Raw genomic sequence first — 144,179 nt, 5'->3', positions numbered from 1 at the left:
AAGTTGGCAAAGTACCCATTTGGCTATCAAATGCTGGAGAACATAGTGTATATCAACATTATCAGATTAAGCAGTCATCACAATATTCCCAACTCACAAGAAAGAAATGTTTAGAAACATTTAGAAGCTTAAAACCCATCAGGTTCCAAATTCTTAGTTTTGCAAATATTTCAACACAGGTTACTGCAAAGTTATTGAAAGTGTTATAATTTTTGCACAATTTAAGCTTTATACATGTTCCACATCTGAGAGGATGGGACAAAATATTAAACATGGTTTCATGGATTCAACATCAGGAAATAGTCTGCCCTGCTTGGCTATCAAATGAATCACTGACTTTGAATACAGATTCATTTACATGGGCATTTTTTTATTTAAAAAAATTTCAATTGAGATTCAATGAGTGAGGCCTACTAAAGAGTCTAGTCTTTGGAAAGAGGATATAGTAACACTTTTTAAATGCATGTTTTTTACAAAAAAGAAAAGGGAAAATGAAAATGATGCTGGAAACAAACTTCTCAGTATTCATTTGTGAGTCAAGCAAGGTAGGCTGTTTCCTGCTGTTGAATCAAGTAAATGAACTTTGATTAAAGCAGTTGAAGACATTTGCCCAGAGAAAAGTTGCCTAACATCACACTTCCCTTCCAAAATGAGTGCACTCTAATTTTTGTTCATGTATTGAAAAGAACTGTTATAAATTAGTGTTATCTTTGAATCAGTTAGAAAAATTAGGCACTTTTTTGTTTCTTGTTGACAACATCTGAATATTATTTTGTTCTTGCCACTTGTCCTGAAAGGCCTAAAACTTTTAGTGTCTGTCCCAGCCTGTAAGGTTTGTCTTACCTTTATATAAACTCACATTTCCTTATTGTACTAAAAAGATTGTGATCTACTCTATGATTAATTATTGCAAAATTTGAATTGTCCTTGAAGTGGAAAGATGTGATACTTGCAAGCTGGCTCTGGTGACCTTTTGAGTTTGTGTATTTCAAGTATTCTTTGTGTAAATCTTTACACTGTGGTACAAGATGTCCCACATCTATCCTTTCCTGCCCCACCTCTGCAATCAGCCATTACTCTAGATTCCTCTCAGGCCGTCTTACTTGCTAGATGCACATAACATTGTGTGGTTGGGAAGAAGGGAATCAAAATTCTGCCTCTGCTCATAGAAGCAGCTGTCTTATTCACTTGGCTGTTATTACTGACTGGTCTAGGTGTCTCACAGCTGATAATTATTGGGAGTCAGGGAGAAAAAGAGGGAAGAGAGGAAGACAAAAGAATCCAAGAACCTCAAAAGACCCCCTTATACATTTTGTTCATTAAAATTTGTATAATGAAAGAAATTCTTATTGAGCTTGTAAAAATAATAGTCTACTCCTATTTCTACACTTCACACTGTGTTTATCTTCACAAAATGGACTATTTTAGAAATACAGACTTAGTTGTTACAGACTTTGTTGAAAAATATCATGAGGAATAAGAGACAAGTTTAGTATTTATAAACTGAAATTAGCCTCAGATTACACTCTACTTTCTAACCAAGAGCATTTGTACATTGAAAAGATTCCAGATCTCCCCTGGGATCAAATTCTGTATTTAGCGGGAACTTGAGAATCATTTTCTAAGAGCAGATTGTATGAGCAACAAAAGACTGAGGAATGACTCAAGATTCCAGGAAAGATGTTAGAACAGACCTGAGATGAATAACAGTTATGGTGGAAAACAAAAAGGTAATATCCACCATTAAAACAAATAATGGGACATCGATTAGAAAGGGCAACTCTAAGTGTAGTGGAAAACAAATGTATGTTCTTAGTGAGTTCATATAACCCACTTGCAAGTTTATATAACCCCTAGAGCCTTCTGTAGCTACCGCCAGTTAAGCAACAGAAGAAACAAACTTCCTGAGATTATTCAAGAAAGCACCTGAAGAATGATCACCAGCCCTTAAATGGGCTGGAAAAAGACTCACTATCATTCAGGTACAAGGAAGCTGTCTTATAGATTTCAAATGCATCCGTGTCTTTGTTTCATAATTGCTGTAATTCAGGAAATGTGCCCTCTCTTCTCCTAAAGGTTTTGAAGTATCTCCAAAGCTTCTGATCCCTTTAAAGAACATGGGATAGGGGATGGGGCTGTGGCTCAGCAGCACAGTACTCACCTCGAATGTGAGAGGCCCTGAGTTCAATCCTTAGTCCCACATAAAAATAAGCAAATACAATAAAGGTATTGCGTCCAAATACAACTAAAAAAATAAATTAAAAAAAAAAAACACTTGGGATAACCTGATATGCTTTTCCCAGTGTCAACAAAATCTTACCCCATCTACTGATCTACTCAGATAGGTTCTAGAACACTACTCACTGGCCAAAACAAATTCCATAGGGACTATTTATTCCTCAGTGACAGAGCAGTTCCTGTCAGCCTGAAATTTTTGTGAGAGCTGGTTTTCCTTCATCAGCTGATCTCAACAGTGAGTACTAACAAAATAGATTCAGAGACACTGTCAATTCTCATCCTGTTTTGTATTTATGTATTTACCTCCTTTTCTCCCTAATTATCTATGAACATCCCCTACCCCTTTTCTTTATGACTTCCATGAAGTGATAAGAAGGAGACAAAGACAGGCTTGCTACTTATACAATCAGCTTCTCTTACATGCATCAAAGACGCAAACTATACTGAGGAGCCAGTGAGCACCTACCTGAATCCTTCTTACATGCAGCTTTCTCCTTTGCTTCTGTGATACCATAGGTTTTAAATTTCTTTTCCCCTTAGACTAAAGTTGAGTGACTAAATGTAATAAAAAAAGAAAATAGAAAAATTTCATTCGAAATGTTTATGGATACCGCCTGATGCTCTTTCTCATCAACCAGAGTTTCTGGAATACTTGGTGATATTTCAGGGTGTGTGTGGTGGTGTTATGGGCTGATAGGAGGGATGTGGTAGGGATCACACTTCACTTTTGGCTTTCTCCTCAACTTATATCTCTTACTATGGGCTTCTCTATTTATCCATGTGATGCAGTATAAATTCTCCCTCACCACAATCTGAAGGCTGAATTCTCCAAGGTTTTTCCTAGGAAATGCAGGATGTCAGTATCAAAATAGCTCTCCATCTGCCTGTATTGAAAACAATCTTTTGATGCATCAGCCTAGCTCTTCTGTCCCCACTATTCAAAATTTCATGTTTCCTAGATGTCAACTTATAGAGGGAAACCTCTAGCAGCTTAGTAGGGCCTTAATTTTATCTTTCATTTGGTAGCCAAGAAGCCAATCATGAAGGCATCACCCAGGTGAGTCTAACGTTAATCATTTTCTGTTATTACTCTGAAAAAGACTAAACTCTGAATTCCTCCTATTGATCAGGTAACTTGGATTGTTTGTAAAGAACTCAATGTTATTTCTTGACATACAATTTAAACAAATCCATATTTGCAGCTTTTTAGCAAATTCAGTTTCTTGGCATGCACAGAATTCTAAAAAATATAAATAACAAATCTATACTGGTTCTAAATCTACACCTTATGAGATTGTCTCAACCATATAACCTTCAAGGAAAGATTCTGAGGAAGAGCTAATAGAAATGTTTGGCTGGTCTGAATTTTGTAGGGATTCTGACCATGGAAATACACAGGGAAGCATTCCTCTTCTGAGCACACTCAGAGAGGGTAACTGGCACTCTGTTTCCCACCCTTAGAATGCCCTGCAATTTCTCCTAGGAACTAGTAAGATAATGAATACATGTGCTATGTCTAGCTGCTGTGGCAATGCCCCTAAAGTCCTATCAGCCTAGACCTTGATCTCAGGCACACAGCTCCTGGGACAAACACAATATTTCACTGACCCTAAACTTGTCCACATAACAGTAACTTTATACAATAGACTTTCTTGAGAGCTACACAAAACTCCTAAAATTGCACATTAAATTCAGTATGTAACTGACGGATAAGCTGCATAATGTTGCTAATTCTGTAACCTGCCTAGTAATACAATGACCAATACATACTAATGATGCCAGTGACCTGAAGTAACCTATGGATCTAAATAAAGCTAGCAGCTTGGCCATTTTGCCATCTTTCCTCCTTCTGCATCTTGTCTCTGTGTCTCCCTTATTATTTTCCTTACAAAACTTTAATGATATTTGTCTTTACATTGTTTGCTTTCTGTTTTTGTTATAGTTTTTTATTAAAAGATTCATATGATTTTTTATTTTAAAATCTCCTACTGTAAACTATGATAACTTCATGAAGTAATGTAATTATGAGGGCAGCATTTCTGAGGTAAAAACCAATTTAAAAAATCAAAGCATTTTCATTTTTCACTTTCAACAGCATCTCAGATCCCTAATTCAGAAGTTTCCTTCAGAGAAGGAAATAAAAGCAGAGAAGGAAATAAAATAGAAATAAAAGCATATCGATTGAAGAATGTCTTATTTCTACAACAATCAAAAATAAAGCAATAAAAATATAAAACACTTAGAATTTCTTGATAAAAAGTATGAATTCTCTGACCAAATTATCCCTTCTCCAATCTTTCCAGTTCAGCTAGCTGGACAAGTTTAAATAATTTGGTTGACTTCTCTGAGTTAATTCCTCTTCTCTATGTTGAGGATCATGATGTCTGTACCTCATGGACCTTTAAGAAGAGTTGTCTCACTTTTCAGCATTTCTGCTGCCTCATCTTTAAAATACTGATGCTAGCAATACAGCAATGTTGGCTTTTTGTGACGTTTTAAATCATTCATATATGTGCTGTGGTTAGTGTCATTAGTATGTTCATACACATCAGACATTGCAATAGTGCTAGGCATATATCGACCACTCAATAACTATTATTCACTTCTAAAATAACTTGAAATTTTATGTTTGCACTTGTAGGTGAAAAAATATGGACAACACAGAGGAATACTTACTTGAATTTAAAGGCTACAATTTTGAAAGGTCTTTAGTTAAAATTCATATAGTAGAAAGTGCGGATGATTTTGAAATTAGAGATGATGATGTCTTCATAATCACCTATCCAAAATCTGGTAAGTGTAAAGAGTGGCCTCATGATAGTAGATTTTTAACTAAGTTTGGTATATGTGTGTGTGTGTGTGTGTGTGTGTGTGTGTGTCTGTGTGTCTGTGTCTGTGTGTGTGTAAATGTGCTGTTTTTCAGATATCCACAGCAGCCTGACCTACATTTATATATGCATAAAGGATCAGAAAAAAGTTAGATGAATCTCAAATCTATACTACCAAAGCTCATTTGCAATGGATACATTGTCAATTCTGTTAAAAAAAAAAAAAATATATATATATATATATATATATATATATATATATATATATATATATATATATATATAAACTAAATGCTGAGTCATGAGCAGGTACTGGGTAAATGCTGACCTGTTGGCTTGGTCTGTTGAACAGACCTGAGACAGTCCAAACTCCTCTTTTCTCTAATTTGTAAGTGCTTCCTGAGTTGGAAGATTTATCTTCCATAATTATTCATGTTCCAAGATGTTTCATTTTCTTGAGAAGTATTCCATGACAGCTGAGTTCCACTGAAGATTCACAAAAATGGTTTCAACCAGTAAGTTCTACTAGAAAATAAAATAAGAATGATTTTGAGATTTGTGAAGATCATCATTACAAAGAAGTGGTAAAACACAATCCTGTTGGGCTAAACATGTACTAATGAGCCTTGTGTAATAGTGACTTCTACTTCAGCAGGGCAGGATGATTGGCTTGGTTTGAGTTTTACAGTTGCCCAGGCAGACTAAGGGATAAAGCTGTAGTTATTAAGATTCTACATACAATGTTTTGCTTATTTATAGTGTGGTTTCTTCAGAACACCACAAAGAAGTTGGTCATACATGGTTAGGCCATTCAAGTAAAAAAAAATGTTATATATATATATATATATATAATATAAAATTATTTTATATATTTATATATATATAAAACTTTTTTATATATGTATCTTTGCTCATGTCAGGTTCTGCTATTTCCTGACATCCTTGGATGCTTAAATAGTTTACACAACCTTAAGTGGTAAATAGAAAAGGGGGAGAAAGTGAAATCGCTTATAATTTTGTTAATTTGTCTATAATTCTAAAGGGTAAAGTTCTAAGAAAGGAATCTCAGGAAGGAGAAAGAGATGCCCACAAAATATAGTAAAAAGAGACTCTGTAACCAATAACATATTTTAAGAAAATATAGAAGAAATAAGCTCCAAGACTCCAAACAGAAAGAAATGACACAGAGAAGGAAATGCTAATTTCCCTCATGTGATCAGTACAGGGTGTATGCATGTGTGGAAATATCACACTCTATCCCATCAAAATGTAGAATTATTATTATAAGTTAAGGAAAAAGTTAAAAATACTAAAAAGGACCTAACATGGAGCAGGAAACAGAGAAGGAGAGGCAGAATTAATCCAAATCATCACTATCATGGAATCAGAACAAACACAACTCTTCAAGTGATAAAGGAATTTAGAGTCTATGATTTTATCTTTATTAACTTTAATGTTTCATAGAGAAAAAAATGAAAATCAGGCAAAGTTGTTAGCATACTTAGAGTGTGTAAAAGAAAAGAAAGCTCAAATGATTTTATGGTGAATGACACTATTGTTGACTTAATTTTTAATGACTAATCGAGTTTGAAAACAAGATGATTTATTTTTTCAGGTACCATCTGGACTCAGCAGATACTAAGCTTGATTTGTTTTGAGGGGCATCGTAACAGAACTGAAGATATCAACACAATGGATAGAGCTCCTTTCTTTGAATACAATATTCACAATTTGGACTTTATCAAAATGCCATCCCCTCGCCTCTTCGCTTCCCACCTCCCATATTATTTAGTTCCAAAAGGTCTGAAGAACAAAAAAGCTAAAGTATGTCATACAGCTTAATCGTTTTTTTTTTTTTTTTTTTTTTTTTTGCACAAACAAAATAACCTGCTTTAAGTAGATTCCCCAACCTCACTAAACCACAGTTTTCCAAATGTTACAAACATTGTATGTTTAGGACATTGCCTTCCACAATAAAAGTATATGAAAGTCCTAAAAACTATGCCTGTAATAAGCAACTGTGGATATAATTTGCAATGTAATTCTATAGCATATAACAAAAATTCTTTCACATTGGCCATAAATGCCATTCTTTTTTGTAGTTTCATAGAAATTTATTGTATGGCTTTGCAATAATTAATGTGTATTTGATGAATAGGTAAGTTGCAGCCAATGGATGTATTGTGCTGTAATAAACATTCACATAAAGACTTGCACTTTAATTCTCATGCCGTGTTTCAATTAATGTGAAGTTTTCAAATTGAAATGTCTAATATTTTAAGTGTTGACAGGGATTACCTGCCTGCTTTTTATAATATATGAATCAGACTTCATCAAATAACCATGTAGGAATGCCTCTGTCCTCACATGCTTACTAATAATGGGAATTATCAAATTTGCCTAATATGCTAAGTAAGAAAGTAATCTCTCTTTGAGGGAATTTAACTCTTTCAATTTTAATAAGATTATCTTTTTATTTTTTATTGGTCTTGAAATATTCTTATTCCAGGTTGTCTTATTTACTGTTCTGTGGGAAATTTATTTGTGGCAAAATCTTTCCCTTTATAAAGGAAAGACTTTTTTAATAAATTGTTGAAAACTTTTAACCTTATGTAACCCAACTGTTAATACTTCTTTCATGACTTCTGGTTCTGATGCTGTACTAAGAAAACACAACACTAACAACAAAGATTATGTAAATGCCCTCTAGCTTTTTTCTAACTAACAGTATTATTTTTAACCTTTTTGTTGGTGGGGTGGGAGGTGTGGGGTGGTAAGGAGGGATTGAACTCAGTGTCACTCAACCACTAGGCCACATCCCCAGCCCTATTTTGTATTTTATTTAGAAACATGATCTTACTAAATAATTTAGCACCTCTCTTTTCCTGAGCCTGGCTCTGAACTCATGATCCTCATGTCTTCCCCTCCAGAGTAGCTGGGATTACTGGCGTGGGACACGGAGCCTGGCTATTTTTAACCTTCTTATGATTATAAATTAAATCTGATACTGCTTATGAGACATGAACATTGCCTTATACTTGTCTAAGGAATTTGCTGATTGGCCCAAAACAATATATTAAAACATTCACTTGAGTACCTCTACTGTTTTGAAGTCTATATATTGGTATGCTAAATTTTCGTAGTTGGACACGAATTTATTTTACTTATTTATTTTTATGTGGTGCTGAGTATAGAACTCAGGGCCTCACACATGCGAGGTGAGTGCTCTAATGCTGAGCCACAGCTCTAGCCCTAGATAAGTCAAATTTTTCTATCAACTTTTTACAATATAGTTTAGTTCCACAATGATTGTCAAATGTGGGTTTTAATTTAAGAGAGATTTGTTCTGGGAAAACAAACATTGCAATATTCTGACATTCCTCGAGTTTCATTCTATGTATCAGGTCTACTTTAATGCCATCTATATGTACCTTTTATTGTTCTCAGTGTGCTTTTTACCCACTTATAGATATTTAACATTGAAAAAAAGTATAACATTTTATAAGCTTTTAAAGAGAGAGAGGAGAGAGAGAGAATTTTTTAATATTTATATTTCAGTTTTCGATGGACACAACATTTTTATTTTATTTATTTGTATGTGGTGCTGAGGATCAAACCCAGCGCCCCGTGCATGCCAGGCGAGCGTGTTATGGCTTGAGCCACATCCCCAGACCAAGTATAACATTTTAATGATCTTGTCAATTTACTTCAATTTTGTGGTCATTTATTTGCATTCAGGCTGCAATGATAAAAATTTCATATTCTCTTATTTTTAGAGTTTTAGGATATAAGGAGTTTTCTATTTTACTATGTTTCACCCTCTGCGGAACTAGCTTTTTCTTTTTTTTAAGCATAATTCAATGTTTTCTTTTTTGTTAATGTATACTTTCATTTTAATTATTGCCTCATTTTAGTATATATCTTTCTATCTTCTTTAATTAAATGTCCAGTATATCTATTTCCAGTGTTTATTTTTGTCAATATTAACATTTTTAAATGAATACCATTTTTAGTGTAACTATGGGTGTAATTTTGTTAATGTTTAAATGCTTTGTCATTTCAGGTTTACCTTTTTAATTGGTTTCAGCTCTTGCGAGATTTTTTTTAGTTTGAAAGTGTTTGTATAGTTTTCTATCATGGGCGATGGTGTTTACATATTCTAATTTTGGGAATTTATTTAAAAGTTAATTGTCAATTGCATGATCAGTTTTAAAACATGGAATATATTTCATACATGAGAAAGGGAGATAAATTTTCTGTGTTGGGTACTTATACAAATTTTAGAAACTAAATAAAATGAAATTTTAATAATCAATTTTACAAATTTATTTTTCCTTTTTTTTTTTTGTTTTGTTAAAGAAAATTCTCTGTAAGTGTTCTACTATGATTGTGGCTAAATCAAAATACTTACAGATTTACTGGAACTTTTCCGTTGAAATTTTTCTATTATGATCATCAGTGTACAAATGTTCCTTTTCTGTTGGTCTTTGAAAACAAATTATGGGCCATCCCATTAAATCATTTGGCCTGCAATTTTACTTAATTTCATTTTATTCCTTATTCTCTAATTCGCTGGGATTTGCCACATGCTCTTGTTTGTTCTTGATTTGAAATGCCATTTTCACTGCTGCATAACTTTACAACTTTTGAAAGTAGTTTTATCAGATCTGTTCTTTTTCTTCATAGAAAAATCAGAATATTCCAGCATTTGAATATCACTACATGCTGCTCTGAGTGTTCTTGAGAATGCCCTTTGGGCACATAGGCAGGAGTTTCCCTGGAATATACATCCAAGAAGGGATTGCAAAGCCAAAAGTACAATGGTGTACAGTTCTATGGGATGGGGCTATATTTTCTTAAGAAAACAGGTGTATCAATTCTTGCTGAAATTGGTAATGGATATGTTTTGTTTTCCCCCCTAGTAATGATACATGTCAGAATTTTAAATTTTTTCAATGTGTTATTTATGAAGTGGTTTTTCAAGCCATCTTAACTTACATGTCCAATACTCAGTAATGCAAATAAGCCTGTTTTGAAAGATTATTGACCATAATTATTGTATATTCTGTGAAAGGACTTTTTGACCCAACTTTTCATTAATGATATTTTTCATATTAATTTTCTTTATACAGTTTCTCTCCTATATATAAAAGTATTTATTTTAACAATACTTTTTGTAATAGAGAAAAATTGGGGGAACACCTAATTTTCCATGGCTAGTAGAATGGATTAAAATAATTATGATTCATTCCACTAATAAATATGATGCAACTGTTAAACATTTGAAATAATATACTGGAATTGTTAATATTATTTCTAATTCTCCCTGCAGATTCTTTATATCTACAGAAATCCTAAAGATGTTTTGGTTTCCTTTTTTCATTTTTCAAATTGGGTGGCTCGATTAAAGCCTTCTGATACTTTTGAGAATTTTATGGAAATGTTTCTAGATGGACAAGGTAACTATGAATTTATTTATCAAGGAATTTAGGGAAGATATTTCGAGAGATGGAAAAGGGCAATTGTACAATGGATGCTCTTGAGTAGTTACTATGACACATCAACTTAGTCTGCCACCCAGTGGCTTTTCCTTCCTTGCCAGGACCATGTGGGTCTTGTCAAATTTGCAAAGGCATGTTGTTTAGGAAACATTTTGACCAGTCCACAAGAGGCTTACACGTATTCTATCAAACTAGCTACAAATATAATTAAAATAATACATTCCAGAATCACTAGTGATCAGGTGTACTCTCTCCTGGACCTGTGGTAAGCCTTCTAGGGCCATGGTGGAGTTTATCACTCCACTACTGATGAGGATTGACTGTTGCAAGGGACTTGTAGTGAGAAGTATCAGGATCTCACTCATTTAAAGACTACATTCAGGTTCTGTCTCATTGTAAACAGGTAGCTTCACTAACCAGAGATCTTAGAGAATGAGAAGAAAATGGACATGTGTGTTTTCTGGTGGATATAGGAAAGTGGAGGAACTTGCTTTACAGAAATGTGATTTAAACTGAGACCCAGGGGCTTTCTCATTTCTTTATTGCTGCCTTCCTACATCCATAAGGTCGCTTTTCATGGTCACTTCTCTATGAAAACCATGATTGTTCCCCTAAGCAGTAATCATTTCAAAACAGTAAAGGTTGGGCCTTTATTTTTGTTTTTGTGACTATAAGGAGGAAAAGACAGAATACTTTGCTGTTCAATAAGTGCAACATCTTCACCTTGTTACTAATTAATTTTTGTACAGTGATGGGAAGTCGTTGGTTTGATCACGTAAGAGGCTGGTATGAACACAGACATGACTTCAATATTCAGTTCATGAGCTATGAAGATATGAAAAAGGTAAAATAAGAAGTATTTTTAAAATTTCATTTTTAAACCTTTTTTTTCTCCTGGTTTCAGGAAAACTCATTCTCCTAGTCATTTTTATACATATTTTGTAGGCTTTTGGGGGTTAAATAGGGGTTCTAATTTCCTGCTTACCCGTAAATTATTATTGGTTTTCCTCAAGGGTGTCTTCTCACTACACACAGTCACCATGATTATCATGTAACAACTGTAGCAATAAAGACAACCTCAAATATCTAGGATACCAATCTTGTAAATCATTTTTATTAATATTAATTACATATTAATGAGTTTTGGTATCTGATTTCTATATGACCATACAACATGCACTGACCATATCCAATCTCCCTTCTTCCACTCTTACCTCCCCTTCCCCCTGGACCCTTCACAGGCCCTAGTATTCACGATTCTACTTTCAGTCAATATTTGTTGTTGTTTTCATGTGTGCTGCTTGTGCTACTTGTCTTTCTATGGCTTATTTTGGTAACATCATGTCTTCCAGTTCCATGAATTTTGCTGGAGAATTTCATTTTTTATATCTGAATAATAGTTCAGTGTTTGTGTGTGTGTGTGTGAGAGAGAGAGAGAGAGAAAGAGAGAGAGAGAGAGAGAGAGAGAGAGAGAGAGAGAGAAGTTCTTCTTCTGTTTATCTGTTGATAAACACCATGTAGACTGAATCCTTATCTATTGTGAATAGTGGTACAATAAGCACGGGCATGTGAGTTGTCTCTTGTATGGTGCACTGTTTCTTTTTGATATATACCAGGAATGTGACAGTTGGATTATACAGTAGTTCTGTTTTTAGTTTAGTTTTATTTATTTTTTTTGAGGATCCACCATACACCAAACTGTTTTCCATGGTAGTTATACTTAATAAAATTCATCAAGGAACACCAAGGCATTGAGGCATGAAGTCACTCTAAGGATAATTATTGCTGTAGATGAGGGTGAGCCCAGTGAGGCACATTCTTCCTATAAACAGAATCTTAAAATTAGTTCTCATGTGAAGTCATAGAATGCTTATATGCTGGTGAAAGATTCCAAAGTTTTATTGAATTACACAAAGTTGAAGTTCATTGTTCTGTGGACTCTGATTGGTATATTGATTCATTAATACATCATCTATTCAGTTACTTTAAAAATCACTGAATGATTGCTCTGTGCCTGGCACTGCATCATGAGTAATAGACAACTGAATCTTTTATAGACAGAACTCATAATGTATCAGGGAAAACAAGTACTCACCAAGCTAGTATAGGTATTTCAAAAGCAATAAGTGCAAATATTAAGGAAATGTCCAATTCGATGTCAATGTGCATATGTACTGAGGGTATCTAGTATAGTCAAATGTAATGGTCATTTTTTTTTCTTTCCTGAAATAAAGAACATGGGAAATGCAAGCTAATAAATAAGAGCTAAGAAAAAAAAATCATGGGAGAGACTTATAAGATAAGAAAAAGGGAAAGTACAGAAGTCCCTTGAGGACCTAAGGGAAGAACTTGAACAATGTGGGAGAGATGAAAGTTTAATATAGGGGGTTTTATAGGAGCCAGATTTTATAAGATCTGTAGACTATGTTAATGAGAGTGATTTCTTTAATGTTAAAAGTAGTAAGGAGCCTCTTAAGAGTTATTAAGAAGGGTAGCCATAGATTATAATTAATATTTTTGAATATTATTTCTGTTTATGAGTTGAGGAGGAAAAATAGTAAATATAAGGAAACTAGACTAGACAGAGACCAGTGTATTAATCCACTGAACATCAGTGGTGGCTTGGATTGGAGTAGTGTCATTGTGAATAAAGAGAATACAGAGTTTTGAGCACAGTCAAGATATAAAAATAAAAGGGATCATCTTCTCTAACTCCATCCATTTACCGGCAAGTGCCATGATTTTATTCTTTTATAACTGAGTAATATTCCATTGTGGATATATGCCACTTTTTTATCCATTTATCCACTGAAGGGCATCTAGGTTGGCTCCACAGTTTATATATTGTGAATTGTGCTGCTATAAACACTGATGTGGCTGTGCCCCTATATCATGCTGTTTATAAATCCTTTGGGTGTAGACCAAGGGGAGGGATAGCTGGGTTAAATATTGGTTCCATTACCAGTTTTCCAAGGAATCTCTGTACTGCTTTCCATATTGGCTGCACCAAGTTGCAGTCCCACCAGCAGTGTATGAGTGTACCTGTTCCCCACATCCTCACCAACACTTATTGCTTTTTGTCTTCATAATAGCTACCATTCTGACTGGAGCAAGATGAAATCTTAGAGTGGTTTTGATTTGCATTTCTCTAGTTGCTAGTGATGATGAACATTTTTTTCATATATTTGTTGATTGATTGTATATTATCTACTGAGAAGTGTCCAATTCCTTTGCTCATTTATTGATTAGGTTATTTTTTTTTTGCTGTTTAACTCTTTTGAGTTGTTTATATATCCTAAAGATTAGTCCTCTAATCTTTAGGATATATAAAGATGTGTGAAGTCTAAAGATTTGCTCCCAACATGTAGGCTCTGTATTCACCTCACAGATTGATTCTTTTACTGAGAAGAAACTTTTGAGTCCATCTCATTTATTGATTCTTGATTTTAATTCTTGTGCCAAATGAGTCTTATTAAGGAATTTGGGACCTAATACCACATGATGGAGATTAGGGCCTACTTTTTCTTCTATTATTACATATACAGGGCACTTTTTCATATCTCTTGTTGTGTGCATTTGAGATATTACAGCTTTTTCCCTATATTCTTGTAGTACCTGTGTAGATTGTACCTCACCTTGAAGTTGGGCTTCCAGACCCTGCTGGTGTCCCTCAATGTATGCTACTGCAACTAAAGTTGGTAGTGGCAATAGCAGAGGTAACTCCAGATAATAGTTAAGGTGTCCCAAGATGGAAGCAATGTCTTACAGAGATGGGACTGAAAGAGTGGACCTCACACTCCCTTGGAATGCCTGCTCTAAGATGCAGCTGCTTGTCTGTTGTAAAAATGTTAGGGGCTACTGCATGGAGAAGGTATGATAATGACTGCAGTGTCCCAAGATGAAAGTGGGTTAGGCTTAGGGTCCCATGTGGGGGAGGGGGTGAACTTGGACGTACCATGGACATAGATCCTGCCCAAGTCTGTGTGGACAGATCTGGGCTAGGCTTGGACTCCTGCAGTGGTCTGCTGGTTGGAAGAGGTGGTCCTGTGCCAGAGGCTGGACTCCTGTGGGTGCCTCCTGGTGGAGGGGTGGACCCAGGCCTACTATGAGCATGGGCCCCACACAGGCGGGGGTGGGTGGTTCTACGCCAGTGTGGGTGGATCTGGGCCATTGGGCTTGACCTCCTAAGGTAGTCTGCTGGTCAGAAGAGGCAGTCCTCTTTCAGAGGCTAGGCTCTGGCAGGTGTCTGCCCCATGGGTGGAGGTATGGACCTGGGCCTACTGTGAGCCTTGATCCCTTGCGGGCTTCTGTAGGCAGTCTGGGCTGGGTCTCAGCTCCTGCGATAATCTGATGGACAGAAGAGGCAATCCTAGGCTGGAGGATGGGCTGGAGCAGATGCCTGTAGGTGGAGGGGTGGACTTATGCCTACTGTGAGTCTGGGTCCCGCACAGGCTGGTGTGGGTGGATCTGGGATGCTAGGCTTGACCTCCCCCAGTAGACCGCTGGTAGAAAGAGGCGATCTTGCAACAGAGGCTAGGCTTTGGCTGGTGTCTGCTGTGCCAGTGGAGGGGTAGACCTATGTCTACTGTGAGCTTCGTTGGGTCCCACATGGTCGGGTGTGGGTGGTCCCAATTTTAAGTTAGTTTTAATATGTGGCATAGGATCAGGATCAACTTCAAGCTTTTGCATGAAGCCATTCAATTTTCCTATTACCTTTTATTGAGGAAACTATCCTTTTACTATGAAATGTTCTTGGCATTCATGTCAAAATTCATTTGACCATATGTGTGAGAGCTGGTTTCTGTGAACTCTATTCAACTCTATTGATTCACACTTCCAAATTTATGGCATTTTCAGACTGTTTAGATGACCATTATTTTGTAGTAAGTTTGAAATATGGAAGTGTGAAAATGGAGAATCTAGTATTCTTTTTCAAGACTAACTATTCAGGATGCCTTGGAGTTTCATAAGAATATTGTGATAGATTGTTGTTGGTGTTTTTGCAAAAAATATCATTGGGATTGTGATAGAGTGCATTACATCTATCTGTGAATTGTTTTACATTGTATTCTTTCTTTAATTCCAGTCATCAGTATAGGATATTGTTTCATTTATTTGTTTGCTTTTACTTTTCAGTAATGATTTGTAGGTTTCAATAGGCAACACTCTTACCTCCTTGTTCATCCCTTGGAGTTTTAGTCTTTCTTCTTGTAATTATTAGTATAATTGTTTCTTAATTTCCTTTTAGGTTTACTCATTGTTAGTGTATAGAAATTCAACTGATTTTTACAAGTTGGTTTGATTTTTGATTCTACAACTTGATTAAATTTCTTTGTTCTCATGTTCTTTTTGGTGTGTGTGTGTGTGAGTGCTTTTGGGGTGGTTTTCTACATATAAGATAATCTTATGGGCCAACAGGGATCATTCCATTATCTTTATTTTTTATTTCAATACCTTTTTTTATTGCTTAGTGCCTCCAGCTAGTATTTCTAGTATCATAATAAACAGAAGTGGAAAACTGAATTGGACTTACTCCACATCTCAGATGAAAATCTTCCTCTCTCAGTTGAGTTTGTTGTTAGCTGCAGGTATTCCATATAAGACTTTTTTCATATTGAGGTAGTTTCCTTCCATTGCAGATTTATTGAGCATTTCATCATAAAAAGATGTTGGGTTTTTTAAAAATTTGTTTTAATTAGTTACACAATGATCTTGACATAGCATACATTTGAATCAGATGGGATATAATTTCTCATTTTTATGAGTGTACAGGTTGCAGAATTACATTGGTCATGCAGTCACATATATACCCACAGCAATAATAATGTCTATTTTATTCCACCGTCCTTCCATTCCCCTCTTCCCCTCCCCTCCCATTTCTTCTTTCTACCCAATCTGATGTGACCCACTTCTTTTTTTTCCCCCCTCACATCTTCATACCTGTATTCTGTATAATGAAGGGGGTCTCCTTCCCTCTTCCATGCAATTCCCCTTCTCTCTCCCTTTCCCTCCCACCTCTCTTTCCTATCTAGAGGTAATTTTCTTCTCATGCTCTTCCTCCCTACCCCATTTTGAGTCACCTCTCTTATATCAGAAAGACATTAGGCATTTTTTTGGGGGGGGGATTGGCTAACTTCACTTAGCATAATCTGCTCTCATGCCATCCATTTCCCTGCAAATGCCATGATCTTGTCATTTTTTAGTGCTGAGTAATATTCCATTGTGTATAAATGCCACATTTTTTTATCCATTAATCCATTGAAGGGCACATAGGTTGGCTCCACCATCTAGCTATTGTGAACTGTGCTGCTATAAACATTGATGTGGCTGTGTCCCTGTAGTATGTTGTTTTTAGGTCTTTTGAGTATAGTTCAAGAAGAGGAATAGCTGGGTCAAATTGTGGTTCCATTCCCAGTTTTCCAAGGAATCTCCACACTGCTTTCCAAATTGGCTGCACCAATTTGCAGTCCGACCAGCAATTATAAGTGTACATTTTTCCCCACATCCTCACCAGCACTTGTTGTTTGACTTCATAATGGCTGCCATTCTTACTGGAGTGAGATGTATCTTAGAGTAGTTTTAATTTGCATTTCTCTGATTGCTAGCAATGGTGAGCATTTTTTCATGTATTTGTTGATTGATTGTATATCCTCTTCTGAGAAGTGTCTGTTCAGGTCCTTGGCCCACTTGTTGATTGGGTTATTTGGGTTTTTTTGTTGTTGTTTAACTTTTTGAGTTCTTTGTATATCCTAGAGATTAGAGCTCTATCTGATGTGTGAGGGGTAAAAATTTGTTCCCAGGATGTAGGCTCCCTATTCACTTCACATATTATTTCTCTTTCTGAGAAAAAAAACTTTTTAGTTTGAATTCATCCCATTTGTTGATTCTTGGTTTTAATTCTTGTGCTATAGGTGTCTTATCAAGGAACTTGGGGCCTAACCCCATGTGATGAAGATTAGGGCCTACTTTTTCTTCTATTAGATGCAGAGTTTCTGGTTTGATTCCTAAATCCTTGATCCATTTTGAGCAAACTTTTGTGCATGGTGAGAGATAGGGAATCAATTTCATTTTGTTGTATATGGATTTCCAGTTCTCAAAGCACCATTTGTTGAAGATGCTATCCTTTCTCCATTGTATGCTTTTAGCACCTTTGTCTAATATGAGGTAGTTGTAATTTTGTGGGTTGGTCTCTATGTCCTCTATTCTGTACCATTGGTCTACCAGCCTATTTTGGTGCTAGTATCATGCTGTTTTTGTTATTATTGCTCTGTAGTATAGTTTAAAATATGGTATAGCAATACCACCTATTTCACTCTTCCTGCTTAGAATTGCTTTAGCTATTCTGGGTCTCGTATTTTTCCAGATGAATTTCATAATTGCTTTGTCTATTTCTGTGAGGAATGCTGTTGGGATTTTGATCGTAATAGCATTGAATCTGTAGAGTGCTTTTGGTAATATGGCCATTTTAATAATATTAATTCTGCCTATCCATGAGCAAGGTATATCTTTCCATCTTCTGAGGTCTTCTTCTATTTTTCTCTTTAGGGTTCTATAGTTTTCATTGTATAGGTCTTTCAACTCTTTTGTTAAGTTGATAACCAAGTTTTTTTTTTTTTGAGGATATTGTGAATGGGGTAGTTTTCCTCATTTCCATTTCAGAGGATTTGTCACTGATATACAGGAATGACTTTGATTTATGGGTGTTGATTTTATATCCTGCCACCTTGCTGAATTCATTTACTAGTTTTAGAAGTTTCTTGGTAGAAATTTTTGAATCTGCTAGGTATAGTATCATATCATCAGCAAATAGTGCTAGTTTAAGTTCTTCTTTTCCTATATTTATGCCTTTAATTTCTTTCTTCTGTCTTATTGATTGGCTAGTGTTTCAAGAACTATGTTGAATAGTAGTGGTGAGAGAGGGCATCCCTGTCTTGTTCCAGATTTTAGAGGGAATGCCTTCAATTTTTCTCCGTTTAGAATGATGCTGGCCTGAGGCTTAGTGTAGATCGCTTTTACAATGTTGAGGTAAGTTCCTGTTATCCCTAGATTTTCTAGTGTTTTAAACATAAAGGGATGCTGTATTTTGTTGAATGCTTTTTCTGTGTCTATCGAGATAACCATATGGTTCTTATCTTTAAGTCTATTGATGTGGTGAATTACATTTATTGATTTCCGTATGTTGAACCAGCAGCCTTGCATCCTGGGGATGAAACCCACTTGATCATAGTGTATGATTTTTTTGATATGTTTTTGTATCTGATTTCCCAGAATTTTATTGAGGACTTTTGCATCTATATTCATTACATATATTGGTCTGAAATTTTCTTTCTTTGAAGTGTCTTTGTATGGTTTTGGAATCAGGGTGATATTGGCCTCATAGAATGAATTTGGAAGTACTCCCTCTTTTTATATTTCCTGAAATAGTTTGAAGAGTATTGGTATTAGTTCTTCTTTAAAGGTTTTGTAAAACTCTGCAGTATATCCATCCGGTCCTGGGCTTTTCTTGGTTGGTAATCTTTTGATTGTTTCTTCTATTTCTTCACATGATATTAGTCTGTTTAAGTTCTGTATATTTTGCTGACTCAATCTGGGCAGACCATATGACTTAAGGAATTTATCGATGCCTTCTTTATCTTCTATTTTATTGGAGTATAAAGTTTCAAAATAATTTCTAATTATCTTCTGTGTTTCTGTAGTGTCTGTTATGATATTGCCTTTTTCATCCCATGTGCTAGTAATTTGAGTTCTCTCTCTTCTTCTCTTCATTAGCATGGCTAAGAGTCTGTCAATCTTATTTATTTTTTCAAAGAACCAACTTTTAGTTATGTCAGTTTTTTCAATTGTTTCTTTTATTTCAATTTCATTAATTTCAGCTTTGATTTTGGTTATTTCTTGCCTTCTACTGCATTTTCTGCTGATTTGCTCTTCTTTTTCTAGGGCTTTGGGATGTATTGTGAGTCATTTATTTGTTGGATCTTTCTTTTTTTTGAGGAGTGAACTCCATGCAGTGAATTTAACTCTTAGAACTGTTTTCATAATGACCCATAGGTTTCAATATGTTGTGTCTGTGTTTTCATTTAAATCTAAGAATTTCTTAATTTCCACCTTGATGTCTTCTGGAACCCAATGTTCATTCAGTAGCATATTGTTCATTCTCTAAGTGATGTAAGAATTTTTCTTCCTTATTTTATCGTTGATTTCCAATTTCATTCCATTATGATCAGTTAAAATGCTAGGTAATATCTCTCCTCCTTTATATTTGCTAAGAGTTGCCCTATGGCATAATATATGGTCTATTTTTTGAGAAGGATCCATGAGCTGCTGAGAAAAAAAAGTGTATCTGTTTGATTTTGGTTGATATATTCTATATATGCCAATTAAGTCTATGTTATTAATTGTGTTATTGAGGTCTATAGTTTCTTTATTCAACTTTTGTTTGGAAGATCTTTCCAGTGGTGAGAGAGGTGTGTTAAAGTCACCCATGATTATTGTGTTGTGGTCTATTTGTCTTTTGAACTTGAGAAGAGTTTGCTTGTTGAACATAACTACACCATTGTTTGGGGCATATATATTAATGATTGTTATGTCTTGTTGGTGAATGGTTCCCTTTAGCAATATGTAGTGTCTTTCTTTATCCCTTTTGATTAACTTTGGCTTGAAATCTATTTTATTTGATATGAGTATGGACACCCCTGCTTGCTTCCAAGGTCCATGTGAGTGGTATGATTTTTCCCAACCTTTCACCCTCAATCTGTGTATGTCTTTTCCTATCAGATGAGTCTCCTGTAGGCAGCATATCATTGGATCTTTTTTTTGTATTAATTAATTAATTAATTTTAATTAGGTATATATCACAGCAGAATGTATTTTGATTCATTGTACACATTGCAGTACAACTTTTCATTTCTCTGATTGTACATGATGTAGTGTCACACTATATGTGCAGTCATACATGTATCTAGGGTAATGATGTCCATCTCATTCCACCATATTTCCTGCCCCCACCCCCTCCTCACTTCTCCCTCCCCTTTGCCGTCCTCCATTTTTTCCCATACCCCCCCCCATTATGAATCAGAGAGAACATTTGGCCTTTGGTTTTTTGAGATTGGTTTACCTCACTTAGCATGATATTCTCCAACTTTCCATATTATATAGACCTTCTCATTATTACTTTACTCTTAGACATCTTCAATAATATTTTATATTTTCTGCATATTATTTTGATGAACACTTCATTACCTTGATTCCTGGGTTAACTCTTAGCTGTTTAATCCAGTATACTAGCCTATGTCTTTTGATTGGTGAGTTTAATCCATTAATATTTAGGGTTACTATTGAGATATGGTTTGTACTTCCAGCCATGTTTGTTTATTTTTGTTATTTAACTTGATTTGTTTTTCCTCTTTGAATAGTTTTTCTCCTTACTGTACTACTTCCCACTGTTGATTTTCATTGTTGTTTTTTGTTTCCTATTCATGTAATGTTTTGCCCAAGATGCTTTGCAGGGCCAGTTTTCTAGCTGCAAATTCTTTTAACTTTTGTTTATTGTGGAAGGTTTTTATTTCATTGTCAAACCTGAAGCTTTGTTTTGCTGGATACAAGATTCTTGGTTGGAACCCATTATCTTTCAGCGTTCAAAATACGTTGTTTCAGGATCTTCTAGCTTTCAGCATCTGTGATCAAAAATCAGCCGTTAACCTAATTGGTTTACCCCTAAATGTAATCTTCCTCCTTTCTCTTGTAGCTTTTAAAATTCTCTCCTTGTTCTGTATGTTGGACATTTTCATTATAATGTGTCTTGGTGTGGGTCTCTTGTGGTTTCCTACATTTGGTGTCATGTGGGCTTCTAGAATTTGGATTTCCGTTTCATTCTTCATGTCTGGAAAGTTTTCTAAAATTATTTCATTGAATAGATTGCTCATTCCTTTGATTTGGACCTCTATACCTTCCTCTATCCCAATTAACTGTTAAGTTTGGTCTTTTTATGGTATCTCAGATTTCTTGGATGTTCTGCTCATGGTTTCTTATCAGTTTTTCTGAGTTGTTCAGGCTCTTTTCAAGATGATATATTTTGTCTTCGTTGACTGATGTTCTGACTTCTAATTGGTCTACTCTACTGATGATCCTCTCATTTGAGTTTTTAATTTGGTTTATATTTCCTTCATTTCCAGGATTTGTTTTTTGTTGCTGTTGTTTGTTTGTTTTTTGTATAACCTCTATCTCCCTGTACAGTTGATCTTTTGCTTCTTGGATTTGTTTATGTAATTCATTGTCAAAGTGAACTTTCATTGTCTGCATTTGCTGTCTAATATCTTTCTTAAGACTCCAGATCATCTGACCATGTATATCCTGAAATCTTTATCTGACATTCCTTCTGCTGCAGATGTTACCTCTTCTAATGTTTACTTGTCTTGCATTGTTTGTGGTCCTTTCTTTCCTTGTCTTTTCATATTACTCACATTTCCTTCCAGCTCTGTGTAACTGTTGTGTTAATATTTTTCCCCTTATATATTTATGTTGCTCTTATATAGTTCGAAAAATCTCTCTTTTGTGGAGAAAAACAACGTTAACAGTTCCAAATATCAATAATACATCATCTATGAGCAAGTTTTCATTATTATTGCATTTATAGTTAGATTCTATGTCTACAGATGTTGGCTTCAATTATTGTTTAGAATACAGTCATTAGTTCCATAAAAGGCATACCATATCTGGGGGTCAGGTGTAGGACATCATGTTAAGGGGGAAAGGAGTAAGGCTATAGGATTACTCTAACTTAGCAACTTTAGAGGAGAACTCTAATGAATAGACAGGGATAATTTACGGAAAATTGTATAACTTCAACTCCTTATCTGTATTTAGAAAATTACCCTACATATAAAAAGTAAAAGAAGATTGAAAGTGGGATAGGGTAAAGAAGAAAAAAGAAAAGAGAAAAAATAACAAGGAAAGAAAGAGAGGGAGAAAGAAAATAAGAAAAAAATAAAGGGTGGGGTGAGGTGGGGCCTATGCAATTCCTCTATATTATACTATTCTGGTGATTCAGTTCTTGAAGTTGAATTTCATGCAAAGTTCATGGATTCACATATGTTGAGGTTGTGAGGACCAGAGGGGGAAGGGTAGAGGAGATTGGATGAGAAGAGCGAGAAAAAAAAAAAGAAGAAAAAGAAGTCTCAGAACTGTTTCCTTTTCTTTAAGTAGGTGGCGTTGTCTATTCCTAGCTTTAGTCTCTGCGTTCAGGGTGGTGGAGGTAGCCAGCGTGAGAGGGCTTGAGCTTCTACCTGGAGCCTCCCTACTCTTAGTCTCTGAGTTGGAAACCAGGTGCCTGTACAGTTGCTGTTCTGCGTTGATAGCTACGCCCCCCAAGAGCTTCTGGGAAAATATTTGAATTATCACCTCTGGGGGTGGGGGAGTTGGAAACCGGGTACCTGATCAGCCGCAGAACCGTGTTGGTAGCCACGCCCACCGAAAGATGGCCAGTAAGGTTTTCCAAGATGGATTCTATCTATTACCTGCACAGGATGTTTGGTGAGGTGAGGGGTGCTGGGGTAACCTTGTGCTGTGTCCAAGGTTAAGTCTGGTGTCCCACAAGCAAAACCACTGTTCTGTGCCGCCTTCTGTCTGCGCCCAGACGAGCGAGCAGGCCTTCCATCTGGGGTTTTTTTTAAGCTAAAATTTTATTGTCTGAGTAAATATCAGTGAGTATTTTTTTAACATTTAATTTTTTTATTTGTATTTGGTTTTAATTAGTTACACATGACAGTACAATGATCTTGATATATTATACTTTTGAAGCAGATGGGACATAATTTCTCATTTTTCTGAGTATACAGGTTGCGTAATATACACACAGTAATAATAATGTCTGTTTCATTCTACTATCCTTCCTATCTCTCCAGCCCCTCTGCTCCCCTCCCATCACTTCTCTCTACCTATTTTAGGGTAACACTATTCTTTTTTTTTTCTTTCTCACATGTATTTTGTATAACAATGAGGGTCTCCTTCCACCATCCATGCAATTCCCTTTTTCACTCCCTTTCCCTCCCACCCTTCTTCCCTATGTAGAGGTAATCTTCTTCCCATGCTCAAAGATGTTGGGTTTTATTAAATATTTTTTGTGCATCAATTGAGATAATCATGTCAGTTTGTTTCCCCATTCTATTTTCATAACAAACTGCATGGTTCATATGATGACACTTCTTTGCATTCCAGGAATCAATTTTACTAGAATATGAAAATGTTGTGTGTTTAGCTGTAACTCATGCATACTCATGACTCTTTCAGGACCTCAGAAGTGCAGTGCTGAAAATCTGTGGATTTCTTGAGAAAGAACTTAGTGAAGAAGTTGTGGATTCTGTTGTGAAACAGGCTTCATTTCAGAACATGAAGACTAATCCACAAGCAAATTATCATGATATTACAAAATATGAACTTGGAGTGAGAAATGATAAAGGAAATTTTCTGCGCAAAGGTACTATTCAGTATTTTATAGTAGCAAGATGTAAGCTGTCATTCAAGTCCTTGGTACCTAGGAGAAATAATAAGTGCTTCCAATATGTCTCTCCAAGTAACAGTGACATTTGGAACCTAGAGAAATTAAGCATCTAATTGAGAGTAGGTCTGAAGAGTTTTTCAAGAAACCTAACTGTTTTACTACATAATCTGACAAATTAACTTGCTTAATTAATATTGCCGTATATCTAAGCCACATGAGCCTGTTTAGATATATTAAAAGAAAGGAATACTAATCCTTGTTTTCATTTTTTCTTCTAGAATAATCTAGGAGGTAACTTAATGTGTATTTTGCTCTTCTGGGAGGAGGCTTGGATTAGTGTGTTCCCATGTGTCAGATTGCATCATCACAAAGAGTGATATCTTATTAGTGCTATATGCTATGAATTCAGTTACTTCAAAAAGTCACTGAATTCATTTTCACTGTGATCTTATTACATACCTGAAGTAGTTGTCAAGAGTATTATTTCCCTTGTAACTGATACCTTTTAAATTCAAATTATTATTTTTTTATTGGTTGTTCACAACATTACAAAGCAATTGACATATTATATTTCATACATTAGATTGAAGTGGGTTATGAACCCCCAATTTTACCCCAAATGCAGATTGCAGAATCACGTCGGTTACACATCCACAATTTTACATAATGCCCTATTAGTAATTGTTGTATTCTGCTACCTTTCCTATCCCCTACTATCCCCCCTCCCCTCCCCTCCCAACTTCTCTCTCTACCCCATTTACTGTAATTCATTTCTCTCTTTGTTTATTTTCCCATTCCCCTCACAACCTCTTATATGTAATTTTGTTTAGCAATGAGGGTCTCCCTTCATTTCCATGCAATTTCCCTTTTCTCTCCCTTTCCCTCCCATCTCAAGTCTCTGTTTAATGTTAATCTTTTCTTCCTACTCTTCCTCCCTGCTCTGTTCATAGTTGCTCTCATTATATCAAAGAAGACATTTGGTATTTGTTTTTTAGGGATTGGCTAGCTTCACTAAGCATAATCTGCTCTAGTGCCATCCATTTCCCTGAAAATTCTATGATTTTTGTCATTTTTTATTGCTGCATAGTACTCCATTTTGTATAGATGCCACATTTTTTTTTATCCATTCATCTATTGAAGGGCATCTGGGTTGGTTCCACAGTCTAGCTATTGTGAATTGTGCTGCTATGAACATTGATGTGGCAGTATCCATGTAGCATGCTCTTTTAAGGTCTTCAGGGAATAGTCCGAGAAGGGCAATAGCAGGGTCAAATGGTGGTTCCATTCCCAGCTTTCCCAGGAATCTCCAAACTGCTTTCCAAATTGGCCGCACCAATTTGCAGTCCCACCAGCAATGTACAGGTGTACCCTTTTCTCCACATCCTCGCCAGCACTTGTTGTTGTTTGACTTCGTAGTGGCTGCCAATCTTACTGGAGTGAGATGGTATCTTAGGGTGGTTTTGATTTGCATTTCTCTGACTGCTAGAGATGGAGAGCATTTTTTCATGTACTTGTTGATTGATTGTATGTCCTCCTCTGAGAAGTGTCTGTTCAGGTCCTTGGCCCATTTGAAGATTGGGTTATTTGTTATCTTATTGTCTAATTTTTTGAGTTCTTTGTATACTCTGGATATTAGGGCTCTATCTGAAGTGTGAGGCGTAAAAATTTGTTCCTAGGATGTAGGCTCCCTATTTACCTCTCTTATTGTTTCTTTTGCTGAGAAAAAACTTTTAAGTTTAATTAAGTCCCATTTGTTGATTCTAGTTGTTAACTCTTGTGCTATGGGTGTCCTATTAAGGAATTTGGAGCCCGACCCCACAATCTGTAGATCGGAGCCAACTTTATCTTCTATCAGGCGCAGAGTTTCTGATTTGATATCAAGCTCCTTGATCCATTTTGAGTTAACTTTTGTGCATGGCGAGAGAAAGGGATTCAGTTTCATTTTGTTGCATATGGATTTCCAGTTTTCCCAACACCATTTGTTGAAGATGCTATCCTTCCTCCATTGCATGCTTATAGCCACTTTATCAAATATAAGATAGTTGTAGCTTTGTGGATTAGTCTCTGTGTCCTCTATTTTATACCATTGGTCCACCCGCCTGTTTTGGTACCAGTACCATGCTGTTTTTGTCACCATTGCTCTGTAATATAGTTTGAAATCTGGTATCGCTATACCGCCTGATTCACACTTTCTGCTTAGAATTGCTTTTGCTATTCTGGGTCTTTTATTTTTCCATATGAATTTCATGATTGCTTTATCTATTTCTACAAGAAATGCCGTTGGGATTTTGATTGGCATTGCATTAAATCTATAGAGAACTTTTGGTAATATCGCCATTTTGATGATGTTAGTCTCTGCCTATCCATGAACAGGGTATATTTTTCCATCTTCCAAGATCTTATTCTACTTCTCTCTTTAGGGTTCTGTAGTTTTCATTGTATAAATCTTTCACCTCTTTTGTTAGGTTGATTCCCAAGTATTTTATTTTTTTTTTTTTGAGGATATTGTGAATGGAGTGTTTTTCCTCATTTCCATTTCAGAAGTTTTGTCGCTGATATACAGAAATGCCTTTGATTTATGCGTGTTGATTTTATATCCTGCCACTTTGCTGAATTCACTTATTAGTTCTAGTAGTTTCTTTGTAGACCCTTTTGGGTCTTCTAGGTATAGAATCATGTCATCTGCAAATAGTGATAATTTAAGTTCTTCTTTTCCAATTTTTATGCCTTTAATTTCTTTCGTCTGTCTAATTGCTCTGGCCAGTGTTTCGAGAACTATATTGAATAGAAGTGGAGATAGAGGGCATCCCTGTCTTGTTCCGGATTTTAGAGGGAATGCCTTCAACTTTTGTCCATTCAGAATGATGCTAGCCTGAGGCTTAGCATAGATAGCTTTTACAATGTCAAGGTAAGTTCCTGTTATCCCTAGTTTTTCTAATGTTTTGAACATAAAGGCATGCTGTACTTTATCGAATGCTTTCTCTGCATCTATCGAGATGATCATATGGTTCTTATCTTTAAGTCTATTGATGTGGTGAATAACATTTATTGATTTCCGTATGTTGAACCATCCTTGCATCCCAGGGATGAAACCTACTTGATCATGGTGCACTATTTTTTTGATGTGTTTTTGTATTCAATTCGCCAGAATTTTATTGAGGATTTTTGAATCTAGGTTCATTAGAGATATTGGTCTGTAGTTTTCTTTCTTTGAGGTGTCTTTGTCTGGTTTTGGGATCAGGGTGATGTTGGCCTCATAGAATGAATTTGGAAGAGCTCCCTCTTTTTCTATTTCCTGAAATAACTTGAAAAGTATTGGTATTAATTCTTCCTTAAAGGTTTTGTAAAACTCCGCTGTATACCCATCCGGTCCTGGGATTTTCTTGTTTGGTAGTCTTTTGATGGCTTCTTCAATTTCATCCATTGATATTGGTCTGTTCAGATTGTGTGTATCCTCCTGACTCAGTCTGGCCAAATCATATGACTTAAGAAATTTATCGATGTCTTCACTATCTTCTATTTTATTGGAATATAGGTTTTCAAAATAATTTCTAATTGTCTTCTGTATTTCTGTAGCATCTGTTGTGATATTGCCTTTTTCATCCCGTATGTTAGTAATTTGAGTTCTCTCTCTTCTTCTCTTCGTTAGCATGGCTAAAGGTCTGTCAATCTTATTTATTTTTTCGAAGAACCAACTTTTAGTTTTGTTAATTTTTTCAATAGTTTCTTTTGTTTCAATTTCATTGATTTCCGCTCTGATTTTAATTATTTCTTGCCTTCTGCTACATTTGCTGTTGTTTTCTTCTTCCTTTTCTAGGGCTTTGAGATGAAGTGTGAGCTCATTTATTTGTTGGTTTCTTCTTTTTTTGAGGAATGACCACCAGGCGATGAACTTTCCTCTTAAAACTGCTTTCATTGTGTCCCATAGATTCCGATATGTTGTGTCTGTATTTTCATTTATCTCTAAGAATTTTTTGATTTCCTCCTTTATGTCTTCTGTAACCCATTGATCATTCAGTAACATTGTTCATTTTCCATGTGATGTAGGGTTTTTTCTTCCTTCTTTTATCATTGATTTCCAGTTTCATTCCATTATGATTAGATAAAATGCATGGTCTTATCTCCACCCCTTTATATTTACTGAGGGTTGCCCTATGGCATAATATATGGTCTATTTATGAGAAGGATCCATGTGCTGCTGAGAAGAAAGTATATCCATTTGATGATGGTTGATATATTCTATATATGTCAGTTCAGTCTAGGTTATTGATTGTGGTATTGAGTTCTATAGTTTCTTTTTTTAACTTTGTTTGGAGGATCTGTCCAATGGTGAGAGAGGTGTGTTGAATTCTCCCATAATTATTGTGTTGTGGTCTATTTGATTCTTGAATTTGAGGAGAATTTGTTTTATGAATGTCGCAGCACCATTATTTGGTGCGTAAATATTGATAATTGTTATGTCTTGTTGGTGAATGGTTCCTTTTAACAGTATATAATGACCTTCTTTATCCCTTCTGATTAACTTAGTCTTGAAGTTGATTTTATTCGATATGAGGATGGCCACCCCTGCTTGCTTGCGAGGACCATGTGTGTGGTATATTTTTTCCCATCCTTTCACCTTCAGCCTGTGTATGTCTTTTCCAATCAGATGTGTCTCCTGGAGGCAGCATATTGTTGGATTTGTTTTTTTTAATCCATGATACCAGCCTATGTCGCTTTATTGGAGAGTTTAAGCCATTAACATTCAGAGTTACTATTGATATGTGGTTTGAACTTCCATCCATGTTTGATTGTTTATCCTTTTTTTAAAAAAATTTTAGTTTGTTTCTCCATGATTGTCTTTCCCCTCGCCCTCTGTCTTTACTGAGGCACTTCCCACTGATGGTTTTGGTTATTGTTTTTCATTTCTTCTTCTTGTAGTGTTTTGCTCAAAATGCTTTGCAATGCTGGTTTTCTGGCTGCAAATTCTTTTAACTTTTGTTTATCATGAAAGATTTTTATTTCGTTGTCGTATCTGAAGCTTAATTTTGCTGGATACAGAATTCTTGGTTGGCATCCATTGTCTTTCAGTGTTTGAAATACATTGTTCCATGACCTTCTTGCTTTCAGTGTCTGTGATGAAAAATCCGTGGTTAACCGTATTGGTTTACCCCTAAATGTAATCTGTCTCCTTTCTCTTGTAGCTTTTAATATTTTCTCTTTGTTCTGTATATTGGATATATTCATAACAATGTGTCTTGGCGTTGGTCTACTGTGATTTTGTGTGCTCGGTGTCCTGTATGCATCTTCAGTTCGTATATCTGTTTCCTTTTTTATTTCTGGAAAGTTTTCTGTAATTATTTCATTCAGCAGGTTTCTCATTCCCTTGGTTTGAATCTCTGTACCTTCTTCTATCCCGATGACTTGTAAGTTTGGTTTCTTCATGTTATCCCATAACTCTTGGATGTTTTTCTCGTGATTTTTTACCAGCCTTTCTGAGTTGGCTAGACTTTTTTCAAGATGGTATATTTTGTCTTCATTATCTAACGTTCTGGTTTCTACTTGCTCCACTCTGTTAGTGATACTCTCAATTGAGATTTTAATTTGGTTTATCGTTTCCTTCATTTCTAGAATTATTGTTTGATTATTTTTTATAATCTCTATCTCCTGATAAAGATGCTTAACTTCTTCTTTTATCTGTTTATGGAATGCATTCTCAATGTGTTCTTTCGCTGCTTGAATTTGCTGTCTTGTATCCTCTTTAAGGTTCCATTCCATCTGTCTTAGGTGTTCCTTGAGTTCTTTATATGACCATTTTTCTGATGACTCTAGGTCCTCCTGAATATTTAGGCTGTCCTGCATTGTTTGTACTCCTTTTCTTCCTTGTTTTTTGAAGCTGCTCATGTTGCTTCTTGTTCTGTTTGACTGCTGAGTTACTGTTTACTCCTATAAATTAATTTGATGCTTGGGAGGAAAGGTTTTGGAAGGGAAGGGAAGAAGTCTCTAAAGATAATGAGGGTAGGCAGGTAGAATTCAAGGAAAAAGGGGGGGATAAGAAAAATGAAAAGACTAAAGAAGAAAAAGAATAGGAACTAAAAATGAAAAAAAAAATAAAAATAAATAAAAATAAAAAATAAAATAATAATAATTTTAAAAAATTTAAATTGAAATTAGTAGAAAAAAAATTAAAAAAAATATTTTGTAAAAAAAAATAATAAAACAACAAGAAAGAAAAAAAATGAAAGAAAAACCCAAATCCAAAAAAAAAAAAAAAAAAAAACCTAATAAATGTAGTCTTAGAGTTTGATTAACTTCTCTTCCAGTAGATGGCGCTGTGCCCACCAGGTCAAGTTTCTCCTGTCAATACGTGGGAACCAATCACTGTGCAGCAGCTCCTCCCAGACTGGGCGAGTCTCCAATCCTGAGTGTCTAGGGCCCCCTCATGTGTCTATTCACTTCCCACTTTTTCTCTAGCCAGGCCCCTCTCACCACAATACTGGCTACACGCCAAGTCTGCTGCTCCCGGGAGCCCTGTTTTCATGAACGACTGGGCACACTCTTCCAGTTTGCCATTCCCTCAGACCCTAAGCTTGTAGCGTTTGGGGCTGAGAATCCTCAGCAGATTTTACTTGCCCTCCAGTATCCACTTCCCCGTAGCTGGTGCAAGAGACCTCAGCAGTCAGCCCTGGTGGGAGCAGTAGTTCCGCTCCGCAGGACCCGCACCACCTCTGATTCCCTCGGGCTGGCTGTAGCACTCACGGGAGAGCTGGGAGGGGCCCTTACGGGAGAGCTGGGAGGGGCCCTTAAGTTTTCCCGATGTGTGAAGAGGGAAGGCTATGGGATCACACACCTGTCTCAAAGAAGTTATCTCCTCTGCAGCAGTCTGATGACGTCGTTTCCCTTTGCCGGGCGACCAATTCAATGGGTGGGTCCTTCTCTCCCAAGCCCGGTTTCAAACCTGTGGCCACTACTTATGAAGGCTCGGTAGGCATTTACCTTCATATGATGAGAAGGGCTGACCAGTTGTTTCAGCCGGATGAATTAATGCCGAGTCATAGCTGTTTGTCTGCGGGAAGCAGGTGACCGGGAGTTTGAATTCAGCGGGTCAGAGCTCAGTGCGTGTTCTCGGATCACTTGGATTTTAAATTGTCACTCATCTTATCAGCTCTTTCATATAATTTGGCAGCTCATTCGCGCGGTGAAGAGTCTGCTCTATGGAGCTCCTCGGGAGGTGTCGGCGGCGGCGGCAGCGGCGGCGGCCTTCGGGACCCCCGGGGAGGGGGTGCCGGTTGGGGGAGGGGAGGCGGCGCCTCAGGGCCGCGCGGTCCGGGTACCGGACATGCAGGAGAGCGGGCGGGGTGGGGGAAACAAATTGAGATCTAAATTTAGAGACTGAGCTTGGGGGGAGAGACAGCTGGGGAGAAAGAAGCAAGGCGGAGAGGCGGAGAGGAGAGGGAGAAGGGGCCGAGGGAGCCGGGCAGCTCGGGCTGCGGCCTTACTGCTCGCGCTGAAGTCGTGCTGGACTCCCTTCACCTTGGCTGGATTAGTGGCGGATTCACTCCACCTAGGCCCCTTTCTTGACACGGTGCTGGGTTTTTGTCGACAGATCTCCTTTAATGATCTTTACCTCATCTTTTCAGACGCGGCGGCGCGGGGCACAGAGCGGCTTACTCACTTCCCGCCGCCATCTTTCCCCTCAAATTATTATTATTATTATTATTATTACCACCAAGGATTGAACTCAGGGTCATTCAAACACTAAGCCACATTCCCAGCTGCTATTTTGTATTTTGTTTAGAGACAGGATCTCACTGAGATGCTTAGAGCCTTACATTGCTGAGGCTGGCTTTGAACTCAACAACCTCCTGCCTCAGCCTCCTGAGCTGCTGAGATTACAAGCATACACCACCACACCTGGCTTCAAATTGTTAATTTTTAATTTAATCATTTAGTGTATAAACATTCTAAACACTTCACTTCTACTTTATTCACATTTTATATCATAATTGGCTCATAATTTACCAATAGGATGATCGATATTAATTTATGAACAATTATATAAACATCTTATGGACATTGCCCTAGAAATTGATATATTTTAAAATTCTTATTTTTTTGAGGACATTTATTATCAATTCTCCCTTTTCATTCCTCACCTACAGCAGATAAAAAGCAATTCTCAAATCCCTAAGAGCATGTTATCTTTTCCAAAGGCCAATAATAATGTCTACACAAGTGAACCTGATAGCTGAAAATGCCAAGTTATTTTTCACTTAAGAAGAATGGCATAATATAATCCTTGCAGCTCAGGAGGCTGAGGCAGGAAGAATGCAAGTTCAAAGCCAGCCTCAGCAAAAACAAGGTGCTAAGCAACTCAATGAGACCTTGGCTCTAAATAAAGTACAAAATAGGGCTGGGGAATGGCTCAGTGGTCGAGTACCCATGAGTTTCATTCTCCAGTTACCCCCTTTCTCCCCCCCAAAAAAGAATGGCATAATGATGGTTTAATCTTGTATAAAATATAGATGCAGAAAGGGAAGCTCTGGTGCTCTATATGAATTTGATTTAGTTAGTTGAAAATATTTGAGTCTCATTTTTTTCAAATTTAAAAAGGAAGAAAGACTTATCTTGGAGGGTTTTAGTAAGAATTATATTACAGTTGATAAATGTGGTTCACTTAGTGTGAGGTTCACTTAGTATATATACAAGAGTAGATATACGAAAACATACTTGTTAAATTCTAATATAGTCTTATCCTGTATAGTTTTTCCCTCTTAAGTATCACATAGGGGAAAAGGCTAACATGGTGAAGTGAACTTTAAATCTATTTACTGCATTATTTTGTTCCTAGATTCTTTATTCAATCATTCCCGTGTAAGAAAAGATGAGGTCTCCAATCCTGTGGGCATGAACAAATATTTAGCTTAGTTGAAAACAGATTAATCCATTAATTTCCAATTTTATATTCTGTGAACATAATAATATTCACATATTATTACAAAGTTACCACAAGAGGTATATTGGTTGCTCCACTTAAATTTGACAGGTGTTCCACATCTGGGACAATGGGACACATGGGTTCAAATGGTTGAGGCAGTCTTTAAAATGAAGTGTTCTTTATTCACCAAAGTGCCATTCATGTTCTTATCCCGTTAGGTACCACTGGAGATTGGAAACATCATTTTACCGTGGAGCAGAATGAAAGATTTGACCAGATATTCCAAAGGGAAATGAAAGACGTTCCCCTGAAGTTCATTTGGGAAATAAATGAGGAGTAGAATTCTAATCAAACCATAAAAGAATCATATAAACTCTAATCAGAGATATACCTGAAACCTACATAATAATTTATGCCTATTTAATTAAAATTTTAAAAAATAGTTTTACTTTAATAATTAAAATTGCAAATCAGAAATTAAATTGCTTTTGCAGCTTTGGTACCCTGCATGAAAATGGCAAAACAGAATGCATAAAACATGACTTGCAAATATCTTGAGAGACGATTCTGTATTGTGTATTTTCTTTTACCCACCATTAAACTTAGGATCAATTAAACATTAAAAATCATTTTATTCTTGTACTTAAATTTTAATTCTTTGGTTTCAAAATCAATGTGGATATTCAAATGTGATATAGAATAAATGGAGAAATCCTACATAAACAGGTAGTTGTTTTTAATAATTTTACAGATCATAGTTTGCACTAGTTTTTTTCTGGCTAGTCAGGATGGCATGCACCTGTAACCTCAGGACTCAGGAAGCTGAGGCAAGAGGATAGCAAGTTCAAGCCAGCCTCAGCTCCATACAGAGATCCTGTCTCAAAAGTTTTAGAAAAGAAAAGGGAGCTTGGGGATATAGTTCAGTAGTAGAACTCCCCTGTGGTTATTCCCCAGTACTGAAACACCACTGCCACCACAACAAAAGTTCTATCCATAATGTATCACTCAGTAAAACTACATCACAGAAATTTAACAGTTGAATATTTAATATTTATAAGACTTTAAGGGTAGCACCATACAAAGTCATCAAATGGAAACAACCTGTGTTACTTGGCTTTCCGTTATTATGACAAACTACCTGAGATAATAAATTCATAAGAAAGGAAAAGTCCATTTTGGATCATTGTTTCAGAGTTTTCAGACACAGTCACTTGACTCAGTGGTTTATGGGCCTGTAGTGAAACATTATTTCATGATGGGCAGTGTGTAATGGAGTAAAGCTGCTCCCTTCAAGGCATCTGGGAAGGAAAAAGAGAGAAAGAAGAAAAGTCCAGGGTCCTGATATTCCCCAATGGAATGGCCCTGATGACTTAACTTCCTCCATCTAGACCCAACAGGTTGCTCTGCTTCCCAAGAGCACTAGGGGGTAGGAATGGAGCTTTCAACAGAGGGGTCTTTTGGAGGACACTTACCCAAACCATTGCACAAACCAATATCCATGTATATCCAAATAAATAAATCGTGGCATTTCACATTATGAAACAAATTATCTATAAAGAAGCATGAATTACAACTCTCTGAAAAATACACAAGTCTAGAATATAATATTCAGTGGAAAAAAGCCAGACATTGCATGTTTTCTTATATGATTCAAAAACCTTATATAATGTAGTAACTTAACAGGTAAATGAGAGCACTTCTGGGATGTTAGGATTATTTTTTTCTCTTGATCCCAGTACTGTCCATTTTGGGAATATTTGTGTGACAGTGTACATAGGATTTATACATTTTTCTGATTTTTACCATACATTTATGAGATTTATAAAATAAATAAGAAAAAAATTTCAAAGAGCAGAAAAAATCTTGTAGTAACTAAGTGGACAAAACATTATTTCATAATTAGCAAAAGTTTAAAAACTAGGGAATATTCAATGTTGTGCCCAGACACAAAATTCCTAGAGGAAGGAAGAAAGAGAATAAAGCATTGGGCCTTTAGAAAAACACTGACAATAAGGACTGATAAGATTTTAGATGTTTATTTTAATGTTCCCTCCTCAGAAATGGGCAGAAGTCTCCTATCCCTGAGAATCTTGAGAAGGGAAGGATCAAGTATGCCCCCTACAGACTGAATTTAATGGATGTCATACCAAGGATTAAAGAAAATCTTCCCTGTACCTGTTTAGGAAATTGGGTAGATAATGTTTCTTAAGCCAAACATCTCTATAGAACCTGAAAAACACAGGACCCTTAAAAAGATCTAGAAAAGGGATATGAATTTTCATTTATATATACCTTATTTTATCATAAAAAATAAGCACACTGGTTTACACTTATCTGGGAAAGTCTCAACCTCTCAGGTCACTCTTTAATAAGGTCAAGGGTCTGGGCTGGGGTTGTATGTAGCTCAGTGGAACAGCACATACCTAGCATGTGTGATGCACTGGGTTCAATTTTTAGCACCACATATAAATTAATTTAAAAAGATTAAAGGTCCATGACAAGTAAAAAAAAAAAAAAATTTAAAAGAAGGTGAGGTCAAGGGTCTATCTATTTCTCTCCTGTCAATGGAGTTGATGGCTAAAATAAGGAATCCCTCACCTCTAGAATCTTGGATAAATGGGGAAGAAGATGAAGTCGAAATTCAATACAACTCTAACCTTTAAAAATCAGGAATTCTGGGAAAGTAGGGAATTCAAGAAAACACAGGTTCCAAGGGAAAATTATAGGTGCCAATTGTGGGGAAAAAATGTACCATACAGGAGTGAAACCCACCTAAGAGACCAGGGTTTTGTCTCAAATAAATCCAGCTTACAGGAGGTTAAAGCTCCATGTGGTTATTCAAAGATTCATACAGTCCTACAACCTAAACCGTACCATTCAATTTCCCATACCATTATGACAACTTAACCCCCTTTGAGACCATCTGACAAACATCTATAAATTCTAGGCAAATAACAAAAATACACGTAGCTGAAGATACAGAAAAGTAAGCAAAGGCAGGAAGATTGTGGAGGGGAAACAAAACTCAAAGAAGAATCTAGAATGGGGAGGGTAAAGTTTTCCTTTTTTGTTTTTTTATTTTTGTGTCCCTTTGCTCCCAGGAGCCATCAACAGATAATAATACTGGCAACTAGAACACCATATATACTTCAACCAGGAAATGGTGCTCATGAACACTGCCCTTTCAAGACAATTTACTCTATTTGGTTGAAGACTGCAATAGTGTCTTTTATAGGATCAAAAGAGGCATTTAAATTTACCATTAATTATATATTCATGGTACATTTATTACGCATACATTTTACACTTAGAAAAATGTACAAAAATATTTCTTATTTAATGATAATGTATTGGCCTCATATGATAATTGAAAGTGAAAGTCACATTAGTCTCATTATCTCTCATTCACAACCATGTCAGAGAAACTGAAGATGTGCTTTTTTTTCATCATAAACAATATCAAAAATAAAATAAATTAATTGCATTTACTTCAACACAGTTCCTGTCTTTGATAAATAATGAACATTTTTGAAGTGTAACTCACTGCAGGACCTACAAGATTTCCATGTTCATGGGACTCTTCAACAGTGCTGTGCTCTGCTCACTCACTAGCTGAGTGATTTGCTCCGGAGGAGGCACCTTCCAGCACTGATAAAATTTTAAGTCCAGGACTTTAATTATTCTCTCAATCTCCTACAACTTGGTAAGGATTGTAGCTCTATGACTCGGCAATGGGATGGGGTGGGGGATGTTATTTTCTACCCAGTCATTTTATTCTTAATTCTCCATTATTATCATCGTTTAAAAAAATAAATTCAACCTACAGACTGAATCTCACAAAACACCATCAGTGTTAAACAGTGACTTCAAGTAAATATCCAGGCAATTTAAACACCCTGTCAGGGTGGTTCTCCTGTCAATGAATCTTCCCTTTCTATTTCTCTTTCCATAAATGGCACAGGAGATGGAAGCTTAGTGTCCACATTTTGTGTTCTGTCTCCTTGATCTTTGCTGACCTTCACTAAATGTGTCTTCTTCCACCTAGGCATCCAGCAATGGTATCTCTTATGTGAAATTGGCAACTACAATTGGGAACAGTTGACCTTGCCTTGTCTGAGGTCTCAAAAGTCTTCACTGAGTCACTTCCTTACCCTACCCCAGGCCCTACTTCATCCTTTGACAGGAGCTTGGTGAAAATTCTTTATGTCCTAGAACAATGATTCCCACCCTGTTATGTCCTTATCTCTTGTATTTCCCCATTTTATTTTCCCCACAATACTCTGCATTAATGGAAGTATAATAGACATACTACAAAATACATATTAACACATGGATTATGGATTTTATAAAATATATACATTTCCATCAACTCAAATCTTTTCCAGTCAGTTAACATATCTGAGACAAAAGCATTATTTCAGTTTTTTTAAAACATTGGTTTTGCTTCCTGAAAATTCATATAAAGGATATCAATCATCTTTTGCTAAAAAAAAAAAATCAGATTCATCTGTTTTCTAATATATACCAGGATGTGTTCTTTTGTAATTGCTGAGTAGAATTTTGTATAAAAATAACATAAATTGTTCATTTACCATTGATGGCTTAGGTTGTTTCTAGTTCAGGATTTTCATGAATAAAATTGCTATGAATAGTCTTGAACAAGATTTTGTTTTTGGATAGATGTTAAGTCTCTCGCATAAATACCGAAAAATAAAATCAGCAAGTCCTTAGAAAATGAATTGTTTACTTAGAAACTCACGTTTTTCAAAATGATTATACCTTTTTACACTTCCAGCATCATTTGTGAGTTTCAATTGCTCCACACTCCCACCATATTGAGATTGTTTGTCTTTTAATTGTAATCATTTTAGTGAGTCTAAAGTATTTTATTGTCATTTCATTTACACTTTTAAAAAAGCTCTAATCCCTTTACTCTCCTGAGATAAAATCCACAGATAGCATGACCTAAATATATACATGTGATTTGGAAAAAACTCAATACCATAACTAAAAAGCTGAAAAATGAGTGTAATAAAATAGATTTACATATATTTATATGTGAAATATGCAAGTACTACTAAGTATAATATAATAAATTACAAATTATTACACCTATAAGAAGAATCACTATAATTCAAGAACTACAAATGTATAAAATATATACAGTGTCTTGGCAATTCATGTATTATATAAAGCCTTGGAATCAATAATGCTGTTTTGTTAAATATTATTAGCTCTTGATAAATTTCTGAACACAACAATGTAATCTTTACTCAATTTGTATGGAATTATATTCTTAAAACACTGAATGGATATTAAAAGTTTACAAAACAAACTTTGTGTTTATATGTAAAATGGAATGAAGTTCTGAACTCAATTTTATACATGTTTTTCCACAGTCATGAATGTCTAGAGAAATATTAGAAATTTGTGTAGCATTTGGAACAGCTTTTTGTCTTGTGGGACTATGCATATCAGAAAATGTCTAGTATCACTGGCTCCTACCCACTTTGGTGTATCTAAACACTAAAAAATGTTCCCACATATTTCCAGAACCACTCTTTTTAGCAAAACCTGGGGGCAGAGGGAATTAGGTTAGGCACTAGCTCAAGACCCTCCTGACCAAATTTGCTCTCAGCCAGGTCTGATCTACTACCATTTGCCATTGAGTCACCATGATTTTTTAATTTAAATTATTGTATAAGATGCCTTAGTTTGAGTTCTCCCAGGGAAGAGACAGATTTGTATATAGGCTGGGAAGAACTCCAAGGAACCATATCTTTGTGGGAGTGGAGCAAGCATGACCTAGCAAGGGAGAAGCTGAACTGAAATGCAGTTGAAGTAGAGGCCACAGCTGATTAAATAGGGAGATAAAGAGCTCCCTATTCTACTCTTCAGAATTATTCTAACTTGAGGCAGGTTGGCTGCCACAGGTGGGAATGCAGAGCAACATTTGTGCAAACTATAGGAGATGCACACTGCTAAATAAACTTTTGAATTTTTCTGGGTTTAGATGTTTTGATATCATGACAAAGTAAGGTGGAGAAGAATACAGCGTTGCAATTCAATTGTGTAGGGCTTGTGAATAAGATGCATCGGGAAATACTTATAGGCAAAGCCCAGTGAAAAGCTTTACTGTAACTGACCAGTAACGCAACAATGTTCTCGCTCTAAAAATGAATCGTTAAATATTATCATCCCCACCCTTACAGATGATACAAGGATCAGACAGGTTCAGTGAATTTTCTTCAAGTTCACACTACTTGTGTATGACTATTTCAATCCTCACCATTCTAAACAACTGTACCGGGCTGGGGATGTGGCTCAAGCGGTAGCGCGCTCGCCTGGCATGTGTGCGGCCCGGGTTCGATCCTCAGCAGCACATACAAAGATGTTGCGTCCACCGATAACTAAAAAATAAATATTAAAAAATTCTCTCTCTCTCTCTCTCTGTCTCTCTCTCTTTAGGAAAAAAAAAACTGTACCATACATTCTCATACTAACAAATGTGCCAACATAACTGGTGAACTAACATATTAATTTTTAAATAATATTAAATCCTCACTCTTACGTCTTGTTTTCTCTTGTGCTAAAGCCCCTCAGCACTGGCTCAAGTTCATTATCAATTGATTTCCAATGAAGATAAACAGAAAAACACCAACCTTCCCACATAAGAAACAAATGTGCAGACTTCCTATCTCAAACTTATCTTTATCTCCCATAAAATTAGTTAATAATAGCAAGGAAAGAGAATAGTGGCAATTATGATTTGCTTAAAATGCAAACTTCATCAAAGCTATTGTTTCTCATTTTCTAATCACTGATTTTTTTTTTGTTGCTATAAAAATTTATTTTAGTACTGGCATATACGTGCATCATGAGATAGTTTATGCCCCACCCCTGCCCCCCTGCTTTTGGAGGGACTAAATACCTTTAAAAAAGGTGGGGGAACTAAATATATTTTGTTTTTGACTTATTTTCAGTCAACGAATCCCATGGTACATTGTTCAGATGAAAAAGTTGCAACAGTGAAGAATTTCCAAAAGTAAATACTCTTCACCTCTGTGCAAGTAAAGAAAGAAAAACTAGCAGAGTGTTCTTTCAAAGAAAAATTGTTGCAAATGTAGCGATGAGGTGGAACTAGAGGAAGAAACTCTTGAGTATGTTTAGGATGAGCAAATGCCTAACTGAAAAAGCCAACAGGCAGGAAAATACAACAATTATTTCAAAACATTAATTAAATGTAAAAGGAAATGGAAAGATTTGGTTAGCTATGGGAAACAATTCTCTTAGTTCTTTGAAAACAACCCTTTTTCTCATTAGCCTCATTCAGAGACTATACTTTTCCAAGAGTATGAATCAGTCTGTCTCTCTTACTCTTCCTATCTCCTCTTCCACCCAGTGCTCTCTTCTCAGTTGGCCTAATATACCTAAAATATTTAGCTGCAATCACAGAATTGAGAAACAATGAAAAGCCACTTAACTTGGTGGTTCAGGACTGCAAACAATACCATTTGTGTTGGTGTGCTCACTTGTGGCATATTGGGGAGTGTCTTTGAAAGTGGTTATAACAGAACCTAACCTATAATTTGGTATGGCTACAAGTGGATAAAGTGCTGGTCAGATGAAAACACGGGGCCAAACTGCATTATTTTACTTCCTTTCACAGTGAGGAGGGAAAGGACATTCACATTACCACAAAGGACAGCTGGCACGCAGTAGCACTCAAGTGTTAACTGAATCAGCTGCTCACCTTACTGGCTCATGGCTCAATAAGTCAGCTTAGTTAACAGATCTTTCAAAGTGAACATTCCCAATCAGCAACACCAAAGTAAATTTGTGTGTATCTTTCTTGCTTTCCAAAGTGCTTGTGAAAATGAAATTTTTAAAAGTTGGACCAAAAAATGAAAACTGGGTTGAGGATAAGTCACATACACAGGATAATGCAAAATAAGTTTAGATGTAAGATTTAAATCATCATAGGCCATTTCTATAAGTCTTTTGATGAGTTTGACCAACAATGAGAATGTCAGCCACCTTCTGACACAAGTAACTTGACCAAAAGGTCACATGAATCCACTTAAAATGAAACCTGAAAAGCTAATAATTACCATTTTGGCAGCATTTTTTAATGGCACTCTGACACAGTTCCTAAAACAGCTAATTGGTGTCATTCACATTTCCACAGTTACACAAATTAACACTTTCTTCTGAAATAGTTTACCTACCATTCAATGGTCTCTAAGATCACTCCCTAAAATTATTAAAGAGTGTGATTCATTTTGACATAAAATCATATAATGTCTCCTACTTTTACTATCTGAAATGCATATTCTTCAAAAGAGAAACACCATATATTGAGACAGTTCCCCTGCTTTTCATTTGTACTTCAACACACCTAACGAAAGTGAAAACACAAAAGGTGTTTATTCAATATATATATTATGAAAATGTGGTATATATACACAATGGAATGTTATTTAGCATTGAAAGAGAATAAAATCATGGAATTTGCAGGTAAATGGATGGAGTTGGAGAATATAATGCTAAGTGAAATTAGCCAATCCCCCAAAACCAAATGCTGAATGATTTCTCTGATTTAAGGATGCTGATTCATAATATGCTGCGGGTGGGGTGGGGGGTGGATGGGAGGATTAAATGAACTCTAGATAGGGCAACCGGGAAAAGGGGAGGGCAAAAAAAATCAATATTTGGAGGGGGCAGAGGGGTAGGAAAGACGGTGGAATGCAATGGTCATCATAACCCAAGTACATGTACGCAAACATGAAGGATGTCACTCTACTTTGTGTACAACCAGAGAAATGAAAAATTGTGCTCTATTTGTGTAATATGTATTGTAATGCATTCTGTTGTCATACATAACAAATTAAAAATTTAAAAAAGAAAACAAAACAAAACAAAACAAAACAAAAAAAGGGGAAAACACACAAATACTGAAAACCCACAATAATTTTCTTGGTCTAGATGCATCTCTTTCCTTCTTGGCACATGTATCTTGAGTTTGTGACAACACCATCATTAAACTCAGTCTTTCCATTGAGATGTGACTGATCACTCCCCTCGATTCTATCCCAACCAGGCAATGTCCACGTAACCATTTAATGTGCTGCCTTAGATCACAACCTGTTCAGCCTTTTACCTAGGAGAACCCCACTGGCAAAAGTACATCAAGTAATGTAAAATCTACTACTGTCCAAAGATGTAGATGGCAAAAAAGAAATTTCTTTGAAGTCTCATGTTGTATCTTTTGAAGTACATCACTTTGCATTCTATTCTATAATTCATTCATTCAACAATACTAGCTGCTTGCTCCATGACAACATTACTAGAGTACACTGTAATGAATACAGAGTTTTTATTTTTAACCTAGTAAAATTTAACTTGGCTCAAGTAGAAAAGCTAAACAAAGATTTGCCCAAATCCAAGAAAAAGCAGATAATCCAAGACATGCTAATTATTGCTTCATATACCATTAGTCATGCCATTGCTCATCCTGGGAGTCTGTGTGCTCTGGTTTGAGAAGCTGAATGTGGTTTAATTCCCAAAATAATGCCAAGAGCAAACTGAATTCCTACATGAAAAGACTTGGAAATGATATTAGAACTAACCAGGTTATATTTATTTAATCACAGGTTTTGCCTATAGTCTGAAATGACAAAAGTGGAAAGCCATTTCAATACCTAGAGGAAATGTATAAAACTGATGCTTAAAAACAACATGACGGGGAGAGAGAAATCTTTTTTATTTTTTAGCAGTACTAGGGATTGAATTCAGAACCTTACACGTACTAGGTAAGCACTTTACCATTGAGCTACATCCCAAGGCCCGGGAATCATTCTTGATATTGCGAGGTCAAGTCTTCACTGAACTCAGTATTACATGGCTCCTCACTGCTGTTTTAGCCCCAGTTAGTCTGCTTCTTCCACGTGCTTATGTATCTTTTAAACAGCTTTCATCAGGAGCTTTTAGGAAAAACAAAACCTCACGTAATAATTTTTGGATCTCTCCCTGCTATTCTGTTCTATTGCTCTGGCATCAAGACTGACTAGAAGTTTCCTTAAAAAAGTAATAAATTACCCAATGATAATTTGGCTTTTAATAACAAAAGTCCAAAAGTCAATGTGGGATTGATATAGTTTTGTTTGCAGGTATGTGGCATGGGTCTTTTTCGACTAAAGGCAGCTCTTTACAACACCACAAATGATTTCCCACTGGATTTGGATTAATCCTCCATGGCTTCAAAGACTGGAAAACTCACATGAAGCCTGGCTCTCCCATAAGGTACCCCTCCGTCAATCATTTCAAATTAATACAAAGATAGTCTTACACATATATGGAGATTGATGTGTTCCCTTGCACACAGTATATAACTCTTATAATTCAGACCACTTCAGACTGGCTAATTAGAAAGCAGCAGAGAAACACTAAAACATACAGATGTCACAATTGCAAGACGGTAGTTCAATCAGGAGTATGCATCAGAATCACCTGTAGAACTGGTATCCAATTTCACTGTTTAAAAATGCAGACTGGGACTTACAAAGTCTTACCTGAGAAGTGACCTAAGAATAAACATCTCTTAAAAATACCACAAAATCTGACTCTAATACTACTATTATAATGAAATCCATTTTTTTCCTGCCTATAATATGGGTTCTGGTTTATTAAGACTTAAATTTATTGTGTCGGAAGGATCTAGGATTAATTCTGTATTTGCCTCAGCCTTCTAATACAAATGATAACACTTAGAAACCAAAGAAACAAGGGTCACAAGCAGAGAAATTCTGAGTTATTCTGATTCTTCATGTATGAACCCTCACATGCCACAGCCTACCCTCAAGTCTTGGTGTTATTGGAAGGATCTCTCTTCAACACTAAATACCTTTAAATATGTAATCTTCTGCTCATCAATTAGAAGACATGAACATTCTATATTTGAAACTTTAAGGTCAGTTTATTAAGTCAGTGATGAAAGTGATCAGAAGAATATTCTCCTGAAAATTATTTTTTTTCTTAGAAAAAAAGAAAGGAAAATCAAAACCCTCTCAGCATAGCCACAGATGCTGTGGCAATCAACTTCTCTGCAGATGGGGACAGTCTGTTAGTCTGCTGAGTCACTCCCTGGGTCAGCAGGATTGTAGTCTGGATCATCTTCATCATCCTCCAGCTCCAAGTCATCCATTTCCTGGAACAAAGACTCATCTACCTCCACATTGTTTCCAGCTGCAAAAAGCAAAACAAAATTCCCTCTCAGCTTTATACTCAAAAAATCAAACATAGAACTCACTGGAGTACCAGACAGAAACTTCTCAGTGTATATAGGAGGTGTCACTCACGAAATTCCAAACTATTAGTGCAAATCACATCTTTCTTTGTCAGTAGAGACTCTTAACACTTTAAAAGCTATTTCATTCTTCCAGGTCACAGTTCAAAAATCTCTTGTTGTTATTGTTGTTGTTAAGGGATTATCATAGAATGCATATTTATAATATGGCATGTTATATACTGAAGATATGTTACCCTGGTTATAGTAAGTTAACTATCAATGAGACTTGTACCAGGAATCTCTCTTATACTTGCTAATTAATTGACAGATGGAACTTGACCTTTTCTCTCCATCAGTCCTCCTTCTAATCAATAGACTTCTCAAGATTCCATGTGTCTGAGCCCTACAGTAAGCATAGCCAGGCTCCCCATTAAACATATCACTCTTCACTTTGTCTGAAGTAGATAAATAAAGGATAGCATAGCTCTAGTGAATCCCCACACATTGTAAACTTCCTTCCCTCTCAGATTCACTTACTGACATTCATTGTAATGAGAATATAAAGAGAACAAGTGTTGTTTCATGCCTATGAGTAGATCAGAAAGAAAAATATAAAATGCTAAGCCCTAGTCAAAGAATAACTGTCTCTGTAGGGTTTCACAGAACAGATGAACTCTAAAATATCTTTGTGATATATATGAATGGACCAAGAAGAAAAGATCAGGTGAAAGCAATTCTTGGTAGAAATGTATACAAAGGCAAGAATATGTCGAACTGGAAGGCAAGATTTTTTAGGAAAAATACCATCAGATAAAACATGGATAAGAGTCAGACAGAGGACAGCATAAGTCAACCTTTTTTTCAAACTAATGGAAAACATGAAAGAATTAAAAAAGAGAGGTTTATGATTAAATATAGGTTTTAGAAATTCCATCTCAGAGGCAGCAACAATAAAACAGATAAAGACATTAGAAGGAGGAACAGATTTGGGGATACAGTTTCAGAGGCTACTACAAAAGTCCAAGTGAAAATGATAAAACCTTCAAGTAAGAGAAGGAAAGTGATGAGAAGACATTTCAGAGGCAAAATCAATAGGTATGTTTTGGTAACTTACTGGATATGAAAAGGAATTTGATCCATCACAAAAGGAAAGGAATGAAGGATGAGTGACACTAAAACTTGTTCTGAGAGAATGAGATGAAGCTTTGGAGTTAGTACTTCTCAAAAAAAAAAAAAAAAAGAGAGAGAGAAAGGAACAGGCTTGCTAGGTTTTTACTTATTTTTTTTCCAGACTACAAAAATTAGATAATTAAAAATCTGCTACAGAGAAGGTAATAAGATACATTAAAAAAAAGAAAAGTGAGTACCAGCAAGGTTAAAAGGAATGATTAGCAGTGGGCCCCTTCAAGGTTGCTTTTTAACCTCTATAAACATAACACCTTTATAATTCTAACCTTCTATATCAGAGAAAGCAGAAGCAGTTTGAAAGGCCAAAAGCTAGAAGATCCCCACCTAGCAAGATGGAGCTTGCAGAAATTTCACAAAGTACAGAAATCTAGGGTCATGTTAGAGGTGCGACTGAGTGTAGAGTCCAGTATAAAAATATAAGTAGGCCAGGATTGGGATTCTAGTTCAGTGGCAGAGCATTTGCCTTGCAAGTATGAGGCATTGAGTTCTATCCTCAGCACCACATGAAAATAAGTAAATAAAATAAAGGTATTATGTGCATCTACAACTAAAAAAAAAATTTAAAAAAAAATATATAAGTAGGCCATAAGCTCCATGAGGACAGGAAATTGCTTTATACTATTCTCTGCTATAATCTCAGTGTCCAAGTTATATAATAAATATTTATAAGTATATGGATGGATAATGGATAGATGGAAAACCAAGAGGTAAAAGGTAGGAGACAAAGGAGGATAAAGGAAGCAAAGGGGACAAGCTCCATGAGAAACTATGCAAATTAGTTGTGATACAAGAAATTTGGGGGAAACAGGTCATCTGAGTCACAATGGGCCTGTTTTCTTGTCCCCAAAATTGTCTATCCCTATCTTGAGATTGCTTAAATTATCATAAAACTTTTAAATAGTATATTATTGTAGGATTAAAATATTCAGTTCAAATGCATTAATTGATCAAATGTTAGAATTTTTGCTTCAAAATGAATTTTTCATCAGTCTTGGGAGGAAAAATTTACATTGAATTATCACTCTGATCTTTATGGTTTAAAATTAAAGACAACATTATACATATATGGAATTCTGATGTTATCTTACCATCCTCCAAGAACTGGATATCAGATGTGTCAAGATTATGATCTGTTTCAAATAGCTGTTTCCCTAAAAGACACAAGTATATTTAACTAAAATGGCATAGTATTCATTCACTTTCCCTACGAACATTGGAAAAAAAAAAAGTAACAATTAAGGAAAACAAGTCTGAAAATCCATCTTCTGATAAATTTCAATGAATTATATTAATTCATTCAGTAGCTAGTGGTATATGAAATATATTCACATTAAAATGGAACAAGTGATAAATCTAGTTTATCTAGAGTCCTAGAAAAATGAGATTGCCTCTATATAAAGTTTATTACCTTAAATATTCCTGTATTTCAAGATCTATTATTTGTAATATTTGTACCAGAAATCAGACATAAAAATTCCTCACAGCCAGGCACAGTGAAACATGCCTGTAATCCCAATTACTTGAGAGACTGAGGCAGAAGGACCACAGTCAAGGCAGGCCTTGTCATCTTAGTGAGACCCCATGTCAAAATAAAAAATGAAAAAGGGCTGGGGACATGGCTCAGTGACAGAAGGTCACTGGAATAAATCCTCAGTACTGGAGGAAAAATGAATTATAAACTATACTTTAAAAAAATAACATCATGTTGATATATTTTCTTTTTGTCCTAGATACCTACGAATATTATTGTCTTATAAAAATCTGTTCAAATAATCCTCTTGCTGCACAAGAAAGGATACCAAAATATTTGAGGGTAACAGAAAAAAATACGGGGTAGGGGAGTATCATACCACTTAATTTATTTTTTCCTGCTTGCTCTTCTTCTTTCATCCGTTTCTTTTTAATTTCCAAAAGTTCTGCATCAAACTTGGCCTTCCAACTTAAGAAATTCTCTATTGTAACAGGAGTGCCATGGAATAGTTGCTTAGAAAATAAAAATGACATAACTCAACAGACTGACATGACAGTTTCACAAATGAAGCCTAACAATATCTTCTAGTTAAATAAGTACAACTTAGAAGAGAAACAATTTATAAGAAAAATTAATGTTTGAAATTTTGAAACATTTAATTTGATTTCTGCCTGTCCTGGCTACTTTCATTGGTTTTGGCAACTTGCTCTGGAAAAGCCCATTTCTTTTTTATTCTTATTACAAAAAACAAAAATAATATACAGTGTAGTTACTATATTTACCACTGATATTTACCATTAAGAAGAATGCTGTCAGTTTTAATATGTGTTGAATACATATAAATTTATAAGAATAAATCATAGTTAACTTCGTTTTAGAATTTGAGGTTCTCAGATCATTGTGACAGCAACTTTATCATTCTAAACTCTATATGATAAGTAAAATATTTACATTTCTTGGTTTTACTGGTATGAGCTTTACTTATCTAACTGACTAGAATTCATTACTCATGCTATTCCACCAACCAAATGAGACTTCTAAACTCTTCAAAAATTTACAAAATGTTTGTTTTTGTAATTTCAAAACAAATCAAAATTTCCAATGTAGAAAAACCTATAGTAATTAACCATATACAACAGATTTAGAGAATAAATGTACCTTTTCTGCTTCTTCTGCTTCTCTTTCTTTTTGTTTCTTTTCTTCCTCTCTTCTAGTTTTTATCTGATCTACTATTTCATTTAATTTTTCTTGCACAGCTGTCACTAGAGTAAAGATCATCACCATACCAAGATTTTCTTCAGCCTATGCAACAAAAAGGTGGTGAAGAACACACTTCTTAGAAAAATAGAAACTAGCCTATGATAAAATGTTTTAGTGTAATCACTGAAGGAAGACATGTTTCTAACATGATTACAATTCAGTTACACCATATATTCATACACTAGAATAAATGAACATGTTAAGAAGTGATTGTATATGAGATAATGAGATCTTCCTCTAAAAGTCATGTCATTTGTCATACCCAACATAAAGCACGTATTTCAGTAAATTGTGTTTAATAATCATATAGGTAGAATTCAGAAAACCTTTTCCTACAGTATGAGTAACAACATTTCTCAAGCATTTCTCAGTATTTTAAATTACCGTTTTGAGTATTAAAAGCTAAAACAACAGAATTTAGACGCCAGCTTGAATTTTTAAACTATTACTATAATAAAGACTGTGGGTACTTTTGTGCCCTTTGTAAGGGGCTTCAAGCTAACTCCTGTAATCCTCCTCAATGTGCTGCATCTATGCTAAGCATCCTAAATTTATGAGTAATAAGAGTCTCTCGTGAGTGTGAACCCATACTGAAACTGCCCACTAGAGGGTGATTTAATATCCAACAGTCACTTCAATACTAAATGTTTTCCACAAAACCCATTCCTGGGTTCTCAATCTCAGCAAACCACATCATCCTCTACCCAGTGTGAATATCCTTACCCATTTAAAATCAGTCTCTGCCTCTGTTGTTCTGCCCATTGTTTTCAAACAACATTGTTAATACCCTATCCCAGGACACCATCATTTTCAGTTTGGAATACAAGAAAATTTAATTGATCTTCTTAAACCTATGACCTTGCCCCCTGACATAACTTCTCTAGACCACTCTACATATACATACATACACGGCTAAACTAATTTATATGCTGAAGCAACATAAAACTGATCTAGTCAGTCTCTTGCTTTCCTCAACAGCTTCCCAAACCAATCAGAACCAAGTCCATATTTTTAAACAGTTTAGAAGACCCTTCTAAAGAATAGGGTAACTTCTTTAGTTTCATCTCTTGTCACCATGAACATTGAACTTTAAATTCCACTGATGCTGTATAACTGGAAGTTCTGGGAAGAATCTCTCACTATCTCTCTGTCCACCTCACCACTCATCCCCCATTCTCAAGCTTGTTCCTTTAACAATCTTGATCCTCTTTCTTAAAACTCTTCCATTCCCTTGATGGTCTGGAAATCTCTTCCTTTAGATCTCAACTTCCTCTTGGAAGCTTCTCCAGTGCTTCAAGTCTATGACCATCCACACAATCCTGAATTTCACCATTATTGCATTGTTCATATAAAATAATGATATCCAGCTTGTCAGTCCAAATTCCTCAACAGAGTATAAAATCTATGAGACCAAGGATGGTGTCACTTAACCTAATGTTTGACACATTTCATTAACAAATCTCAGTAGGGTATCTTTTATAAAAATTAAGTATTTCAATAGAACAGCAAAAAAATAAATAAATATATCAATGAACAAACATTCATGGAAACTAAACAACTCAGAAATCATACTAGTTCCATAGTTCCACATCACTAGTATTAGAAATGCAAATTATAAAAATATACTGTTTTCATCTTATCAACATTTTATTTCTTAATGAAAATATGTAGTATTAGGAAAACTGAGAAACAGATATCTGAATGGCTATCATGAGGTCATAAACTGGCAAAATCAACTTAGCAGTATGAATAAAATTGTTAAACATGCAAACCCTATAGATCTACCAATTTGACTTCTAGAAAGCATCAGACTAGTAAAGTCATCAGTAGTTCATTATTTTCATTTATTCAACAAACATTTGAGTACCTCCTATGCCAGGCACTAGAGATATAATGGAAGATCTGCTCTAAGGATTTAAAAATAGTGTTATATAAGAATGGTAAAGGAATTGCATATTAAATCAAGCAAAAATGAATATGTCTTAAATATACATACAATGAAATTTTATGCAGTTATCAAAAATGAGGGAAGATGTCCACATACATTGTTATGTGAAAAATTAGATGTTATAAAACATTATAGATGGTGTATAAGTGTAAGAAAAAAATCTGGCACTATATCATAAATAATAGATAATTATACCCAACTGGTGGGCTTGAGAGTCATTTTTATTTTCTTCGTGACTTTTTTTTCCTAATATAAATTTGTTTTTTGATAACTGGATATTAATACTATTTTTTGAGAAAAAGTACAATATTCCCTCAATACATCTTATGTCAGGTAAGTATAAAGAAATCAAAACTGCCTTTTTGAAAGGAGAAAATTGGAGTATAAATAATAATATACTAAACACACAAAAAAATTCACTCAGACTGAATAATGAACATTAATGTGGGACAAACTAATATAATCATCCCAGGTCTTCTACAGTGTTTTAAAATTAAATACGCTAAGCCAAATTACACTAGAATTACTATAATTTCATGCTGGGAAACAGAATGAACAGGGCCCAACATCAGCAAAAACTCCTTCCTGACAGACCTTTTTTCATGCCTCATTCTCTAATAGCTCCAGATACTTTTGTTATAAAATCAGCACTCAGAGGACAATGGATGGGTCCTTAGAATATATAAGTCATATCTAAAGTTAAGAGATGTTTTGGATAATTCTTAGAAATAAACAAAATTGGGACTTCGGATTTTAAAATGGTAGAGTAAAATCTTTCACTTGCCTTCCTTACTGTATCTAAAGAACCCATGAAAACTTTCTACCAAAGCATGATAAGCCCTCACTGTGGAGAGCCCATTCCGCCCTAGTCTAGTATGAACTTCCCAATATTCACTTTTTCTTCCATATAAGTTTCTCCTTTTGGAGAGGTCATAAGCCATTATTGGTATTTCTAAGAATAGTGAGGAAGAGCCACACAGGGAGAAAAAAAAAAAAATCGCAGGCCTCTTCCCAGACTGCAGGGTACTAACCTATAATATTAAGTGAGAGGGGGTAGAAGTTTTATTTTTTCCTAAGTTAGAATTTTTGCTGAACATGGTGGCATATACCTGTAATCCCAGCTACTTAGGAGGCTGAGTCAGGAAAACTGCAAGATGCAAAAGGGTTACAAGTTTGATACCAGCCTGGGCAACTTAGCAAGACTCTGTCTCAAAATAAAATGTAAAAAGAGCTGGTGGTATAGCTCAGTGGTAGACTACATGCAAGGCAAGCACTCTACCAACTGAGCTATAAAACCAGCCCCCTGGGGTTTGATCCCTAGTAACATACACTCACAGTTTAACTTTTTAGCTACACATGTGACTAGACAATCCAAGAACCAAATTAGAACTGTGTTTATAACTTAAAGAACCTGTTGGGCTTTTTTATTACCTAAAGAGAACAGATAAGTCAGGGGCTGGACTGAGCTTTAAATAGGCACACCTTCTATTAATAGAACTTTAAAGGGACAGTGAGAAACAAAAAATAAAGATGCTTTGAATGCATCTTAAATTTGGTTTGGTAAATGTACTACTTAAATATTTAATGGCATTTTTCTAACTCTTAGATTAATGTATAATATTTAGAGCCAATGAAATAATATCACTACTATAAAACAAAACTATTTCCTTACCTGCAATGCTAATAATTTTAAAATGTCTGAGACATCATTATCTTCTAGGTTTTCCTGGGAGAATATTTCATAAAGGGGAGCTTCATCTGGATATTTTTCACTGTATGTAAACTTGAGTGTAGTCTGAACAGCTAAGACACAAGAAAGAGTTGATGTGAATACATTAAAAGTATAGAGACTGGTATTTTTGTTTAATCAGTAATTCATTTACAATGTGTCAATGAAAAGTAGTAATAGATTTTCCCACAATGAAAATTAAGGCTATTAAGATAGAAAATCACTAGTATAAACAATATATATAACAAAAACAATTAAATACCAAAAATAACTTTTTACATATGAAACACATTTACCACCAACTGGCATTTTACTATACTACTTTTCTGAAAATAAAAAGATGAAAATAAAATAAAATTCTGACATAGGCTCATTTTCATCCTCTCTCATAGCCAGATATGGTTATAGCCCTGGAATTTACATTTATATCTGCACAATGATAGCAGGGCATTGCTATCTGGTGGCTAAATGACAGTTCTGAACTAGATATTTTGAGAAATTATCTAGAAAACGTTTAACTTGATTCAGCTATACATTCTCATTTGCTCTTTTGACTTGTGCTATTTTACAGATCTGACTCTTGTACAGTAATAAAATTCTTAAGGGTACATTAGTGCAAGCTGTTACTCCACAACCCAACTCAGTGAGTTCTCTATTCCACCAGGCAATGTGAAGTTAAGCAGCACTGCTATGCATTTTCTGTTCAAAGTTGTATTAATCAAAATGATCTTCTGTCTAGAGTTCAACTTTCTTTTAACACATTTTAATTATTAAAAACCTGACTTTGATGAAGTAATATCAAATCCATATAGCTCTCCATACAAGGGGTAGGGGGAGGTACCTTAAAATTTTCAGATTTGATATTGTGTTTTTAATCTTCATGTATGATGTCAATAAAGAATTTTATGAGTAAATCAACACAAAGGATTGAGTACTAAGGGTTAGGAAGAAATAAAATCAATTTCTTTTGACATTCTTCTTTCTTCCCTTTTTAACACATTTCTAATTTTACTACAAAAATAAAATTTATTTTTATTTTTCCCTAGGTTTTTTAAGGCGTCCTTGACAAATAAAATTATTTATATTTAAGATATACAACATGATGTTTTAAAATACATATGTATTATAAAATGATTATTATGGTCAGGTCAAGTCAATTAACAAAACTATCACCTCCCACAGCTATGATTTTTATTGTATGTGTAGTAAGAATACTTTAGCCTTGGAGGCAAGGAGATTTTAGTCTGGCAAAGCTCGTGATGACCTCAGTCTTCAATCAGCTAGAGAGGCTGCTCTGTACCTGGGGACTTAGGCGTTGGACAGCCCTCCTCTTGCCTTATTTGGTAAAGGAATATTCCACTGAAATCCTTTGAATCCCCATTATATAAATAAAGCAAATGCAGACTCCTCTCTCTCTCTCCTTCCAGTGTGGAAGCAGGATCCCTAAGGTCGCAGAGCCCTTCTACCCTTGTTTTTCAAATTATTTATGTGTCATGTGATTTTTTGGTGGTATTTCTCAGCCAGAACATTTCACACAAGGGAAACCCAAATTTCATAGGCCATATGGGACACAGGAGAGAAGTATAAGGATTGAGATTAAGCACAAAATCAGCAGAAGGAAAGAAATAATAAAAATCAGAATGGAAGTAAATGAAACATGGACCAGAAAAACATGAGAAAAGATCAATGAAACTTAACTAGACTAAAAAAAAAATGACCCAAATAAATGAAAATTGAGACTTTTACAACTGATACCAGGGTGGGTGATATTTATTTTATGGTACAAAGTTTCAGAAAGGATGAATAAATTCTAGAGATCAAGGATACATCATAGTGACTCTAGTTAATAATGCTTTTTTGTTTTTGTGTTTGAAGTGCTAGGGATAGAATTCAGGTCCTTGCACATGGTAGGCAAGTGCTCTAACACTGAACTCTACCCCAGTCCAATAATAATATATCATGTACTGAAAAATTGCAAAAAGATTAATATTAAATGGTATCACCACAAAAATATTCTAATAAATACCTAAAAAACACCATTGTTGGCATATTACTTCTTTCCTCTATAAATGAAGTTTTATATAATTTATTTGTTTCATGATCATTATATTGAGAATATTCTTTAATACATATTTTAAATAATGGTAAACTGAATTACATCCTGTAGGTATACTAAAATGCATTTAGCATTTTTAAGGATTAAATTTAAAAAAAAAATAATATTTATTGATCATACTATTATAAATACCAGACATTCATTATAAAAGACCTAGGAATACAATAAGAGAAAATAAAATCACAAGTAATCCTATCATTGGGAAGAGCTCAAGGTTACCATTTTGGTATAATTATTTTTTAAAAATCTCAGAAGTATTTCTAAAAAATACACTTTAAAGTATGTTTCCATAGATACATTTACATTTCAAACAAAATTATATAGCCATAACATTATTATTAATTATACTCATAATGCTGTGCATGATTTACTCTTTCATAATATATGCATATAGATCATCAGGTATCACAAATGCATCCCTCCCAATTCCTTAAATATTAAATATAAGCATACTTCCATTATATAAGTTGGCCACCATTTATTGGTTAAGATATAAACTACAATTATAATAACATTCTTGTATGCATTTTATTTGTGCATAAAAGTTTCCTCAGAATAAATATTCCATGAGTATCTACTTATCAAGGATACAAATATATTTAAATCTCCTGCTTCACTAAGGAATCTATAAAAACCCAATGGCTTTCCTAAACATGTGTAGAAGTTTATACTCACTCCCAGTAGCATACTGTTGTCTCCTCATCAATATTGAAAATGTGTTGGATGACATGTTATTTTCACTTTAATTTACCTTTTCAATTACTAGTGAGATTACTGTTTAAACAATCATTTATAATGTTGCCTCTAGAAATCATATATCCATTCCATTTGCCTGTTTTTCTACTAGTTGGTTCATTAAAATGAAGTTTTGGAACAAAAATAGTATAATCTAATAATTATTTCAAACAAATTTAAAAAGTATTTCTCAAATCAGGAATGATGAACTGTATAGAAATATTATTACAGAGCTATTATTAGCTCCTAATAAAACTATTGCTTAGATATGGGAACAATATGCAGGAATTTTTAAATTTTATTTTTCATTTAAGTATACTCTTAAAGAAAACTATATTTCTGGATTCTTTTAACAATGAGCACTGTCACACCAATTCTGGCACACAAAACTGCATCATATGAATCCAAATAATATCACCAACTTCTTTATAAAGAAAAGTTTCAAATAGTGAAGAGCAGAGGGCACAGTATTTACTCTTACTGGGATATATTATAGGCATTTTTTATTGACCTACCTATAAGAGTACATTCATTATCAATTTGGTAAAAAATAACTATATCCAACATCTTTTTCATTCAGATTTCAAAATATTTCAGTGCTCACCTTATTTTCAAAGGTACAAGACAGATTCAGAGTTATCAAGCGAGACCATTAACAGTTCTCACTTACCAGCCTAATGGGGAAAAAAAAATCTTGGGACTAATGCCAATTTATATACCACTTCTGTCAAAGCACTATTTTAACTGAACTAGACTAAAGGTAGAAATGAACTTCAGATGCCATCTCCTTGATGATCCACCAAACTTAAGTGAATTTAATTTTAACTTATTGGTTTTATAGCTGCTTTATTTTAAGAGAGAAAATATGAAGATATGTATATATCCAGTCTCATTTATAACAGCAATGTTATAAATTAACAATCTACAATGTTTAGTATGACAAATAACAATCTACATGTTTAGTATGAAAAATACTAGTCACTCAATGGAATAACATATGATCACTGAAAAACATTTGTATGCAAAGTCTTATTTTAGGCAAAAATATCCCCCCATTTCTCCATCTGCTATACTGCTAATGTGTCTCTTTTACTTATAAAATGAAGCATATTGTGCAAGACTATATCTCATCGACTTCCTATTTTTCTAGGAGTTATGTGTACACAGGAAATATCAATTAGAAACACATCATTCATGTTAGATTCTTAATAGCACCTTGGCACCTTCACACCTGCAATGCCTAGCACAATGACTGCAGAATCAGTGAAAGTTCTGAGAAAGAAGCTTACCACAAGTACTTTTATGACACTTACTTTCATCATTTTCTCCGGCCTCAGATGTCACAGTAATGGTGAAGCTGGGTGGATTTTCTGATAATACTGCAAGAAAATACACACAGATGTTATTATTCTGCTTCCTATGGCAGATTTTCTTCCTTTTTAGCATTTGATCATTACCCAGGCTTCAAACTGCTTCCTAGCCTATATTTTCATTTCCAGAAATACAGACTGACCAGAATATTGAAATGATAAAACCTATATCAATTTTCTATTTAAATGAGTTTTCTTTAATTTACAAAGAAATACCTATCTTTATGTTTTACCAAATGAAGCATTAAGTAATTTAACTTTTATTATCTATACATGAAAAATTCAACTCCTAAAAACCTCAAACAGAAGGTAAAGAGTTTGATGATGTTTGGCACCAGACACTGCCCGCTGACATTCATGATATTCACTGACTTTCATACTTCTTGTTCTTTTCCACTTTGTTAAGTGTAATCAAACTTAATCCTTTCACAGATACTTATTAAGCCTCCATCATCTTTCATGGAATTATAAAAGGAATTAGTTTTGAATCAAAACATTTAATTGCTTATAGTTTATTAAATGAGACATGTAAGTCAACATTTACATAAGAAAACTTTATAAATTATTTTACAGCTTCATACCTAACTAAAATTACATCTTTTTATCATCTTTTTCCCTGAAAAATATTATAAAAATTCTAGAGACCTCCTAGATCAATGCTTGGCAGAATCAATAAATATTGGCTTAATGAAAGACGGACTAAACTAATGGAAGAAAAGGGGAGACACAAAGGAACAGATTCAAAACCAGATGAAAACCAAGGAAACTTCAAGCTACAGGGAAGGCTGCTGAAGCCTGTCAGAAAAGCCTATGTCTTACTTCGTGCCTGGGAAGCCTTGGTATCTGCACTGGCAGCAGATCTGCAGACTTTGTGAAATGAAAGAGCAAGGAATCACTCAAGAAATCATTAGGGAAACTACTTGGCTTTTAGTATCAGAATGGCCCAAAGCCATCATAAATATATATATAATCAACACATTTTTAAGATGGATGGCTTCATATTAATTGCAATGTAAGGTACTTGAAGCAATGGTGAACATCTATGATTACCAAAAAGGTGTTTGGTCAGGAAGATGAAGGATGCATTGAATTCATATTATACTAGATTAGATCTCAATCAGTCTAGCCCATGATGAAAAAGCACTGAAAGCTCATTATAACAAAGTTTACAAAATAATTGGTCTCATCTATTTTTTAACAAATGTGTATTAGACACAGCTGATGTGTTTAATTTTTCTTTCCTTTCATAACCAATTTTGGCATTTTTATGTCACGAAATGTAAACAATCCAACAACTTTAGAAATAAGAGTTCAACTGAGTTTCTAGAATTCCATGAAGCTGTTGGTCAGGGATATCCTATACCAGGTATAACAGCTAACATTCTAAATTTAGCATTACTTTGTGACTGTGCCATGTATTTACATAAAAATCTTTTAATTCTAACAACATGACTGTTACTGTATTTCACTAAATTTAGGATGCCATCAAGTATGAGATACACTTTACCTTATATACCACTAAGAAAGAAAAAGCTACCAATTGAGCTATGACACATAATTCAATCAGTTTGTATTTCAGTAATGTTAAAAATGTAAAAAATGTGTCTCAGAAAAGATTAACTATATTATCACTCCAATTTCATAATGTGGAAACTTAGACACAGAGATTTTATATAATTGATCCAAGGCTCTACAACTAGTAAATGGCAGAACTAAACAGATATATAGTTTCATTTAGAAAGAAAAAATATATATATTTCTAGCTGAGAAATTCCATTTGAGTTAGGCTGAAAATCATGGGTGGCATGTAGAAATGGAGAAAGGGAACATAGCTGAAGGTACCATGGCAGCAAAATCATAATGATTAGAAAACTTAAGGATCATATAGGGAATAATTATTTTTTCTGTTTGAAGTATATATATGTAAGCAAAAAACACTAGGGAAAAATACAATTTAAAGTTTAGGCATGATCATAACAGTTTTTAATAGTGGTTAAAATTTTTTCTCTACAAACAGGAGAAAAATCTGGCAATAGTATATAGAATGGAAGGAGGGAAACAAGACTAGATACGGCTGAAACTAGGTCACTGCTATAATAAATCAGGTAAAGGTAAGGAGGTTCTCAACTAGGTTGTCAGCCATGGGAATGGCAGAAAACAGGGAGGAAGTTAAGATGGTTATCAGATATTGAGTTTGCAGGATGAGGACATGATACCACTAACACAAACAAAAAACACACACACAAAAATCAAACATGGTATATTTTAAAGACAGAGGTACTCTGAGCTGGAAATGTCATGTAGGCAATCAGAAATAGGCAAATGGAACTAAAGAGAACCAGGCCTTAATTCAAATTGGGATCACTTATAAAGAGGCGACAAACTAAATAAGATCATGGAGGAGAAAATGTAATAGAGCGATAAAGGCCAACATTCACTTTTAAAGGGATCCTCAATTTGAAGAACAACTAAGTGGAAGAAAAAAACTGACAAAGATTACAAGAAGCAACCGCAAGAGACAGTAACAAAACCAAGAGACAACAATGTTAAACAAATCAAGGGGAAAAGTTTCAGAAAGAGATGGAGGATAATTCTCCCCATCCTGTTCTACCCACTGTCTCTCAAGAGTTTTCCAGCAAGCAGATTTTATCACATCATTACCCGCCTATATCAGCAGTTCTCTATCTATATGTGGTGTTGGATCAGTTGTGAAGAGAGGGTGGCATCATACAGCCAACACACTAGAAACTATGCATAACTGAAATACATTTTATTGGTGAAACTATACCAGTTATAAGGATCTGAGTTTGATATGGCAATGTCTACAATGTGTACTACATAGTTTTATAGCTATACAGGGGAAAAATGGACAATGAACTATTGCCTTATAAGATCATATCTAAATCTCTGACATGGCCCTCTGTGATTAGACCCTGCTTATTTGTCCAGTCTCATTTTCTATGACTCTCATTTCTCACTTTATATCTCAGAAATACCAAACCACTTGTCCTTTGTATAATCTATTGAGTCCTGGTTCTGCATACACTGTGCCCACTGTTGAAACACTCTTCCCCCAGGCTCACTCACTTGTTAATGGAACTCTCCCATTAGTCCTCAGTTTTTCCAAACAATTCAGGCTCTCTCTTCTTCCCTAAATTTACATTATGTCTGTTTCCCTAGTAGACTAAGTTCTTTAAAAATGTATACAAATAAATATTTGGTCAATGAGGAAGTCAAACGGCCATGGGTATATGAGCAAGAATATCACTAAACATCAGTGAACCTTGTGAGCCAGATTGAATAGGGAGGCAAGACAGACCAGAAAGAAAACTGAACAACCATTCCATGAGAAATCATGACAAGAAGTTCTAAAAGCATTACAGTGAAAGAACTATAGGGCTACAAAGGTTATGGACAGAAGGAGGAATTTCAGAAGCCAAAATTTTTAGAGATGGCATTGCCAAGGAATGCCCATGGCCACATGCAACTGAAGGATATAAAAATCAAAGCTGTTAGTTGATGAAGGCAATGAATTATAAAGTCACACCATTAAAAGAATCAACAATTAAGATGGTAAATTTCTAGAAAAAAGGTATCTTATATTTGTTTAATGGATATAAAGAATTTATACTTACATTATTTCCCATTAAAAAGATATATAGGCTTGAAGAAGTTATATGATTTGTCCAAGGACACAATATCAAGATGTCGCTATACAGAAAAAATGGGAACCAGGTACAATAAAGAAAAGGAATATTGAGAAACACTGCTGATAGTCCCCTAATATTGAGTCTCCCCTTGTTCTCGATATGCCATTTTTAATTGAGCATACTGACCAATCCCACGATAAAAGCTGCATTTCCCATTTCTCATGAAATGACTCAGTTTTACTTAACAAGATAAAAACAGAAATGTCCATTGACAGTTTCCAGGAACTCCCTTAAGAAACTTCTGGCTTTCACCCCCGCCCCACCCTCGCTTAATTTCTTTATCTGTCCTGTTACCTGAAAAGGGAATACTACCATCATTTAGGCCAAGAAGGTGAGAACACACCTTAGGGATGACAAAGAAAAGGATCAAAAGAAGCCTCTTCCCTGAGGAACTTTTGGATTGGTCCTGCCATAAGTCTTATGTGCAAGAGCAATAAACTTTTACTTTCAAAAACTAATGTTATTTAGGGTTTTCCATCACAGCTGAACCTATTTTTAAAACAGAGAAGGGGGTGATATAGTATGTGAAAGTAAGGCAGCAACTAAAAACAGAGTTGGAGATCCTGAGTTCTGATGAAGGAATACCCCAATCTAACACATACATTACTGTGAGTTGGGATAAGTATCAGATGCCAGACTTGCACCACTGTGAGTGGATCAAAATAATTTTGAAAAAAAAAAAAGTAAGATTCTTGGGCATAACGGAAGGGTAGGAGAGATGTTAGGTGACATAGAGGCAGATAATGGTGAGATGGAGAGAATTAAGGATTTTGCCAAAAAAAGATAACAGGCAGTAGCTAAAAGGTATATTAGCAGAGCATACAAATGACCTTAGATTTCCACAAAGAACTAATAAGCCAATATTAAAATCAGTCCCCTTGGTTGTTAGGGAGTATTTAATCTTTCAAAAGTATGTTTAAGAAAAACTGCTTTTACAAGAGACTCCTGCTCTAAGATATACTGTTAAGTGCAGGATTGACAGGACAAATACAGGTTTATGTACACCTCTTGGCAAGGCAAACAGAATTAAGGGAACCTGGTTTTTGGTTCACTTGATGTCAACCAATTTATTTCAACAAAAACTCCCCACATCCAGAGATTTTGATACAGAAACGGAAATAACCAAATTCTACTACCTTAGCAGGACCTTGGCAAGTGAAGCACTACTGAAGGAGAATGTGGTATCAGGAGAGTCCATTTATAATTTTGGAAGACTAGTTGTTAGGAGGGTTGGATCAATGTGCAATCAAGCTACAGAATAGGCAAAAAGAAGAAACTGTATTATGATTTGTTATAATTCACAACAAATGCAACACTGGACCAAAAAGTCTTTGCAAATAGAAAACCTGTTAACTCTGAGGTTAGTGTAGGTCTATGCACTAGAACTGTGCCTCTTCAGCACCCACATAAATGCATGTGTACTTAACAAATGCTGCTTTCTTTAGCTCTCAACCAGCCATTGGAAGAAAAAAAGAGGGGGTGGGTATCTACTTCCTTCATCAATAGCAAAGAGCATTTACCAAATCTAATATTAACTATGATTCAAAATGAAGTTAGAAAACTATGAATTAGTTCTTTGACAAACTGACACGAGTAAGCTCTCTTTCTTAAATCTTAAAATACAAAAGTATGGAAACAAACAAAACAAGGCTATATAAAACAGCAAACCTTAAAAGTTCTCAAAATTTCAAAAGATAAAACATGGCAACATTTTATTTCAAAGTCCTCTGCCTTTCCCCTAAGACATTTCATAAAGAACAAAATCACAAGACAAAGGTCCCTAAGAACTATAAATCAAGACATTTTAATTTATTTATTGCAAAACTTATAGGAAAGCTATCAGGAATTAGAGATGTAGACTCAAATGATAACGGTAGAATACTTGAATGCATCAAAAAATTCATAAATATCATTTATTATCCTGGCTCAGAATTCTCAAGCACTTGTGTATCTGCCAAAATTTCTACATACTGAACTATACCAGAGCTGTCATGGCATAATACAATTTGAAATACTTACATAACTATTTTAGGGTTAAAAATATATCACTTTCCTAACTATTTATATGCACATATAATAGTAAGAGATACCTTAACATCCAAAAGAAAATAATGAAAAGAATATCACACCTATGCTGATTTGCCTCTACCTACAGAGTTCATGTCTGTGATAAGTCTAAAGTATTAGAAACCACCAAACATCACCATTAAGAATATATCCAAAAACTGACCCTGGTATTCCATTTTATTTAGACATTGACATATAAGCAAGGATAGAGAAGGGAGCCAGACTCCATACACACTCACCCAGGTAATGACACTCTCAAACCCCTCTTCACTCATCCCCTTAACATCCTCACAGCACAGTTTTACTGCTGGTGAGAGACAACATGAACAGGACTGGAGCTATACTGGGGTAGCTGACACACTTCTGCCTGTTGGCAAAGCAGAACAAAATTTGCTACCATTGCAAGTAGTGATCAAAGGGCGGAACCAAGAAAAAACTAACCTAAACAATGAAAGGGAGAGGGGTTACAGTTTATGACATCAAGTAATACATTTTACTCTCTGATATCTGACAATCAATGATAGACAGCACTTAAAGGGAGGGATGGGGAATGCCTATTCATTCATAATGGCCTTACCTGGACTTCTTCTCAAATCTGAGAGAAGCTATATTGATAGAATTACCTTATCGCACTTTCAGAATCAACTGAAGCATGACTCAATACATAAGAATTCTCAATATAGCTAATGAACTTCTCACTAATATTTTATCTTAGCCCAACCAATAAGTAATCTGCTTTCCTTCATATCAAGCCCCAAAGCCTAGAAGAGGAAAAAGGACAGAGTACCGGACCTAATACTTAGTACCATCCCTGCCACTAACTAGCAGGCGGTACCAAAGCAAGCAAACCACTTTCCTTTCCTGAACCTCCGTTATCTTACTTGTAGCAAAAGTCTCAAACTAGATGATGTCTAACATCCGTACCAGCCTAACAACCTACAAAACTATAGCGGAACAGAAATTTGGGCCACATCATTCATGAGACATTTTGCAGAATGCCAGGGAGAGAAGTTGTGTTTCTTTTTCTTTAAGAAAGAAAGTCGACAAACTCCAGGGATTACGCTACTCTCAACACTGATTCTAGGTTGCTCTAAGAAGAGCACTGGGAATCCCACAATTTTTCAAACACCATCCTATGAAACACACCTTCTATCGAGTTAGGGGTAAGTACGTGAAAACTCAGACCTTTGCGGCTCCGGAAAAACAAATCTCATTCGGAGTATCTTTTAGTGTATTTCACTGAATCTCGGATGGATTCAGGTTACACAGAAAGTAACGTGCTCCCGACCCAATTCCAGGCCTGACAGTTTCCAGGGACTTCACCAGCGTCACCCCGCTTTTCAGATCTCAGCGAACAATCGGAGAAGGGGAAACAACCATTGAGTTACTGGCAATCAGCTGAAAAACTTGGTGTGGCGGGCGGAGTGGCCACGCGGCCTAAAGGTCCCCTCTCCATCCCAGCCAGGGAGACCTAGGCCTGAGGCGGCTCCTGCCCGTCCCACTCCACGTCGAGGCAGCTGTGGGCTCGCGGCCGCGAAAATCACCTGTGAAGGAATCGGGGTAGATGGACTCGAGAGCCTCCAGCTCATTGCGTTGCTCCTCGCCGTAATCTGTCATCTTGGCCCTCGCTGCTACCCATGGGTCGCCCGGATCCCAAGGCAGCGCGCAGCAGCTGAAAGCGCGGCCGCGCCGGCTGCGGGGCGGGCGCAGGCGCAGAGTCCCGGGCTGGAAGGAACGCAGTCCAAAGCCAGGCCGGACCTGCTGTGCAACAACACCGCGTCGCCCTCCGCCTGAGCCCTAGTTCCGCGTTCGACTTATTCGGCCTAGCCAGCGGGGCACTGATTTGCCGCCTGTTCCACGCCTGTACGACTTTTGCTGGGATCTTGGAGGCATCTGGTCTGGCATTCACTAAGGACACCTATCGCCGCTGCTGCGCTTTGCAGGGCCTGAGCCTGAGAAGTCCTCAGCGCGGCATCCTCGCTCGATGAGTCGGGGCTGAAGGTGCACTTAACGCTTTGGGTCGGACTCTTGTCTCCAGTGGCGGGCGGTGGTGACGTCTGCGAACTGGCGCATTTTATGGTTTCTGATTTACCTGCTGTTGAAGCTAGGCGGACCCCCAGCCTGCTGTTGGTTAGGTCCAGGTCATTTCTGCCCTTCTCCAAGTTCAAGTTCAAGTTGCTGGGCTTCCTCAGGAGTTGAGCGAGAGGCTGGGACCACTACGGAAGCCGATAAGCGGAGTAGCAGAAGGTCTGCTAATGCGTGGGGCGGGTAGGCTCAGCGCCTTAATAAGTAGAGGTGAATCCAAGGGAGAAATGGACTGGGTCTGGGGATCTGACCTTTGGGCTCATATGGTTAGGCCTTATTTTTGAATTTGTGGAAGAACTCGGCTTGCATATAATAAAGATGTCTATCATGATGTATTTTTGTGAATTGATGAAGAGGAATGTAGACATCAGTAACAGTTTTGATATGCAATGTAAAATTTTGCTGCACCTTGAAAAATGTTAAGAACCTTTGATTTGGTAATGGTACTTATGAGAATAACATTGTCAACTCCAAGCGTGCACAGCAATCACAAAGGAATTTGTCAGAGAACCATAATGGCAAAAACTAAGAAGTTGGGGAAATAAGCGTGGTGTTTTTATGAGAGAAATATTACATAACCAGGTTTGTGTTTATGTTCGCAGTAAAGGAACTCAGGTTCCTTTATTATATGATTATGTGTAGCAAAAAATGTGGAAAATGTAAGAAAATACTCCCAACATGTTAACAGATTTTCTCCACATTTATTTTCCTTTTGTTTTCTGTATTAAATCTGATTTCACTTATCTAGTAGGGGGAGCACTTTTTAAATACGAACTCTCTAATGACGAAGGTTCTGAGATTTTCTCTTGTTTAAATGATGATGTCTCATGAATCATAAGGCATCTCGATTTTTTTTTTTTAATTGGGGAATATTGCTTACTTATAACAGAGGAATACTTTATAACAACATACTCAAGAACAATCTCTAACGATTCCGTGTTTTAAATATTCATTTAAGCTTGGGTCAGAGGAATCTTCTGACTAAACTGAGAATTAAATAAAATGTATAAAATAACTTTCCATATATAAAATGTTTCATTTTCTGGGTATCCTTAATTCAGAGGAATTACAATTGTCTCTTTTCAGGAAAGAGCTTCAAGGCAGAATCCATTGCAAAGGTCATAAGGTGGGACGTTAAGTGCACCTTCCACATAGCATGTTGGAAGCCAGTAAGAAGAGAGCCCAGTGAACTTTGGAGAAGAGGATGATTATTGCAGATTGTATAGGATTATTGGATGTTTAAATGAAAGAATAATGGTTTGATTAAAAATACCACAGTAGTTTCTATGGTGTAAGAGTTCTTAGGGAGGACCACATCTGAAAGTATAGAGAACAGTTATGGCAGTAACCTAAGTAGAAGACAATGGAAATCTGCACCAGAGTGACAGTAATTAAAGTGGTAAAGTAATGATGAAATTCCAAATATATTTTGAAGATAAAACTGTATGATTTGACCTGAGTTATAAGAGAAGAGTCATAGATTGTTTTTGGCTAGAACAACTGAAAAAATGATGTTCTGGTAACCAAAATGATAAGTGACTAAGACAGCATATATTTGGAAAGAAAGATGAAAATTTATCTTTGAATCATGGATCAAAGAAAAATGCAAAGTAAATTTTTTACTAATTGATAATGCAAACTAGCTACCAAAATAGGTGAGACGTAGCAAAGCAGCCAATTTAATATTTATATTAAAAAAGAAAGTTGCTATTGCCATTTAAGTTTTAATCTAATGAATGGGATGACCATTTTACTATTAACAATTTTTGGTAAGACATCCTTTTCAAACCTGTTACATGTCATTGTAAAACCTCTGTTTTTCCAAATGTTCCAGAGTGGTGTTTTTAATACTAGAGATAGTTTCCTTAGAGAGTTCCAGACCTAGCGTAATCAAAAGAACTGTTTTAGTCAGGTTTTTTGATGTGACCAAAAGACCTGACAAGAACAATTTCAGAGAAGGAAAAGTTTACTTGGGGCTCCTGGTTTCAGAGGTCTTAGTCCAGAGCTGACTGACTCCATTACTCTGGGCTTGAGTTGAGGCAAAACATATGGCAGAAGTGTATGCAGAAGGAAAACAGCTTAGGACGTGACAATCAGGAAGGAGAGGGAACTCCCCTTGAAAAGGACAAAAATATATATCCCAAAAGCACACCCCCAGTGACCTACCTCCTTTAGCCATTGTCTATATGACTACCACCCAGTTAATCCATTCAACTGGATTAATGTACTTATTAGGTTAAGGCTCATAACTCAATCATTTTACCTCTAAACTTTTTTGCATTGTCTGACACATGAGCTTTTGGGGGATACCTTATACCTAAACCATAAGAAAAACATGCCCCCAAATATTTACCTTCTCATACCTACCTAGACATCATTAAATTTTTCTTAGTTGATCCCTTAGTTTCATTTGTCAATGAGAGAAACATTTCACAGAGCACAAGAAGCCCTTATCTGAAAATATGGTAAATTCTCTAAAGGCAAGTTGACCCTTAATTTATAATTAAAAATGGTGTGGAACAAGTATGTTTCAAGCTGTGCAGGTAAGCAAATGGTATAGTGAGAATAACCATCATGGTCTGTGAAGCCAGAAGTGAGAAGCCCATCCTTAAACATTTACAAGCTTTATAGGATCATTTGGATAGCATGAAATGTGTGTGGAAACATATAATAAACTAGAAAATACAATGCAACTGTTATTTATTAGTGATTTGAAAAATATAATATCCCTTGAAGCTTTTCTGTTCTCTGTTCTTTTTTATTGCTAAAGAAAAATGTCTCTTAAGAGATTAACCTTTTTTAAAAATTGATTTTTTAAAATAAATGATAGTGGAATGCATTACAATTCTTATTACACATATGGAGCACATTTTTTCATATCTCTGCTTGTATATAAAGTATGTTCACACCAATTCGTGTCTTCATACATGTACTTTGGATAATGATGTCCAACACATTCCACCATCCTTGCTAACCCCCCGCCCCCTCCCTTCCCCTCCCAACCCTCTGCCCTATCTATAATTCATCTATTCCTCCCATGCTCCCACTCCCTACCCCACTATGAATCAGCCTCCTTATATCAGAGAAAACATTCGCCATTTGTTTTTTTGGAATTGGCTAACTTCACTTAGTGTTATCTTCTCAAACGCCATCCATTTACCTGCAAGTGTCATGATGCTGAGTAATATTCCATTGTGTATATAGGCCACATATTTTTAATCCATTCATCTACTGAAGGGCATCTAGTTTAGTTCCACAGTTTAGCTATTGTGAATTGTGCTGCTATAAACATTGATGTGGCTGTGTCCCTGTAGTGTTCTGTTTTTAAGTCCTTTGAGTGTAGACCAAGGAGAGGGATAGCTGGGTCAAATGGTGGTTCCATTCCCAGTTTTCCAAGGAATCTCCAAACTGCTTTCCATATTGGCTGCATCAGTTTGCAGTCCTACCAGCAAAGTGTGAGTGTACCTTTTTTCCCACATCCTTGTCAACACTTATTGTTTGTCTTCATAATAGCTGCCATTCTGACTAGAGAGAGATGATATCTGAGTAGTTTTGATTTGCATTTCTCTAATTGCTAGAGATGATAAACATTTTTTCATATATTTCTTGATAGATTGTATATCCTCTTCTGAGAAGTATCTGTTCAGGTCCTTGGCCCATTTAAATTGATTGGGTGGGTGGGTGATTTATTTATTTATTTATGTGCTTAGCTTTTTGAGTTCTTTCATCACTATACCAGACCTTAAGCTATACTACAGAGCAATAGTAACAAAAATAACATGGTATTGGCACCAAAACAGACTGGTAGACCAATGGTACAGAATAGAGGACAGAAAGACTAACCCCCAAAATTACAATTATTGTATTAGACAAAGGTGGCAAAAACATGCATTGGAGAAAAGATAGCCTCTTCAACAAATGGTGCTGGGAAAACTGGAAATGCATATGCAACAAAGTGAAATTAAACCCCTATCTCTCACCATGCACAAAACTGAACTTAAAGTGAATCAAGGACCTAGGAATTAAACCAGAGACTCTGTGTCTAATAGAAAAAGTAGGCCCTAATGTTTATCATCTCGGATTAGGCCCCAACTTCCTTAATAAGACTCCTATAGTGCAAAAATTAAAACCAAGAATCGATAAGTGGGATGGATTCAAACTAAAAAAAAATTTTTTTTTCTCAGCAAAAGAAACAGTCTGAGGTGAATAGAGAGCCTACATCTTGGGAACAGTTTTTCACCCCTCACACATCAGAGCACTAATTTCTAGGTTATACCTAAGAGAGTAACCTTAATCATTTGGATTCATCTTAGTTTCTTCTGTGGGTAATGCAAACTCAATTATCTTTTAATATTATGTCTTTAAAATTTGTTTTGGTGTTTATTTTTGCTTTCCTATGTCTATGAGTTCTCAATCTTACACTACTCTTAGAAGCTCAGAATTGAGAATTCCTTTTTTAATGTTTAATTTTCCTACCATTCATGTGGGTGATGTTTCATTTACCCAGGTGCCTCAAAGGCTGTTCAGCAGTCATAAATACAAATAACCATGTAAAATTTTGATTGGAGGTGGGAATCTCAGTAATACTTCTCGCCTAACTGATCTCCCCACTTTCACCCTTATCTCACAGTCTACTCTGACTCAATCCAGCAGCCAGAATGATCTTGTTACAGTGTCATGAAGTCATATTACTCCTTTGCTCATAACTGCACCTCACCCATGTCTCAGGTTAAAGGTCTATATCTTTACAAATGTAGGTCCTGTAGAATCTGGCTCCCTGATGCTCTCCTACAACACTTCTTTCCTCTCTAACACGTCTGCTCCAGCCACACTAACCTATATGCTGCACTTCAGACATGCAAGATAGTCTCTCCTCCAAAGGTCTTTGCACTCACTCTTTCCACTGTCTGGACTAATGTTCCTTCTGTGACCACATAAGTCATCCCCTCGTAGTCTTTCCTCAAAGGCAGAAATTTTATTTGGTGCTATATTTTAGCTCATATACCAGTCACTCAGAAAAGTATTTACACTCAGAATGAATAAGCCCAGTGGAGGGGTAATGGTATGATGTTAAGCACTGGACCAGGGATTGTAAAACTAGGTTTTGGATCTTTGCAATTACTTTAACACATGAATTTAGGTAAGGTACCACATCGCTGGGTCTCACCTTCTCCATCTATAAAATGAGGGCTTTTTGTAAGATGATTTAAAAGTTTCTTTGCAGAGGTAAGAGCCAATAATTTCTCAAGGTCTTGCTCATTTTGGAGCCAGTTGTATGGAATCAGACTTTAAGACCACATTTAATTTCTTTGACCCAAAGTCTCATAGCTAAAAGGAGTAATATTTTATGGGTAATATTTTATCTCCTAGTAGTCTCATGATAATGCTCTTGAGCCATGTATCAGAAGGGGATCTCAATTCTGGGCAAAAACAGAGCAAGGACCGCAAGAGTTTTGTGTGAACTATACTTTCAACATGACCTTCCATGTAAGAACAGGTGAGCAGACAAAATAAAATTTGTACATTTTTCTTTTCTTCCACCTAGAACACTTTGGTAATTTTTATCTTTGCTATCATCATTATCATCACCATCATTGTCGCTGTATTATTATTATTGTCTCTCATACACACACACCCCTCTTATGCTTTGGATTTAAAAGAGACTAGGTGGGAAAGAGGAAAAATCAAAGGAGCAAAAGAAGATAGGGCTACTGAAATACAAAGCAAATGTCTTAAAATGTATAGAAGAAAAATGAACTTAAGAGTTAAAACAAACATTTAAAGTAATTAATTCTTTGGCTTCCTGTGATGAAAAAAAAAGTGAAGGCCTGACTCAGGGTCGCCCCTAAGGTATGGAAGATCTAGATGGCAAACATTTGGAGGGAAAATCTAGCCTCAGATTTAGTTGCTTTTAGTTGATTTTAAACATCATCAATTTGGGAGATCACACAGCTGAGCAATAGATCATTAGCCTTCCACTAGGTTTGCTAAGGATTACATCTCTGATGAACAGGTCGTGATAATGGTTATCTAAGTTACTTTGCAGGGACTTAAAGATCATCTTTGTTGAAGCCATCAACTCTTCACTTGAGCCTGCATGTGTCCAATGGATGACCTTTTGACATCAGGGCCCCCAAAAACTTCATACTCAGATCATTCTAATGCCACTAATTTCTGAACAGACTTCCTATGAAAAGCTATGAAGGCTGATTACACATGTACATATCCCTAATTATCTCATCTCCAATCACCTGTCCACATATCTTAAATATCCTGATTCTTTATGTCATAAATATCCCAAGCCCCATCCTTTGGAGGTAGATTTGAGACTTGGGTCTCTTATCTCTATACTTGGCCATCTTGAAAATAAATTATTGGAAAATTTGTTGTTTCAGCAATTGGTGTACTTTACAGTGGACAAATGGGCCCTTGTTAAAAAAAAAGCAGGGCTCTCAGTAGCTAATTAAATTGAAAATATTTTGAAACAATTCATAGGCCTCTGTAAGATATAATAAACTTACTGATGAAGACTTAGAATAAATTATAATAAAGCAAGGTACATAAACATTTGTTTAGTCATTCTGAGAATTCTCCATAGTGTACATTTACCATCTCTTCCTGTTGAGGTTAAAGAGCCATCTCTTCATGTTTTTTTTTAATTTTTTAAGTTGTAGTTGGACACATGCCTTCATTTTTTATTTATTTTTATGTGGTGCTGAGGAGAGAACCCAGCGCCTCACATGTGCAAGGCGAGCGCTCTACCACTGAGCCACAACCCAGCCCTCTTCATGTTCTTTATTTGCAAATGCACTGTTCCTGTCTGATTTCTTATCTCATTACTATTTAAAAGAAAAATAGTGGTGTTATTACACATAAGTTATGACTTTGTCATTTATATTGAAATAATTATAGTTCTTGCTTCTGCATTATCCTAAAATCATATCCCTAACCTAATATCCCTGATCACATCATTACTTATTAAACCCCATCAGGTTTCCTCCTGAATACTGGCTTCCAGTGAGTTTTCCCAAGAATGTTTTCCTGATGAGCACAAATTAAGATCTAACCCAAAGTTTTCTGGTCAACTAACTTTACCACACACCTTCCAACCATGTTTTTAGGCCATAATCACTGCATTCCTAGAATGGAATCTTCTTCAATGTTGACTGCACACTGCCTTCCACATATGGCCCCCAGTAGGCAAGCAGCCTATGGGCAGTGCTAAAGTAAGCAGTTCTATTCCCTTGTAAGGAATGTCCTTGATCAATTGGAGAGCTCAGTGTCATCTGCCACCATCCTGCAGGCTTGGAACATATATGTGGAGAACACCTAGGGCTTGCCTGCACCTGTGGAGTACAGCCTAGATAGCCAGAAAGGGACTAAATGAGCCCAAGCAATGCAGAGCCAGTCAAGATGGCTCCAGGCACCTCACCGGGTGGTTCCCAGAACATTTCAGAGAAGGAACTTAAAGGCCCTGATGGTGAGCAATACTGAATTGCATACTAATTATTATTCTATCTGTAATAACTTGGATATTTTTCTTGTTTTTGCTTTTATCTTCTCCACAAAATACAAGCCTTTCCCATAGGATTTCATGGGATCTATTAAGTCATTGCTGAATTAAAGATGCTTGTTTTGTAAATGTTTTTCTCAAATTCAAGTTAATCTCAACATGAAAAAATATTAGGCAAAGATTCATCATTAATAGGTCAGCTACTCTTGATTTATGAAATTTATACAATCAGTAAAGTGCCACATAGATCCAGATTCCTCTTTTACAAAATATTGTAGGTTTGGGGAGGGGGTTTTTGTTTTGTTTTTTGTTTTTTGCTTTGGCATTTGCTTTCTCACATTTCCAAATGCTGAAATATTATGAAATAACTTATAATATACAGTTCTATTATAGTATACCACTGACTAGTAACTACAGAAGAAAACTAGATATAGGTCTTTTTATTTATAACTTAAGGTGAAACATCTATACATACAAATAAAGTTTATATTCAGCTATTCTTTCTGTACTTTAGAGCACCTTAAATATTAGAACACATTGTATTTTATTTATAATATATTAGATATATGTGTATATATACATATATTTTAGGAGCAACAGTTGTACCTAGGACAGAGCATTAGCACATATAGAATCTTAGGATGCTCATGCTAGAAATGACCTTGAAAAGGTCTTAATCCAGAGGGTATCATTTGTCCACAGGCTTGTGGATTCATAAGCTACTGTAACATATCAGTATGTGTATTAGTTTCCTGTCACCAAATAACTATGAACTAAGTGGTTTAAACATGCAAATTTATTATCTTATAGTTCTAGAACAGTATATGGTTCTTACTGTTCTGACGCAGGTCTCAGTGGCTTTAAATACAGGTGTCACCAGGGCTGTGTTCCTTCTGCAAGCACTTGGAGAGAGTCAACTTCTTTGCCTCTTCATTTTTAGGAGCTACCCACATTCCTTAGCTCATGACCCACTCCATCCTCAAAGCGAGCAGTGATTGATTTCTCAAACTGCTTCACTCTAACCCTTCTTAACACTCTTCTGTTGTCACTTTTCCTTCTCCCTGACTCTGATTCTTCCTATACCCTCTTATAAAGACCTTTGTGAGTACACTGGGATAATCTCATCTCAAAATTCTTAACTTGATCACATCTGCAAAGTCTCTTCTTCCATATTACTTTATTTTTTTACGGGGTAAAAATGGGAGTTCATAACCCACTTGAATCAATCTGTGAAATATGGTATATTAAGAACTATGTAATGTTTTGAACAACCAACAATAAAATAAAAAAAAAGAAAGAGTGAGAGAGAGAGAGAGAGAGAGAAAGAAAGAATTATTTTTTTAATATTTATTTTTTAGTTCTCCGCGGACACAACATCTTTGTTGGTATGTGGTGCTGAGGGTCGAACCCGGGTCGCATGCATGCCAGGCGAGCGCGCTACCGCTTGAGCCACATCCCCAGCCCCTTCCATATTACTTTACAAGTTCCAGGAATTAGGATGTAGACATCTTTGAGGGGCCATTGTTTAGCTTGCACAGTGTTGTAAACTCTGAGGTATGTGAGCCTGTGTCTGTGTGTATGCAGTTTTGCTGAATATTTTGTCAAAATAATTTATCAGAATGGCTCCTCAAAGAGATATGTGACTCAAAGTACTTTAATCACCAACTTTCACAATTTAATATGCTCTCTTGTTTCATACAAGGGGAAATTAAAATTCCAGGGAGACTGACTCATACAAGATCATAAGAGTAATGGAGACTATGTTTCCCTGAACCTCATTTTGACCCTTCATAACTATGACTGAAAGCATATTCACAGATTATACTGTTGCCCTGCTGAGCCCAGCATAAGAAAGAGTATATGTAAGAACCCAGGGCAGGTATATGATTCATCTGAAGTTAGTAAAATCAGTGCTACTGACTGTTGAGTAGATAAGGTCTAAAGTTCATGGTCCAGTGAGAGTGGAAAAGTCACTATGGGAAGAAGCACAGTGACCTGAGGTTTAGGCCTTATGTATGCAAGAATACAAGTGGAAAAACGAAGTAAAATGTGCTATGACATTGACTTGTTGGAGTTCAGGGTGGTTTATTGATTGATTGGACTATAGAGAAATCCTTCCAACACTGCAAGGCCCTGGAAGGTTGATAAACCGCTACTTTTGCAACATTTTAGCACAGTGCTATGTAGTACAGGGTAAGAAGTCAGCCTGCTGGTGCTAGATTCAGGCTTCATCACTTATAGGTAAATGATCTTGGGCACATTGTTTGATTTCTCTGCATCTCAATTATCTCATTAATAAAATGGAAGAACTTATTTTATTGGAGTTATGTAAGCTTGGATTCCAATTATGACTCACCATTCACTGGTTATCTAGTAAAGTCATGTAAGTGGGAAAGTATTTCATTTGTATAGGACTTTTAAAACTTTTTCATATTATTTACATTATTTAATGTCATTCCAGCAAGTTATTTTCTGATAAGTGACTCTATTTGCTTCTTTGTTATAAGTAGCTACTTTTTATAGTAGCTGGTATATAATGAGCACTCTTAATTATTTTTACTTCTGCAGGTTGAGTATCTCTTATGCAAAATGCTTGACACGAGAAGTGTTTCAGACTCCAGACTTCTTTTCGAATTTTGGAATATTTGCATATATTTTACTGGCTTAATATTCCTAATCCATCATGTTGGCTCTCAAAAAATTTAGATTTTGGAGCATTTCAGATTTCTAATTTTGGGATTAAGAATGCTCGACCTGTTAATCCCCATTTACAAATGGGTGTGGGTGCAGACAACACTACTAACCACTGGGTGGCAGCAGAGGAAGCCATACTTGAAATCAGTTTTCTTCCTGAAGATCTCTGGTGCACTGAGACTAGAGAAGCTTAATCAAATTGGTGCTTACTTCAGAAAAATAATCTGGCTGATAATTAATTTTGCTTTTGTGGGAATTGCTCTTAGGTTTATCTATTGCTCTTTGACCCAGGGGTCACATTTTATGGATTTGTGCCTCCCCTGCCCCAGCTCAAGCAGCCATCTATCTGCTCCCCTTATTCTGCCAGTATCTATTCTTCCTTTACTAGAGCTAAATTTTGATAGACTCTTTTAGAAGCTAAAATTATGTCTCTACACCTTATGTTTTTGAGTTAGCAAATACCTACATAATCATGAGTTCAGAAGGCCTTTGGTAGTTGTGGTATGTCAAAGTTTATGGTCAATGTGCTTTCCCTTTGCATATAGGTGGTAAAATACACTAGTATTTCTTATTACAAACATAAATGAGTATTTTTTAAAGACAGAGTTGGAGATTTAGAACAGAGGGAAGAAACAAGGAGGATGATAGAATTTATAATGCTATACAATTCAGCTTTGGAAAAGAAAGAAATCTAAATTAAACATACCTAAACATTGGCTTTATTTAGTTCCTGGGAAGGAGGCAGTTTAGACTGTGGTGGGGAAGTGGAGGAGCTGACAAAGATGAAGTTAAGAAGTCAGCAAGTTTCTATCTGCCAAGCCAAAGAATCTGATGTGGTAGCCAAAAGCACTTGGTAGCAAAATATTAGGTAGTATTAGCACATAATTGATTTTAATTATACGTTTCATAATTACACAAATCCACTAAGCTTAAAGAGGAGGAAGTACCATGTTCTAATGGAAAAAAATTTACCTAACTGACTGTGGGACAAAAGAATACTCTAGATAAAAACAAAAACAGCAAAACAACTGGGAATTCAAGTCTTTCATTTGAAGTGGATAACATATAATGCAAACACAAGGATGTATCCTACGCTTTAAATGTTCATATAGATTCTATGAAGTACTTTGAAGCCATTTAGAAGAAGCAAAGGATGCCTATTGTCCTTTACCAGAAAGCTATAATGGAAGAGCATGATTAACTTGCTCAAAATATAAACTTCATATGTCATAGTCCAAAAGAGTTTATGAAGAAAGGGCTTCAGAAGCCAATAGAGACAAAGTTTCCTATTATTAAGGTATATAAGCTACTATTAATCTTCTTTCTGATGATGTATGCTAAAACTTCATACATTGTTTGATTTTGCTCTTAATTGAATATCCTATTGGAGAGTCTTTATTGTGGTATAGTTCCTGCAAACCAATAAACTAATTCTGAGCATGGTATAAAGGGCTGATTTTGTAGCAAGTCCTACTACAGAGAAGTTTCAAAACCTCTCATGTAAATAGAGCCATAGAATTTTCAAGCTTGAGGAGAATTTTGAGGATGAAATGGATGAGACTTTCCATATTTGCCAGCTCATGTAGCAAAGGGAACTAGAATCCTAATTTCCTTCCATGACACACATATTTTGTTTTTAATGTCTTTCTTGCAATGTAGTGAGTATATGGTTAATTGATAAGCTAGAACAACTTTCCTATCCACATGCAAAAAGTACATTAACATTCTTTAAAAGTAGAATGCCCGTATCTGTCTTAGAGAAAGCTCAAAATCAAACTCGGTGATATTTTTCTTCCAGGAGAAGCAATCTGGTCCTACTCATTTTAGAAGGATGTGTATATATTGACCTGTATACTTATAAACATAAATATTAAAGTCATTCAATCTGGAAAAGACCTCAGGAATTTGTTCAGTTCCTTGCCTTCCAGAAGAGAGGGCACCATTATCCTTACTTTGCAGGTAAAACAGTGAAAGGCTAAAGAGATGAACTGAGTTGCATAAGGCTAAATTACTAATAAGTAATGATAAGGCAGCACAAGTCATCAGTGCTTACAAAATATGACACTGAACAGCGTTTTGTTGGAAGGAAAGCCTGAAAACATTTTGTTTCCTTAAAAATTCATTTTTACTTGTTTTGTTAAATTGAAGGACCCAGCATTTGACACAAAATAGAATCCTCCATAATTGTATAAAAATAAATTAATAAGAAATTGGTTGAATTTTAGATAATCAAGCTATTTGTTCTCCTTGAAAGTGAATCTTCTAAGTCAAGTTGACCATTGGTAGTTTGGCCCACTGACAGTAAGAGATCATTGTTTTGGCTAAGGAAATGAATAAATGAAAGCCATCAGATTGCTCATTTTAGCCCATGAGCCAGTTGCTTCAGTAAACATGAAAAAATCAGACATGAGACACTATACATAAGAAAGAATTATGACCCCCCTGTCTCACTCCTTGGTTTTTATCCAAAATAGCTAAAATCAGCATACTACAGTGATACATGCACACCAATGTTTACAACAGCACAATTCACAGTAGCCAAGTTATGGAACCAGCCCAGGTGCCCATCAACAGATAAATAAAGAAAATGTGGTATATATACACAATGGAGTTTTATTCAGCCACAAAGAAGAATGAAACTATGTTATTTGCTGGTAAATGGAGGAGACTAGAGAACATGGTTATAAGTGAAATAAACCAGACTCATAAAATCAAAGGACAAATGTTTTCTCTCATATGTGGAAGCTAGCCATAGAGAGAAAAAAAATCTCAAAATTAAAAAGAATGTGGAGGGGGCATTTCTCACAAAAATAGAAGGAAAACCAGTAGAGTAGATTAAGAGAATCCAGAGGAAGGGAGGAGGGGAGGTCATAGGAATAAGGAAGTACTGGGGGAACAAAATCTACTAAATTTTGGTCTGTCCATACATGAACATACTAAAATGAGTCCTGCATATATATATATATATATATATATATATATATATATATATATATACTGACAACTATGTGTGTGTGTATATACCCACATATATATATACATATATACACGAAATTACAATGTACAAGCTAAAGTAATAATAAGAATAAAAATGATAGGGTGATCAGTAGAGTGAGTAGATGAGGGAGAGGGAAGACGGAAGGGAAAGGGACAGTACTGGGAAATATTGATCAAATTATCTTGTGTGCATATTCAAATATGGCATAATGAATCCCACTACTACGTATAATGCACTAATAAAAATATTAAAAAAGAATCAAGATAAATTAGAAAATTGTCAAATACTAGAAATCACATAGCAAAGGCAGGCAGAGGAGGGACATATTTTCCCCTTTGGTGTTATAGTAATGGATAAACAAGAACACACAGTAGTCTTGGTTTCCCAAACAGACTTCTAATGTAAGGTGCAATTTGATAAATAAAAGGCACAGATGGGACCCCTGTAGTGGAGCACAGAGAGTAAGTTTTCCAGAATAATCCTTGTATGTAGTGGCCATTAAAATGCTCCGAATATGTAGTATGCTATAAATAACAGTATGATACTAATGATGAAACTTAAGGCATCACTTCCTCCTGATTATGGCAGGATGACTGAAGACCTTCTTCACATGTTATTAGTTTAGCAAGGCATTTTATTGTTCTTCCCAATAGGTCAGATATTCAGATTTTAAGAAAGAGGAAGAGACAGTGGAAACTTTCTAGATATTATATAAAGGTAGAAATAGAGAAAGCCAGAAATCAGAGGTAAGGAAAACAATGATAGAAGACATAGAGTTTAAAGGGAAAGAGAAAAATTAAAATTTATCAACACTTTATGAAAGGTGCTGCAGTAAACATATTGCTGATGTTATTACATTTAGTCTTCACAATGGCTGAAGGAGGTAGCTAACATGTGGAGATGAAAAAAATGCCACTCAGAAATATTAATTTTCACAAATAGCAAATAATGGAACAAAGAGGCAAATTTTGATGTGATTTAAAATTTCATATTTTTATTAGATCAATATGACACTGTAGGCATTACCAAACCATCAATGAATTTTTAAAAAGGAGAGATGGACACAATTGTCAAACTGATTTCTGAAATAGTATTTTTGGATGAACTTCTACCAACAAATATTAAATGGAGAGAGAAAATGATGAAGAGATTGCATTGAAACTCCATCATCATAAAGTTAAATATCTGTTAAATAAATTGAATTGTTAAAGGTGCTATTATCAAGGTTTTAATTCAATGCCTTCTGGTTTGTCTTCATTATCCTCAACCACCCTGTCTCCAAGAAAGCTATAGTGCCCTTGTGAGGTGTCACTCATGCATAGAAGACCAGGTGCTGAAATATCTCTCCAGTCCTGACATGAAGGAATACGAATGTGTCTGACATCTTCACTCCCGGGACAGAAGCCAAATAGTTTCTTTATGCGCTGCCCAATGAGAAGCTTGGAGTGCTCCTTTGCGGCTTGTTCAAAAAGCTCTCTCTCGTTATGGAGGTGGTTGGTCCAATAGTAATGCTGCAGAGAGGTGAGGGGAGAACAGCACCTTGCCAGACAGCAGGAGACCACGGCAGCAATGGTTGCCAAGGTGATCAAAATCCAGCCCAGCATCTTCATATAATTATTAGGAAAAAAAAAGAAAACATCAATACATCAAATATTCAAGAAACAGCCATGTCAAAAGGGATTCCTACAAAACTGAGAATTTAAATATGGGTAAAAAATTTATTTTTCTAGTCTCTAATACATTAACAAGAGCTGATCATTGGATGTGGAAATGAATCTGAGAGGACAGGTCAAGTTGTTTCAACTTGGCTTTCAGATTACAAAGGAATTTGACCAGTTAATATGGAATGGATCCTAAAGTACTGTTCTTTAAGTCACAGATGCCATAACCCATCAATTAACCTTACATAAGATACATAAACATTGTTCTTTGCTTATAGCTTAGACTTACTTCTCAAATCATCAAGTACAGGCCCATTCATTCCTTGGGGGCTTAATGAATATTTGGTAATGATGGTGATAAAAATAATAGTATGATAGACAATAATGGTAGCCTCCCAAAATGTCTTCAATCATGTGCCAACAAGTATTCATTGATATTTCTTCCTGTATTGCTCTTTCCTCTTTTCTTTTGCAACCAAAGAAGACAGTGAGGAAACTCAAGTCTCTAAATTTATTATGGATAGTATAGTCATTGCAGCTTGTAGTACCTTATTATTTTCAAGTGGACTATTTAGTATTTAGTGCATGCTTTTGAAGACCACCATAAATGTTTTCTAGTCTTAGAATAATTTTTTTCTTTTTATTATTATTTTTTAATATTTAACAATTGCTTTGTAAATAAATTAAGAAAGACAAGTTCCCCACATTTAGGGAAGCCAATAGTACAACAGTATGCAGCCAGTTTGGGCAATGAAGACCTCTTCTGTATCTTGCCATTTGTCTACAAGCCTGGAGTAACTAGGATGGCACAGTGCAAGTTTTAGCTTCTATAGAGGCTAAAAACTACAGTTTTATATTTGTAACAATTTAACCGAATAGAGGCCATCATGGTGGCAGAAATGTCATCTTATCTAAGATGCCCATTAATTCATAAACTATCACTTATCAAGTTCCAGTTTGACTTTCTACCTTATGCAGCCTGTGGTGTTTGGTAATGGGGACTCAAATGGGGATTTATTCTCCTTATAGTCTTTAGACCCAAAAGGAGAGATTAATAAGCATGCTGAAAGACAGCACAATGTGATCGTTTCTGGTATGAGTAAACATGGCACCGAAGGAGCACAATAGAAGAGAATTGAACTCGTTTTAGGGAGAAGAACATCAGGAACACTTGCCAGACAAGTGTAATTCAGACTTAGAATAAAAGAAGTTCACAAGATGCAAGAAGTTGAGAATTCTTAAGGAAAGAAGACAGGAATATAACAGCCTGAAGAGTTGGGAGAACCACAAGAAACTTGTATTTGCAGGTTCATAGGAGTCGTGGAGAAGAAGTCGTGAAGGACTTTGTATGTAATACCAGGAATTTGGATTTCTGCTTCGGCTGGTAGAAAAAGGACTTTAGGGAGAGGGACCTCACCATCCAACTTACATTTAAAAGATACTTTTGGCATGTGTGTAGAAGATAGACTGAAATGGGTGAAACTAATGTCAGAGGTATTTTACAATGGGACATGGACAAAGAAGGAATTTTAACTTAATATGACCTTATGGTCAACTCAGAAAACTCAAACTGAAAAGCAACATATATTCTTCAAAAGACAATGAAGTTCAAGGTGGTTGCAGAAGGCAACCTGGTGAAATGGAAACAGCATGACCTCTGGATATCTTAATCAACCATTTATTAGCTCTGTGAACATCTACAAGTTACATAAACTCTTTGAACTTTAGCAACTCATTTGTAAAATGTGGTTAATATCATCTGCCTCTCAATATGATGAGAAAGTGGAGACATGAAATATTTATACAGTACTCTAGATGATAAATATCTAAAAATATATAAGTTTTGTTGTCACGAAAGCAAAACCTACTGGTAATGGTACTTTGAACTGTAAAACGACCTTTTTCATAGTAATCTGTGTAGGCATTTTATTTTGACCTTAAGAAAATATTACCATAATATCTTTATTATATTTTAGTTTTTATTAAGCAAGAACATTTTTTAACTTTATAATTGTCCTACTGATTTTTTGACTTGTCACATAGCTTCACAAGATTCCTCTCTGCCTGACTTTTAGGACTAGTGTAAAAAAAAAAACAAATTGAGATAAAGCATAACCTATTGGGATTTTTAACTTTTCTTAAACATATTGCAACATTTCAGTATTGTCTGTTTTGATTATAGTTTTTTTTTCAATTAAACTGCATTAGCATTCCTCAGTTTTAATAACTGAAAGTCTATAGGTAAGAAATCTTATATGTATTTGCACTAAGAGGTTTAAAAAATATGTTTTTACTATATTACAGTGGTTTGAAAGTATGTTTTTCCCAAATCCCTTGGAGAGACTGATGGGAGGCAATGACTTTTTCCCTCCTGACAAAATGCAAAATTGTACTTCTAAAATTTAATCTATAAATGTAGTAGATTCAAGCTTTCCTCCCACTCTATCCCATACTTTGACACAAACCTGTCCATGGCTTGATCAAATTTAAAAGCATCATTGGAGATATTTAAATCATAATTAAGCTTCCTGTAATTTTAAGCAAGATGGTGAGAACATACATGCAGCAATCTGGGTTTTACAATACAGTATTAACCATATTCATAAAATTCATTATTTTTAATATAAATTCATAGGGTGGGGCATTTTGGATATGTTATTTTAGATGTATGATATATTGATCATTTATTACATTTTAGATATATATAATATATTGCTCATATATTCTTCACAACAATTCTATGCAGTAAATATTATTAATACCCCAATTTTACAAATGAGGAAAATGAAATATAGATAACTTAATCAAATTTTTTCAGGCTAATGAATAGCAAAGCAAGGCTAAATCCCAGTTGCTGACTCCAAAGCACAATGTCCTAATTACAATCCATGCAACTGCTCAGTGGAACTCATTTTGATGAATGGAATCTAGTTTTTTTCCATAATCAGACAATACTAGAAGTAGCAGAAATGTGCAATGTTTCCAGTATTATAGTAATTATGGAATAGCGTGCCAAAAAAATAAAAATAAAAAACTTACTTGTGACTGGTACCTGTGCTGAAGAGCTACTTCATCTCTTACTAGGATCACATTAGAAGGAGTTGACCTGTCACATGGAAAGCCAGCTAGGATCTCTTCTCGTTTGCTGGCAGTGACATTTTGAAACTCCGGGTAATGGTCCACAGATGCAAATTCACTTGCTGCACATTCATAATAATTGCCTTTCAGCAGGGTCACTGCCAGCCATGTTAATGGTGCAACAAGCGCCCTCCCTGTGATGTTGAATATCCTAAGGCAAGCCAGGCTGCTCTCCAAGGGACTGATGTTCCGGCCTCGGGGGACACAGCTGCAGCAGTATTCACTGGTAATTGTCCACATTTGGTTTCTCAGAGCATAGCCAGCAATCAGAAGGATCAAAGCAGGAATGACAAGAAAGGCTGAACCATAATAGAAGTTCTTTCCAACTTGACAGGGACATCTGAAAGTGAATGAAGAGAACAGCTGTTGTCCACCAATAGTCAACACGGCAATCAAAGAGTTGATAAAAGTTCCACTTCTCTGCAGAGAAGAAACAATATTGTTGAGGGTCAGGCTCATCATGGGAAGTTCATCCACAAATCATCTTATGGCCCTTTCTGATCATTAGACTCCACAGCTATAACCATTTTATGGGCTCTTACTGGTTTAACTGGTTACGTCAAGTGACCCGACATACTTACATGTTTAAAGGATTCTAACATCTTTCCTTAGGTACTTTGTGAATCCTGACCTAATAAATACACACCAGATTATAGCTAGAAGAAATGGAAGGTATCTCAATTCTCATTTGGTATGTATAAACTGAGAAAATTTTCTTTTTTTTTTATTAGTTGTTCACAACATTACAAAGCTCTTGACATATCATATTTCATACATTAGATTGAAGTGGGTTATGAACTCCCAATTTTACCCCAAATGCAGATTGCAGAATCACGTTGGTTATACACCCACAATTTTACACAATGCCCTATTAGTAATTGTTGTATTCTGCTACCTTTCCTATCCCCTACGAAGGGGAGGGGAGAAAATTTTCAATATAAAAAGAGCATAGCTGGACTGGGGCTGGGGCTCAGTGGTAGAGCGCTTGCCTAGCATGTGTAAAGCACTGGGTTTGATTCTCAGCACCGCATATAAATAAAATAAAGGTCCATTGACAACTAAACAAATAACAAAAATAAATAATCTTACTTTTTAAAAAAAGAGCATAGCTTGCTGTGAAACAGACTGCCTCCATCTCTGTGTGCTTCTTTGTACAACACAAAATGCTGAGCATCAGCAAATAGAGTGCTGGAAGTGCAACAGAGACACTCCTGCCTTTGTACTAGATGAGGGTTCTATCATCATAAAGTTACAATATACAGAATAATGAATATTATAAAATACTAGAACAATCTGAAACTTAGGGTCCATTGGAAAGTCCATAACCTAAGGATTCTACCATATCCCAAAAAATTTTCCAAAGAAGAATAAGCCTAGGTACCCCCAAAGCCAAATAACAAGAAAAACATTCTAACTTTGCATAAAGATTTAAAATCTGTTTCTGTTCCCAGAATATTGCTATGTGCTGCCTTAAAAGTTAAGTTGCAAATTTGTTTATGAGGTATCTTTTTCTTATATAAAAATGTGATATTTTATTTTTAATTAACTAGCATATCTGTAACTAATTAAATGATCAAATATGTAAGATAATTTTATGTTGATTTGATTGGTAAATATTTATTGCTCAGCTCCTATATGAAGGGCCCTGGACTAGGCTTGGTTTGGGTTATAAATTTTTCTTCTCAAAACTTTCAACTGGACATGGTTAAACATGTAATTAGTGATTTAAAATGCAGAACAGAGAAACTCATCCAAAGTGCAATACAACAATGAAATAAAATAATACAGCTGAGGGAAACAGAAGACAGATTAAGCAACTCACAATCTAGTAGGAATTTCAAGGAGAAAAAAAAAGGAGAGGCAGAGAAGCAATATTTATGAAAAGAAATAACTAATAGCAAAATCAAAGTCAAGTTTTTACATCATGAGCATGTTGGTTGTTCTGAGCAGAACTAAATCAGATCAATTTACAATTAGATACAGCAAAGAAAATGCAGAATGTGAAAACAGGAAATATTCTTAATAGCTATAAAAAAAGAAAAGACAGATATTCCACTAAAGATAGACTTCTTATCGGTAACAATAGACCCTAGAAGACACTGTCTTTAAGGTGCTTAGTACCAGCTAAATTGTCATTTAAGACAGAGCAAAATAAAAATACATAAAGACTAAGAAATTGATCTCCCACAGAACCTCATTGAGGGAATTATGAAATGATATATTACAGCAAGAAGAAAAATTAACCCGGAGGAAAGACATGGGAGCAAAAATATTGATGAGCACAATAGGATACTTTTTTAAAGGCCTCTTTAATTATTAACTATAGAAAACACTATTTTTATTTCTAAAGATATAACTAAGGCAATTATTACATATATTATGTATTATTATAATAAGATATCACTACATATCTACTAAGATGGCTAGAATTTAAGATTAACCATACCAAAGATCAGTAAGAATGCAAAACAACTGGAATTCTCATACACTGATGATGGGAATGTCAAGTTGGACAACTCATACACTGATGATGGGAATGTCAAGTTGGACAACCCACTTTGAACTACACATTTTCTTTAAAAGTTAACTAGGCACCTATCATATAACACAGACATTTATGTCCTAGTTATTTACACCAGACAAATGAAAGCATATGTCTACATGAAAACTTATCTACGAATGACCATAGCAACTTTCTTTATAGTAGGTATAAATAAGAAATAGTCCAAATGTCCATCACCAAATGTGTGAATCAACAAATTATAATATCCATTTGAGAGAATATTACTAGCAAAATAAAAGGGAAAATTATTTAAATATTCAAAACATTACTGAATTCAAAAATAATTTTCTGGATGAAATAATTCAGAAAAAGGGATATGTAGTATATGATTCTATTTATATAAATTCAAGGAATTATAAATTAATCTGTACTGACAGAAACCAGACCGATGCCTGCCTAGAAAGTAGGGGAGGAGGGATAAGAAGGAAAAAATTACAAAGGGACTTGAGAAAACTTTTCGAGAGTTGTATCAATTTGTACCCACAGAGTTTTAATTTATGAAAGTGACTAAGTAACAACAAAGAGATGCCAACATCAGAGAAAGAAGGATCTTTCTCCCAGACAAGGGGGTATGCAGTGTCATATTAGGTCATATAAGGAAGCAACAGGTTTGGTCAGGAGGCAGAAAGAGGAAGGAAAAGGCTAAGCCAGAGCATTTATTGGGGTTTCTATGGGAAAGGCAGAGCACGAAGGGGAAACACTTAGGACTGGCTAGTTTAGATAATTCTGGTGGGCTTTTGGCAATAAACTGTCCCTACATGTGTGTGACCTGAACATGAGTTGCTTTAGGGCAGGAAAATATTGCCTTTACTATGTGAGAGTTAGATAAGGAGGTAGTTCAGTACATGGGTTCAGGGTCACAGGGGAGATGTAAACAACTTGGCCATTATTTGACCCTGTAATTAATGGATGCCAAATAGACAACCTAAGTAAACACAGTGCAGGGGTGATGGAAATGTTAATTATGCTGATTAATTTGATGACTACATATATATTATGTATATACACAGATATATATTCTCATCAAAATGTACAGCAATTATATCTCAATAAAACCATAAAATTCAAGTATGATTCCAAAAAGAATAAATGTACAATGTATAGGTCATTCAAAAATAAAGGAAATAGAAGGGGGACGTTGATAGAAAAGGAGATAGTAAATAAAGGAAAAGGATGATAAAGAGAGAACAAAACAGCAGTAGAAATGAGACCTAATACATGAAAAATCACAATTAAATTTTTAAATAGCTAACACTTACTAGGTGTGCTACATGCTGGGCACTGTTCTAAGAACTTTGTCCCATTGAATTCCCACAGTAACTTAATAATGAGGTTATTATGTTATCCTCAATGTTGTTACAGACTGAGAAAATTAAGTCTGGAGAGATTAAGAAAATTGCTCAGTGTCACACAGAGATGAATGGAGGAACCAACATCAGGAACCAGGTGGTCTGGCACATACTTTTAACCCCCATGCCAGAACTGGCTTCAACTTGCCTACAAAGTGGTAAACAATCATTCTGCTTACAAGTGACACTCTCAAAATTGTACCACATGTAAAGCTTGGACTGTAGATCACTGAGAACAATACTAACAGAAGGTAAACGTGAACTAAGGCAAATAATGTCAAAGGGCTAATTATGAATGTTCCATCATAATAAAAGCAATGATCCATTATAAAGATATACGAATGTCAACTTGTATGTCTATGACTGCATAACTTTGAAATATATAAAGCAAAAGCTAATTGAACTATAAAGTAATAGTTTTATCATAGAGATTTTTAACATACCTTTATCAGAAATGAATTGATCAAGTAGACACTGGAAAGTATACAAAAAATGCAAAGAACAATCTTAGCAAGTTTTGTCTAAGATATAGGTGTTCAGGTAGAGATATGTAGTATTCCATCCCCCCAAAATAGAAAATAAACATTTTTATAAACTACCCACAAAATAATTAGCAAAATATATTGATTATGTAGAAAATCAGAGGGGAAATTCCAGCACTAATGTCCAATAATAAGGAAATAAATTAATACACCATGGTAACAGAATGTATAGAGTGGAGTTTGGCAACTATGGCTTACGGACCAAATTGGCCCACTGTCTGATTTGTATGGTTTACAAGCTAAGAATGGATTTTAAATTTTAAAATGGTATAAAAAATTGTTAACTATTTTGTGATATATGGAACTTATATGAAATTCAAATTTCAGGGTTTATAAATTAAGTTTTATAGAACGTAGTCACATGTCTGTTATTTCAGGATAAAGACCACCTTTACATTGCAGCAGCAGTGCTGAGTTCTTGTGACAAAATCTATATGACTGCAAAACCTAAGATCTACAGTAACAGGCATGGAAATCGATAAACCTTAAATAACTTTAAGAAAAATCCAAGCTGTAGGATACATGTAGTAAGATACTATTATATAAAACTCCAAATTCTTTATGGATAGTTGCATATCTCAAGTTTAAAAAATGCATAGAATGATCATCATCAAGCTCTGGATAATGTAACCACTAAAAATGAAAGGAAAATAGAATTAAAGAGAGTGTAGCTGTATCAGTCCTGCTTTATTGCTGAAAACAAAGCCTGAAATGTATATAACAATGTGTTCAGTAAAGTATTAAAAACCACATATTTCCTTAGGTTTATAATTTCATATTTAAAAGCCTACCTAATTTTTAGAGTATATGAGAAATGCGGAAGTGGGAAAGGAAATTACAGATCATTCTTTCTAGGAACTATGTAGGAAAGGATGGACCATTGACGGAGTAGATGTCACTATTGGAGTGTCGAATTATTGCTGTAAAGGAGCTCACTGACAACAAATTTGCAAGTTTTTTTTTATTGTTAGCTATTGAAATAATGACTTCATCTGCAGTGCCAGTGTGTGTGTAACTTGTCAATGGCTGTGATGGATTACATCTATGAGTAATCTATTTTCTTTTGGGCTTTGTCTTAGTCCTTTTGTACTGTTACAAGAAAACATATGAAACTAGATAATTTATATAAAAAACACACAAATTTATATTCCGCAGTTTTAGAGGCTGGGAAGTCCAAGATTAAGATGCCACATTGGTGTCTGATGAGGGTTGCTCAAGGCTTCCAAGATGGCTCCTTATTGCTGTGTCCTCATATAGCAGAGGAGCAAAACATAAAAAGGCCTGAGCTAGTTCTGTCCAGCCTTTTTATAAGTCTTTCATTGTTCATGAGGACAAAAGCTTCATGGCTATTAATCAGTTCTCAGAAAGCCTCACCTCTTAATACTACCACAATGGGGATTAAGTTTAAGCCAAGTTCATTTTGAGGGGACATTCAGACCAAAGAAATTTACAGCTAAATTGTCTCATTGTTAAAGATAACTTGCTGCTGTTTGCAACACATAGGTGTCAAATGTATATTCCTCAGCATGGACCCACCACCTCATTCACAAGGTACAAGTTGGCACATAGATATGGGATCGGCACTAAACTCTAGGGCTATCCTTAAGGGACAAGTCACACACAGATATTACTGAAATAACACAAGATAAAATAAACACTAAAACCAGCCTTAAATAGAAAGAGTTTGGAAAAAAATGAGTAATCTATTTTCTTTTGGGCTTAAGAAATAGAAAGAGTTTGAAAAAAAAAATGAGTAATCTATTTTCTTTTGGGTTTAAGCCTCTGGACCAGATATTATGGTACCAGGAAATAGCTCTCATCCATCTTCTATTAGCTATTTCCCACCTCTCACCTGCCCAGATACCTCCCAAAGGCCCTGTGTAGAGGTATGGCCCAGTTCGCCATTTACTTGGATTGGTTAATTACAGTGCACATTTGATGAAACTCAAGAACGTTTCTTTGTCTCAGCCCTGGGTCCAAAATCAGTCCTGGCCAGCCTAAAGAACTTCTACTGAGAGAAAAAAACTACCTGTGTATTATTTTGAAATGATTCTCCTTCGTAGTTTAGTGCCAGGCTAGATATTACAGATCATTTACCTGCTTCAAATATATACTTGGAGCTGTCTTCTATTTAAGTAGGGGGTGGATTTAAATAAAACCAAGGTGCCAGGGACAACAAAACAAAGGTTCCCTCAGATCCTAACAAGTGCTGAAGGTCAGTGGGCTTCACAGTCTGAAAACCAGCAAACCAGTGTACCCAGTGACAATGACTACAGCTGCATATGTGCAGCTTTGCTTGGTACAAAGTCTCTGGGATGAAACTAAGTTCTTCTTTCTCTATCCCTGTGTCCCAGGAAGAGGGCTGTTGGGTAGAGAGTAGTCTTGTTAGTCTAAAGGAAGAGTGTGGGGAGCCATTCTGACACGTGATTGGGTGACTCCCGTTAAGGGCCTGAGGCACTCTGGCTGTGTCGGAGTTATCCCGACCCTTTCCTGATGAGAGAGCCCATCCGTGTGGGGGTGTGCGTAACCACTGACCCTGGAGACCCAATCACTGACCCTGACCTTGGAGTACAGCCCCCCCTCAACCTTCATTGGATGGAATTCTCCCCTGAATCTCTTGTTTCCCCCAAATAAAAGGCTGATCCCCGGCGTGTTCGCTCTCTCTCTCTCCTGCTAGCCCAGAGTAATCCTCGCTGCCCTGCTGAGCGGCTGGAGGCAGGGAAACAGGGAGACCGAGCCGTCTCGGACCTAGCATTAAAATAAGGTACTGTCTGTGTGTTTTATTTTGATCTCTTCTAACTAACTGAATGCCAGAACCTCATTAATGAAACCACTGCGCAGGCCGCGTGGTAGAATTGGCGCCCAACGTGGGGCATTCTGAATTAGTTAGATTGAGTGGGAGCGCGCGCTAAAAAGAATAAGGAAGATAAAAAATAAAGAGAAAAATAAGGAAGAGGTGACATTTGGGTCACAAAAGTAATAAAGAGGATAAAGAAAATAAGAAATAAGAGAAAGGAAAAAGTGACATTTGAGTCACAAAAGTACCGGGAACTATTGAAGGAAAGAGACGTTAATTTACTTAAAATGGGAAATTCTACTTCTTCGGATAAGGAAATGTATCTAACTATTTTAGACAGTATAATTAATCAGAAAGGAAAACAGATAAAGAAAACTCAGTTATTGCAATTCTTAAAGATTGTAGGTGAATATTGTCCTTGGTTTTGTGACCAAGAGTCTCCAAATTTACTTACTTGGGAGAAATTAGGAAGAAAGTTACAGAGAGTTTGTCTTTCTACTGAAATACCTGGAGGCATAGAGAATATACAGAAAACTTGGACGGCCCTAGAAATTTGTCTCTTTGAATACATGGACCAGAGTCCGTGGCCACCAGAAGAGCTTCTGAGAGGTATTCAAAGAGCCATTAAGTCTATTCAAATGGAAAATCAGCCTGAGGCTAAATTAATTTCCTTTCCTTTGAGCCGTTTTAAAACAAAAGCGCTAGGAGCTAAAACAAAGGTTAGAAATGTGCAAGCTAGCCCGCAGACAGATTATACAGAACAGCATGATAAAGAAGAAGCATCTCTAATCTTGGAGAGCCCTCCAGAAGTGGTAACCAATCTTCCTGGAGAGGAAAATACAAAGGAAACTCCTAGCGGGGCTCAGGTTTCTTCTCAGCCACGTGAGTTAGAAACCCAAATTCCAAATGGCGATAGTACAGAGTCTGATAGCAGCTCGCAGTCTGAGGAAGAAGAATTAGACATAGAAACTCAGGACTTAGAGAGAAATTTTAATAGATTGCATTTAGCACCACCTGCCCAAGCCCTAAAAATTCAGCCGATACCTGCTAGAAGAACCAAATTTAACAGGTGTGCTGAATTAAAGATGACTTTTCTTACCCCAGTTCAGCAAGGTATTAAGAAGGCTCAAGAAATGGGGGAGGATACTACTGGTTTTCACCTCTTTCCAGTTTTTGAGCAAACTGATGAGCAAAATCAGAGAGTTAGAATTCATGCTGTAATTCCATTTAAAACTATCAAGGAATTAAAAAATGCATGTGAAACGTACGGCCCAAATTCGCCTTTTGTTCAGAGTCTGATAGAAAATATCTGCTCACAACCCCTTCCTCCTAGTGACTGGGTTTTTTTAGCCAGATCTTGTTTGAGCGGGGGAAATTACTTACTTTGGAAAACTTACTGGACTGATTTTTGTAATGAACAGGCAGAAAGAAACAGAAGACAGGGCATAGAAACGCCAGTAGCGATGTTTTTAGGGACTGAAGATTTTGCTGATTTAGAAAGACAGTTAAATTATGATTTTGTAGTGTACAATCAAATAACTGATTGTGCAAAACGTGCCTGGAGGCAAATTGTCCCCAAGGACCAGTCCAATTTAGTTCTTACCAAAATCAGACAAGGTGCCAGTGAGACTTATTCAGATTTCGTAGCCCGACTATATCAGGCTGCAAACAGGTCCATCGGAGACCCAGGAGCTAGCGAATTTATTGTTAGACAATTGGCTTTTGAGAACGCAAACAAAATTTGCCAAGATGTTCTCCGCCCCCATCGTAAGAAAGGAACAATTTCTGAGTATATTCGCTTGTGTTCTGACTTAGATTCCACTCAGTTGCAAACGGTAGCCTTAGCAACAGTATTAAAGGAAACTTTGGGGCCACAAAATTCAGTTCAGAAGTCCCACAGCAAGTGTTACGTTTGCGGAAAACCCGGTCATTTCGCCTACGAATGTCGCCAACGCAAATTTAGGTTTAGGGCTCCATCTACTGGCGATAATAGATATTGCAGGACTCGGCGCCACATGGTTGATTCGGGTGGCGCGGATGAGCCCGCCTTCTCGCCACAAGTATTTCCTCCTAGCGAGGGGACAAAAAACTTCCGTTCGGCCCCTCCCCGGGCCCAGAAACAATATGGGGAGACGTCGCACAGTGTGACGTCACTAGCGGCGCCAACCAGGACAGTCCGCAATTTTTACCGGAGCAAAGACATGGATCACAGACAGTTTTCTTAGGACCTTCAGAGACAGTTGAATTAGATCCTGAAACGGGACCAACACAAATCCCTACTGGGATTTTCGGGCCGCTTCCTGAAAATACTGTAGGTTTAATTTTGGGGCGTAATAATTTAAAGGGAGCTATTGAAGTAATACCTGGTGTGATAGATTCAGAATTTAGAGGACAATTATATGTTACTGTAAGATCCAATTATGCCCTAAGACTCACCCCAAAGGATATTTTTGCTCAATTAATATTATTGCCTTGTGTCTCAGAAAGGCACCTGCCGGCAGATTCAGTTTCTAAACCGCCGGACAGAGTATATTGGTCCCAGTTAGTGCGACAAGAACGCCCTTTATTAAAACTTAGAATTAATAATAAAAATTTCCTAGGAATAATTGACACAGGGGCTGATAGTTCAATATTGTCCAGCCGATTTTGGCCCAGGACATGGCCTCTACATACAGCCTCAGCTAATCTAGAAGGAATAGGAAAAATTTCACAGCCTGCTCAAAGTGCCAACTATCTCCGTTGGGAAGATTCTGATGGGAACAGTGGAATATTTAAGCCTTATGTGTTAGAGTCTTTACCAGCTAATCTATGGGGAAGAAATATACTAGCCAAAATGGGACTGCTACTAGTCACCCCAAATTCTATAAGGTCAGTTGAAGAAATTAATCAAAGGTATTTTCCTGGAGATGATAGGGAAAACTTTCAGGAAGAATATCTGTTTACAAGCCAGTCTCCACGACAAGGATTAGTAAATACTTCAGGACAAAATTTTTATTAGGGGCACTGAGTACTTCCCCGATCCTTAAAACAGCTGAAAAAATTACGTGGCTCACAGAAGAGCCTATTTGGATTTCTCAGTGGCCCATCTCAGGGGAAAAGCTTAAAATAATTCATAGATTAGTTGAGGAACAACTTCAAGCTGGTCATATTGAACCAACACTTAGCCCTTGGAATACACCTATTTTTGTTATTAAGAAAAAGTCAGGAAATTGGAGGTTATTACAGGATTTAAGGGCAATAAACCAGGCAATTCGGCCTATGGGATCATTACAGCCAGGACTTCCCTCCCCCACAGCCATTCCTTTAGATTACAGCTTGATGGTAATAGATTTAAAAGACTGTTTTTTCTCTATAAGGTTACATCCTGAAGATTGTGAAAAATTTGCTTTCACTGTCCCAGCAGTTAATTTTAAGGAACCTGTTAAAAGATACTGCTGGAAAGTCCTTCCTCAGGGAATGCGTAATAGCCCTACCCTGTGTCAAAAATATGTTGATCAGGCAATAGATCCCATTAGAAATAGCTTCCCTGATGCATACATTATTCATTTTATGGATGATATATTATTGGCCCATGCTAATTCAGAAGTACTTTCAGAAATTTTTACTCAGTTAGAGACCTCACTTACAACATTGGGTTTAAGTATAGCTCCTCAAAAAATTCAAAAGGTATCTCCTTTTCAATATCTAGGTCAGATAATTCAAGGGAGTACAATCCGTCCTCAAAATCTTCAGATAAGAGTTAAGGAGTTACGTACCCTTAATGATTTTCAAAAACTATTAGGAGATATTAACTGGCTAAGACCATCCTTAAAGTTAACTACTTCTGAGTTAAGTCCTTTATTTCAGATATTACAAGGAAATCCTTCTCCAACCTCTCCACGTCAACTAACTTTGGAGGCCAAAGCAGCCTTAAGGAAAGTGGAAATTGCAATTAAAAATGCACAGCTTACTAGAATAGATCCTAAAGAAATAATATATTTATTAATATTTCCAACTGAACATACCCCAACAGGAGCCATATGGCAAAAATTAGGAGTTATTGAATGGATTTACTTATCTCATTCCCCTCAAAAGACATTAACACTTTTTCATGATTCTACAGCTCAATTAGTGATTAAGGGTAGAACTAGGATTTTACAATTAATTGGATCTGAGCCTGATATCATAATTATTCCATTTTCTGTTCAACAGACTAATTGGCTTTTTCAAACTTCTAGTTCATGGCAGATAGCTTTTGCAGATTTCCCTGGCCAGATAGATAGCCATTATCCTCGTGATAAGATTGTACAATTTGCATCATTAACATCACTTATTTTTCCAAAGATTGTACTTTCCCATCCAATAGAGGGAGCTTTATCGGTGTTCACAGATGGTTCCAGCTCTGGTAAGGCAGGTTTCTTCAGCCGTGTTCATACAGAGGTAATACAAACTTCTTATACTTCAGCTCAAAGGGCAGAACTTCAAGCCCTGATTTTGGCCTTAGATTATTTTTCAAATGAGCCTATTAATATCTATTCTGACAGCTTATATGCAGTCAGAATTACCAAAAATATTGAAACCTCAGTTATTGGGTTTACTTCATCACAGGAGTTATTTGAATTATTTCATAATTTACAAAAGACAGTGCTAATGAGGAAGTACCCATATTTTATTGGACATATCCGAGCACATTCTAGCCTCCCTGGACCTTTGGTTGCAGGTAATGATAATATTGATAAATTAGTAGCTTTTTGTCAACAGATGTCTTCATATGACTGTGCCCTAGCTTCCCATTCCTTGCATCATCAAAATGCTTCTAGCTTACGTAAAAAATTTAGTATTACCAGAGAACAGGCTCGTCAGATTGTAAGCCAATGCCCTAAGTGTGTTATTTACACTCCATCTCTGCCATCAGGGGTAAATCCCCGTGGTTTAAAACCAAATCAAATATGGCAAATGGATGTAACTCATATTCCTCAATTTGGTAAGCAATGTTATGTGCATGTCATAGTGGACACTTATTCTAGATTTATTTTTGCCACAGCACGTACTAAGGAAAATACTCAACATGTAATTTCTCATTGCTTAGCAGCTTTTTCTGTTTTAGGGTGTCCTATGCAGATTAAAACAGATAATGCTCCAGCTTATGTAAGCTCTGCTTTTCAACAATTTTGCCAAGAGTTTCAAATTAATCATAAAACAGGAATTCCTTATAACCCCCAAGGTCAAGCCATTGTAGAACGAGCTCATTTATCTATTAAACTTCAATTACAAAAATTAAAAAGGGGGAATAAGATAATGACTCCCCAAAATAGCCTTAATCATGCCTTATTTGTTTTAAATTTTTTAAACTGTGACACAGAAGGTCACACTGCTGCTGAGAGGCAAATGTCTCCCTCGGTGACAGGCCCTTTAGGCAGAGTTCTGTGGAAAGATTTACAGACTGGTCAGTGGAAGGGCCCAGATCCGGTAATATCATGGGGCCGAGGGCATGCTTGTGTTTTTCCAGAAGGTGCTTTCCGTCCCATCTGGGTGCCTGAACGTGCCATCAGACATGGAGGAGATAGAACCCAGACTCAAGCGACTGAGGATAGACACGGAGGAGCCACAACCCAGAAGGAGGAGATATCGGAAAAAGATGAAGAAAGACCAGATTGAACCAGCCGAGAAGCTGATTTCATGGAAAGATGTGAAGAAATTGACAACCCAGGCTTCCCAAATACTTCGACGCCTAGGAAAGAACAGGACACCAGTCTTGATGGTAGCGACAGTAATTGCCCTACTGGGCTGTCAGGTAAAAGGGAATCAAATAGACACTTATTGGACTTATTTCCCAGATCCACCCCTGGTACACCCAGCTGTGTGGACTGGAGAATCTATTCCAGTATTTACTAATGACTCATTCATGATGGGAGGATTTACAGATACTCATATTACTCCCAATCATGTGACTAGATTTAATTATTCTGGCTACAGTGCCCAATTACCTTTATGTTGGTCACATGATAAACATGCTGGCTGTCTGAAAGTATCATTCGAAGAAAAGACAGCGATTGGTAAACCTAGACTGACAAATAATTCTATTTATGGAGACTTAAAACCTAATACTAGATCAATAATTAAGATGGGACTTTCCCATAACAAGCCAGTCATTTCTGCAAAACCTCCACCGGTACCCCACTGTCCAAATAGTTCTACAATTGAAATTGGCACCTTTCCTAAATGGATGGATTGTGTAAATACCTTTCCTGTACTACATAAGGTGTCTAAAACTAGTGGGTATATTTTAGATTGGTCTCCAAAAATTGATAAGAGACAATTACGAAGAAATTCTGCTATGACACCTGCAGGATTTGTTAGTAATATTTTGACTTATAGTGAAGGAGGCATTCAAAGAGATATTTGGCGTTTAATTGCTGCCTCAGAGTATTTACATTTTTCAGACAAACCTTTACCAAAATTTGTCGGCAAGAACTGTAAAGAGGGATCTTGCTATGGCCTAAGAGCCTGTGTCCAATCTCCTTATGTTTTAATTATTGGAAATGTAAAAGTTAGATGGATAGATGATAGATATTTTGTTACTTGTAATAAGTGCAATCTAACCAATTGTATTTCTAGGTATAATGGAGGAAAAGGAGTGCTGATACTTCATCAGCCCTCTTTTGTTTTATTACCTGCTAATATTTCAGAGCCATGGTATGCTGATGCTGGTTTACAAGTTTTACAGCAAATTCATGCCCAGCTAACAAGACCTAAACGTGCTATTGGAGTCATAATTGTTGGTGTCTTAGCACTGGTCTCATTTATTGCCTCAACCGTCTCTGCATCTCTGACATTGTCTCAAAATATTCAGCATGCAAAATTTCTTAATAATTTAGCTCAAAATACTTCCAAGGCTCTGCGTAATCAAGTAAATATTGATGAAAGGATTGAGACTAAGTTAAACGCCTTAGAGGCGACTGTTATTAACATTGGTAATGAACTTTCAGCCTTAAAATTTAAGGAAAGGCTTAAATGCCATGCTAATTATAAGTATGTATGTGTTACAGCTGCCAAGTACAATGCTTCTCTCTGGGATTGGGAGAAGGTTAAAAACCATTTATTAGGTATTTGGCAAAATAGTAATAATAGCTTGGATATTCTGGAACTTCATCACCATATCCAAGACATTCAAAATAATAGAGCTGATTTTTCAGATCCTTCTTCTTTGGCTAACCAAATATTGAAGGAGTTAAATGGATTCAACCCTGGAAATATTCTTAAACACTCCGCTTGGTACATTATTGGATTATTCTCTTTGCTGTTAATTCTCTTTTGTATTGTAACTATAGGATGGCGAGTCCTCCAATCAAGAATCCGGGGACTCCAGAGAGTGAACCGCCGCCTCATTGTTAAGAATAAAAAGGGGGAATATGTGGGGAGCCATTCTGACACGTGATTGGGTGACTCCCGTTAAGGGCCTGAGGCACTCTGGCTGTGTCGGAGTTATCCCGACCCTTTCCTGATGAGAGAGCCCATCCGTGTGGGGGTGTGCGTAACCACTGACCCTGGAGACCCAATCACTGACCCTGACCTTGGAGTACAGCCCCCCCTCAACCTTCATTGGATGGAATTCTCCCCTGAATCTCTTGTTTCCCCCAAATAAAAGGCTGATCCCCGGCGTGTTCGCTCTCTCTCTCTCCTGCTAGCCCAGAGTAATCCTCGCTGCCCTGCTGAGCGGCTGGAGGCAGGGAAACAGGGAGACCGAGCCGTCTCGGACCTAGCATTAAAATAAGGTACTGTCTGTGTGTTTTATTTTGATCTCTTCTAACTAACTGAATGCCAGAACCTCATTAATGAAACCACTGCGCAGGCCGCGTGGTAGAGAAGAGCTCGCTTTCTCTAAATTCCTCACAATGTCCTCAATTCCCACAATGGCTCTGATGCAGTCCTACCACAGCCATTAGAGTTTAGTGATTGATTCCAGTATTATCATACCCTCTCTCCAAGCACACAGATCTTTTCTGTTTTTCTCAGGGATCTCTTACCCAAAACCCAAAACTGTTTCCACACTAAGCCCATCAATGTGCGATAGCTGCACCTTAGTGATTTTGTGAGCCTACCTTGAAAATATTTTGTCCTAACATAATTAGAATATGTGCAACAGGGGGGGAGAAACAACACTTGTCTTAATTTATAATCAATAAAGTTAGCTCAAATCCCTTTCCCTCCCACTATTCAGGCATATTTGAACAAATTTCTAGTCTTTCTACATTTAGATTCCTATTCTACAAAATGGCAATGATTACAGTAGTGACTACATCAGAGATTATAGATGAATTAAAACAAGGCAAAGAGAATGAATACCATGTTGTAAATTGTAAAGTTTATACAAGTTGTCATTAATCTGCTACTGAAAAGTCCTCTATGCCCCACAACTCAACAAAACTGATTTTCCTGAGATCATGGTATCTAGAAACTAATGGAAATACCATAAATATTATACAATTCCACTCAATAAATTCACCTACAGGAATAACCTATAGTTATTGACTATTATTTTTTACTTAGCGCATTACCGTGTGTTTTATAGCACATATTATCTCTTTGATACTCACAATTATTCTTTGAGGTAGGTATTATTACTGCCATTTTGCAGATGTGAAAACTGAGCCATAGAGCAATAAAGTGGCTTGCCCAAGGCCACACAGCCAGTAATTGTAGAACTGCAATTCAGCCTGAGTCTTTCCAGTCCTCCAAGGTTCTTTCAACTACCTCACACATCTTCAAAGTATTCACTAGTCTGTTCCTTTATAGCAAGAATATGCCAGAGCAAATATAACTAATTGTCTCAAGCTGTAAAGAGGTAGGAAACTACTTTTCTAAACTGAACTTTATGCTTCTGTTTCTGGAACAGCTTTGATCCTCCACACCCCATAGTGGTCAAGATGAGATTTCTTGTTTGAACTTTAAATATCTTTATTTCTGTATAAATAAAGCAAGCTTTCCATAGTTAACATCTTAGGAACTATCAAAAGAAAGCTAAGGACTTACTTTCTCTGCCAAAATCATCACATACATTATTAAACTATAGAGCACCCATTTTGTGCAACAGTTCTGAAAGAAAATATCACTGATTCAACACTTCTTAAAATGTTGTTGCTGCTTATAAAACGAAGAAAAAGGATAACAGATGTATTTGACTATTTGAATATTGTAATCACACAATATGGGGACCTACGTCCTGGGAACAATGTGATACCCATTTGAGTTATTGATAAGGTTTGAATGAGGATTTAGTGCCTACGGATTGCTGATCCTGTCTCTCTAATTCATAGGACAATCAATACAAGACTGAATAATGCTAACATTTAGTTCTCTCTAGATTATTAAGGTTTCTGTTTGTGATTTTAAAACAATGCCTTGGCATGAGAACAAAACACCACTCTTGAACTCCCTAGGGCTAAAGAATTTTTAGTGTCTTGGTGCTTCTGATCTGACTTCACACTATCAACTTTTATGGGTCCAGATTACAACTCATCCTGACAAGTCAAGCAGTTATTTGAGCAGTGGCAAATTACGTAGACACAAGACAGTCCTGTTGTTCATGATTTTTGTTTTCCTCTTGAGTTCAGCAAAGAGCAAAAGCAGTAGAAGGCAGAAGTAGCACTCCTGCCTCAAAGCAAGGAGGAATTTGCAAAACTCAAAACCGAGGAAGACTTATGCACCTCTAAGTTATAGACAAAAGAAAAGAAATTGAAGATCACATTCTTCCTCTACCAAGCACTATGTCTCGCCCTGCACATAGAAGACCGGAATACCAAAAAATTGTAAGATCTTTTTATAAAGTAGCATTATTCTACTTCATAGAAGATGTTTTTTCTGAGCAATTCTTGATTTATTTTGAAAGGTGATGCTACAAGTAGAATTTTTCAGTTGAGCAAAGATTGGGTTTGGTGAAGCGTATCATAGATGACACCTCTGGGAATGGTTACAAAATATCTCTCACTGTAACAGAATAATCGATTCTTTATAGAGATTTTAGGGTCTTCTTTCCTGATTAATTACATCCATAAAAGTGTGGAATTTTCCTCTTGTCTCTGTGAGGAAATACAAAAAGATTAAGCAATTCTTTGTGTGTCATATTGCATGAAATAAGAAATTAAATGTATATAAAATAGTTAAATTTTATGTGTAAAATCAAATATGAGTAAGATCATCAAAAAAATCTAGGTGTTAAAAGATTACCTTTAATAATTTATTTCATAGTCTCAAATGTGTTTATATTTGCTCCATGTTATTATTCTTTCTATTTTAAATTCAGAGTTTTTTTTTAAACTTCATTTTGTACAGATTCAGTTAAGATAATATTCTTTTTTAATTCTCTCTCATAATAGCTTTAGCCATTTAGATGTTATAGATGTGAAAATCATGGTTACGTTTAAAACTATGTTAATTACTTCAGGAGAATAATGGGCATTTGATGTAATTAAGTAATTTCAGCCTTGGGTACTTTGGGTTGTAGTGAATAACTGGCACACCCCAATTGGAAATGCATACAGATGCCCCTTGTCCCTGGCACTCTGGATCTTGATATCTTTTACTATCAGGTTCTCAAATACCAAAGAATATTGTACATAGTTCATATTATGTGTATATGTGTGTGTGTGTTTACCAGTAAAATCTTTTTATCCTGATATAGCACAAACCTCTGAAAATAATTAAGTGTTCCATTTTTCACATATGAAAATTGTTGGTTGTTATGGTTTTAAAAACCATAAAAATAAATAAATTTATTTTGACATTTCTTTGGATCTGTGGTGTAGATTTGAGATCCAACTGCATATGTACTTTAAAGTACAGCCTTTGGTCTTGAAACAAGAGAGAGTGTGTGTAGTAGGGAGTTGCCATTTTCTTAGTCTGACCTTAATTATAAATGGGCACAATACTGAGGCTATGGCATGTAGGTGGGTTATAATATTTTCTCCTTTTCAAATTCTTTTGCTTTACGTCTAGTTGCAAGAAATACATTGTCATTCATGTGTTCTCTCTCTCTCTCTCTCTCTCTCTCTCTCTCTCTCTCTCTCTCTCTCTCCATTCTTCATCTTTGATATTTCTATGTTGTAGCATTGGTACATAGCCATATTTTGTTTTATTCTGTGGTTTCTTATATGCTAAGTAGATATAATTGCAGTCATTATTGTAATTTGTGATTAAGTTCATAGAAGATTTAAATAAGAGAATTAAAATTGAATACATGGTGACCCTTAGTGTTATGTTTAACAATATTTTTGTTCATATCACTTGCTTATATCCCTTATATGCTGGTAAAAGTATTAACATATTCACTATTTTCCTACACCTGAATTGTATATATTACTGTAATATCAGTAAATATATAACATAATATCAATTAATTATAGGTAACATATATCCTATGTAAATTTATGGTATTTTGGGGTTTTTTTGCATAAGTATGTCATATATTACAAATAATATTTAGATTCTATTTATTCAAATTTTATTTCGTGTTAATAAATATCCTACCTGACTGAAGAAACATGTTTGTCACAATATAAACCCATACATAAGAGTCTGATGGTATTGAACCAACTTTGGAAGCTTTTGATCAAATTATGTAATATTTACAAAAGTAATTTGTTGAATAAACAATCTTATTGGTTTCTTAAAGGCATTCCTGCCCATGCTTTAAAAAAAAAAAAATCACACAGAGGCCTTCTCTTCTCCCATATATTAGGTTATCCAAGATACTTGGACCTAATCTGGAATCTACATTTGACTTTTCACACAAATAAAAGATTATGTGCAAAATAGACTTATTTTCAGTAGTGACCCTCCTTCTTACCTCTATCTCCTACCCACCTCTACTCCAAATAGTATCCTCCATCTTTGTCTACCTCAGTGATAAATGCTGCGTCAGAATGGAGGCTTGGAGTCTGACAGGCCTTTCTGGCTCTCACAGTTGCAGGCTAATTGGGCAAGTCATTCGGTTCTTCTGAAGCCTCATTCTCTCCTCTGGAGAAATGGCAGCATTGGAATTAATTATCTCTAAGATACCCTTCCCTTTTTCGGGTAGTACTCAATATTAGAAGCGATTACCAATGGATTGATTGAACTTTATGTTTTCTGTTTCCCATATATTCAACATCTATGCTAAATGATATCTAAATTGGCTTTGGTTTTAGTTTTCACTTGTAATTCACTCTAAAAATGAGACATATTTTGGAAATCCCTAAAGAAAGCACAAGCACCCCCCCCCCAAACACACACACACACACACACCTTTTTTTTTTTTTTAAGAAAAAAGAAGAAAGAAAGAAAAAACTCACAAATTTGCTGCTCCAGCTGGGTTCACCCTGAATTTCTCGTTGGCAGATCTGCTGCTCATTAAAGATTGTGCAGACTCAGGAGAAATCTCACCCAATTATTTCTTCCAACTGAAAACAGGGTCAGTACAAATCAAAGTTCACTTTAGAATAATAGGAACTTGTATTAGAAATTAGTGATTAAAAATACTTTATCCATGAGATACATTGCAAGTTATATAATGTAAGCAAAGGCATAGAAAGATATTCTCATGTTAAGAAATTAATTTCACAGGTCTTTCCACAGCACCAGCTAAGTATCCAAATGTAAGTACAGTTTGTTCTAAAAATAAAAAGGGTTGCAATAATACAAAGATGGGAGAAAAATGAACAGATGATCTCTGAGGCTGAATCTAACACCAAGATTTTGTAAAGAAAGGGAAGTAGGTAGGAAGGGGAAAGAAAAGAAAAAAATACAGTAGTGTATTGTTGTAACTTTGCCTATAACATAAAACCATCCCCTTGCCTACAGAACAAAGATCTCTTTGTCCTCACCTATGGAGCTTTGGTTGCCCAACTTTGTAAGGATTATGAAAAAGATGAAGATGTGAACAAATACTTAGATAAAATGTAAGTAAGCATCTTTTATTCTTATAGAATGTTTGTTGTTTCTTAACATCACCTACATTTTTCCTGCCTCTGATGACTTGCACCATTTCACCAGCTCTTCTTCTGTGTCAATGAATCATATTGGAAAGCTGAGTGTAATTTCTTACACTTGCCATTTAGATTGATACCAGAAATTAATGGGAAGGAATTTTTTCTCCATGAATATCAAATATGGAATGTTTGTTGTTAGAAATTATTTCTTCATTAGCCACTGTTGTGGCAAGACTAAAGTTGCTCTTTTAATAATGTGATAAAGCATCCAATTTGATCTTTTCAGTAGTCTTTTTTTCTAACATTGACTCCTTACAATGTAAATATTTACTTGCAGAAGCATAGATCATCTAAGGAAGCATATGCAAAAATGTTATTATAATTGCCTAAAAAGAAGACTGGGTGATAAGGAATTATGGGTTGAAGGGAGAATTTCTTTTTCCTATATAACATTTCCATTGTTTGAATGTTTTTTGCCCTTACTATAATTTATTTTAAAATATATTTTAAATATAAAACACACTTCTTAATAAGCCCATTCTCTTTTGTTTTTATTAATAGAGATTCCTCATGCTCAAATTTCACCTTTTAATTTCCTCAGAATAATTATATGATCATCAGATTATTTCCAAACAATGAAATACCTGTCAACATCTTTTTAACCTCTTAATTGTGGGCTCTGAAAAAGGACTGGAAAATATGCACTGGTTAGAAGATTTACTTAGGCAGATTGAAGGGGAAATTAAGCCTAGCATTTTAGGGTTTTCTAAAAGGGCTTGTTGTATTTTCCATTGGAATACAGGGGGGAAAAAGAAGAAGAAGAAGAAGGGAAAGCTTGAAATTTTTTAAAAATTTTAACTCTTGTTCCTCCATATATATATTTTTTTCTCATTTTTTCTTTTTGGAAAATTCCTTTTCATTTTGGTATACAAGCCTGCCCCCTCCCCTCCCCATTTCCCCCCCCTCTAATTTTTAAAATTTGTTCTGTTTAGTTATATATGACAGTTGAATCTCTCTCTCGTTTCTTAATATTTCTTCTTAATTATTTGGAAGTGTTCAAAAAGCAGCAAACAGCCCAATTACCCGCAAATGGTCATTGCAGTTTCTTCCTCAGCTGAACTGTCTACAGCTGTGGGAGCTGCTAAAGCTGTCTTTGTGGTCACACTTCAACATCTGACATAGTAGCATTCCCAAAAGTTATCTATTTATTTGACTTACATTACATTTGCATTGTTTTGTGGAGTAGCTGAAGAAAATTAAGAAGCTGATTTAACTAAAAAATACGTTTGGTGAACTAATTGAGTGCACATTTTAACAAATGTGAATGGAATATTAATTAAAAAATAAATTTGGAGAGGCTGTAGGAAGGCTTTATGAAAAAAAAATCACACTTGAATTTCTTTAATAGCTTCTGGGAGTGTCTTATATTTTTAAATTGATTTATAAATATCTACTTTGTAGAGTCATATTCTTTGACCAAAGCAAGACATGCAGTATAATGCACGACTCATAACCTCTGGCTTCCCATCGCTGTTCCAGTGGCTAAGTCTATGGCTCTGCATGATGATAAATAGAAAATACTGGAAATATCTTTTAAAACGAGTTTAACTTTCTTTTAAAGTAAATGTTCTGTTCTTCAAGTATCTTTTCAGTGTGAACACATCCTGGTTAGAATTATAAACCATTTTTTCCTCAGAAGTCTCAAGTAAGCTAAATGGACTATTTCTATCCACTCATAAATATAAATAGAACATCTCACTAGATTTGGCGCTCACTCTGATGTCAAATCCATCTCCCCCAAGTCACCAATGATCTCATGCTTTTTTTTTAGATCCTCTGAAACAATCACTACCCTTAAAAACTGTAATGTCTTTAGTTTGTTGGGCCCTCTGCTGCTCTATCCAAATCATTTTACTTGTGTATGTACTTGTGGCTATGAAATTAAAGACTTTTTTCCCCATTGGTTCAACAAAAACAGCATCCCCTTTATTTTTCACCCTTAAGGTTCTATTTCTTCAACTGCATTGCAAGTTCTTATATGACAGAGACTGATTTTTTTTTTTTGGTGCCCTTTCAGAAATTTCACAGTTTCAAGGAGTGTGCTTAACCATCTTAGCCACATATTCAGTTGTGTTATCACATATCAATAAAGGCTTTCAGAATTGTACTTCAGGCACTGTCCAAACCACTTACTTGGGGTACCATTAACAGATAACAGCGCCTCCACCCCAAGCTCCATCATTCCAGCTTCTCTAGAAAGAGACACGAGCTTTCTTAATTGGCTATTCTCCTGGCTCACTCACTCACACATACAGTAAAATTCAGAGTCCCAACTGCTAAGACCTTCACTAGCAATGAAAAGTATTTTTCTGATCCTTGTTTTCCATCTGTCAGAGCCTGCCCTCCTAACTGTGCTAAGAGTGAGCACCCAGGGGCCACACCCATAGCAGACAAGAGGGCTAGACTCTCAGTCTATTTCTGTTGGTAGGTAACATTAGGCTACAGACACCAGCTTTCCTCAACTGCCACTGTCAAGTTTGCCAGTCTCACTCTAGTCAGGCTCCTATGCTTAGAGGAGACTAGTTAATATTTCCTGGATCTGTTGCTCTCTGCTTCTGTGGGACTGATACAAAGCCCACTGCCAAAGGCCATTTGATTCATTATATTTGGTTTATTTGTTATCCACGTGTGCAGACCACACTCCTTCCTTCATCCACAGGGGTTATGGCATTGGAACACGGCTGATTGAAGACTTTTTAGCTCGATCCTGTGTGAGAAGATGCCATAGTTATTCAGAAATTACGGACATAATTGCCCAGGTAAATGCATTTTTAGTTCTGTCATGTTTTGAGAATCTTTATGGGTTTTTTTTTTCTGAGTTTTCTGCTTGGATTGGACAGGTTCCATCTGTATACATTGCTAAGTGCCGAGAAAGGGGATTCTGATTGAAAAGCATTTTATTTCAGCACAAAGATAAAGCTATTGAGAACTGAAAGAGAAATGCTTCCAGGCATTTAAGCATCTATAGATTTTCCTGACTACAGGACGTGTGTGGAGTGTGTGTCTCAGACTGGAAAAAAAAAAAAAAAACGTTTTGAGACGGTAAAGAGAAGAATGTAACAGGGAACTTTGTTACGTGTATGACCACATCTAGTTTCCTTCTGTTGTCATTTTCAGCACATGGGAAGAGATAGTGTTTGGCAGTGTCAGAGAAAATTGCTGTAGTCATTTCCCAAGACAAAAATAAAACTTCCTGTAAATGTATATTTTCTAACCTCTTTCACAGCCTTGATGTATGGGAGACAACTTGGAATCATCCAATACTAGCTCAATTTAATTTTTTTTTAAAACCAGGGATTGATTGAGCTCAGGAGTTCTCAACCAAGGAGTCATATACCCAACACCTTACCCCCTTAAATTTGTTTTAAATTTTGAGACAGGGTCTTGCTAAGTTGCTTAGCTCTCACCAAATTGTTAAGGCTGGCTTTGAACTTGCAATCCTCTTGCCTCAGCCTCCCAAGCCACTGAGATTATGGAGTATGCTACGTGCCCAGCACTAACTTAACTTTCTTAGATATGACTATGAAATGCATCTGCAGCCAGCATTTCTTTAATCCACAGACCTGTGGTTAATGTTATTAATTTGTTGGAGACTCAGAAATTGTGCATGGATATGAAATATTTAGGAAGTCTTGATATGGTGCCCCAAGGTTCACACAATGTCAAATTAGCTCAAGTCTTATTTTTTTTTTCTTGACCCTTAGTATTTTTACATGTCACACTTCCCACAAATGGTTCTAATACTACCATATAGTGCTCTGTGGTTCTAAATGCAGTTACTTAATTTCTTTCATCCTAATAGTAGTTCTGTGAAATAGACAGAATAGGAGTTATTGTCCCCATTTTCCAGATAAGAAAACTGGGTCCCAGGAAGCATATGATGAAATTGAATGATATTGTATATGAAAAAATTGTACATTTGAGGCACAATCCAAATGAAAGATTTTTCTGTTTATTGATATTGTTACTTATTACTTCATGATTAGTGAATCATGTGACTGAAATTGGAATCCAGCTTTAGCACAGTGAATTTACTACATCATTAAGCAGATTTTTTTTAAAAGTTATTTTCCATATGTATTGGCAGAATATAAATAAACTCCTAAAACAGTGGTTTAGTTTTTCACTAAAATGATTTTATGGGCAATAACCAAGAATGCTAGCTAGCCATTTTAATGGGAAATAAATACAGTAGTTGAAATATAGACATGAAATGTCGGTGTTTGCTGTATTTCTGTTTTTCTAGTTAGTCCCTCTCTCTTGGCCTTTTGACTAGTAAGGCACCTTCTTTCTGTAATGATGATGGTCAGATTGCTTTGAGAATGACGCCCCTTTAATATTTGCCTAAATTCATCCCACTGGTTGATAATTTGAAAAATCATATAATGTGAAACATAAAACCTGATTCTTACATTTAAAGTTGTTTGCCAGGCTTTGGTATCTGAAAAAGAAAATAATTTCCAAGGCTGAAATAAGACTCCATTCTAAAATTATGCTAGCATAACCAGCCCAAGTTTTAATTTTTTTCCTCAGGATATGTTTATATATGTATATATTTTCCATTTAGTAGTATCTTATGTTTAAAATGAGATGATTAGAGATGAGTTTAAAAATCTGTTGAGTAAAGAACAATATCTGCTAGACATGGAGGCATATACAGCCTCATTCCTGAGAACCTGGAACTATTTTCTGTCATGCAATGGAAGATCAGAGCTCATCTGAAATATGCTCAATACTGTAAATGCTCTTACCAGGAGAATCTTGGCTGCTGGTCTAACTGAGCAGCAGTTAGAGTAGTGTGGTGATGGGGGAAGGTGCTGTAGTTCCCTCTTATGGTTTTTCTTGGCTCTGACTACAGAGGCCAAGTCAGTGAAAGGCTTCTGTGGACTCTAAAGGAATAATTCCATGTATCCATTTTAATCAGAGAAACGTTAAGAAAACTAGGCTTCTCTAGCGAGTGGGAATGAGGAGTTGAGTGGGGTGGGGAGAGTCAGTATAAGAAATAACTCTTTTAACCAGTATTATCTTTTTTTTCAAAATAGCTGCTAACAAATATCCCATAAAAGTTATTCCCAGAGGTAGCTAAGAAGATGAGAAGTCTCACATGGAACTTTCTTATTACCTGTGGTCCTCTACCAACAGACCCAATGTGCGGGAGACAACTTGGAATCATTCAATACTAGACCCTGTTCATCTCAGGAAAAGCACAAAGCTGAGAATCAAAGTAATTAAGCCAATAAGAAATATGATACCTGTTTATTTAGGGCCTTACCCAGGACTTGTTACTTGGTAATAATCAGTAGAAATTAGTTGGAGAAAAAGAAAAAAAGAAGGGCAAAAACAATAAGAGGAAGGAAAGATGATGAGAGGTAAAAGGAAGAGGTGGGAAGAAAGAATGAAATCTCTCTTTGGTTCAGGCCCCTTGGGAAGAGAGCTTTTGTTCAGCAGGGAGTGTTCCTTAGCTGCCCACCACACCTAAGGGATCCTTGAGTCCCTTTCATGAGGAACCATGCATTTTACCTAACAACGAAGTCTTCAGTGTGCAGAAATTAAATCCCATTCTGTGTACCAAAATAAAGGAAAAAAAAAAAAGGCTAAAGATGAGCCTAGTGAGAAGGAGAGAAAAAGGATTCCTATTTCAGCCAAAAAGAAAAAAAAAATTCCCACAGAGTGCCTCCTATTTTATAAAGCATATTCTGCCTTTAAAAAAAGTAAAGCAGTTTCTAAAGATATCTGACCTCCCAACAGTGGGCCTAATTTTCATCAGGTTAGAAGCGATTCTACTTGATATAAAACCAGAAACATGTGCATCTGCTTTCCAAATATCCTTTCCCTAAACTTTTTATGTCTTGCCAACCATTCTGACATCTTGCAAATTTTTGTCTGACATCTTCTGTTCTCAGTGAGCTGGGAAAATTCCCTTTGCACTCCCATGCAAGATTCTCTCTGGGCAGTAAAAAATTCCATTACCTTCACCCTTCTCGTGTGCATAGCAATTGTCGCGTACTCTTTGAAGGCCTAATTTTTTTCCCCCTTTTCATTTTCACTTCTCCAGAAAAATGTTCTTTTATATCTGATGATGATGTCACCCATTCCAGGAACATTTTGACAGAGATGAAGGTCAGACTTTAGTTATGTACTCACCCACTGGTGCTTTGCTTATAATTAGCAGCTTCCATTAAAAGATCTGGCCTTTGGCATCATTATCTCATTAATCCTTGTGAACTCTCCTCAGAGGAGGCAGGTAGCAAATGTAACTAAGTCAGTTTTATAGAGAAGTAGGTCAAAGTCAGAGGAAGCATAGTCACGTGTTGCCCTCACATTGTGGTAGAGTCAGGAGTAGAACCCAATGGCTGTGCCTTCTTTGTGGTTGCCTTGTTAGACCATACATTGTAGAGTACAGCACCTAATAGAGTACTGTAGAGTACTGAGCACCTAAATACCATATGCTCTCTCTTGGCTCTAGAGAAGAAAAGAGAGGAGAATACATTGGAATAGACTTGACAGATGAAGAAACCGATGTTCTGCCTAGGGAAGCAATTCCTCTGAGTCAGTTAGCGAGAGCCTGCAGGTAGGCCAGATCTTTGAACTTTCATTCCACTCTGCAACCCTCTGCCTTCTCACCAGGAGAACTATGTAACTTCAGATACTAATAACATTGCCTGCTCTCTTGTTTTTCTCACTTTGCCTTTTTCAAAAGGGATGTCTTTATCAGTAGGCATCCGGCAAAGTCTTTTAATGTTAGGCCTCAAATTTCATCATCCAGTGGTCTGAAAAGAAATTTCATGAAAGAGTCCAAACAGTTGATCAAAAAAAAAAAAAAAAAAAGAAAAAAAGAAAGAGAGAAAGAAAGAAAGAAAAGAAAAACTCTTTTGTAGGCCTTACAGGACTCATATTTTGCATATAAAAAGAGATGACAAGCTAACTCTAAATTCTACTTTGTAAAAAATTAAAATGGATCCTTAAAACGTGATTTTGTCAAATACTAGTTTGCATTTTTTGGTCGCATTCAAGTACACCTGAAAATATTAAATAAGACATAATAATAGCTCTCCATATCCATGGGTTCCACAAATCAAAAAAAAATTTTGAAAAAAATTGCACATGTGCTGAACATATAAAGAATTTTTTCTTGTCATTATTCCCTAAACAATACAGTATTATAATATTTATGTAGCATTTATATCATATAATGTATCAAGAGAAATCTAGATGTGATTTAAAGTATACAAGAGAACTGCACAGGTAATACGCATGTGCTATGCGGTTTAGTATAGGGAACTTGAGCATACACAGATCTTGGTACCCGAGGGAGGGGAGAGAAGGCAGGGGTTCCTAGAACCAATGTCTTGCAGGTACTGAAGGATGGCTATGATTTCTAAATGTTGTAGCAGTATTTAGCAACCTCATATTGAAAACCTTTCATAATGCAGAGGATTTATTCATGAAAGTTCACAATAATTCCTACCTATTCACCTATATTCACCTTACAAGAACCTTGTGAAGTTAAAAAAAACTATCATTAGCCCCATTTTATTGATAATAAAATTATTACTGATATCTCTATCAGTAATAATTATATATTACTGACAGTGTAATAGAGACTTACGATATTACCACAGATGCATAAGAAAAGCGCTCCCCAAGAATTTAATTCTTCTGATCTTATTTCAGTGCTTTTTTTTTTCACAAATTCATTGTTTCTTTAAAAATATACATTTGAAATTTGCCCTGAGCAAAATTTTGTAGTTTTTCCAAATGAAAATATGTAATTTGCGGTAGAATTATTATAGCTGATTTTAGTTGTAGTCATGAAAGTTAGAACTGTTACTTGCAGTCCTAGCTGTCTTTCGGTTTATTATAAGAAAAACTAGAAAACATAATTGTACCTGTCTCTGGTCTAAGAACTAAAAACACAAACACCTCTTTTGTTATACAAAAATACATTTCAGGATTTCCAAATACCTTTATGATAATTATTAGGGGAAATGAAATAGAGATAAGCTTCATCTTTTAAATCAGGATGATTATGCAGGCTAGCCTTGAAAAGAAATATTGTAATGTTACCTTTTAAAAGTTATTCAAGCACAAGGAGCTCTGATCCTCATCATGAAGTAATCACTAACCTAACCATCTCCAATGAAGTAGAGATTGAAGGAGCCACATTCTGCTTAGCTACAATCCCACCATGTGACCTTAAGCAAATTATTTAGCCTGTCCAAAAGTGCAGCTTCCCCCATTTGTCAGATAAGACCTTTTTTGGCTGTGGTTCTCCTAATTTTTAAATATTGATTTCCTTAGGTAAAGTCTGGACACTGAATTCTAATCACATAAGGCTGAGTGTGGTAGGTGTCACTTCCAAAGCCTCCCTCAGATTATCCATATCTTAGTTAACTGACAGTGTTTTTAACTGCATGGCCTTGCATGTATTGTTAATCAAAGTTGGGACAAATTTTTACTGTCTGGTCAATTTCAGTATTATGTTTACTCAGAAGGGTAATAGAGGGAATTTGCCATTTTTCAATGTGAACACCACAGCGTTGGTGGTGTGATACTAATATGAGACTTTAAAAAACTACTGTGGAAAAAGACTTATGAATCTGAAACCCAATACACTGCAGTTGTTAGAAATTCAGGAAAGTAAAAATGAGATCATTTCCTTTTATAGTATAAATTCAAATTTTACCTTAATTAAATAATGAGAGCAATGATATTTTTGGTGAGTGATATAAAATTCAATAAAATAATTTAAAGAAAATTTTCATAGGATATAATACAAATAAGGATGCCTAAAACAGGGAAGGAATAGTAGATGTGGTAAACATAAACTCTGGGCAAAAGATTTTAGAACATAATCCAGAGAGAAAGTTAAATGGCAGAGGATTTTTTTTTTTTTTTACTGGCTAAATCATTTATATTCTAATAAAGTAGTCAACATTGGTGTAGAATCTAAATAGAAGGAGTCCAGTAAATCATTCCAGTTACTTTTTAAAAATCCTTCCTTGATCTGAGTGCACAAGACTGCCATGGCTGAATCTGTAAGAAGAATCCAACCCTTCTGAAGATTCAGGTTACTTTAGAATAGGCACAGCTCCATGACAATAGAAGGTCAACCTCTACTCAGAATTGTGCTCATAAATACTAACTTAACACTCAATAGGAACATCCAAGTCTAATTAACTTTATTAAATATTTGTAGAGGTAAGGAAAACCAGTCGGGGTCCAGTCAGAGAACAAATACTACATATGCATTTCAACAAGGAATAATGAATATTAAAAAGTTTTAAACTATTTTGGGGGGATGTAGCTACTAGAAAGAAAATAAACATATTTTAGTCTTCTGACTCTGAGAGAGAAAGCATGAACAAGAAATGCATTTTGGAGGAAGTTCCTTTTCCCAAGGGCAGGGTTCACATCTGGTTGGAGAAGGTGAGATAGGAGTCCCTGGGATGATGGAGAAATCCACCAGGCTGATACTGGTGGGCAGGGAACAATGGGCCCAAACTAGCAAGTTAGAAACCCCTGCTGAGATCTAGGATGGCAGAGAGAGACCTATGGACTAGAATTAGCAAGTTAGAAAGGAAGGGATCATGCACTGCAGGTCACCAGGCCAGGAGCAAACCAAGAAAAGGCACCCTAGAGCCAGATGAGGAGCTCCTTCCCTTCTGCATTGACCCCATAGCACCTTCTATGGGCAAAGGAGAAATGTTTGCATGATCTAGCAGAAGCACCACAGTCAGCATGATGAAGAGTGGCTTTTGGGTTGAGAGGCCATCAGACAACCAGCACAGAATGCATGAGCCACTCTGGATTCTATGACCATTTTTATGGCAAATTTTTACTTCCATGGCCTTGTGTTTGACTCTGTCCCACCTGCTTGCCACACTGGAACTCTTCTGGCCTCTCAGTGCAATTCTAGTTGAATGGGGGAGGAGCAAAGGAAACCACATTCCACTCTTGCCAGGGTGGTGTCAACTTCCTACAACTGAAAAATAGACTAAAACATACAGTTTTCAGTTTACATCTTTTCTTCTGAAATAAGGACTTTCTATTAAAGTTATCAAATATAGCCATTGCTTTTCTTTTCTACAAAATTTTTAAGTCCTATAATCAAATCTATGTTCTCTCCTTCAATCACTCCCATGACTATGAATTCTATTGTCTTTATTACAATAGAATAGTGCCATGTTACGGTTTAGATTTGGAAATTCCCCCAAAATCTCATGCATGGAAAGTATATTCCCCAGTACAGCAAAGTCCAGAGGTGGAGAGCAGGTCACCTGGGATAAGGCCTTGAGGACTGCATCAATCCCTGCTCCCTTCTCTGTCTCTTTCTTCTCCGCTCTCTCCTCTCCCCTCTCCCCTCTCTTATCTTCCTCCACCTCCTTCTCCTCTTCTTCTTCCTTCTCTCTCTCTCCCTCTCCCTGTCCCTCTCCCTATCTTCTTCCATCCCTCTCCACCCCTCTGCTTTCCGACTGCCATGAGCTGAGGTTTTCTCCACCAAGCTCCTCTGCCATGATTTTTCTTCTTGGAGACAGCAGAACATGGACTGATTCCTCTGAAACCATGAGCCAAAATAAATCTATCCCTCACTAAGTTGTTCTTGTCAAGTATTTTGGTCACAGTGCCAAAAAGCTGATGAACACATGCTATTAAAATGATACGGTCAAACAACCCCAGAATATTGCTAAAAATTTTACTTTCTATCTGAAAGTCCAGGGGAGTGATATGCAAGGCACAGCAGCAGATTGACACTTCAGATACCACCTAGTGAAAGATGTAGTGGGAGCTCAAGGCTTGAAGCCCATATGAAAAACATACAATCTCATAGACTATAAGTCAACCAGATTCATTTTCTGAAACAACTATAGATCTTAGAGGATCAAAGTTGCTTTGCATGAGGCAGGAGTTGCAGTGTTGAGTTAAGCAAAATTGAGAGCCAACCTCAGAGAAATAAGGGAATTCATGATTAACCTTCCTTAAAACATTTCTATTAGAAGACTAGAGCAACATATGTCTAGGTGTTATTTAACATTTTAATCAGTCTGTGATATCCAATTTGATTGGTGATTTATCACCAATTTATTGGTGATTTGTCACAGATCTTCCAAGAATTTTCCATTGAACAGTTTCTTTTGTATATATTTCCATTAATCATCTAACTAGAGCAAAGGTGTCTCACAAAGAATAGAAATAGAGCAGAGCACAGTGGCCTATGACTGTTGTACCAGATACTCAGGAGGATCTCTTGAACACAAGGCCAGCTTGAGCAACATAGTAAGACCCTGTATCAAAAAAAAAAGTTTAAAAGAATGAAATAATAGTTTCCCTGAGTTATAAAACATATATTTTGTTTAATTTGATGCTTGGTTGTATTATTCAGTGAAGTTATTTCTCATTTCCAGACAATTTCATTTTCCTATCACACCTATAAGCTTATCAAAGGGAGGAATAGTTTCAAGTATTGCTAGGGTTAGCCACATGCTACACATTATAGACATTCATGAAATGTTTTAAAGTAAACTTAGAAAATATCTGAAGATCTTTACATACCTCTGTACACTATTTCTTCTCCCATTCTGCCCAGAAGAGGGCAGTAATCCACATCCTCTCTAATGAAAGATTCCTACCCTTTCCCCTTCTACCCCAATTGCCACCAAAAGCAGAAGAACCCTCTTATCTCAAGCAGTATTCACTACACTGATAATCCAGCACTCTAAATGTGGTTCACAATAACAAATCTGCAATAACAAGATTTGAACCACAAGAAGATCCTGGACAGAAAAATAGCTAATTCTCATTAAATAGGAGACAGTGAATTCATCTTGAAATTTTATTGAAATGTTTATTTTTTTTCTACCATCTATATGAGTATAGAAAGTTTCAGAAGAGGAACATTTTTTCCCCTCTACTCTGTGATTACAAAATGTAAACATTAACTAGGTAATTAAATCATTACATATTACATTTAACATTATTATGGAAAATGTTTGAAATCTATTCTAAAATTCACCATGGAGCCAAATCATATTAGAAAAACTCCCTTAGGTTGCCCGCTTTGGGGTATGTCAGGCCATGGGAGCTCATGGAGGGATATTCAGGGATACAGTAGTCAGGCCTCATGGAAGAAGACACACTGGAAAGTCCTTCAGTTTATCTTGTCACCTCAGCTGGCCTTTGTGGTTCCCTCCTTCAGTCCTCCACCATCTTGGTGACTCGTCTGTTCTCTGCTTCATTTGCTCATGTGCTACCTAGTATTCTTTCTATTCTTTTTTTTTTCTGTCTCAGTGCTTCTAACACTACACAGTTTTTTGCTTCTGCTCACTCTTTTCTCCAGGTATCATTGGTCTTCTGCTCAAATCAATCCCTAAAATGTGATTTCCTATGTGTATCTCATGTTCAAAGTCCTGAAAAGAGAGCTTCTAACCTGTCCCGTCCATCACCAGGCTCCATGGGGTAGAGTTTTCATGGTAGGTCATTTCCAGGCCCTTAGCCAAACTCTTGACTGACTGCCGGGCTCTCAAATGCCCACTGCCACCCAATAACTGTGGCCAGAATGGCAGAGTAAATGAGACACAGGACACAGTATCATAAGGAACCCCTCAGGGAGGAGATTTGGGTCTGAAAAACATGTTGAGATTTTTTAAAGGGGGCAAAAATCATTGACAAATACCTTGTTCTTCCTGTCTGGGAAATGGGTAAGAGTCATGTATGCACCCTACCTCACCTATCAACCCGCTGTTCACTGAATACACATTACTGAGGCTGGTGCTTGCTTTGCTTCCCTTTGTTCCAGAAGCTAGACTTTGAGGGAAATATTAGTGTGGCAGGTTCCGTTTCATATGCCTACTATAAGGTATCAAAGTAGAACACTCTTTGTTATGCATTTAGTAGATAATAATCAAGTAAGCAAACCTTTTAAAAAAATGCTTCCCCTAGGAAGCAGTCCAAGTGAAACCACATTGTTAGTTGAAAGTAAATATTTTAGGCCATTAGAAAGAGTGGGGCAGACATTTCTCAGAATAGTAAGCTCAAAAGGAGACTTTGGTAGAAGAGAAGTAAACAAATTGTCCTAAGAAAAATGATGTGCTATCATAGATAGTGTTAGGTTCTCTTCTGAGCTTATAAAGGAATTCGTCATAGAAGTTTGCTCTGGTCCTGTAATCCTGTGGGACTTTTTCTTTTGTTACTCTTTTCTTCTAATCTTTCCAGTCCTTTCTCTTGGCATTCTGTGGTTTTTCAAAGAATGTTACCACAGATGATCTGAATAAGAACAAGATAAAATGAATTTGAAGCAGTCCATTCAAGTCAGACATAAGCTTATCTTGGGTTATTTATTTCTTTAGAAAAGATTTTGTATTTTATTCTTCTGTGTATTACTTCCTCTCCTTTCTTTTTGATGGTTGTATTAGACTTTCTTAATTTCCTAAATAATGTGCATTTTAAAAACAAAATACTTTCCTTAAAAGTTGCCTTATTTCACAATTCTGACGCAAATCTTAATGTAATATGCCCGGTAAGATGCGCGCAGCACTTGATCTGTGCTGCCATTGGCATGCTATTCATGATATGGGAAGGCTTGTGTGTCTTCTGTTCTTTCTTTTATCAGGATGAAAATTTCAATTTCAATTTTAGAGCTGCCTCCCATTCATTCCTGGTTTACTCACAACACAGAAACATGCGCACACACACACACACACACACACACACACGCATAGCTCCTTCTCTAATACACAACTTATTTTAAGAGAAAGGCTAGGAAACTCAGCCAGAAGGGCATAAAACAGAGGGAAACCTGCAACCTCTTTCTTTCTGTGGAATTTCTGCCATTCTCTTTATTAACAGCTCACTGTCATGGAATACTGATGTCTGATGCTAATTCTCACAGAAGGTGGCTCATTCCTGCTGCTTTCATCTCATCAGGGCTGGGAGTACATCACTGAGGCTGCCCAGCTGTCAATTTCACCAGATGATAATGTGACTTCCACCTTTTAGGAGTGGAGAGGGTCTCTGTGCTTCCCTCACAACTGCAGAAGGCAGATACTAAAGCAAAACAACTTCACTCAGCTGAAAGCTACTCCATCTCAGGTCACTCAGTGTTCTATCCAGGACAGCCTGCCAAGAAACCCCTGGCAGTGCAGGGTGCCAAGGGCTGAAGGTGAAAGGCACCTCCCATTTATTTCACACAAAGTTGTCATTTTGTTGGTTATCAAGATCCCAAACCCTAATCTATTTGGATATCTCACCTCTATCTCATATTACCAATAATTTGTAAATAGGCTTCTGAGAATTTAGCTATTATTGTGTGTGCCTCCCAATCCCCCAGCCAAAAGATGAAGGTAGTAAACTGAGGTATTGGAATGGTACAGAGTCCTCAGGGTCTAGGTTAGATTGGAGACCCGGGCATTTCTTACTGTAAACAGAGCTGAAGGGGTGGAGAAGAGTCAAGGGAACAGCTCAATTGTTAATACAGTCGGGATGATGTGGAGAATGCAGATTCTCAATCCACATGGTGGAAACTGGAGACCTGGCCAGAGAGCAATTCTCATCACAGGGACCCTGTGGGCAGGGGAAGACTGGGGCAAAAAGCAGCATTTGTGTTGAACTAGAATTGCTGCTTCCTCGAATCCTTCAACTGAAAAACTGGAAGCTCACCAGATAAAGCCTAAATACAAAATCTCTCTTTGCCATTTCTATTCTTCAAAGACTAACTCATAATGATAGAAGCCTGTTGAATTGTTTTCCTTTTTTCCACTTTTTCTAACATATATTAAAATAAGTGGGAGCCCTTGGTAAATAAGAGTCGAATTCCTTGGAAGTCACAGCCCAACACGACATAGCATTCCAGAGAAGGCTGGCATCATAGTTAGCTGAATGTCAGACCATTTTCCTACTTAGTAGCATTTTTTTTTTAAGCAGAGAAGAAGGGCGTGGAAGTAAATTGAAAGACAAGAAAAATTCTTTGTGGTAATAAAATTTTCAATATTTAAAAAATGGTAATATTAACAGCAAAAGCAACTCATAAAATAGAGAATTTTGACCATTTGGTCTAGAAATATGGCAGATGAGTTTATTAAATAGAAGAGAATTCTTAAACAAATGTAAACATTTAGGCTTGATTCTTCCCACTGAGTAGGCAAGAACTGCCTTATGTAAACCCTCACATACTTGATCTCTTTTTCTCTGAATCTCAGGGAGGGGTAAAAGAGGGAAAATGTGGGCAATTTTCTTTGGTGGAAAAGCATGTATATTCAGCCACGAGGTCTATGGATTTTGCAGGCTGATTGGATTGAACTCAGCAAACCACATTTTCTCCTCATTCCAATATGATGACAAGGCACTTTGGGAAAACTACCCTTACTTTAACTATGACTATATTGGATTAAAGTACTTTCCCTTTAGTCACAGACAGTATTTCTTTAGGCTTAACTCTCAGCAAATTCTGCAAGTTCCTAAACTAACTTAGTGCTGCCTCTCCCATTGCTTAAGAATGCCCATCTTTCCCTTCTGTTTATGATCAGGACTTAGACAGGAAGTCTAGCTTGACCCAAGGATCCTGTGTCCTTGGCATTGTTACCAGAGATGCTCCAGGGAGAATTTTTTTCTCCAATATTAACTTTAATGGTTTCATATTGCCCACATTTAAACTAAATGTATGGGCTACCTATATTTGTGCTGAGTCCCTCTGCTGGGCCCTAGAGACCAGACCAAAATGGACTTAAGCTGAAGTCTCATGTCACTAACCTACACTAAGTTGTTATCAGACATTCCAAGGAATCAAGAGAGAGAAGATAGGATGGCCGTATCTCCAAAGAGGCCCATCTTAGCCAGCCCCATCAGGAAGCCCCCTCTGCTTTTACCATTACATAGAAAGTAACCTGATATTTACCAATATGGTTTTCTCCCCCTCTTTTTTCTTGGTCTTTATTGTTCTTATTAAAGTACTTAATGACTTCTTTGTGGTCAAGTGATATCTAGACTGTTCCAGGATTTGAGCTCCTGGAGAGCCATGCCTATCTGTCTGTCTGCCTTCTTTTTTATTTTATCTTTTAATTAAAATTGATGCATTATAATTATACATAATAGTGGAATTCATTGTTACATACAACAGGAGAGAATTTTTGAATTTTCTATCTCAGCATATGAAAATTAGGCTGTCCTAATTTTACATCAGAAATTCTTGGTTTTATTTTTATTGCTTAGTTCCTTTGGATGAAATGCATGAGATAATGATGTAAAATCGTACGGAAAGAAAGACTTTGCCTCTATCAAATTAGGTTATTTGTTTGTTTGTTCATTCATTTGTTTTGTGCTGGGCCTGAGAATAAGATTAACATAAGTCAGATCAATAGAAAAAAGTCATATGATTTATTTAACACAAATCTTACATAGCCTGGAAATCTTCTAAGGAAAAGGGAGACCCAAAGGATTGAACTATTGTACACTGAATTGGACAGATATGATGTTGCAAAAAAAAAAGTCTCAATTATCTGGGGAGTCTAGAAGAATTATTTCAATACATTCTGTACAGAATTCTTCAGCCTCTCAACTTCCTGTCCTTTATGATAAGCATACTTTCCTTCTACGCTTGCCTGGCATGCGTGCGGCCCGGGTTCGATCCTCAGCACCACATACAAACAAAGATGTTGTGTCTGCCGAAAACTAAAAAATAAATATTAAAATTTAAAAAAAAAGAAACAGCATGAAGTTCAGAGAGATTGCCTTGCACATGCTGTTTTTCAAGTGCCTTGAACACAAAACAGTCAATATGCCAGCATGGAACATTTTGGTGTGGCATACTCCTAGCTCCTTCAAAACAAACCTAAGTGTGTGGATTGAAGGTAGCATTAGCTTTGGGGGTATTTCCTTGAGTTAACTACTTATGATGAAATTCCTTACTAGGAGATGAGAATCGTAGAACGAATATTCTGGGAAACAAAACCCCAAAGGCTAAAGCAGGCACTGTCTGAACCTAAGCACTAGAAGACACATCAGGAAGGTTAATTGAACTCTGGGCCCTTCCTGCTTGGTGTGAATTTTAGGCCATGTCAAAGTAAGATTTGGTCCAGACTTGCCCTGACGTCTCAGTGATACTTCAAGGCAATGGTTTATCAATTTCATATGCTCTGTAAAATCATATGGAGGTTTCCAAGGATGGTCAGGGCTTACTTTGGGGCAGTCAAATCAGAATCTCTGGGAATAAGAAATAGTACAGGAATTAGAGCTTTTTAAGTGCTCCTCAGGTATTTCTATGGGCATCCATGTTTAGAGCAAGAGTTTTCAAACTGTGTTCCGGGGGCCTTAGGGCATTGCTGTAAAAGTGAGGTAGCAGGTAAGGGCTGCCACTCTTCAAGATACTGCATCCAAATTCTTTGATTTACCTCTCATTTTATTTCCATTAAATGTTTCAAAATAAAATATAATGTCACTATAAAAAATAGTGGGAAACACTCCAAAGATATAATAAAGTTTTAAGAGTTTTAACCTTAGCCAAGCCCATCCACTAGAGGTTGAAAGAACTATCTTATCTTCTGGGGAAGAGAAAGGAAGAAAAGCTGTGTTTTCAACACATTGGTTCCAAAGAATATGGAAATTGATATAATACCAGTTCCTAACTGCATAGTTTTAAAACTGCTATACTTTATGCAGAGGGCCAGTGAAACTTACTCAAAGTTAGCCAACTGTTTAAGGAAAAACCCTGATGACTATTCCTTATGTTTCTTCCCATGACACAAATGTCAACAAAACCCCAGAGAGAAATAATCTTGTTCTGTTGAAACCATCAGCATTCATTATTATTGCAGAAGCACATTCTTTTATGTTAAAATATAGGAATAGAATGTTATTGCAAGGGAACTAGTCAACATTTCATAGGTTGTATGCTCTGACAAAGGATGCATACATTTTGAGGTACTAGTCTTAAATAGAGTCACTTGATATCACCTGAGTTATTACTTTACTGATTTCATCCTATTCTTTAAAATGATCCAGTAGATATGATTAGGGGAGTTCATTAATTCATTTTACCCCTTTTTGATCTCAGTTTCCATTATGATTTAAAAGTTGTAATGTTTTCTTCCTAGCATTTTCCTAAATTCAAGAAATTTGGAACTATAAAAAGATACTTGGTCAGACAGAAAGAAAGATGGACTCTAAAATACGTAAAAATCAAAGTTTAGAGAGTATTCTAAATCTTTTGTGAACTTTCCGCTACTAAAAATTCCTACTTTATAAATTATAATTTTTATATAAGGAAATAAAAATAAATAAATGGAAAGTTGACTTCATTGATATGGTAGAAGTATAATTTGAGCTTAGCTATTCCAAATATCCAGAAACCAAAGGTGACAGGCTGTTCAGGATGGAAGAGTCCAGGGCCCAAGAGAGAGGCCAGGAGACTTGGAGACAGACATCTATTCCCAGAACTTCACTAGGAAGCCAATGACTGGGAATTCATGTGTCACTTGACTGTAAAGCATAAGATGACAGAGTTGAAAGAAATTTTGAGATGTAGTTATTCAACATCCTTTATTTTAAAAATGAAAAAACATGTTCTTAAAGGTTAAATGAATACATAAGAATAACAGCAACACGAGGCAGCCTTTGTGTATTGAAAATCAGGCATCAGACAAACTTTGGGACCAGATTTACATTCTGTAATTTAATGATGGCTTCACTCCATTAGCCTTTTTGAACATTAATGTTATTTATAAAAATTGAAAATAGTAATAAATCCCTCAAAGTAACTATTAGGAAAATTCTCAAACACAAATATTTAAAAAATGCATTTTTTTTGTATTTCTCATCCAACTTCAAAAGTATCAATATTTGCTAATTTGTTTCATCTTTCAATTCCCTCCTTTTTTAAACTAGGGTATTTTAAGTAAAATTCTAAACACTATGGCAATTTATATATAAACATTTAATATGCAACTCTTATTAATAGGAACTTAACATTTAAAACATAAGCCAGCATGTCATTATAACCTATAACAAAATTAATAATTCTATAAAATCATTTAATACCCATATAATATTCATTCATATTTTCTAAAATATCACAAAATTATCACAGTTTTGTTTTTCATTATTTTTTTGTTATTTTTTATTATTTTTTTTTTGTTATTTTCACAGTTGGTTGTTTGAAATAGGACACAAATAAAGTCTACATATTGCATTTGGTTAAGTCTCTATATCTTATATATTCTTTTTAATGCCATCAATCTGTGGGGAAAAAAAAAATCACCTACTGTATTGGTTAGCTTTCTGTCACCATGACAAAATACTTGAGATAAACAACTTACAAGGAGGAAAGGTTCACTTTGGCTCATGGTTTCAATCAATGGTTGCTTGGCTTTGTCACTTTGGGCCTGGGCTGAAGCAGAATATCACGGAGAGAATATGTGGTGAAGCAAAGCTGCTCACCTCATGGCAGCAAAGAGATCAAGAAAGGGACTGGATTTTCAATATCCCCTTCAATGGCACTCCCCCCAATGATCTAACTTTTTCCCACTAGGCCTCCACCTCTCAATAGTGTCACAGGCTGGTGATCAGGTCTTCAGCACATGGGCCTTTGGGGTACATTTCAAATTCAAACTATAGCACCTGTAAAATAGCATGTTCTATGTCTAGATCTATCTGGTCTTCCTGAGGGTATTAACTACCTTTCTTTCTGCTGCTCATATTTCCTGCAAGCTAATAGTTACGTCTAAAACCTAGATTAGCTTCAGGTTTAATTTTTTTGGAAACAATATTCGGCAGGTGGTGCTGTGTACTCTAGTCTTGCATCACAAGGCACATAATACCTGGTTGCCATGTTTAGGGATGCTAATATAGATGAGTGTCTTCAAGTTGCACAAGGCCTCACCCCTTCTTGCTTTTATCTCATTGTTAAGAATTTATTTTGTTATCTAGATCCATTATGTTATTAGGTGTTACAAAATGTTACTTTTCTAATTCTGAAAATCTCTATAAACAATAAAAGGACCAGCAGTGTTGTTGCATAAAGTTGATACACAAAAAACAAGAGCTTTTCAGTGTACTGAGCACTTAGAAGATATGATGGAAAAAAGAAATTATTTACAATAGCAATGAAGAATACCAGTAAAGAATGCTTACAAGAAAAATGCAAAACTTATGTATGATAAACATTAAAATATTCCTAAAAGACAAAAAGTATCCTTGAAGAAACCAAAAAGCACCTCAATTTCTTGGACAGGTTGATATAGCATAACAAAGATGTCTGATTCAGTAGACCTGGGGAAGAGCCCAAATTCTAAATTTCTTCTAGCCTTCCCTTCCCAGAATGGCCTGCTCTGTGCACTAGAGTCATCATCCTCATGATGTGGTCACTGAACCAACAGCAGCAGCATCACCTGAGAACTTGCTAAAAAGGCAAATTCTTTTGCTTCACTACAAATCTACTGAATCAGACATTTTGGAGGTGGAGTTCAGCAATCTGCATTTTAATAAGTCCTCCAGATGATGTTGATATGTGCTAAGTTTAAGAACAACTCTTCTACTCTTGCAGACAATCAGCTAAGATCTTGTTAAACTATGAACTTGATCCAGCAGGTCTGGGATTTTGCATTTCTAGCAAGATCATTCAGGTTGATGCTGCTGATGCTGATGGTCTGAAGACAACATTCTGAGGTACAACACTTAGAGACCAATCTGTTTCCAGGTTACTCAAGGCCAACCTATCCTCTCATCTCCTCCACTCCTATTTTTGTCCCTGATATTAATGACAAATAATAACTTAATGGGTTACCCCTCCCAATAATATGTTTACTTTAAATGGAATTTAACCCACAGCAGTGTTCCTTTCAAACAGAATTTATCCAGAAATAATTAAAAGTGCATCTCAGGCTTTGGTGGAGCTATTTTGGAGAGGTACCTATTCAGCATTTACTAATCATGCCATACTGCTAAATACTGCTAAATGGAACCTAAAGGAGAAGAAAATCTTAAGGGAAAGTCTATGCATAGAGAAAATCTTTGTATAAATCTGTTTATAAATATAATTTGCCTCTATTTTCTTTTTATAAATTCTGATTTTTATTTGTTTGTGTCTGGTTTATCTAAGTTGCTTCATATTGCCCCCAAATTTGGTTTCTTAACATAATGCATATTTATTAAAGTGCATGATTTTCTGGGGCAGAGGTTTGTAGAGAACATAGTGGAGACTGTTCTACAAAACCTGCAGCTTCAGTTGTGATAGCTGGGGAATGCTGGAATGGTTTGACTAGGGCCTTAGATCTGGAGCCTTTTGTTCCAGCTGTTGGTTAGACTCCCTGCTTCTTCTCCATGTCATTTATACTGGGGTTAGAATTTCCACTATGGTCTCTTCATTTGTATGCCTGACACCTAGGCTAGAATGACTGGAACAATGGGGGCTGTTAAGATCTCTATCTCATTTCTGTCTCTCTTTCTCTCTTTTTCCGTGTGACTAGCTTAGGCATCTTCACATTGACATGGTCTCCAGGTAATTGGACTCTTTCCTAGTGGCTGGAATTTACCAGATTATTGAGCACTGAAAGAGACCAAGAAATAAGCTTTAACACTTCTTACCAACCCATCTTTACTACTACCATAATGGTATTCTAAATTTTTTGTGAACTTTCCATTACTCAAAATTACTTCTTTATCAATTATAATTTTTATCTAAGGAAATAAAAATAAATAAATGGAAAGTTGACCTCACTTACATGGTAGAAGCATAGATTGAGCTTAGCTATTCCAAATATCTAGAAACTTAGGGTGAGGTGGTGGTTGGAAGAGGTAGGGCATAGTGGGAGGTCTTTAAGTTATTGGAGGCATGACCTGGAAGGAGATGGTGGGACCCCATCCCTTCTTCTTCCTCTCTTTTGTTTCCTGCTCATGAGGTAAGTGATTTTGCTCTGCCATATATTTGCCCATGTTGTGCTGCCTTGCCACAGGCCCAAAGCACAATTCATGGATAGGAACTTCTAAAACTATAGCCAAAATAAATTTTATCCTTTTATACATTGATTTATCTCAGGTATGTGTTATAACAATAGAAACTACTATTTCCTATCTACTAATTTCAACTACTAATAACACAAATTAGTAGTTGAAATCCCTGAAATATGCCATGTGAAAACAGGTAGAAACTCTATGCTACCTAGTGACTTCTGGAGTCTTAACCAGTTCTTATAGGAAATCAGTGGATCACCAGGCCTTGAAATATGATACTGTATTTAAAATTTTCATGTTAAATATATTCATTTCAGTGGTATACATGTTAAATGTATAACACTTCAAAGGTCCTGAGTAGAAAACCATATGTATATTTTCATTTTAAACATATATATATATTGGACACATATGTATTTTGCAATGTGTTACTTAAAGGTATAAGTACATTATATAGAATTATGTAATGATTTGTCTGTCAAGCCTTATTTTTAAAAAAATCTTTACTAAATGCCTTTTTTCTCATTTGCCATTGGATATGTTTATGATAATAGTATCTAAAATTACTAAGTTTATTAGTAAAGTCTGAATAAAATAGGAACTTCACAGGAAAAAAAAGGACTCATATATACCTGTACACAACTTATTCATGGAATAAATTAGGAAAAGTAGGTGCTATATATCAATGATTTCTTTCTTATACATATTCCTTTCAGAGTACTCTCTAATTCTTTTCTTTTATGTAATAGAACAATAATAGTAAGAGAGTACAAGGCACCCACATTTGTTGCTCTTTGGCTTCAAGAGAAATTAGAAGTTTTACAATGGAGTCAGCCTCAGCTTGAGGGCTCTTGTCCAGGATGTCTTTCATATGCTTCAGTTCTAGGCCTGAAGGAGACTGTCATAGCACACATCAGTGGGAACCTTCTGGTACACTCTCCATGTATTTAATAGCATGGTGCTTATCCCTCAGTCACTGAAGTGAACCCCTTTCTGGAGGGTCACCCCTGGGCCACTGGTGGCTCTTTGCCTAGAATTGTCTGGGGAATGCTACCGCCTGCCCTGGAACAATGCTTAGCCACAGCTGAAAATCCTGAGCCTATTTTGAGGTCAAGCCAAGGCTGGTGGCCCAGAATTCCCTATGGGATTATTTGGCTCGAGGCTTCACTTGAAACCTCCTTCTTTCTTGTGTCTCTCCTGCTAATAGGTGATTTAATAAATCACTTACACACGGCTTCTTCTGATAGGCACTGCTTCTAAAGAACCCAACTTAAGACAACAAACTGTCTGCACTTCTAAAAAGTCTCCCCTACCAAAACCAGTTTATCTCCCCATCTGTGGATACTGGTTCCTTCCGAACACCCAAGAACAGATAACAATTTGCTCTCTCCGTCTCCACCCGTTCCCTTCAAAGCTGTTCATAGGACAGATAAGTTTCCTTGGACTTATTTCCCCCCTGAGCAAATTACTGTTCTAAAGGAATTAGGACCGGGAATCAAGATGAGAACCTGACTCATCGTGGGGTGACTTGTTCCACAGTAGGAGGATGAGCTCCTCTGCTACTTATTAAGCTGCCGCTAAGAATACCCCAGGCTGCTGGCTTGTTACTAGTCAGTTTGGCTATTCTTGAACAGGGCAGCCATTGTCGTGAACAGGAGCTTTCTGACCTCAGAAAGCCTCTGGGTTGAGGATGACAGAAATATGTTCCAAGTTGACTCCTCAATCTTTAACGTCCTATAAGTAAGCTACTTCTGTACAACTGTGCTTCCACAAGAGACATCGACTAGTTCCACCTACCTTCTCCCAGCTCAGCAGACAAATCGAGAAGGGATATGGAGGAACATTTGTATTTGCTGAGTTTTATCTCTCTTCATTCCAAAACCTCTGCCATCTTTCATCCCTAATCTCTGTCCTGTCTCTCTCTCTCTCTCTCTCTCTCTCTCTCTCTATCACACCCCCCCACACACACACAAATTGCTACTGCACCTCCAAAATCCAAAGCATATTACATACAGAGGAAAAAAAAAAACTCATTTTTCCTTCTCCATTCTGACCATCAAGAGTATGGGTTTTGGGGCTAGGGTTGTGGCTTAGTGGTAGAGCACTTGCCTAGCATGTGTGAGGCACTGGGTTCGATCCTCAGCACCACATATAAATAAATAAAAAATAAAAATTCATCAACAATTAAAATTTTTTTTTCTCCCACACTGACCAATTTCCCAACACCAACTGCTTGTCTATAATTCAGTTCATTTCTGACACTAACCGGAGTTAAGTTCAGACCCCCCAACAGGTTAAGGGCTCATTCCCAGAGTAATTCTCCCCAACTCTAGATGCCAATCACAAGCAGTAGGCTCCCAATCTACCCACAGCTTTGGTCTGACATGGCTACAAATCCCTTTCTCAGGTTCATTTGCTTGCTAGTCATTGGCTTGCTAGAGTAACTATTTTTACAAAAAAGGATACAACTCAGGAATAGCCAGATAAAAGTGATGCACAGAGCAAGGTGTGGGTGGGAGGGGTAAGGAGCTTCCATCTCTCTGGGCATGCCTCCTCTAGTCTGCCAGCCAACCCAGAAGCTTTGTCCTTTAGGGGTGATTTATGAAGGCTTCATTATGTAAGCATGATTGATTAAATTAATGACTGTTGGTAATAAATTCATCCTTTCAGTCCCTCTTTACTTCCTAGAGGTGTAAGGTAGTTTCAATCCACTAATAATGGTTGGTTTTTCTGCCAATATCCACCCTCTACTCTGCACTTCAGCATGAGGTCCTCCAGGAGCCAAGAGTCATTTCATTACTATACAAGAAAACATATCGTGGAGAGCATAAGGGTTTTGGGAACTCTGTGCCAAAAAATGGGCCTGAAGACAAAATGCACATTTCTTATCATAAATCACAATATCATAGACATGTTCTGGGTCTTCCATTTGCAGGGTTCTTCCCTCAGTTAGTCAGGATGTTTCATGGTAATAAGGAGCTAATATCTAGCCTTCTCAAACTCAGTGATGTAGACAGCCAGTGACACAAGGGATGAGTCACAGTGCAAAATATGGTTCCTCTTCCTTAAGCTCAATTCCACTCAGAGAATTTACATACACACACATACACATACATACACATGCACACACTAACTATATATATTATATAGTAAAATGCAAATTTGAATTTTTTTTCTGATACCAGGGATTGAACCCAGAGGTGCTTTACCACTGAGGCATATCCCCAGCCCTTTTAAAATTTTTTTTTTATTTTTTAAATTTTGAGATAAGGTTTTAATAAATTGCTTAAGGCCTCTCTAACTTACTAAGGTTGACTTTGAACTTGTGATCTTTCTTCCTTAGCCTCCCTAGCTCTTGGGATTACAGGTGTGCGCCACCATAACTGGCTAAATTTGAATTGTTTCTAATGAATGTAAAAGTGCAAAACAATTTTATACCAGTACTACTTTGGACAGTGGCCCCAGACCTCTAGTCAGGGCCAATTTGTCCTGCTATGGTCTGAATTCTTGTATCACTCCAAAATTCATATGTCAAAATCCTAATCCCCATGGTGATGGCATTAGGAAGTGGGGCCTTTGGTAGGTAACTAGATCATGAGGGCAGAGTCTTCAGCCATGAGATTTGTGCCCTTATAAAAGCTGCTGGAGGGAGCACATTTGCCCTTTCCACTTGTGAGGGCACAGTGAGAAGTCAGCAGTCTGCAGACTGGAACAGGGCCCTCACCAGAACCTGACCATGATCCTGGCACTCTGATCTCAGAAATTCCAGCCTCTAGAACTGAAAGACATAAGTTTCCATTTTTCTAAAAGCCACCCAGTCTATGGCGTTTTATTACACTATTTCAAATGAACTAAGACATACTCACAGAATAGTAGACACCATGCCCAGGGCCCCACAATACTTGTAGAAGTACATGAAATTGTTTTTTTAAATTTTCTTTTGGGGGGTACCAGGGATTGAACTCAGGGGCTCTCGACCACTGAGCCACATATCCAATGCTATTTTGTATTTTGTTTAGAGACAGGGTCTCATTGAGTTGCTTAGTGCCTCACTTTTGGTGAGGCTGGCTTTGAACTCATGATCCTCCTGTCTCAGTCTTCCAAACCACTGGGATTATAGGTATGCACCCCCATGCCCAACATGAAAGTGTTTTTAATTTTAAAATCAGAAAGAAATAAAACAACTTTTAGGTTGAGCAAAGTGTTCTAATACATAATATTAATATTTTTGAGTATAGAAATTGGTCTGTAAAGGCAGAGAGTGCTTAGGGCCCCTGCTCCAAGAGCATACTTTCAGTACACAGTAAAAACTTGCGGAAAACTCTGACTTTTCAATTTCACATTCTTTCGATTAATCATTTTGGAGAACTGAAGTCTTTAAATTCTGAGGTAAAGAATTCCTAATGGTAGAATTTCATACATCTTGAACAGCAGTGGGATGGATTTATGGAACAGGGGCTCCTGCTGACCACACCACAGATCCCACTGTGTAAAGCAGTTTATACTGAAGAGTACTTTGCTTTGGCACAAGCCACCAATTCAGTCCCAGATACCATGACCAATATTTACAAAGAGTGGCAGATCCTCTTGCATGAATCTGTCTACTAAGTCATAAAATCTTAGAACTTAGAACAATGTTTGGTCCTAATAAACCCAGCCCACCACCAATGCAAAAGTGTGTGTCACCACTTAGCCCCAGTTTGAGCACATCCTGACACTGTCTTCATCTGAGTTTCAAAGCAGTTTCTCTTTGTGTCATTGTCTTGTAAAGAAGGTAGCTGTGAAAAAATGCAGAGACACAAGATGGTTGTGTATATAGCAGGAAGCTTTCTGAATGAACGTACCGCTGGGCATTTGGAGCCAGTGATGGTAGATGAGCTACAGAGTTTATGCGGTACCCACGAGGACCATTGTGGTCTCATCGTCCTGGGGGCAGGGTTCGAGACCATCATCCACCACCTTGTGGAGAGTGCTGTAATGTTGCTGGTTTTGGTGGAAAGAATGCAGCTCTGAAGCAGCTTCCCAGGCAGCAAAGGTGGGCAAGGGAAAGACACCTGGCCTCTTGTTTTCAAAAAAGCATTTCAGGTTCCTCTCACTCAGCTTGGTGGCATAGTCCACAAATGTATTTTCCAACTGCTCCTTCTCCTTTTCCGTATACGTCTTCCAAAAATTCAGCTGCAGATAGCTAACTTGAGATCGGCAGCGTGCATAACAAGTGGTGAGCAGAGAGAAGAAAGATGCTGAACAAATCAGGCACCATCCTAGAATCTTAGGAAGAAAAAAATATGGAGGAGATGTAAAAGTAAAATCCATTCTCAGGGAGCTGGGGTGGTGTACAGCTAAATTAACCAGGGGGAGCATATAGCTAAGTTGATAAGTCATTACCATACCTCATTTCAAATCATTCATCTTCATTTTAAACACTTTTTTAACAGTCAACATGAAGTTAGAGTTTACCTAATATCTGTTCTCCTACCCAACATTGTTGCCATACAAAGAAATAACCTGAAGGGTAGCAAATGGAAAAGAATAAAAAGTATGGTTTATCCCAGAATTGGATAAATCAAGAGCCCCCCAAATATTAGCTATTAGAATGAAAAATTCTATGCATCAGTAATTGTGATCATTTGAACAATGACCAGTTCATTAGTCAGGTGTCTTAAGCATTGATAAATGTGTGTTGTATACATGGTAGAGGCCAATTTTACCATGTGACATTGTTTGCAAAGAGCAGCAGACACTCTGGAAGAAAAGTCATTACTTACTGCCTGTGGTAAGAAGGACACTTTAAAGCCTCTCTAAGTGCCAAGAAAAAAATTGGGGTCATTCCAAATTTTGAGGATTATTCGTCTGAATTTTGGTAATTAGAAAAAACAAAATTCATATCCTCTTTGATAAGAAGGGTCCCACTATGTTTCTAGTTTTTAAAGCAAGTCTACATATCTCAATGTAAAGCCTAAATATTTTTGTTGTTCAAATTGTTTTCCACAATTGAAATTAATTTTATATTTAATTAACAACTAATAGATCTCTTTGAAATCATCTCAACATTTAATTCAAATGACCCTTAGTATCCCTCAACAGATGGGCTCATTTGAAAATAGAATAAAAATCTGCAAATGAACCCATTTAGAGCAAAACAGAACCACAATAGATTCCATATCAGTGGTTCCCAACCTCTCACTCTCAGATGAGGGATTACTGTAAAGGGTCTCAGCCTCTGCATGAACTGCACCTCTGCATTGGCTTATTTGGGTTTAAACCCTAGCATTCCCCTTGCTATGGATGTTCCCTGTGCCTTGGTTTCCTCAATTATAAAATGGGGGTTACCCATCTCAGAGGGTATTTGGGGGGATTCACTGAAAAGATGTTGGACACACAAGTGCATTAGGTATTATCACATGCTATTTTTCAAATGCATATACATTTATAGAAAAGTGTTACTGAACTGATTATATCTTTCTATACTTATGATTAATGAGGTAAAAAACCATCATGTGAAAGTCCTCATATTTTCTTCAGTCATTTGTGGACTTGTGGCTTCCTACTTCTTTCCTCTAACTTCCTCTTTCCTTACAACTTAGGCTTCTGAGCTAATTCTAGCTCAGAAACTGTATGATCAGCTTCAGATCCTCATCTTTCTTAGGCTTGACCTTAGCATTGACCTGCTCTCACCTGAGTTCTGAACACTGAATATTTTTGTCCTTCTCCTCAATTCACAGTATCCATATTTCCAACTACAGTGTGGTAAATGCTTCCACTCCAGCCCTTATTAGTGTCCTGTGTTACGTGAGTCTCCTTCCCCAGATCCTGGCAGTTTTCTCAAGAACTTGGAAACCTATGTGTTCTAGAAGCTTTGTGCTAGACTTTCCAACTACTGTCCAAGGCAGGTGATATTATCCCCCACTACGAGAAAACTGGTGCTCAGAGAAGTTGAAACACAAGTTCTATGTCACATAGCTCATGAGTGGGAGCATCAGGATTCAAACCCAAAGCCAGGTAACTCCAAGTCTTGATCCATTCCACTACTCCAGTTGACTGTCCTTAATAATAGAGTCATCCAGCTGGATTTCTTGTTGCTCTGCCCCACCCAGGGATGAATGTACTTTTCCCACTCCCACCCACATGCCCAATTATTGGTCTGAACTGTATGTTGCCTTTTGCCTATCTGAACCTCATGGTCAGCACCTGCTATTGCCACAACTCCCTGTGTCCACATCTCTGGGGCATCTTCCCATAGGAATCAGCCCCAGGTCTTTCTCATTCTGCTGAAAAGTCAACATGTCATTGTGCCCAGTCTCAGCTATGACAGGATGTGCATGATTTCCTTGTGCCTGTGTTTAGAGAAGAAAAGCTTACACAGTGATAAGTGTTTGGACCTGGCACTGACTGAACGGAGCCTGGTGCCTGAGGACATAAACCATAAATCATTCATTCTGCCATAACATTCGTAATTAATACCTTCCTTCAACAAAAGATGGAAGATATTTGGGAGCCTGACATGTTTTATCTAAGATGTACTTTATGTACTAAACAAAAGATTTTGTTTGAGGTATTTTTTTTTTGGCTTATCAGTTTATAAATAAAGTATGACTTTACTTCCAACCAGCTTTGGAAAATATGATTTTAAGAACAGAGTTTGCTGTTTGTGTTGTAAAGGCAAATCTTTGTCAAAAAAGCAAAATCATACTCTTTTCAGTACATTTATTCTGAAACAAACAGTATTCCTGCCAAATTGTAGACAGTAGACAAATCTTTTTGTCTACTGCTTATTTTGGTTTGGGGAATGCATTTCCTACTACTCACATTCTTTTCCTAAAGCCAGGGAAGGGCTGTACATCTGGATTTATGTTCATATACCTGGACAGATGGTAGCTACTTCCCTGCATCAATTAGGTGAAGCTACAATTTTCTTCCACTAAATAAAACAAAATTCCATATCTTAAGCTTCTAAAGAAATGCAAGAACTTTCTTAGCTGTATGACAAAAAGAGTAAAAGACATAATCTCCCTTGAGAATATGGTCAGTTTTCACTATTTAAGACTTCAGAGTCCTACATTGTATAGAAAATTCTTCTCAATCTCGACAATATCTTTACATGGAAATAGCAATCACCAGAACCACTCAAGTGAATCCCTACACTAATTATATTACATACAACTTTAAAAAGTAGTAGCTCATTTGGTTCAGCTGTATTTTAATAGATGGATAAGCTGTGCTTATGTTTCAAGAAAGCAGTTAGAGAATGAATATTTGATAGGAGATAGTAATTTTTAATTACCATTCAGCCATTAACACTCAGTTTGTGATTTGGTGTTATGCATTATTTACAAAGTCATCCCAGAGAGATTGCTTTAAAGTACTTAAGCATTTACATATACATAACCCAGAGGATATTTTCTTTTCGGAAATGGAAAAGATATAATCCAATCAGCAATTTTACTGAGCCATCCAACTTTTAAAAAGCTTTTCCTGAGATTGTCTTACTGCTGCATCATGTTCCAATTTCCATTTAGTTTCAAAATATTCTGGCAGAACTCAGACTCCACCCTGGCTGAAAGGAGGACAGAGAATACTTCAAGCTCATGCGGGGAGAAACAGGCGAGTTTGTTCTTACCTGAGACTGGGCTTGAAGGGACAGTTTCACTTCTTCATTCTCCATGGGTAGCATGCTAGTTTTGTCACAAGACACTTTGTAAAGTTCTTCCCAGCACTCCTTGGGCTTGCCCTGGCAAATCAGTCCCAGGAGTCTTGAACTTTTCGTCCCACTCATGGCACATTCATAAAAAGTTCCATTAAGCAAAGCCACAGAGAGCCACATCACTGGAGCCACCAATGAACTCAGAGTGATCTGGCCCAGGACATAGAAGAAGCGGTAGCTGTGACCCCTAGGGAAGATTTTCCTGGGGTTCACACAGCAACCTGTGAAGAGTTTCCATGCTTTGTTGTTCACAAAGAATCCTAGGATCAGTAACACCCAGGCAGGAGCAAAAAGGAAAACCAACCCATAGACCGTATTCTCAGAGCTGCAGGGGCACTTAAAAGCCACAAGTGAAAAGAGACGCTCGCCTCCCAAGGTCAGTAAAGCCATGAAGCTGTAGCCAATAGCAGTTTTCTGGTTAAGAAAGAATTTTAACATGCTCTGAAAAGCATCCATGTTGGAGCTACACAAAGAGGGAAAATGCTTTGCCCTTGCTATTGACTCCGCAGCTGTGGCAGTGGCCGAGGGTGGAGCTCTTTCTTCATTAGAAACAACAGTCCTCCTTCTCAGGCTGAATTCAGCCAGATAAGGAAACAATGTCATTCCCTAGGAATGCATATTTCCCAACAGTGTTCAGATAATGCCTCCTACTGGTGGATATGGGGCCATGGAAGGGCAGCCTAACCAGAGGGATTTAGAATATAATTCAAAGTGCACAAGCTTCCTTTTAATATTATTTCCATGTGGCTTAGATTGAAAATCAGAAGGAAGTTCTGGCTAAGATGTACAATAGTCTAGAAACTTTCCAACAGGATGAGTCAACACTAGCAGAAATGGGTTTCTGCCATTTGATGGGGAGCCAAATCCAATGTCCAAACACAGAATTTCACCATGGTCTGTCTGTCTGTCTGTCTCTCTCTCTCTTTCTTTCTTCCTTCTTTTTCTTTTTTTCCTCTTACTATATGGCTTAAGATTTGGAAGACAGGAATTCATTTTATGTCTTCTTAAAACTGCACAGTTTAGAGACTTGAGCCATATCTTAGGATATTTAACCTATATGGAAAAGCTTAGGGAGGGTTTGAGTTTTAAAGAAAAAAAAAAACAAAACAAGAAGGGTCTTCATCATTACTTCTTTTGGGGGGAGGGGGTATTTGTTATCGAAGTCAGGGACACTCAACCACTGAGCCACATCCCCAGTCCTATTTTATATTTTATTTGGAGACAGGGTCTCATTGAGTTGCTTGGTGCCTTGTTTTTGCTGAGGCTCTCTTTGAACTTCAATCCTCCTGCCTCAGCCTCCTGAGCTGCTAGGATTGCAGGCATGTGCCATTGAACCCAGCTGATCATCACTTCTTTCCTAAGTCATCATGGTAACCTCTAGATTAGTATCTCTATTTTTGACTTTATGCCCATCCCACCCATAACCCTACATACTGACATGAAAGAGATCCCTCTAAAACAGAAATCCAATGCTGCATATCCTTTTCACATCTTTAGGGATCCCACTGCCCACAGATTGAGAGATACAGACCTCCCTTGAAGCTCATCATGATACCTCATGCCAGGACATGTTCCTGCTACCCAGAGTATAATAGAGTGGCCCCTGTCCCCACCCCACCTCATTTGCCTGACAAAAACTCACTTATACTCCTATATTCCAGTTCTAAATATGGTATCAAACTTAGATCAGATGCTCATCCAATAATTTATTTTGAAAATGGCTATTGAACTCCCACTGTGTGCCAGGCAGTGTGCTAGACTGGCTGTGCTCAATAAGTACCTATTGAATGAATGAATAAACTTCTTAGTAGTTCAAATTAGAAATAATTTAAGAAAATAATTTCTATTTCCATCCTCTACACTGCTCTAGATTTAAAAATCAAATTAAGTGATTTGGAAAATTTAGCTTATATATTTAATATTTAAATTAATCAAGTCATTTGAAAAATGACAACACATCAAACTAATAAATTTCCATTAATAAACTTTAGAACCAAGGCCTATGTGTTTTGTGAAAAGAAATTGCCTTGGACTAGGAATCAAACAATTAAGTTATACTGAGGTCTTAGTGTATCGTTTTACTTCTCTCCAGTATACTCATTTGTGAAACTAGGGGTTTAAAAGAAATAGTCTCTAAAATTTCTTCCATTTTTATATTATAAAATTCTTCATGTGCTAGGAAACAGTTTTATTTATTTATTTATTTATTTATTTATTTATTTATTTTTATTAGTTATACATGACAGTACCATGATCTTGACATATCATATATTTGAATCAAATGGGGTATGATTTCTCATATTTCTGGATGTACAGGTTGCAGAATCACATTGGTTATACAGTAACATATAAACAACTTTTGAGAATAACTTTGTCACTCATTTATGTTTTTCTCATCCCACCACTATCCCTTTCTCCTTCTCAGAGACTTGTTATCTACAGTAATATAATTTCCTCTCCATCCCCAAATACACCCTTGGCTTTAATCTGCCCTCGGCAACTGTTGCTGACCATGACCTTCCTATTGTGACAGATATGTCCTAGATACCTTCTAATTCAGGATCCTATCATTTTCTATGATCAGTGTGCCAAATACCATGTAAATATGTTTACAATGAATAATATTTTAGTTTCTTACCCTCCTAGAGGATATACATATTTTTTAAAAACATTATTGAAAATAAGGCTATATTATTTTCACGAAAACTTGTCCCTTAGGATGTTCCATACAACAAAAGGATTTTACATTTTCACATGGCATAGAGTCAAAAAATTGCAAAACTAAGTTGAACCCAAATGTCCTATACTTAACCCTTGTGCTATAACACCTGTAATCAGGTATTTGGTTGTCCTCATACATATCTGTACTAGACCAGGTGGCAATAATTTATTTTTCTCTTTATTAGGTCGCTTTCAAGATGTACTTGGGAATTACGCCAAGTGTCACCTGTAACAATGCAAGCAGAAATGAGTTTTCCCTGATTCTAGACAAGAATCCTCTGGTGGAGTTTGTGGAAGAGCTCCCTGCTGGGCGATCTTCTTTGTGCTACTGCAATTTACTCTGTGGGGTTATCCGAGGTGCCCTGGAAATGGTAAAGCCCATACTTCATGTTGCCAGGTGTATTAGTTATCTAGTGCAGTGTAACAAATTGCCTCAAAATATAGCTATAGCAACTTAAAATAACACATGCTTATAATCTCACACAGTTTCTAAGCATCAGAAACCTGGAAGCAGCTAAGCTGGGGTTGTTGTGGCTCCAAATTCTTCACAGCTTAACACACATGCATTCAAGCTGTTGGCCAGGGCTACAGCCCCTGAAGACTTAGCTGAAACTGGAAATTCTATTCCCAAGCTCTCTCAGAGAGCCTCAGGGCCTTACTGGCCATTGGCTCTGGGCTTCCTGAAGGCACTTGTCACATTAGACATCTCTGTAGATCTAATCACAACATGGCAGCATGTACAGCCACCCACCACCCATGGTGCAACATGGGAGGATACCACCTGAGGGTATAAATACCAGGAGGTGGGGATCCTTGCAGGCCATTTTGGAGGCTGATTGCCACACCTGAATTTGAATTTTTCATTGGTTTAACTGAGACGCCTAGTAGCATCTATTAAGTGTCAGGCACTGAACATGCAAATAGGAACAAGATACCAATGCTGCCCTTAAATTTTTTTTCTGTACAGTAGAAAAGTTGTAAGTGCATAGAAGTGTGATAAAGGGCTATAGGAGGATATGGGGCAGGAGACACTTTCTGGACTTTTGAGTCATCTTTTGAAGAAAAAATTGGAGCCAAGTGAAGCTTCTGGGTAAGGAGAGCAGGGGAAATAATATTCCAGGCAAAGAATCAAAATGTGCAGAGGCTCAGGAGATTGTTTCTTTCAAAGAACAAGGAGTTATCTCAGTATGACTGATATGAAGAGTCAGACAGGGATTGTCATAAGAAACCTAATAAAAGAAAGGAATTCAAACCTTTATGTGGAAAGTATCAGACAGCCAGCATAGGTTTACAAACAAGGAAAAGATACTTTGAAATTTTTGTTTTAGGAATTTCATTACCTTGTCAACCACAGAGCATGCACAAGAGGGAATACTGGGGGGGGGGGCGGAGATGAACAGGAAGCGGATGATGGTACCATTAAGTAAACCTGGAGAAAGCCTGCCAGTGGTGATGTAAATGAGAAGACCCAAGAGAACAATATTATGAAGGTAGGATAGCGTAAGATGAGGTTGTCAATTGGCTGAAAGGGACAAGATTAAGAAAAACGATTTAAGAATGGCTTTTAAATTTCAGGGTCACCTGCAGGGAAAATTGTAAAGAAAGCAAAACCAGGAGGAGTACTTTTGAGGCTGGAAGATACAAAGTGAGGAGATCAGTTTTGATCATGCTGGGATTGAGTGGCTAACATACAGTGAGGACATTCAGGAAGAAGTTGTTAATGTGTGTCTGAGGCTTACAGAGAGATGTGGCCTGAAAGAGGTATGGAAACTGGCAAATGATGCCCAGGGAGGGTTGTGGAGCAAGAAGAAAAGGGAGCCACAAAATAACTCTAGGAAATAGCAAAATATAATGAGTAAATTAAATAGAGAACACAAGGACTTAAAGGATGTCAAGGAGTGACCAGAGGTAGGAAAAATAACAGGAAAAACAGAGTAACAAAGACAAGGGGAGAAGTATCTTCCAGAAAAGAGGTGAACAAGATCAAGTTCATCACAGAGGTTAAGTAAAACAAGACCTGAAAAAAGAGTCACACCATTAAATGAAAGATCAGGGAAGTCTTGGTAAAAGTTGTTTTGGAAAAGTGTAGGGAGAAGAAGACAATCTGTTATAGACTGATAAGTCAATGACAGCTTAGGAAGAGGAATCCGTCAACAAAGTGTAACTTTTCCAAAAGCTTCTCTATTAAGAATGGTGGGGCCAGGTAGTGATCAAAGACTAGACATGTGTTGACCTATGAGCCATGCATGCAATTTTTAATTATTTTTTATAATTATGGGAAGGATAAAGTAACAGGTGATCTAAAAGCATAAAATAATAGAAATAGTGTGTTCTTTTAGGCTTGTCCTGAATCAATAGTGATGATACCAGGAAAGGGAGAAGGAAAGTTCTGGGAGTTTACAGGCAAAGGAAGAAACCACAAAACTAAATCAAAGTAAGATAAAGAAGTTTTCAGCTTTCATGGATGACAGTTAATTATTATGCTGAAAGAGAGATAAATATCAGACATCATTATGACCCCAAATACCCAAAGAGCTTCAACATAGTCTCCTTATTTTAGTTGAGTTTATGTTAAAATTTGACAAAGGCATGAAAAACCTTATGTGGAAAAAAAAAACTAGAATGTAAATTTAGCTTTTGTATTTGAAAATGCAATCTATATTCTTCTGTTACCTGGTAGGCACCACAAAGTCCATGTACTCTGTAAACCAGATTACTTATGGAGGTCTGTGATTGAAAAATCCAGGCTCGTAAGCTTAGGCATTCTTAGAGATTTGATCAGATAAGTTTCAATAAATATTAATCAATTGTCTGCTAGACCCAGACATTTTTCACTTATTATGTTCTTTTTCTAGGTACTTTCACTTATTTATCCCAATGACTTAAAATAACTCTGGACAAATACTCTATTGAGGGTGGGTCAGCAATATCAGGCTGCTTTTATTTTGAATACAATTTAATGAATAGAGAAGTGATTCTTGAGGCTCTCTTCAGTGCCTAGGAAATGGGAAGTGTTTTAGAAAGGAAAAGAAGTCCTGAGCATCAAATATTCATGTCTATAATTTCAATCTTTAATTTTATATGTATAATTTATTTAGTTGATATTTTTTTCAAAGCTCTCAAAGCCATAAGTGATTGCTAAGTGTTATTAGTATAAGTGATTATGTTGTCTCGCTAATGACAGAGTGATTTATGGTAAATCAGTTTGAGAGGAATCCTTTAAGAATCCATTTATCCTTGGAAGTTCTGCTTGGCCAAGCACACCGAGTCAGGGCTATATTTAAGTATGGAATTTGAGTTCTATGTGAGATGAATCCATAGTTCAACCCTGCTCTGTGAACATAGCTGGGCATGTCCCATGCATTTGGGCATCCTAGCCATCCAAGCTGGGCCAGGCATGGCCTACCCCTGTCTCAGGGGATTCATACCACAGAGGTGATATGCGGCTAAACTGTCTCTGGAGGACAGTCAGGGCTCTTCAAACCTAGAACAAGTTCTTTTTTTATCTTTCCATACAGAAAGTAAAGAAAGCTGAAAAAATAGATTGAGAAAAATTTAGAGATCTTTTTTTATAATTGAACAGGCCTATTTTTTTCTTCTTCTTTTTTTCTAGGTTCATTTGTCTGCTGATGTTTCATTCTTGCAAGACAGACTGAAAGGTGACAAAGTGACAGAAATAGGAATTACATTTCTGAAAAAGCTAGACGAGAAAAAATATAGACGGAAAAAATGAAGAATAATGTGCAAAACGTGACAGAGTGGCTAGTTGAGGAGTGAATATTAGTGAAACACATACAGCTTCAGAAATTTTGAATTGCTTTATAGCATGAGCTTTGAAAGGCTTATAAATCAACCAGAAATTTAAAATGCAGAGCATGTGGATTTTCTTTTTCATATTTTCAACCTCACATTCATAGTATTTCATATACAGATAACTTTCTGCAATGAATTCTATATATTACACAATCCATCCTCAAGGAGTCTATTCATTTCATTAATAGGAGAAAAAAGGCACCACCTATAGAAACAGTGTATTATCTCTTTTTAGTAGGACAATGGATGATTTGATAGAGCATAGAGTTATAGAGAGACAGTTTCTGGGTACTGTATATTGCATTCTCCAGAGAAACAGTTCCAATTGTAACACTTTTCCATATTTTTGAGAAATTACGGATTTGATATTTCTTATATATTATCATATAGCTTTAACTTCCTGAAGCTACTCTTGAATTGTAACCACCAACACAAGCTATTGATTTGTATGCCAATTCAGAATCATTTAAAAATAGCACTTAATTTTTATTCACTTAGCTAGAATTAACAAAACCCCTTCATTTTTTTTCATGTACTAATGACAACCAGTGAGGAAATCTCTAAAAATGAATGGTAAATAATGTTCTTTGAAGAACACTTTCTAACTCCAAAGTTTATTTACTTTGAATTTTTACTATCATTTTTAATCCCCTAAAAATCTTCCAAAGAATATTTTGTCTGTGGTCAGAACATATTTAAAATTCAAAATGAACCGCATTATTAAATAGACAGTAATCTTTGCCAGACCATCAGTACACAAGAGCAGCCTTGAACACAGCCCAGAAATTAGTACTGCAGAGAACACAGAGTACAAGTAAAAGTTATAATTAGCAGGGCTCCATGAATTAAAACTTGGGTCTGGTAGTGATAGAGGTCAACTAGGACTTGAGGAGCCTGATGATCCAATCCCAGTTGTGTTTCCAGTGGCATCAGCTAATCCTGACTAGTGTGGCTCGTCCTGGGCAACACACCTCTCTCCCTTTCCTCCCACCCTTTAAACAAGAGGGGATTGGATATGATAAATATCTTAAAAAATATCAGTGTGTTTAAATGATAAAAATGACCACTGAAATTCCACATTTGGAGACATTAAAAGATCATAAGAAAATTGTTTATTCCTCATCTATCAGTTGTCTCTTTGAAGGCTATTGAGGTAGACCCAAAGGACCAGAGAGGGTCCCTGAGGCAGCTGCAGCATCATGGAAAGTCCTTTAGGTCTGTGGCACAGAAGATGAGTATAATCTGGAAGAAGATGTCAACTATCAGAAGGAAATTATTTCATATATTTTAAGTTCATGCCTCCAACAGAATGCTCGCCTGCAATCCATCTCAAAGCTTATTTTTAGGATTTCCCCACTTTCTGTTCCATTACCTCTTTTTTCTTTACAGTACACTTATCCCTCCAGGAACCCATGGAGATCAATGTTTAAGAAAGTCCTTCTTAAATCAGCACTCTACTAGCTCTATGCCTGGAGTATTCTCCTGTCTGTCAATACCTTCCCTCCTTTTTTCTCCTAATCCAGCTATTAAAATCCATACCCAGAAGGTGACTTAATCTTTTATTCTCAGTGATGCCAAGTGTTTGAAGTAGCAATGGTTTTAGGATAAAGTTTGTTTATCCTGGAACATCCTTTGTGTTTCTCACCTGGTGGGAAGGGAGTCTCTTGGCATCAAATTTATGCTACAAAAGGTAACCTAATACCCAAGAGAATGACTTGGGTATTTGCATTTAATATGTGTTCCAACCTGAGGAAAGTGAGAAGCTAGAAAGTGCTGCCCATTTGAATTACCACTAATTTTAAATTTTCTAATAGTCACATAAAAGGACAGGTGACATTAATTTTAGTAATATATTTCATTTCTACTACTTATCCTAAATATTATTATTTCAACATGGGCATTTTACATTTTTTATACTGATCTTTGAATGTCAGTATGTATTTTATGGCTTTTAGTACATCTGAAATTAATGGTAAATTCTTAAAGATTAAAGATAAATGTCCTTTCAAAACATTGAAGTTGTGATTAGTGGTGGTTAGTAGCTTTAGTTTTTATATCAAAATTAATTGAAATAAATTCAAAATTCAGTCACCCTTGTCACATTTTAATAGTCAAATATGTCCAGCTGCTACTGTGGACAGCAATGGTCTAGAATTCCCAATCAAAAGATCTTTTAAATCTCCTTCATCTTTGATGCAAAGAAAGAATCTGGAGGAATCCAGGATTATGGAAAGAAAGAGAAGAGATGGGCGGGCCTGAGAGAAGTTAAGGAAAACCAGCATAAAGAAACTGTCAGACATCCATGGAATGGTTTCTCTCCACTGAGCTGTGACCCAGAGAAACAATAAACAAAGATAGCACATCATCCCTGGGCTCTAATTGTGTTTTCATTGCTATCCTGTAAAGTTGGGTCTCTCTGATAGAGGGTTTGAGGAAATTATTCAGCATAACTATGAAGTGATGTCATATTTTCATTTCACAAAAGCCTTCAATTTGGACTTAAAATCTTGATCAAAGCAGAGATTTTTATCATCTTGGCAAAACAAAAAGAGGAAGAAGTGTGTGGGACAGACAGAAAGACAGACAGAAAGAGAGAGACTAGTGCCTTCAAATGACACCCTCAGACTGCTGCCCAAGGTGTTTCTGAGAAGGCCGGCCTTGGTTGCCTGTTCACTATTACAGTCGCCAGGAATCAGAGATGCTTCCCTCAGCATTCCGTGCACTTATTTATTGTCTTCTCAAACTTCTCAGTTTCATCCATTAGTTATTAGAAGCCTGAATCTTTTCAGCAGTTGGAATGGACTATTATGAATAAATGGAAAGTTCCCTCTTTTCCTTGATAGAGACCAAAGAAGAAATGTAGAAAACCAAATGCTTAAAGTGAAGGAAATATTTCAAAATTTTAAACCAAAGACACTATTTTAATTAAGATTTGCTAAATATTAACTGAAGTAATAAACGCTGAAAGAAGCGATGTTATCCATTGGTAAGGGACCCTCCAGTGGGGACTGTAGACCCTCTGCAGTCCTTATGTTTCACAGCTTCATCTACCAGCTAGAGCCCTTGAGGGAGGCATCCTTCCAGACCTGGAAAATTTGCATGATAAAAGGTCCCACATTCTTCTTCTTTCAAAAGAGGGCCAAAGTTTGTTTACTATGCTTATTTGTATATTCTTTGAAAGATTCATCCAGTTGCTACACTTCCTCATTCTGGTGAACTTTCCAGGATTTTATCTGGGTATGAACAGCAGTCAACCAACAGTGTCTAGAGCAAACCATCAGTAGAGAGAAGAGCACCTCAGTCTGTTCTCTGGGAAGGAAATAACCAGTTCAGATCCAATCAGCAAGTATCACCCTAAAATTGAAAACAAGCAACAGTCACAATAATCAGTGAGATTTATTTTCAAGTATTTCACTAGAGAGAAGGAACTAAACCTAACAAATCAAAAATTGTAAAGCCTTCACTTGAAACAGTTAAGAAATAGATATCCTGGGGTAGTTACTCGTTATCCCTTAAAATCAGATTCTCTCTTTTCCAATTAAATCTTTCTTTGCTTTTCTTCCTCTGTTTCTTTTATCCTCCACTTTTTTTTTTTTCTAGAAGTCCTGTTGCCAATTACATACTTTGTTCTTCCAAGGAATCTTCCTGAAACTTAAGTTCGTTCTCTCTCTCTCTCTCTCTCTCTCTCTCTCTCTCTCTCTCTCTCTCTCTCTCTCTCCCCTGCCCCTCCCTTTAGTGCTAACAATCAAACCCAGGGCCTTCTGCACTCTGGGCAAATGCTATACTACTGTCCCCAGCCTCTTTCCTTTAAAAAACCTTTCATATAATATATTTTTGTTGACTTGCTGTGTCTTTCCCCCTCCTAATAAAATGACATTTTTCTGTTTAGGTGTTCATCATTTCAATTAGGCAACACATCTACTTCAGGAGAAGTCAGTTTTATACCCACTTTGTTGCTACTACTTAAGCATAGGGTCTCATTTCCAGTTTAAAAACACTACTTTGAAAGTCATAATCTACATATGGTATCCCCAGACCGCAGTCATTGGTTCTGGAATGTTGATTTTATTTTTTAAAATACACGACAGTGGAATGAATTACAATTCTTATTACACATATAGAGTACAATTTTTCATATCTTTGTATAGAGTAGGTTCATGCCAATTCATGGCTCTATATGTGTACCTTTTTTTGCATTACAATTTTTAATACACAAATATACCACATTTTTTCATATCTCTGTTTACATATAAAGTATGTTGACACCCAATTCAATTCTTCATACATGTACTTTGGATAAGGATGTCCATCACATTCCACCGCCCTTGCTAATCCCCTGCCCCCTCCCTTCCCTATCTAGAATTCATCTAATCCTCCCATGCTCTCCCTCCCTGCCCCATTATGAATCAGCCTCCTTATATCAGAGAAAATATTTGCCATTTGTGTTTTCAGGATTGGCTAACTTCACTTAGCATTATCTTCTCCATCACCATCCATTTACCTGCAAATGCCATGATTTTATTCTCTTTTAATGCTGAGTAAAATTCCATTGTGTATATATGCCACATTTTTTTTATTCATTCATCCACTGAAGGGCATCTAGGTTGGCTCCACAGTTTAGCTATTGTCAATTGTGCTGCTATAAACATTGATGTGGCTGTGTCCCTGTAGTATGCTGTTTTTAAGTCCTTTGGGTATAGTCCTAGGAGAGGGATAGCTGGGTCAAATGGTGGCTCCATTCCCAGATTTCCAAAGAATCTCCATACTGCTTTCCATATTGGCTGTACCAGTTTGCAGTCCCACC

At 36.4% G+C, this 144,179-nt stretch overlaps 4 protein-coding genes and 1 long non-coding RNA gene across 16 annotated transcripts; 3 read left to right on the top strand and 2 right to left on the bottom strand.

Moving 5' to 3' along the window:
• Positions 1-4,889: 4,889 nt before the first annotated feature.
• LOC308650297 (amine sulfotransferase-like) lies at positions 4,890-34,631 on the top strand (the record flags this gene model as incomplete). Its single annotated transcript, XM_081296367.1, has 6 exons — positions 4,890-5,031; positions 6,682-6,890; positions 10,399-10,525; positions 11,317-11,411; positions 23,852-24,038; positions 33,198-34,631. 6 exons carry the CDS (start codon positions 4,890-4,892, stop codon positions 33,317-33,319), a joined length of 882 nt encoding a protein of 293 aa, XP_081152493.1. The 3' UTR covers positions 33,320-34,631.
• A 4,827-nt stretch (positions 34,632-39,458) lies between these two features.
• LOC308650305 lies at positions 39,459-44,076 on the top strand. The gene is made up of 2 exons (XR_014022314.1): positions 39,459-41,386; positions 41,917-44,076. It is a non-coding gene; the product is annotated as an uncharacterized lncRNA (long non-coding RNA).
• Positions 43,928-63,974, bottom strand: RWDD1 (RWD domain containing 1). 5 transcript variants are annotated; one of them, XM_081296370.1, is made up of 9 exons: positions 63,405-63,710; positions 62,100-62,227; positions 60,930-61,044; positions 56,027-56,092; positions 51,806-51,936; positions 48,084-48,227; positions 47,305-47,437; positions 46,543-46,605; positions 43,928-44,223 (listed from the first exon to the last, which is right to left on the bottom strand). In XM_081296370.1, exons 6-9 carry the CDS (start codon positions 48,207-48,209, stop codon positions 44,102-44,104), a joined length of 444 nt encoding a protein of 147 aa, XP_081152496.1. In that variant the 5' UTR covers positions 48,210-48,227; positions 51,806-51,936; positions 56,027-56,092; positions 60,930-61,044; positions 62,100-62,227; positions 63,405-63,710; the 3' UTR covers positions 43,928-44,101. The 5 variants fall into 5 exon arrangements, with proteins under 5 accessions (XP_081152496.1, XP_081152498.1, XP_081152497.1 ...); XM_081296372.1 differs by lacking the exon at positions 60,930-61,044; XM_081296371.1 differs by lacking the exon at positions 62,100-62,227.
• Positions 63,975-78,136: 14,162 nt separating this feature from the next.
• Positions 78,137-133,378, bottom strand: CALHM5 (calcium homeostasis modulator family member 5). 8 transcript variants are annotated; one of them, XM_081296359.1, is made up of 5 exons: positions 112,078-112,197; positions 108,349-108,666; positions 101,509-101,616; positions 81,851-82,289; positions 78,137-78,754 (listed from the first exon to the last, which is right to left on the bottom strand). In XM_081296359.1, exons 3-5 carry the CDS (start codon positions 101,565-101,567, stop codon positions 78,371-78,373), a joined length of 882 nt encoding a protein of 293 aa, XP_081152485.1. In that variant the 5' UTR covers positions 101,568-101,616; positions 108,349-108,666; positions 112,078-112,197; the 3' UTR covers positions 78,137-78,370. The 8 variants fall into 8 exon arrangements, with proteins under 8 accessions (XP_081152485.1, XP_081152487.1, XP_081152486.1 ...); XM_081296361.1 differs by lacking the exon at positions 101,509-101,616; XM_081296360.1 differs by lacking the exons at positions 108,349-108,666; positions 112,078-112,197 and adding an exon at positions 104,338-104,842.
• Positions 104,935-142,716, top strand: TRAPPC3L (trafficking protein particle complex subunit 3L). Its single transcript, XM_081296375.1, has 4 exons — positions 104,935-104,963; positions 110,506-110,549; positions 135,748-135,933; positions 139,176-142,716. The coding sequence occupies exons 3-4, from the start codon at positions 135,760-135,762 to the stop codon at positions 139,293-139,295; spliced, it is 294 nt and encodes a 97-aa protein (XP_081152501.1). The 5' UTR covers positions 104,935-104,963; positions 110,506-110,549; positions 135,748-135,759; the 3' UTR covers positions 139,296-142,716.
• The last annotated feature ends 1,463 nt before the right edge of the window (positions 142,717-144,179 follow it).

Source organism: Spermophilus citellus, assembly GCF_964194105.1.
Source record: "Spermophilus citellus genome assembly, chromosome: 5".
Taxonomy (NCBI): Eukaryota; Metazoa; Chordata; class Mammalia; order Rodentia; family Sciuridae; genus Spermophilus; species Spermophilus citellus.
Note: the sequence above shows the minus strand (reverse complement) of the source record. Positions and strands in the feature narration are given on the sequence as shown.

Excerpts from the sequence above, each read along its gene's own strand:
- TRAPPC3L (XM_081296375.1), top strand. The coding sequence starts at position 135,760 with ATGTACTTGGGAATTACGCCAAGTGTCACCTGTAACAATGCAAGCAGA. Across the intron at positions 135,934-139,175 it reads TCCGAGGTGCCCTGGAAATG|GTTCATTTGTCTGCTGATGT; the intron begins GTAAAGCCCATA and ends CTTTTTTTCTAG.
- RWDD1 (XM_081296369.1), bottom strand. The coding sequence starts at position 63,477 with ATGACAGATTACGGCGAGGAGCAACGCAATGAGCTGGAGGCTCTCGAG. Across the intron at positions 47,438-48,083 it reads AAGCAGAAGAAGCAGAAAAG|CAACTATTCCATGGCACTCC; the intron begins GTACATTTATTC and ends TTATTTTCTAAG. Across the intron at positions 46,606-47,304 it reads AGGAAAAAATAAATTAAGTG|GGAAACAGCTATTTGAAACA; the intron begins GTATGATACTCC and ends TGTGTCTTTTAG.
- CALHM5 (XM_081296357.1), bottom strand. The coding sequence starts at position 133,297 with ATGGATGCTTTTCAGAGCATGTTAAAATTCTTTCTTAACCAGAAAACT. Across the intron at positions 82,370-132,757 it reads CCCTTCAAGCCCAGTCTCAG|AGAAGTGGAACTTTTATCAA; the intron begins GTAAGAACAAAC and ends TCTTCTCTGCAG. Across the intron at positions 78,755-81,850 it reads AGCACAGGTACCAGTCACAA|ATGCTGGGCTGGATTTTGAT; the intron begins GTAAGTTTTTTA and ends AATTATATGAAG.